Source organism: Ammospiza caudacuta, chromosome 17 (assembly GCF_027887145.1).
Source record: "Ammospiza caudacuta isolate bAmmCau1 chromosome 17, bAmmCau1.pri, whole genome shotgun sequence".
Classification (NCBI taxonomy): Eukaryota; Metazoa; Chordata; class Aves; order Passeriformes; family Passerellidae; genus Ammospiza; species Ammospiza caudacuta.
In genome coordinates, this window is record NC_080609.1 from 4,340,555 (window position 1) to 4,484,408 (window position 143,854).

The following is a 143,854-nucleotide window of genomic DNA, read 5'->3' on the forward strand; positions in this document are numbered from 1 at the left end:
TCATTTAATGAATGATACACTCTAGAAAATAGAAACTACCCAGATGCTGGTTGGTTGGTTGGTCTGTTTGGGGCTGGGAGAAGGCCCTTGCTTGGACGTACAACGCCTTCGTGGGATTCTTTTGTCAGCATTTGTAGTTGCTGGAAACAAGGACACGTCCATAGATTGAAAGAGACACCAAAGGAGCAATTGTTTTCTAAAATGTGGGAAGAGTGCAGGGTGCCATCCCACTCTGTGTCACTGGGCAAGTGGCATGAGGGCTCAGAGCTCACCAACACCTTCACAGACAATCCATACCTAAGGGACTAACGGGACCTAGCACAGCCCAGTCCTCTGGAGTCACTGCAGACCTGGCACTCTGCACAACACTCTGGGCTCTGCTGTTACTGCACTGCACTCTGGGTGCCTTTCTGCACGTGCTGTGTCTCTTCCCTCAATGTCTGGCTGCTAATTCCAGGGAATATGCTTTTCAGGATGTCACAGTAGACCGTGTACAGCTCTGGGTCTATGTTGGGCTTGGGCAGGGAGCAGGAGTTGCAGGCCTGCTCGGTGCCTGGGTGCTGTGGCCAGTACACATCACTGAAGAGAGCAGTGAGGATCTTGTGGGCAGCCTTGTAAGGGTCATCCTCAAACTGCACCATGGCCTTGAGCTCCATCAGGGTGTAGCCGTTGTACCTCTTGCTGTCCTCGGCCAGGGGCTGCACCGTCTCACCTATGTGTCTCACCTTCCACTTCAGGCATTTCAGGTCTTCCTTTACATCCTCTAGCTCTTTCTCCATGGCTTGGAATTCCTGTGTGGTTACAAATCTCCTGCCAAGGAAAGAAGTGGCAGAGACAGGGTGGAGTTCAGAGGCTTGGAGGAGTGGGGTGAGCCCAGCTTGCCTGGGGTCGGAGCAGACAGTGGAGCTTTGGGGGGACATCCTGGCCATGTCACTGAGCACCAGCCCCTGCTCTGATCTGCTCTGCTCTGCCAGGCTCCAGGGGACAGCAGAGCTTCTCTCTGTGCTACAAGGGGAAGTTGTGCTGCCTCCTCTGGAAGGAAAGGAGGCACCTGAAAATTGGGCCCTGCTGGAGGAGCTGAGGGTGACAGCCTGGCCCAGGTCTGTCATTAGGTCTGGAGAGCAAAGTGAGGATATGGAAATTGGGCATTTTGCTTCCTGAGTAACAGGGTTTAGTGGAAGCACAGGGTGGGTACTGGAAAACAAACACTGGGAATCATAAAAGATATTTAAAATTTTTTAATGGGAGGGCTCTTACTGATTCTATGCCAACATGGGCTGTTTGAGGACTTAGACACCTGTGTGCTCTGGATACATACCTCTCATGATCAGGATCTTCCAGATCTGATTCAAACCCCTTTCCTGTATTCTTTAATTCAGTTTCAGAATAGCCGGGAGCCTGGGAACTCTCTTCAGGAGTCGCTGTTGCTGGAGGCCTTGTGCTTGTCCTGGTTGGGGTCAGTGTGTGATCTGAAGCTGAAGCTCGTACGTTTTGTGCTGAGTGAGGACAGAAGGTGGAGAAGGAAGCTGCATTGATCCCTGGGCTGACTGGAGAGCAGTCAGAGTATTGCTGTGGCTTGGCTGAGCTGGGTGTTAGACTGAGCCTGAGGCTGGCTGGGCAAGATGCTGGAATAGTCCTTGCTCCGAGTGGGCTGGAACACGATATTGCTAAATTTGTATCTCTTTGCTCAAGTGGTTGAGGGTTTGGTGATTCCCCTGGGGCCAATCTAGTGATGGAGGTGATGTCCAGCAGGGTTTGATCCTGAACCATGGAGATCTGGCTGGTTGGTTCTGATGAAAGTGAAGAGCTGCTTGATGTGTCGCTGGAAGAGCTTGACGTGGCGAATGGGGGGATTTTCTGAGCATTATGGTCACTCCTGTTCCTCTGCGGGCTAGTGACACTTAGAGCTGGGTGTTGTGAAGCCCTAAAGAAAGACAAACACACACTTTTTCCTCTGGACTGGGCTAAAGGCTTGTAAGAAAATTTTAGGGCTATTTTGGGACAATTTAAGCCTGTTTCCCACAGCTGCATTTCCCCGCAGGCTGATTTGCTTCTCATGTCTGTATAAAACCCTGCTTCTCATGACCAGGAGCAAAGCATTTGAGAATAAGGCACAGGAATTCAGGACCAGCTCCTCCCTGCTGCTGACTGAGCCCATGTAAGCTGTCCTCAGTGTGAGAACCACTGGGACATCCACATTCTCCTTCCCAAAAGTCACACAGCTCTGTGAGAACCAAGGGTTTGGTGCTGGGGAAGGACAGGAAGGGGTGAAAGCTGTGGGCATCATGGCTCTGAGAACACAAAAACCTGGCTGCAGGTGGCCACAGCACCTCTCCCTGCCCATCCTGCCCAGTGTGAAGACCTGCCTTCCTTCCATGGCCCTCATGCTTCAGTCTCCTGGGAGCACTGCCTGGGAACCCAGGGAATTAGGGGATGGCTAAATTTTTCTTAGTTTGTCAATACTGATGGCAAGAGAGGAAAATGTTGCACCCCTGTGGCCTGGAACTTTACTGGCAGGTGGGGAATGCAGCTAAAAATGCCTTGCCCTTGAAGGGGAACAAAGACAATCACTGTGCAGATCATGGTGCAGGATTTCCAACAGCCAAAGGACATGACAAGCTTTTGTAGTGATGCCAGGGACCAAGTGAGTCTTTTTGTGCATCTGGTAAATCCTTGTGGTGGAAGGACAGCAGCAAATCCTGGTCTGGATGGGATGTGTGAGATCTGTGCATGAGGTCCTGTCCTGTGGCCTGAATTACCTACATAGTCACTCCTCCTCCTCCCTGCACTTTTCTCAGTGTTGGATGCAATTAAACACCAAACATTTAAGGTTCTAAAGAGCATGTCTCACACCTCTGGGCTTCAATAGGGTTAATTTGCTAAATCACGGCTTAATTATCAGATCTAAATCAAATTTGAAAGGTTTTATAATTGGAAATGCAGACAGTTACAGAGCTACTGCATAAAAGCAGAGCCTAAAAGGAATCATAAAATGGGTTATGTAAAGGGCAGGAGAGAAAACAAGCTCAAAGAGAGAAAATGTGTCCCAGGGAGCACCTGGGAGTGCCTTGCCTTCTTAACCTGGCTGAACAGCACTGGAAGGCCAGAATTGCCAGCTGGGCATGAGGAAAGCGTTTTCACCCTGAGGGTGCTCAGACAGTGGGGTTGAGGCCAGGAGAGGAATTGGGATCTCCATCCTTGGATGTGTTCAGATCTAACTGGGCAAGGAATGAAGCAGCCTGATCCAGCCTGGGAGCACAGGACTGGAGCAGAGCCCTCCAGGGTCCCTGTCCACACTCTGCTAGTCTGTGGTTCTGCCTAACTATGAAAATAATTTATTCCTCCCCTGTTCCCCTTCCTCCTCTCACTTTTCTCCCCTCTGAGCCCCACCTCACCATTCTTCTCTTCCATTGGAGCCTCTGTTCCCACTGACTTTATGGTGCCTGCTGCAGGAGAGTCCCTGATGAATAAAAAGCTTTTTTTTTACAGAAAAACCAAAGTTATTTGGCTCAGAGGGATTGCTGCCCCTTCCTTACATGTCAGGGTCAGTAGCTCAGGCTTTGGACCATGGGAGACAAGACACAATCCCACTTTAAGACAATTAAAACAAAAAAAAATGCATTTTGGCTGTTAAAATTACATGTATTTATCCTAAAATATCTCACCATGTCAAACTATCTGAACTGAGAACAATCCCCACCTCCATTCTAGGGGGGACAGGATATGCACAGTAAGGGAAAGGCTATTTGGGTGAACATAAAGTCTGAAAGACTTAATTTCACATGTTTAGCAGTGTGGGACAGGGTTGGCTTTTGAGGGGGGTGGTTTGGGGAGTTTTTTGCATAAATCCAGGATTAGCTGTAGGAGATGAAGCATTTATTGAAAGATGCAATTTAAAAGAGTGACAGAAAGCACGTTTCATAACTAATCCCACTGAAATTTATATAAGAAACCTTTCAATTCACCTGTGCACTGGAGGAAACAAAAAATGTATTATAAACTGTCAGCTTATTTTGCTTCCCTTTTCCACCCCATAGTTTTCAGGAGCTGCCATGCTCCACACAGGACTGCATTTACTTTTATCACCCTCCTTATCTCGGAAGCAGAAAAACTGGTAGCTCAAGAAGCAATGTTAAAGCAAAATGTCAGTCTGGATGTTAGCAGAGGTAAATGAGGACAGAACTGAGACCTTTAGCTTTGGAATTTCCTAGTGGGCACGGCTTTGCCTGAAGACAGGAATGAGATTCCCACTGCTGTCAGTGCAGCAAGGCTGGATCTTCGACCCGTAACCATGGTGTCTTATCAGAGGGGATTTTTCCCCACTCGCTTTATTTTCTATGTGGTGAATCACTACGAACTGAATAAATTACAGGAAGAATTGCAAGACCTGGAGTTGGAATCAATGCTGACATGAAACAGGCAGCTGATTGCAGCTGTCAGGTACCTCCACAAGGAGAAACCTTGGCTCAACTTTGAGCGACACTTCAAATGCGTCAAGCCCTTGTTGTCTGCCGCCTCCCAGCCTGTGCTGCTCAGCATATAAAGCATGTTCCCCGTTGTCACAGTGACCTTGGCTGCCGTCTGTGCCTTGCCCTCTCCAGCTGAGCTGGTGCTACATGCTTTTTTGGAGACATTTGAAAGTTGCCTGCACATCCAGCAGCACTTCGCTTCCACGGCGCTCATGACCGAGGGAAAAAAAACCAACCAGTGGATATTATTTGGTTTTTGTTTTTTATGAATTGTTTCCACTGTGTTTTAAACCTGGAGTTCTTCTGATGAACTTGTCTGAATAGGAAAAAATTACACTATGCTTCAGAGTGAAGCACTGAGGGATTGGTTGCATAAATCTCACTGTAGACAGCCGGGGTGGGAGGATGGTAAAAGAGCTGTAGGATGGACCCAAGGGAAATGCCTACAGGGTGATGACATGAGAATAAAACTATTTTTTTCAAGGCCTCCTCTTTGTCAGGTGACCCTTCTGAAATGCCCACGCTGCCAAAACAGTGACATATTATTTCTTTAACACTGAATTAATTTTGAATAATCTCTCAGTTTTCTACAAGAGCAGCTGGTGTCCTGAACTCTGGGTTTATCTGCCTCAAATAACACCAAGGCTTTCAGTCACAGACAGTAATAATTTGCTGTTTCCTGCTCAGCTCTTCCTCTTCTGGGCTATTTATCTCTTCTTTGGCTCTGCCAACACACCTGTCCCTCCTTGTCCTTTGTGATATTTCTCCTGTCTCTCTCTTGCCCATTTGACATTCAGCATCTGCACCTCTCCCACCTGCCCTGTGGCATCCAGGCTCCTCATGTTAATGCCTTATGGTGGGACAGCTCTGGAAGGAAGGGTGGGAGTGGCATGGACATGCAGATGTCTGAAATCAGGGACTATTGCTGGCTGTGAGCTAATAACAGTGTGCTTTTCTTGCTAATAAATAACTGTGCAACAACAACAAAAATATCCTGAGGTGAAACTTCTATATTTTTGTGCAGGGGCTATACACAGCTGGAGCACTGACATCTCCCAGCCTTGCACTTCTGAAAGAAAAAGCTGAGACTTCCAAGGTCAAAAATGACAGCAAATAGACTTTAAAAGTGTCTGGAAATGCTAAATTTGGTATGTCCGGGGGTATCAGATGTATAGGGGCCGGTACCATATGTTTGCTCAGGAAGGCAGCTTGGGGAGAGCAGAGGATGCCAAGTTATGGTTAGAGCTCCCTGGTGCTCAGCTCAGGTAAGTTGAAACCCTGATAAAGGGGTTTAAAGGAAAGAAAATAATTTTCTTTTTAACCCTGTTAAAAGAAAATTATAGTTCAGTGATGGACATTAAATGGTTTAATATAGAATTATTGAGACTGAATAACTGCATTGTCCTGATTGAGTCTACTCTGGATTCAAGCTTCTGATGGAATTTATAATTTAAGGTCACTTCTCACAATGGAGAGCTCAGTCTTGCCAACAGAGGAACCTGATATCCTGCCCTGGCATAAGGCCCTTTGTGCTACCTGTGCTCCCACAGTGCCGTTGGGCTGCTCAGAAACCTTTAACATTCTCTCTTCCAAAATCACCTGGCCAGGTAGTGTTTGTCTTCCACAATTGCTCAGCCTCGTTCTCCTCTTTACAGCTTTTGCTCTTCCACTCCTCAGGGGCACTCCCCCAGATCCTTTCCTCTCAACAAGGACAGATGCCCTGATTTGTCTTGCTGGGAGGACAGAAAGATTCACGACGCCTGAGGATGAGCCAGTTCTCCTCATCTGCCGTTTGCTCCAGGCTGGAGCCTCCTCAGAGCCCTCTGGGTGAGCTGCAGGTCCTGCAGGGGATGGGGTGCTGGCTGAGGAGAGCATCAGGAACAGCTCCAGGTGGTGCCTCCTGGTGTCCTGCTGGCAGGGGCCACCCCTGTGGGACGTGTCCATGGAGTGCTCCTGGTGACCTGCTGGCGTTTCCTCTGCTGGTGGCCCTGGGTTGGTCTGTTCCAGGCCATGTGTCCTCTTCTTCCTCACCACCCATGGGGTCAGTGTGACCTCGGTGGCTGCTCTGCCTTTAGCCAAGCCCTTCTCTTGCTGTTTTCTCTCCGTTCTCAATCCTCTGCTGGCCATGGGCCCCTGGAATGGGGAATGTGACAAGGACTGGGAGTGTGGGACCCTGGAACCAGCATCAAGGAGGATCCTGGGGTCAGGCCCAGGCCAGTTATGGCTTGGTGGACTTGCTTGAAGAAGGAGAGGTTCATCTGAGCGTTGTGAGGCTTTGTGCCATCCCAAGCAGCAGTAACTAATGGTTTTTACTCCCTAATAAGCATGGATAATGAGCATTTTGCAGCTTCTATTTGATTTGTAAGCAAACTGTGAACTGAGAGCACAACTTCCCTCCTGTCACTTCATTAATATTGATCTGATTTCATTACAGAAGGTAAGGATGTGAGGCTGAGCCTGATGGAATATTGAGGGATGGACACTGTTCTTTAACCTGACTCTGGGCTTCTTATTTGGGGTTTGCCTTCCCAGTGCTGTCAGCACTCTATGGGGTGAGCTCTGGGTCCTGTAAAATGGAAACACTTGGGACAGGGCTGGCCATATTCCTTGGAACACCTATTGCCAAGACTTGTTATTGGTTCTTTAAAACCAAGACCTCTGGACAGGCTTCAGTAATAAAATAAACACATTTGAGAACCTGCCAGGAGCTTGGCAGGTGAGGAACATTCTCAGGAAACATGACCCAGATCAATTTTGTACCAAGAGACATTTTCAGGCCTGTGAGAATGAAGGGCATGGATCTGCCTGTGGAGAGGTCCATGACTGACAATGACATTTTCAAGGAGCAGGAGTTACCAATGAGCTGATGACAAACCCAGCTGGAGAGCAGTGCCAGCACTATCATGCCTGTGGGGACACCACCTGCAGTGACATGGGACTGGAGAGCTGTTCCAGCAGGTCTGGGCAGGGAGCAGGACCCTCAGGGGTGGGGGTTACACACACCAAGCTTCCATGAGAATGTGGCTGAGATGTGCATCTCAGCAAGACAGAGGCAGCAAAATGCCATCAGGTTTCCAAATTTTAATAGCGCAGAGCCAGCAAGTCACTCTCCCAAGGCTCCCTCCTGCTGAATGAAGGATCACTGGCTTTCTTTCCAAGGAAATAGATGCATGAAACTGCACACATCTTTCCTGGAGAGTAAAGAAAAAGTATAGTATTCAGAGCAGGGCAGGAGCCATGCTCCAACATTGCTCTGTACATTGAACCACTGATTCCCACAGCTTAAAGCAAGGGCTTTTTGCAAACACTGAATAAAAGCACAGCAATTTCCAGAGAAAGTGCAAGAAATGGCATTAATTATACTAACATTATTGTCTACCAAAGCTGCTTTCAATCATTTTTATATTCAATAGCATGCATCATCATGAATTGGTGATAAAGATAGATGAAAAAAGGTAGTGATAATGAAAGTTATACAGGTGTAAATTAGAGCATATTTTTAAACTACTATGAAGTCACAGCTTCTTGAGATAACACAAAATTATAGGATATGTGCACATCCTAAATTGAATGCTGGAGAATTCTGTACTGTTCTTATGCTGGTTGGTTATCTCTTGGGCAAGGCTGTCTGGGAAAGCAACAAACCTCTATTCCCAAAGCTTCCTACTCCAAACCTGGTTCTGGGCCCCGGGAGCCAGCGTGGGGACAGTACAAGCCATTGTGTGCCAGACACATTCATGGTCACTTACTATTTGGGGAGCAGCTATGGAGGCACTGTAACCTCAGGTCCCCAGCCTCAGCCCTCTCCTCCTCAGTCCTGGAAAAGAGAATATAGAAGTAGCACCTTGAACAGAAAGAAAAGCTGCTCCCAAATGTACACAAAAAGGGTAAAAACTAATTAGAGTCCAACGTACCTGGGCTCTTCCATCTACAGCCAGGCCCACCATGCAGATGGTGATGGGCTCAGGAAGGACTTGGTTCCCCTGGCTTTGCCCCTCTTGGGGGAAAGCTCATGTAAAGAGGCCTTGGGGAATAGAAATGAGGGGCTCAGGGCTGCATCTCTCCACTCTTCCCCTCTCCAGGGTGGATCTAAGCACCGGGGCCCAGCAGCACTGGACAGTGTGTGTGTGTTGGAAGTGGGGATGGAGCTGCTGCTGCACCGTTTTAGTGCCAGTGCATGTGATTTCCAGAAGGAGCAGCTCTGTGGATAAAGCTTCCTGTGTTGCAGAATAAAGTACAGAACAAATCCAAGGCAGGAGGTTGCACTTATCCCTGTGCACGGATGAAAGGGGAATGGGAAGATTGGAAATATTGACGTCTGTGTGAAGAGCTACTGACTCTGCCAATGGGAGGTGCCTCAGGTCAGTAACTGAAACCCTGCTCAGGTACCTGGGTGACCAAGCAGGAAATCAGAGCAAAGGTTGGCATGGCTTTGGAAGGCATTGGTATGATCTGCACATCTGACACAAGCACAATGGACTTAGAGGAAGCAAGCTGTGAGTATGGTACATTACAGAAATGTGCAAAAACGGGAAAAATGGTGTATGAATGATAATTTGAAAAGTTCTGGTTCTCACAGTGCTGGGAATAGTCCTGATTTATTAGCTCTGCAATAGCTTTGGTCCTGCTGTCTGTTTCAAACTGCTCCTAGCACTTAAAACTACATTTTCTGTCCCTGCAGAGACATTTTGTCTGCACTGCTATCAATGGCAGTTTGAACTCAGCTCACTCCAGAATTTCACCAGTAGCATCTGTCTGCTTAGGTTGGTGTTGCAGATCTGAGTAAGGGCCCAGTCAGCAAGAAAAATGTTGTGAAATGTTGTGAAATCAGCTGCAGTGGCACAATGGCTGTTGATGGACAGCTGCAAACGCTGTGCTAGGGATGGGTGAGCTGGGGGAGGCTGAATCTTGCAGATTTACTTGCTAAATGTGTTGGTTTAGCAGCCCCTGTTAAGTAGGATTGGCTTCACAGGGAGCACAAGGCTGGATCCCAGACTGAACCAGGGCTCTGTGATCTCTGTGTGGGTCCCAGGGTGGGAAAAGACCCTGACCTCTCTCTGCAGTGGGATTCTGTAGCCCTGACCAGCCTGGATGCACATCCAAAAGCTGCTCTTGTCCCCACTAAAGAGAGCCATGGGTAATTCCAGTTCCCTCACATGACAAACTTTTCATTCCTTGCCCAAGGCAGTGATGAGCTCTCCATTGAGGATCTCACTTGGATTTGATTTCCACCCTTTCAGGCCCCATATCCCTCACCTCAGGCTTCAGTCCTCACATCCCTCCACCCCTGGACATTCCCTTGTCCTCCCTGGAGCTGCTCCTGTCCCTGTTCCTGCAGCTGTGCCCCTTGCCCAGGGCTCCTCTGCCCCACCAGCACAGCCAAGTTTTCATTCTTTACCTGAGAGCAAAATCCACCAGAATCCTGGGAGAGGGAGAGGTGTGGTGGGGATGGTGCCTGAAAGGGTTTTTTAAATATATGAAAAAAATTGAAGGCAAGAAACTGAGAAGAAACTTGGGAAAGAATTGAGTCTGGGTGAGCTGGCTGTGCTGGCCCTGCCTGGATGGATGTGGGGATGGTGTTGGTGGAGCTGCTTGGTCTGAACAAGCAGAATTCTTGTGAATGCATCTTAATTATTACACAGCCATAGGGAAAAAGCTGCCAAAACAGCAGGGGAGAGCTAAAGCTGCTCAAACAGCAGCTCCTAAACAGCTGGGCAGGGGAAGAGGAGAAGGTCTGGCACCATCCCTGCAGATGCTGTCACAGAGATTATCAGACTTTATGGGACAGAACAAAGAATCCCTGTGCCTTTGGCTTATTTTTGGCTTAATATTTCATAAAGGCTGTAAGATTTAGAAATTAATTATTGATTAATTAATTGAAAATGACTAATTGAATAAATGCACATATTTAAGATAAACCACAGTTTCTTGCTTCTGTATCAATCATTTCATGTTGGTTATTTGAAAGATACAGAGTTGGATTTTTCCAATGGTTACCTGTAAAATGCCTTTTTTCTGCTAGGACAGCACTGCCAACAGCAAAGGCCAGGTTGCATTTTAAAGTGACATCTAGTTTTTACTAGATACCTGCAAGAATTAATCTCCATATCACTGAGCTAATTTTTTCTTCTTGCAAATTAACCCAGCAAACAATATTTTATTTGATAAACAGGTAACATATAAGAGCTAGTTCCTAAAGGGATCCTCAGAGCAGGAAGGGAGGAAGCAGGAGGGCAGTGAGGGCTCCTCCTCTCCTGGCTGGGGTAAACCTCAGATGAGGGACTGTGCTTATGGCCACATGGGGCAAGAGTGTTCATGTGAAACAGAGCAGGAAGAGAAACTGGGAGGGATGGAAGAGAGACACTTGTTATGAACTAAAAAAATGAAAAAGGTGAGCAAAAGTTATAGACACACATTCATTTCAAAGGAAAACACAAAAAAAGGAAGGAAAAGCACTTGAAGGACAAAGACTGAAAGCTGACTTTGCAGTTTATTCTGATAATTTTCTGGAACACTTAGAGCATGAATAATACCTCCAATTCAGTATAATTGAACTGGTTTTCTCAGAGTTACCCTGAGGGTTATTGTACCTATTATATCTAAAGAGCTCTGGTGTCTTTCAATTGTGTAGTGTGAACCACAGAGTCTGTTTTGTCTGGACTTCTCAAAGTATCCCAGGCCTGGATGGGACATAAGGGGATGTAGCACCACAAATCTTTGATTTTTCAGCAGCTGCTTCACTGTTTTCCTAGTTTAGGAGCAGTGAGGTGCTTGGGTACAGAGGATTTGGATGTGCTCCTGCCTGGGGCTGGGCAGCTCCCTGTGCTGGCTGAGGTGGGCTCAGAGCAGGCTGTGGGGCAGCATTTGGGGTGCACACAGACATTCCTGGGGTGTTAAAGGCCTCCCCACGTTCTCAGAGCAGAGGCTGCCCTGGGATGGGCAGGCTGAGGTGAAGGAGCAGCAGGGCCACAGAGGGTGAGGCAAAGGATGGAGCTGCTGGGGGGGATCAGACAGCAAACCATGGGGTGATGAGGCTCATCCCCTGCACCTCCAGCACAGCAGCACAGCTGGGAGCTCCAAGGGGCCATTTCAGCTCTCACATCCACATGTCCAGCAGATCTGCTGCTGTTCTATGCAGTTGCATGCAATTAAAATGAAGCACAATGCAATGAGAGAGTTGAGAAAACACGTGCGAGATTAGCAGCGTTTTACTGTCAGTACTTTTCATAAAGCAAATTTCTTCCCTGGGAGCAGAGGCCTGTAGGATAATATTCCCACCAAAAAAAATTTATCATGCAAAATGGGGCTGACACTTTCCTTCCCTGAGTCCCAGGTGCTAAATGGAGCTGTTGGAGTAATAATAAAGTTTAATTTTCAGAGGCATGCAGGAGAGTGCCTGTTGCACAGGTGTGCCCAGCCCAGAGGTTGGATGTGTGCTCCAGGGGGTGCTGGCTCTGCACTGAGGCAAAGGAACAGGCAAAAAGGGTGAGGAGATGTGCAAAGTAACTGGAAGGAAGAAAGGCTGGAGGGTTTTATTCATGAGGTATGAAAAGGAACATGGAGGTGGAGGAGTAGGAGGGAATGTGAAGTATCCCTGGGTATGTGCACAGGAAGGAAAGAGGATTTATTTTATTTTCTATTTGTGCAAAGGCAGATGGGAGCTCAGGGAAGTTGTGTGGGACTGAGGGCACCCACAGCATGCAGCAACAGGGTGCTGTTAATGGACTGCCCCTGGACCCCTGCAGTCAGAGCATCCCCAGGGCACAGCAGTGAAGCTGAGCATGAATAGGATCACTTTAAAAATGAAAAAAATTTGGTATATTGCTGCACAGCTTTGAATCTCTAGAATGATCCCATGGTAACACTGTCTCTGGGCTTCCCATTATGTATTCAGATACAACAATTAAAATAATGTGATATAAAAAAAGAAAGTGATAATCATGAAGTTAGGGAACACCACATGCTTGAGCTGAGTGTGCCAAGTGTGTGTGGAAGGGCTGGGAGGAGGTGACCGAGGAGGGAATTGTTGGGGGTGGGATTGTGTCATCTTGTGAGGGCAGGAGGAGCCCAAAGCAAACCCACCATGCCCACGTGAGAGAGAGAGAGAGGTCCCTGTCCTCTGGGCCATTAATATATTCTGCTATTTACTGTTCCAGTAGTGCTGCTTCAACAAGTCTCCTTGGCATTTTCCAGTCTAACTCAAGATACTGCTCCTTATAGTTCTCCTGAGCTCCTATCTGCAATTCTCACTTCAAAAATTCATCTGGTTTCCCTCCCTGAGTGCTGATTTACCCTGAGGCACAGACTGACCCCTTCCTCCTCCCTGTGTCTGGGCTTTCTTTGCTCCCACAGAGAATTTTTTAGAATTCACTGTCATGTCCAAATGCAAAATTAGGAAAATCATGGTTGTTTGCCTCATTTCTCTTTTCCTTCCAGACTGTCTGAAAGGCAGACAGAAAACCTGGATGTTAGCACACGGATAACTGCAACAACAGAATAATGAATGAGATAACCAAGGAAAAGCAATAATCATGGAAGCTCTCTTGTTCTGCCCTCTCGGGAGAGCTCCTCACTCTGAAATTCTGAAATTCCAAACCTTCTGTCCCCCCAGAGCTTCTCCACCATGGAGAAACGGCCCCACTGGTCTGACAAACAGCCATGCATCCTGCTTATATTTCCTGCCCCCAAAATATCTTTATATCACTTCAGGCCATAGATTTTGGTGAGGATTTTCTGTACTTCTCAGCTCTTCATCCTGTGAGGATCCATCTCTGCTGTGTGAGCTCGGGATCTGTGCATTCTTCACAATCCACAGCTTTAAACAAAGCCTGAACTTTCTCTCCAAAGAATGAGGGCAGGGGAGCAGAGTGACAGAGCATCTCAGGGCCTTGGGACCCACCAGGACTGCAGTCCCCCTCAGACCCTGGTGGCACTGGGTGGGTGGCACTGGGTGGGTGTTTTGCTTTATTTGTGTGCATTTGGCAGCTCCAAAGTGGCCTGGTGGTGGCTGGAAAATGCCTCAGCAGCTGTTGGGATTATTGGGAGGTGCCTGTTGCACGTGCTGGGGGAGGATGGATGTCACATTTGGCACACCCCCACAATTTTACCTTTCTAGAGAGGGAGAATCAGCTGACATTGGCAGCACAGCTTTTTGTGAATTGGGTGCATATTGTAAAGATTTCAATGAGTACAGGAGAAAGGGTGGGCACTGGGACAGCACAAAATTGATGAAAAACCAAACCAAGGAGGACCTTTTGAGTTTGCCTTTCACACCTTTTGTGTTTGCCTTTCACACACACCTTTTCCAGGTGCCTCAGAGACTTCACCCACGAGTGCTGAATGGGTGAGAGCCTGAAACCAGCAGAGTCCATGGAAACCTCCCCTGATGGAGTGACTGACTGCACTGACCTTTCTCTGAAGTACTTGATGGCTTCCTGGTCTAGGAAGTTCTGCTCTTCTCGAAAGCCCTGCTCAAAGATTTTGCGCTTGTGCCTGAACTCAATGACAGTCTTGGTGTAGGAGTTGAGGGTGGTGACAGAGGCTGCCATGCAGCAGGTGAAGGAGCCCCAGGCCAGACTGTGGAGAGAGAAACCAGCAGACAGAGCTGGGTTACACAGCAGCTCATGTCACATTTCTGACACACACACACAGGCTGGGACCAGGCAGGGGAGCTGGAGGTGACAAACCCATCTCATCTAAGCTCCTCTTTCTTACCTCCAGCAAACCCATCTCATCTAAGCTCATCTCACCTCAGCAAACCCATCTCATCTGAGCTCATCTTACCTCCAGAGACCTGTGGCTTATGCTCAGGCAGGCAGGAGGATGGGCTGGGGCTGGGCCATGGTTCCTTCATGCCATGGAGAACCCTGTGCTAAGGCGAACACTTGGTGACACTATGGCCAAACACCTCCTGATCTCCTCTGAAATGCCTCAGAGCCTTGCAGACAAATGTTAAAACCCACACAGTCCTGGAGGGAGCAATGTCAGAGAGCCTTTTGGAGCAGTTTAGCCATCCCTGGGACACTGGCTGCACAATGCCACTGCAGGGGTGGGTTCTAATCTGCTTTTCATGACTTCCTCAGATTACTGTTTTTCCTTCTTTCCTGGTTCATGGACACCTCTGGCCTTCCTGCCTTGTGTCTGGTCTCTGAAAGCCTGACCAGAGCAGAAGACAACAGTTCCATTTTGTGGAGTCACCAGCCTGGGGGGTTCCTGGCTGAGCCCCCTAGAGTGAAAGCAGTGCCAGCCAACCTTGGCCAGCCAGCACACCTGCAAGTACCAACCAGGAGCACAGGGAGGGAGAAGGGAAGTGGAAAAACATAAAAGACTGGCCCAGGTTCAAGCTGGCACAGCAGCAAGTGTTGTGCTGGCTCTGCTGGCAAGCAGGGTCAGCTGGGAGCTGCTCTGGTCCCTGCTTGTGGACAGGGGTTCCCTCCAGCTGCTCTTGTTCTCCCTCAACTCAAGTTCAGATGGGGGTGGCAAGGGACTCATGGCCCCAAGGAGTTGAGGTGCTTTTTGAGCATGAAATGAGGCTGCAAAAACAGGCCCTGAATTGCTCCTTTTGTCTGCAGAGCTCCTCTGCTTTCCAGCTCCCCTCAGCTTCACGCTCAGCCCATCAGCTCTGGCTACACAGAGCTCACAGTGGCTGCCCAAGCAAGCTGGATTAACTCCATCATCTGTGATGGTGACACACTTTACCTGCTCCTTTTTTTGCACTTTTTCTGTAACAAATGGATGTGAATTATGCAGAGCAGAAAGTATCCAGCCCCAGTAGCATTATCTTATAAATACGCATTGTCAACACAGCTCTCAGCATGAGCTATTTTCCCATTCTGCAAAGGACCTGCAGACAAGGAAGCAGTTTCTCATTTCAAATTAGACAAAACTCGAAAAAGAGCACATATTCATGGACTGAAAAATCTGGGGGAAAAAATGGCTCAAGTAAACAGAAATGGCTCATTTCAATGATTTCAAAATGCAGCTTATAACAAGTCCTGCAGGGACTCCTGAGGCAAGGAGATGTGTGGAGGCAGCTCTTTCCCTGTCAATTTTGAACCTGTTAGCCAGATGGATTCAAATGAGAAGGAAATGCAGTGACCCTGGGGTGACAAAGTCCCCTGAAGTTCCCCATGGCAGGAAGGGAGCTGGGGCAGCAGGGTGTGAGGGGCACACTCAGCATCTCCCTGGCCTGCCTGGGTCTGCATCCCACCTGGAGTGTGGGGAGAGCTCCAGCAGTGCAGACATTTCCAGCTGGGCTCCCAAACAGTACCCAGGAAGAAACCAGCCAAAAAGCACACGCCTCACTGTGCCTGGGGAATGGAATTTGAGGGAGAATTTCTCTTGGATGTTTCTGATGGTTTCTGATGGAATCAGAAGTGCTGAAAGGTTCAGAAGGAAATACTCTCAGTGCCTGGCATTTGGGAAATCATAGTAATTAGGCAATTAGGATAGATGTACTTTAGTTTTTATGGACCTTGGTTAAATGCTATTTATTTTGAATTGTAAAGAGTGGTTGTCCTACCTTAGGAGTTACACCTGCCTTAGGTGAAGGCCTCTTTAACAGCAGTGTTGTTAATACTCCATGGGCTCTCAGGTTCCCCCATGGCTCAAACAGCTCAGGCTTTTTATATTTATTTGCTTTAGAGAGTCTGAACTCCAACATCTCCTGATCCTCAGGGGCACTGAAATCCCCACCCTGGAGAATCCCCTGGGCCACTCCTGACTCGTGCCAGAGCCCAGAACAACCTCCAGGCCTTGCCAAAGGCTTGGGAATGGGGTTGGACAACAGACACCACCCTGAGACATCCAAGCAGACCAGGAGCAGCCCTTCCTCGTTTTGGGGAGAGGTGTTTTTATCATTCCCTTTTGATAGAGGGGAAGCAGAGTCACAGAAAACTTAATTTTCCCACTGGCCCTTGGGAAAGGGATGGCGGTGTGGATCCCCAAGACCCTCTGGCTCTGGGACATGGGGACAGTGTTCCCAGGGCTTGCCAGGGCTGTTCCAGTTCTCTGGCTGGGGCTGCAGTGGCACATTCACAGCAGATGGAATTAAAGGTGGTGGTGACAGCTGCTGGGACAGGGCTTCTCAAAGCTCATGCTCCAGGACATCACCACAAACCAGGTGGAGCAGAAAATGATTCCTGCTGTGTGGTTTTCCACCAGGCTGGGTGGGCATTCGTAATTAACCCTTCTAAAAGAAGGTGTTTGAGTCAGGGTGGTGCCAGGGGAGGTTCTCTGGTCTGTACAACAGTGCTGGCTCAGTGTTAGCTGGAAGGCAGAAGCCTTGGTTTTGCTTCTTTTGACCTCCAGCCTGTCCTTTTCCAGGTCTGCTACCCATCAGTAGCATGGCATGGAGACCCCATGGCTGTCCTCAGGCTGGAAATGCTGCTGCTGCTCAGCCCTGTCCCAGCTGAGCTGGTGTTTGCACCTTGCCCCACATTCTGCACGGATCAATGGGCTGCCCTGGAAGCACCAGGGAAGGGAGGGATGCAGGGAGGGAGGGAGATTGCTAAATGCAAGAAGGAGCTGTGTGGCTGCAGTAGCTGGAGAGGGCTCAGCTCCCAGGGTGGCTGTGTGGAGGGGAGCTCAGCTCTCACCCCAGGAATTCGGGCCAAGGGGATGTTGCTCCCACGTTTCCCTGCTTGTGAGTATCTGAGAGTCCTCCACAGTGAGACCCAATCCAGGGCCAGTCCTGCTCCTTGAACCAAAGCCCACTGTGCCTTCCCTGGCTGTGGCTGCCCAGGGAGAGCTGAGGGAGAGGCTGCTCTGGGACAGGGCTGGGGTCTGGACATCATCCCTCATGGAACACAGCTCCCAGCCCTATCTGCCATGGGACACAGCTCCCAAACCCATCTCCCATGGAATACCAGCTCCTAAACCCATATCTCATGGGACACCAGCTCCATCTCCCATGGAATACCAGCTCCCAGCTCCATCTCCCATGGGACACAGCTCCATCTCTGTGGGACACAGCTCCCAGCCCCATCTCCTGTGGGACTGGACATGGCTCCTAGCTCTATCTGCCATGGGACACATCTCTTAAACTCATATCTCATGGGACACCCAATCCCAGCTCCATTTCCCATGGGATACCAGCTCCCAACCCCATCTCCCATGGAACACCATTCCATCTTCCATGGGACACCATCTCTCCATCTCTGAGGGACACAGCTCCTATCCCCATCTCTATGGGATACCAGCTCCATCTCAATGGGATACCAGCTCCCAGCCCCATCTCCCATGGGATACAGCTCCATCTCCCATTGAACACAACTCCCAGCCCCATCTCCCATGGGACACAGCCCCCTCTCTGTGGGACACAGCTCCCAGCAGGGAGTGTGGGTGGGATGAGTGGGCCCAGGGAGAGCTTGGGATGCCCTGAGGGACCCTGGTGCCCACTCTGAGCCATGGGGGCTCTTGGCTTGCACAAGATGAAGGAGAATAATCTAATGAGTGTTTATCATGCAAGACATTTAACAACATTTTGAAGTCTGAGTATTGCAGTAAATTGCAAAATAGATTACTGAAGACAAATATGCCTTATTATTTAAATCTATTGAAAATTATACAATTATTGTGACAGAGTTGTTATAAATATTAATATAAATATTATAAATATGTGAATGCAATGTATTTATAAGTCCTTTATCACATGCAATAAATATTCATTATTGAGACACCAAATAAGCTGTATTTTAAGTATAATGTGATTTGTATTTTGTAGCATGTTGCTAAAATGGTAGAAAGTCCTCCTATGGAACACAGTGGAAAGAGGTGAGAAGGAAAGACTAATAATTCCCTGCAGTGCTGTGCGTAAGAAGTATTTACTTGTTGGTGTTAGCAAAGATTGTTGTCTTTGTTTTGAGATGGAAAGAAAATAATGTGCTATATTTGGAAATTACAAGAAGAAAGTATTTTCCCTATCCATCCAAAGAGGCTGATGCCTCTGGAGGATTGGGGATGTTGTTTGCAGGTATTTTTATTCTCCACAGCCTCCTACTTTTGGTAAGCTTCTTATAAACGTGCAAGCAATATAAGACAGTTGCTGTGTCTTGGCCAAATTAGTTTTATGTGATTTTAGAAGATAAATGGGAAAGGTGAAAAAAAAAACCAAACAAAAACCCAAGTCCATTTTCCCAAGCCTTCTCCCCATGATCCACAGGGAAGTCTCATCATGCCAGGAGCACTGCACCTTCCTCTGCAGTTGTGTTCAAAGCTGCACCCTAAGGTTCAACTGAGACATTAATTAAAAACAAGGGGTGGAAAAAAAAATAAAAAAGCTCAAAGTCTCAGAAATGCCATGGCAATTATGTTCCTAAATTGAACTTTAATGAGAGCGCTCAATCTGTGTTGGTAATTGTGGGTGCTGTTTATTTACAAATGCTCTGTACCTGCTGATAGCGCAGCTGCTGCTGCACAGAACTGTCCCCACACCTCCAAACCTGCCCGGCCCTGGGGGCTCCTGCTCCTGCAGGATTGGCAGCTGGAAATCCACAGGGATGTTCCTGTTAGCTGGAGGTGGGAGGTTGGATGTGTGCAGCATCCCAACAGCTGATGGAACAGCTCCAGAGAGAAAAGATGAACGTGGGGTGACACTTACCAGAAGGACCATCCATAGTCCCAGGAGTGTGGTCGCCAGTCCTCTGGCCCAAGGCTGACTGTCACTTGGAACACTTGAGTGTACATCATGTGTGCCACCATCCCCAAGAGACCTGGGAAGCAGGGATCAGAACAGGAATTTTTGTGCCAACGTGTTTTTTTTTTTAATCATTCTTGAGGGAGCTACTGCTGGAAGTGCTTTGAGAGCTCCAAAAAAGTCTTTGTTGTACTTTTATGCCTCCTGTTCTACTGTGGAGGAGGGAGCTGCATGGGCAGAGGAAAGATGTGACTGAGAGCTCATTATTTTACATCATTCTGAATTCTCAATTAAGAGAGGAGTTGAAGAATCGTTGAGGAAAATGCTGCACAAGGAGCATCCTCACCAACCCAGCTGCTGCAAACCAGGGGTGTGCCACCCACAGAGATCTCCCAGCCCGCCACAGACAGGCCCAGGTGAGAGGAGGAGGAGGAGAGAGGCTCCTGCAGGCAGTGCAGGCTCAGTGTGCTCATGCCACACAACCATAATCTGTCCCAGCAGTTGCTAAGATTGACGAATTTCAACACTCATAAAACACTTGGAAGCTGCACCAGGAGGTGAAGTGAGCTGGGTTCTCCTGATGTGTGGGGAGAGAACCCCACTGGGGCACTTTTGGTGGGGCAGGGCAGGAGATGCTTTTGTGACGCTGTCAGAGCTCACTGAGAGGACTGCAGCTGTGTGAGGATCAGACTTGCAGTCTCTGTGAAGTTAAAGAACAAGGCTGCAGTAAATCACAGGGTGGCCTGAGTGGCTCTGCCTTTAGCTGGCCACTGTGGTCCTGCAGTTTAAACAGGAAAAAAACACCTGAACTTTATATTTAAACCACCCTTTGAGGAAAACCAAATCCCACTTTTCAAGCAGTGGTAGTCAGGAGCAGCTCTGAGGCTTGGAGAATTTTCTAGCTACAATAATTTGGGATGTTCCTGCCATGGCACCTGGACAGGGCAGGGTGATGATTCCCAATGGGCTCAGGCTAAGGAGATGGGGCTGGACCACTGTATCCCAAATGGTTCTTGGACCTACAGATGTGCAAAAGCCTCTTGTGCTGCAGTGACAGCTCCAGGCACTCAGAAATACCAATATTCTGCCATGGTGGGTGCAGTGAGGTCTGTGTGACACACTTGGACCATTCATTCACTGTTCCTTCTGACCATCTAATTTTTCCCATGGTTGCCCTTCCCACACATGGAAGATCCTGATTTCCCTCCCCCAACCACACCCACTTTTTGGCTCTTCTTTCCTTCTTACTCTCAGTACCTAAACCACTCCATTACTCTCCCCAGGCCTGTGGATGATTCAGGGCAGCTCTGGGGGAGGAAGCAGGGGAATGTTTGTGTTGTGGGCACGTTGAGCAGGACCTTCAGAAGACAAATGTCAGCTTAGATACAAACAAGTGCAGAGGCTGAGGGAAGAGTTGTGTTTCAGGGAGCTTACAGGGGTGATTTGCTCAGCTGCCTCATGCTGGAGTGACACACTGCAAAGATAGGAGGTGGAAAGAGCAATTCACTCCAGGAGAAATGAGATTTGGGCAGGGTGGGTGGCCTAATGGGAGCACAGCAAAGTGCTGCACACCTTGCTTTTTTCCTGCTCGTATTTAATTTCCAGAATGCACCTGCAGCTTGCTGAACTTTTTAAATCAGTGGATTTTTTTTCAGCTGACAGTTATGCCTTGATCTTAAGTTTGGAGTTTGCTGTTTCTACATGTTCTGTGAGTAATTTTTCAACCCTAATAAAATATTACAGCCTGCCCTGAGAGCTGTCACTGTCACTGAGAGGCAGCAGGAGTTTGACACAGGCAGGACGAGCTCCAGCAGGGCAGAGCTGCTGGGCTCTGTCACACAAACCTTGCTCAGGGTTTGAGCCACCCTCAGCCCTGTGGCTGTGTGGGAGGCTGGGGTGACACTCACTGATCCAGGTAAGGAGGAGGAGGTCACCAGCAAACAATGGAAATGTTCTTTGTTTTATCTTGCTAATGCCAGGGTGGGATGGGGCTGGATCTGCACCTGGCAGGGCTGTTGGTGCTGTTATGCCACATCCAAATTAAAGCAGAATAATGCAAATCTTTTGTTGTGCTGCTTCATGCACCTTTTGGTTTGGTCTATTTTAGCTGTGCCTTGCCAAGTTCTCCGTGGGGAAACCCTCTGGTCCTTTTTGCTGTACATTTAATGAGCTGAAATGAGCTGCCTGTGCCACAAACCAACAAAAGCTGCATGCCCAGGATCATCTTTTCTCCCAGCTGGGCAGGGAGGGCACAATGCCTGTGCCCATCCAGGCTCCAGGGCAAGAGGTGTTTGCAGGTGGAAAATCCTGGTGATGTGGGGTGGCTGGCAGTGCAGAAACACTGATCATTGATAGCTGGCTGGAGATCCTGAGCCTTGCAGGACCAGAGCTGCATGGAGGTGTCAGCAATGGGAGAAATTAAGGAGCTTTGGAAAGCTGGAGATGAAGGAAATTTGTAAAAGACAATGTATTTTAAAGCATTTTCCTATATTTTTTACTACAAATGCCATTTGTGGAGTATATAACATTAATGAAAATGTTTTATTATAAATACTATGTGAGAAACATATGTAAGTTTTTTAGTTTATGTAAGGTTAAGAGGGATGCCAAAATTGTGATGTTGTGGGGTATTTTTTAGTGGCTCATAGAAACAACAACAAGTGACCACACTGTAGGGATATTTTTTCCTGAACTTTAGATGTTGAGCTATGAGAATGTGGAGATCTCATTGCACTTTTATGAGGGAACTGAAGCATGAATTTAATGAGGAGTGTTATGCTCCAATGAAAAGTCCTCTTCATTACCTAATTTCTATTAAGCTATGTCATTATAAATATGCTAAGCTTAAATAAATATAGTTTTCTTCTTTCCTCTAATATCCCATGCCATTGAAAATAACAACTAGCAGTGTACTGGGGTCTGGGGTTTTATCCTTGCTTCAATTCCTCTATCATTTTTCCCTGTAAAATTTTGAAGTTTATATTTGGACTATCTTGGCAATGTACTTAGAAAGAGGGAAGGCCAAAATAAAAATAGAAACTTGTGTAGGAAAGAAAACTTCATCATTCCTACAAAACTTTAAAACTGCAGTTAATGGTGAAGGGAGAGAGGAACAGCATGGAAGTAATTGATTGAATGCTGAAGAAATCCACACAGTTTGATTTTGAAAATGGAACTGATTTTTTTTTTTTTTTAGTTCCAAATTATATCCAAAGCTGAAAAATATGCTTTGGCAGTTCTTATCAGGTGTTTTTGTCACTCAGCTCTACTTCTGACCTTTCCTTTTTGTTATTATTTCACCATTTGCAGCTATCCCTGAAGATACAGAATCCTTCCCAGAATGTACACTGCCTGTTGTAATGTCTTCCAGCCTGAAATGCAGCAGGATATAATGCACTTCTATTGCAGGAATTCTTTCTGCCAGAGGGGTCCATGCAGGAGTGCTCACATGGGTACCCTTGCTGTTTGTATAAATCCTGGAAAGTGGGGGTTTAGCCAGAAAAACCTTCACAGAAGTCAAGGGGCACTTAACCACATGGTCGGAGTTATTTTAGAGAAGTGAATTCCTCAAGCTGATATGGTGAGGGGCCCCAAGTACAGACTGAGCACAAACCAGCCCAGAAGAGCTGTTCTGAGAGATGTCCATGTCCCAGCCCATTCTTGGGGCTGCCCCTCACTGCCAGCATTAGAACCCTTTTCACTCTCAATTGTGTTAATTAACAAGATGAGCTCCTTCCTTTGGTTTTCCAGCCTTCACCTACTTTCAGGATTAACAGAGAAAAAAGTCTTTTCAGCTTTACATGTTTTTAATTTTCCTCTGGAAAATGAGTGTGATGATGCTGCAAATGGAGCTGAGGCTGGAGCTGTGGTAATGGCTGTGCAGGCTGGGGAAGGATAATTACTGCATTGCTGCTGTGAAATCAGGAATGAGGATATTCACTTCTCCCTGGCAAGAGGAGAATTTATCATGCAGTCTTTGTGCCAAAGGAACAAAAAATTACAGTGAAAAATTGCGATAGCTAAACAGGGATAAGAGTCGTGGAGCCTCCGGGTTTTTATCCTCTCAAAGTTGTGAAATTTTGCTTTGTGCTGGTAAAAGGGGAAAGGGGAGGTTCATACCTGAAAGCACAGTGAAGACAGCAGCAAAGGCATTTAACTTGAGCCCATCTATGACACTGCTTGAATGAAAGAGCTCGAGGCACATGAGGCTGAACCCGACGACCAACAGCATGATGTACAACACCTCGGACACCACTGAGAGCCACAGCACACCTGGGGGCAAAGAGCAGCAACCTGTCAGCACTTGGGCAACACTTGCAAGAGGTTAAAGTTGGCAGAAATTAATTAGGAAGTCAGGAATGTCTAGGAGTAACTGGGTGTTAGAATTTTTTTTTAAAAGGTTGGTTTTTGAGGTTGCCAATTGTAATTTTTTTTTTTTTATGTTTATCACATCCACTATATATTGGGAAAAAATTATTCACTGAAAAAGTCATTAAACACAGTCTGCCCAGGGGAGTGGCAGAGTCACCATCCCTGGAAGTGTTCAGAAAACAAGTAAAAGTGGCATTTCCCAATGTGGTTTGGAGGCATGGGGGCATTTGATAAAAGGTTGACCTTGGTGATCTTGATGGTTTTTCCCAGCCTTAATGATTCTGTGATTCACAGAGTTTAAACTCAGCAAACCACGGCCCAAACTGAGAAAACCAGAAAAAGCAGCGAATGAAGATGTGAAGAGTGGCAGGGTGGTAAAGACACTGCAGAAAGAACAAGCTGTTGCTTGCTCTTTCTCAGCTTGGCTACAGAACCTCTGTGGGGACGTGTGAGAGCCTCTCAGCTCCTCTGAGCCCAGGCACAGCTCACAGAATTAATTTCCCCACCTGTTCCACGGTTTAGATGAGCACAATCCACCAGGCAGGGAGGTGATGGCACAGGGTACCTGCCTGCCTGTGTGCTGCTGGGAGCTGGACAGCCTTGGATGCCTCTTTTCCACAAAGAAAATAAATTCAGTCCATGTTTTAAAATTTTCAGTCCAAGTTTTAAAATTCTTGCCACAGCCTAGTGCTGGGGGCTGTTGGCTGGGCTCACATGGGGTGTTCTCACAGGGTTTGTGCCACAGGACTGGCCCAGAAACAGCCACAATTACAGCAGGGTGGGCACAGATGTTGATAACATGCTCAGCTGAGGAGCTGTAGATGCAAAAATGCCTGGCTGGAGTTTCCTGAGCCCCTGGGTGCAGTCCTGAGGGTCAGGGCCCTGCTGGAGCTCTGCAGGACTCGGGCCAGAGCTCAGGGCAGAGCCCAGCAGGGACTGCTGCACCACCAGGAGATGTCACCTTTGGGAATTCCAGCAGCACAAAACCTCCAGCAGGATCTGCTGAGTCTTTAAAAGTCACCAAGCCATGGGGTAAATTGGAGAGGATGGGAACAGATGATAAGATTGAGTCCCTGCCCAATTTCCAATTGCTGTTTCAGCATGAGAATCTGCTCGAATTCTCCAGTACATTTGCTAACCTGATTGCTAGAGAATTCACCTGGAAACAATGAGCAGTGAAAGAAAATTTCAGCCTAAGCAGTAGAAACATGGAAAGTTAAGCATCTGAAGACAATGGCTTATATTAGAAAATGTTAGCTGTAACCATAGAGACTGCTACAGGCTTCACTTATATTAATACCTTCTCTCCTCACTGCCAGAGCACATGTGTGATAAAGCCCACAGTCCAGCTTATCAAACCAGATATGCAGTCTCACTTTTATCAAATATTTGAGTGGCCTCTTGGTGACCAGGCTGATCCCAGCTCATATTTTGTCTGGGAATTCATCTTTATAATTACATCTAATTAATATGTGCTATTCGTTGTTGCCACTGTAGCTGACCTTCTGAGTTCTTAAACCACACTACAGAGATAGCAATAAATAAAGCTTTTAATTGCTCACAGTGGCTGTGTGTGCAATATTGCATCTATCAACAGCAAACAGCTGCTTATCTCACTCCTCTTAGTCAATTTGGTATCAGGCAACTCTTCCAAAAAGGAATGCAAGTGAGAGAGAGCAGATACAGCAGGGTTTAGGAGGGATTTTGCCTCATTTTCTCAAACCAGCAATGTCCATGATGAGAGAATGATGGAATGATTTGAGTTTGGAAGAATCAGCTGATGCAAACCTGACCCACAGACTGAAGCAGCAGAGAGCCCTAACTAATGAGCTGTAATTCATTCAGCCCACACTTGAAACATTAATGTACAACACACCTGCCCAGGTGATTACTGCCCTGAATCAAGCCTTGAGAACCCCCTGGTGCTCTGTGCACACCAGGGCAGTGCTGAAACACTGTCTGCAGCTCACCACTGAGATGTGGCTCCAGCTCTGCTTCCCTGGGGGCACATCTGGGCTCAAGGATCTGCAGTCCATGGGTGACATCAGGCTGGTGTGCTCAGGGTAGGGCCAGTTTTCGTGGATGTTTTTGTCAATGATCTGGGCACTCTTAAGGAATTTTGCTTCTGGTGATCCTAAATCAGGAGTAGACCCTGAGTCCCTTGAGAATGGAGGGTCCTTAGAGAGAGATCTTGGTAGATTTGAATGTGTCACCAACCAGATGACATCTAACAAGGACAAATACTGAGTTGAGCATTTAGGTTCTGCTGGGTTCTGCTCCTGGGCCAGGGTCATCCTGGAGGTACCTACAGAGAGGGGAACAAGGAGCTTGAGTGCAGCCCTGCAGGACGAGTCTGGGGGTTTGGCTGATGTTCTGGGGGTTTTGTTGGTGGTCCTGAAGGTTTGGTTGATGGCTCTGGTCGTTCAGGTGATGTACTCAGCTCTATATATGCACACCCTACCTGCTGCCCACCTCTGGCTCAGTGCCTGAAGCTGATGCTGCAGGCACCAGTGCAGTAATTTTGGAAGGAGCAGAGGGTGCACATGTCCCTGTGGGAACACCTAGGTTTGTGTGTCCATTGCAAGGGGACACTCTCAGAGGGACAGGAGGGCTCTGGGAGCTGAGCCTGGAGGGCCTGGGGCGAGCTGGTGTCCTTTATTCTGCTAAGGAAGGAGAAAGGAGCAGCAGGGAGGAACACCTGACTGTGTGGCTGGTGTCTCAGGGAGTGCTTTGCCTTCTCTTCCAAAGGGCTGGGATAAGAGTGGCTTTGCCAGCAGGGTAACCTTTCAAGGAAATGATGAAAAGCTCAATGAGACGTGAGTTTTGCTCTCCTGTAAATCCTTTTTCTGATGAGACACAAAGGCTGGGTGAGTTTGCTGTGGGAGGCATAGTCAATTACTGCTTTTTTGGGGCCCTGTTCATATCTACCAAGGAACTCTCTTGTCTTATTCCATGGTGTTACTGAATACCTGCTCTGAGCCTTTTGTTTAGTGCATCTAATGTGGGGAAAGGCAAGTCCCACATGCAGTGTTTGCATAGTTCTATGTCCTGCCCTGCTCCTCTGATTTTGAATTTCATCTAAATAATAACACCCAGAAAATGCATCCTGTGCATGAATTTTGGATTTTCCTGTGGCTGCCTGAAGCAGAACAGTTGCTCCAGGTTATTAATTCAGGAGACAGAGTCTTTCTGTTCTGTGCTGATGGTGAAGTGATCTCCCACTGCTCCTCTCTCAACATGAGATTCATGAGGCAGTCACTTGGCATCACTTCCACTCACAACTTCTTATAGCCTCCTTCCTGCAAAGCAGAGAGCTCCTTCTCTTGAGGGGACCTCAGTCATTCCAGGTGACAGGGAAGAAGATCTCCAGGGTATTTTTCTCTTTTCCAATCTTCCCTGCTGTCATCTTTTCTGTCTGCTTACTCCCCTCCAGCCTGTGTCCTCTGCCCCAGGGATCTGTCTGGCCTAACTCTGCTTCTATGAAAAATCTCTCCTTCAGAAGAGTCAGGACTTGGTTCACTTAGACAGTTCCACCTGGATGGCCTGTACCTGAGGCTCTGCACTCTCATCAATCAGCAGACTCCTCTCATCTTTTGGTCTCCATCGTGTTTATTCATGTTTGTTTGTCCAGCAAACCCACTCTGTGCAGAGAGGGGGCTGGGGAGGAGCTCAGCTGGGCTGTGGCTCTGTACCAAGGACATTCCAATGTGGGAAAGGAGAGCCTTGGACTGCAAAGCAAAAGCAAACCCAGAGAGGTTTCAGTGGCACTCCCACACACACGAGGGTGGGGATGTGTGAGCAGCCCACCCAGCACGCCAGCACCAGGACACCATGTGTTCAGCCCATCTTTCCAGGATTCCCTGGAATAATGCAGAGGATGACAGCTGTCAAGTCCTCCTCATGCCTGCTGGGCTTTTTTTAGGTGAGAAAATCGTGCTGGGTTTGCATGTTCCCTTCTGTGCTGCCCAGGAGCTGGCAGGGCCCTGTCTCGCTGGCCTGTCACTCTCTGGGGAACATCAACTTGTTGTCCTGTGTCTGTGCCTGTCCTGGTGTCCTGTGTCTGGGCCCACCCTGGTGTCCTGTGTCTGGGCCTGTCCTGTGTCCTGTGTCTGGGCCCATCCTGGTGTCCTGTGTCCTGTGTCCTGTGTCTGGGCCTGTCCTGTGTCCTGTGTCTGGGCCCATCCTGGTGTCCTGTGTCCTGTGTCTGGGCCCACCCTGGTGTCCTGTGTCCTGTGTCTGGGCCCATCCTGGCTGTGTCTGGGCCCACCCTGGTGTCCTGTCCTGTGTCTGGGCCCTTCCTGGTGTTCTGTGTCTGGGCCCATCCTGGTGTCCTGTGTCCTGTGTCTGGGCCTGTCCTGTGTCCTGTGTCTGGGCCCATCCTGGTCTCTGGGAATCTGCAGGAGGGTGGGCACTGTGATCTGGATGACCACTGACATCAGTACCATCAACACCTGCTGCTCTAACACACCTTCTCCTGTAATTTTTGTCCCTGTCTGTCACCCCTCAGCAGTGTTGCTGACAATGACAGAGCCACTTTTGGGCACTGTGGGACACTTTGGATCTTCGCTCCCACCCACAGATAGGCTGTATGTCCCAGGTGGGATTGCTCTGATTGCTCACACACTGTGAGGCTTTTCCTGGAGGAAAGTGGGGTCACCAGCTTCAGGACAACATCCCTGTGAAGCAAAATCCCTGAAAGTGCAGGACCTGGGCTCAGCTTCTCACCCAGAATTTGAGGTTGAAAATCTGGGACTCACCAAAAGATTTCACATAAATCAACCTATATCATAGGGCTCCTGCATCAGAGGGAATCATATCACATTCATATCATCTGATCTCATGGCAGGAAGAAGATCGGTGCAGTAGCTGGGACATGAAAAGGACTTTGTGTCTCTGAGCTTTGTTATTTCCTAACCAGTGTGTGAGACTTGTCCATGGAGCTCATGGTGGGACCCCCAGTGTCAGCTCCTCAAGGGCTCAGGCCCTGCAGCAGCATTGTTACAAGGAAATTCATTTCCCAGCACTATCTATTAAAGTGAACTTATTCTTCATTATGGCTGGGAGGAGAACTGTTACCCACAATATCTCTGGGGTTTTAGGCACTCAAACACTCCATGAGCCATCTGGCAGGATCAGTCCCTTGCCCTTCTGTCTGACAGCACAGAGCAGCAGCATTTTGAAAGAAGACGCCCTGGGTGCATCTCTGCAAGGTGGTGATCAACTTCAGTGCACCTGCCTGAACTGAGATGTTAGAAAAGGGATATTGCTAACAGTCCTGAAGGGATGAAACAAATGGAACATTTCTTCTGATAGTGAGAGAATCTTTCCCTCAGCCTGCAATGAGTCTCACAAAGCTCTTCCCAGAACCTGAAACCATTTCAGGTCAGCCCCGGCCACTGAGGAAGGAGTGGACACCTCTCACCATGGAGTCAGGGAGCTCCAGTGCTGAGCTTCCAGTGGAACAGGGATTCTGATAAAAGCCATGGAAATTCTGCTCAGATCTTGAAGCATTCAGTGAGTTCCTGATGAAGGAACCCAAAGAACAGCATTGTTAATGACTTCCAGGAGGTTTGAGCTGAGTCTGACTGCTTGGTACCCAAAGTTCATTCCTTGCTCAAATCCACTGCCATTTCCTGACACAAAACAAGAACAGTCACTCCATCTTCTCCATGAGAGCTCTGGTTAAACGGAGCCATGTCAAGCCTGTCATGTTCTGTGCTCCTTCCCCACAAAATCCCAAGATGATTCTTGTGTTGCATTATTAAACCATGCCCAGGCTTATTAGCAGTTTGGATTGAAGCACCAAGAACTTGGATGACATCTCAGTGGGATTATGTGCAGGATGATAAAGAAACATTTCCTGCTGTTTCTGGAATGCCAGAGTTCCATAATTTCAATTCCTGTTGAGTTTTTGAGATTGATAAGGCCAGCAAACCAGTTCTGGATAGTTTAAATCACATCTATACCTCCTACCACCTACAGTCACATGCAGCCATGGAGTTTGATGCATACTTGTCAAATCAGAAGAGTTGGGTTTTGGTGTCAGCTCACTATGCCAACGGGATCTGATGGCAGATTTTGAGGTCCTGTCTCCAGATGAAATAATGAAATCCTCTTCTGGATGCTCCTTCAAGCTGGCCAGGCCATGGAAATTACTGTCAAAGATCCAGTGTTGGTGCATGTTCTCAAGGAAACACTGAGGAGGTGGCCAACACAGGAATTGCTGGGAGAGTTCAAAGCATTTTGAATCCATAAACATGAGCTGTTTGCTCTTAAAGGATTTCTTTGGGGAAAGTCATATTGCTATTCCTGAAGGATGTTGCTGAGTCATGTTAACCATGTTATACCCAGCAAAGGCAGGGATTGTGTGCCTGGAAATGTCTGTCATGCATTTTGGAGAGTGGCTTGGAAATTATCCAGCATAAAGAAGCCCATAAATGAATGTATTGCCTGCCATGCTGTGTGACACTGCCAGCCTTCCTGAGCAGTGCCCGAGAAGAAATGGTCTGGAATCTGCATTGATTTCTGAGGGCCCTTTCAGACAGAAAATTAGCTTCCTAATTGGGGCAGGCTCACATTCAGAATGCCTTAGTGGCAATTCATCCTCTTTAGGAGCACCCACTGCCTCAGCCTGTGCTCCCTGGGGATCTGTGGCTGCTGCATCCCTGCCCTTCCCAGAGCCCTCCTGGGGTCAGGGACTGCCCAAAGCAGCCTCAGCTGAGCTGTCACACTTTGCCATGCTGTCCCTGAGCAGTGACCAGGCTGGACAATGCTGCAGGCAGCCTCAGAGCTCTGGGAGAGCTTTGGAGCTCCTCAAATCTCAGTCTCACACATCTGCCCTGAGAGCCAGGCTCTGTCTGAGCTGTGGTGACACCACACCAGCTCCAGCCACTCCTCTGCCAGTTCAGCCCTGAGCTGTCTGACAGACTCTGATGGGCAAGTAGGAGCTTTGGGGGGTTTTCTGCATCACAGTTCATCATATGACAAAAACCCTTCTGTCTGCTCAAGGCAGTGGAGCTGAGCAATGTATGCTCCTAAATAACCACTCAGATCCTCGTGCCTGACTGAGGAGAAACCAGGAATGTGGCACTTGAAGGACAAGCCAGGGCTCCATTGTGGAGCAGCTGAGGAGACACCAGAGTCCAAGCAATGCTGCCCTGGAGAGTGTGGAACCTTCTCACCTCCCCACTGGCAGCTGCCAACCCAGACACTGCTGCTGCCTGGGGGAGAACGTGCTGCTCTCACCCTGTGCCTCACAGCCATTGTCCCCAACATCCCTGAACTGCCACAAAACACTGGGAAACCACAGGAGGCTGGGAGAAGTCACCTAGAGAGATGTCACCCCCTGTGGGAGGAGAAGAGCCATGTCTGAGGGCCAGCCCTGGTTCTGGGGGTGTGAACTTGCACCCTGCAGGTGTCATCTCTTCTTTGTGCAAAAGAAGATTCATTCGACTGTGATTTCCTGAGAATGTGATTTCATTCTCCTCCTTGGTCAGCCAGGGACATGGGGAGCTGTTACCCTTGCTCATGTTAGCAGCAACAAAAAGTTCCTCTCCTGTGGTCTCCTAGGCTGTCTTTGCTGTCCTTGTGTTTTTTCTTGACTAATTGCTCTGCTTTTTCAAACTTATTGAATTTGTTGGAACTGACACCTGGCTCTCACTTAAATCTCTCTTCTTCAAGAGGGAAGAGAGGAAACAATAAGGCAAATGGGCACCCACTGAGAAATACTGTGCACATTGTTTGGAAGAGAAGTAAGGCCAGCTCCATGTAAGTCTCACTCTCTCTTCCAGTGCCATTCGGGTGGGTTTAGTCATCTGCTCTTCCCTGCTACTCCAATACTGGGAATTCCAAGCCAGAAATGCTGGAATGATCAATAGGAAATGGTGAGGAGAATGAACCCTGGGCATGTTGTTGTGGCTGGCAGTGGACTGAGCGCTGCTGGTTAATGCGTCATGGCAGAGCCGACCATCTGCCCGTCCTCTCGTGCTCAGAGAGGCATACACAGAGCCACCAGGGACACTGCCAGCCTCCTGACCCCAAATGCCACCTGAGCTACCTAAAACTACCTGCTCCAGTCATCTGAATGGGGCAGCAAGGGTAAATAAAGGGCTGGCACCCAGACAAGGGACTGCGCCTTGCAGAACGTGGGAAACCAGAGGAGGAATACCTGACACTGCTGAGGGGACAGAGGAAAAGCTGTGTTTTGGTTTTGTTTAGCTTTAGCCCTTGGTTAGTTTCTTTATTTTGGAAGGTGAGGTGGAGCAGTGACTCATAAAATGATTCTCTTCTATGTGATGATGGCTTTGGGTGGCTCTGGCATGGAGCAGATTGAATCTGTGTGTGATACTGAGCAGACTGTGGGATATCTTTGTAGCCATAATCTCTTTTTCCTGGTGTGGTAGTAATATAATGAGTAGAGCAAGAGAGTGGAAAAGATGATGAAAAATACTCAAGAGAATTATCCCATGTGCCTTACTAAATATATTTGGGCTCAGTGTTTCCCTTTGAAGAGCACCAGTGCAGAGCCTGTGATGTACTTCTACCCTCAGCACTGGGCTGAGAAATGAATGATGCTCAGACCAGTGTTCTCCACATCTTTCACATCCCCAATGTGAAAAACAAGACAGTTTCCTCCTTCAGTAATTAGGAATTTAGCTTGAATTCTGCTGGTAAGAATGGTTTCATCTTTGTATGTCTAATTGCCCTTTAAAACTAACTTCAGTGATTCATAACAGATGTGTAAAAAAACACAGATAAAATAAAAGTAACACATTTTTTCCCAAATATTTAATCATAGCTCTCCTGTTACAAGTGCACAGGTATTTGTGTGTGTGGGTAAGGATTTACCCTATTGCAGATATATGAACAATAATGCAATAGGAAGTATTCAAGAGGAATATAGAGCCTGTTTTCGAAAGTGTACAGTTCTTTTGGGAGACCCAGTTACATTTCTTTTTACTGATGCAGGTCTCTAAGTGCTCCTCTTAGAAAATTGATCCTCTTTTTTTCTTCTTAGGAACATCTACCCAGTACATAAAAAAGGAGGTTTGTTTTTTAACTTGACTGTTACAAGTCTCGTTTGTCTCTTTTCTAGCCTCAAACCTGCTCTGCATTGTCCTTCTCATCCAAACAAGTATTTCCCTATTTTTGACCATAAATGTCACTCTTCCCTCTGTGTCTTTAAATTTTATTGTCAGTGCTTTGAGCTGGGGCTGGCAGGGGAGGGATGAGAGGTGCTCACAGGGTGGGTGGGTACATCATGAGTACTTGTGGTGGCATGGTGACTTCTTGTTTTGTTCTTGGGTTCCTACGATGATCCTAATATTTCTTTTTCATCTTAATCTCTGCAGAGCAGTGAATTAATGTTTTCATAGAAGTGTCTGTCATCGCCCAAGAACTCTATCCTGAGGGGAAAAGCTAATTCAGAACCCATCACTATATATGTAAAGGTAGGATGACTCCTCATCTTCCCCACTTGGCATTTATCAACACTGATCATTATCTGCCATTTGCTCTCAGTCACTCACTTTGTGCATGCTTCAGAGGCCTGCAGTGTATCCAGCGGTTTTCAGGCTTTCAAGCTTCAGTTGTCCTTTTAGCTGAACATTTTAATCTATTTTAAGTAGCTCTTGCTTTTCTTGAGTTTCTTTCTTCACAAATTCTAAACCCACTTTTATTGCTTCTGAAGGATGCTGAATCTGCCATATAAGCCATACAAGGGATCTCTTACTAACATTTTGAATCAAGTGCAAGTCAAGAGTAACAAGCTTCCCACTAATTTCTCCAGCTCAATCCAAATTTTGTGTCTACATCATGGATAACATTTCTTGGTCTGTGCATGGTGTTTTAGTCAGCTCTTGCTGTTTTGTTTTCTGTCCTTACACCTTCTCTGCTATCAGGTTTAACCCTGCTGTCTCTGAAGCTGTCCCAAGGGGAGATCACTAACATAATTCTGCATTTTTTTATCTGAACATGGAATCCATCCACAGAGATTGTGTTGCTCATTAATGACATTACCTTGTTATTCTGATTCAGCTTTAGTACATGACATCTGCTTTGTCTTTCAGTGTAATCAGCAACAAGACGTTATTGTCCCTCTAATTATCTTTCTCCCATCAAATTTCTGCTACACCTATTATGTCAGGATCCATTAAAATCAGGCATCTACTTTTTCTGTTCTCATTAATTGCTGCTGGAGTGCTGGTTTAGGAGCATGCACAGAACTGGCTTAGCTTTCTCTTTTTTCTATGCTGTGTTTAGGTGAGACTTGATTTGTTTACTTGCTGTTTGCCATGTGCTACCTCAGCTCTGCCAGCCACTTTTTAGGCAATGCAGAATTGTTATTGCTTCATCTCTCCAGGATGCACCACCACAGGCTGTGTAGAGGACGTGCAGGAGGCACCTCCTACCTCTGCCTGAGGACAGGCTCTCATTAAAAAGCCTCCCTGTAAGATTTTGGACTGTTCAATGTTCACTAGCCATGAGCATTTTCCTTCTGCAGGGTTTTGCCTTGCCTCAGCCTCTGTGGTCTCTGAAAAGCCTGGTTTATTTTGTGAGTTTATCATCAGTGTAGTGCAGGCAGCTGCTGGCAGCCTGCTGCCTTGCCATTCCTTGTGGGAATTGTTCCACAAAATCAGGTACCATAGAGTCCTGGAGAAACCTGGCCAGGCTGCAGCACACCTGTGAGGAGCCTGCCCTGGGAATCCTGCCCTGTGTTTGTGCGGCCATCTCAAAGCTCTGAGCCAGCACTGACATTTCAGCCTGTTCCTGCAGCACTTCCCAACAGGGGAAGAGCCCCCCATCTCCAGCTCTGGGCACTCCAGGTGCTTGCAAAGTCCCAGCCTCCACCAGCACCATCCCAGGAACTGCTGGGGGCACCACATTCCCTGCAAAGCCCTGCTCTTCTCCAGCAAAATGCTTCCAGCACAAGGGCTGCTTCCAGCTGGTTTCTCCTGCCCAAGGAGCTGGGCTGGGCTCACCCTCTGGCAGTGATGCATGCAGAGGAGGATGCAGGAGCTGCAATCTCACACAGCAAGGGGAAGAAAGATAACACCTGTGGATGTGTCCACCTGTGGTGGTGTGGTCACTGAAAGTTTTTATCTGATCATTTATGGGACTTTTTGCTCTCCATTTTGATGTTGTGGTTCCCCTTCTTCACAACTTTTAAAACCACAGCTTTTAAAACCACTATTCCCGGAATTTTTGGTCTTGGTTTTTTCCTTTTGAATGTATCCTCTGTGGCCTCTTGGGATTCTTCTTGGGCACGGATTTGAGGCCATGGGAATGGGATGACAGAAGGTGCCATGGGAGGAGGAGGAGTGTGGTGAGGAGTGTGCCAGCCTCAGTGTCCTGGTGGGACACCACAACCCCTTGCCAAAAAAATCTCCCTTTTCTTCCCCAGGCAGCAAAATATTCAGCAGCAACAAAACTTTGATTAAGTTCTGTGGAGAATATCCCAGAAGGAACTGAGAACTGAAATATCAGGTCCAGCCTACTTTGACAGCTCCCTTCCAACTCCTTTTGGAAATATTTGCTGTCTTACTGCTCATGTCTGGAGTGAAAATTAGAGCACTTTGTGGGCCCCAACATCTGCTCAGTGAGAGCCCATTAAAAGCCTGGCCACTGTAACCAGCTATTGCTCTATCATTTTTATCAATAGCAAATGTAAACTCTCAAAGGAAAATGTGTTTTTTTTTTTCCCAGTTAATATCTACCATCATGAAGCTGATTTTGCTAAGCAGCTTTGGCACTAAGAACCAGCAACAGCTAATAAATTCAATGTTAGGCTTATGAGGTTCTGACAGATTGCTGGCAGCTGCCTTAAATGCAGGAAAAAGCTCTCCTAGTGTGGGTTGGAAATGCTTATTTATACCATACTGTGGGTCTGTTTGCCCCAAATTTTGCTGCCTCCTTTTAGTAGATGTCATTGGTGAGATATATGACAAGGGTACAATAACTGATCAGAGATGCATTTCCCAGCAACACTGGAGATCAGCACTAATGCATAAAGACAGGAAGCTCAGCCATAAAATATGAGATTTTTACTGGAAGAATTTTCATTTATGAATGCAAGGTTTGTGGTGAGGATGTGACTAGACCTCATCATGGATGGTTTTATTTACTGTGAGTTTTTATGGTAGTTCTTTTTCCTATATCAGAGGGTGTTAAATAATCTGCAGGAGTTTAACACCACCTTGCTGTTAACTGGTGGTGGACCCAAGCAAAGATGGGCTGTGCAACTGCACTGTGTTCTTAGCATATCTTAAAAGTTGTGTCTTAAAAGTGAAGGATGATGTGCATGGGCTTCAGGAGCCTCTGTTTAGCTTAGAAGTTGGTCAGACAGGGATCCTCTTTGGGCCGGGGAAAACCAACTAAAAGGAAAACTTTGGGAAACCTGAGTGCTCAGCTGCAGTAATGGAGAGACATTGCAGAGACATTTCAGATAAACAAAATTGCAGAGACATTTCAGATAAACAACCACATTTTGGTGGTAATGATGCTAAGGATATGTACAGAAAGTGAATAAGTTGCAGTCTCATTGTGAAGCTAAGTTTAGTCCCAAATTTCCCAGTTACATGATTGCCTGTGAAAACCACAATGTTTGAACTGAACTCAAATTTGCTTTTCACTGTATTTCATCCTTTCTCATTGAGTTGGACTGGCTGGAACTGAGTAGTTGATGAGCCTCTGCCCATTAAAGTCAATGCTGAGTGAGGGGATGAAGAAATTAAAGGAATGGGAATTTCCTTCTAACTGGAAAAGAGCAGATTAAATCAAGACATTAAAGAATTGTTCAGTGAAAGTAAATCAGGCATCAATTTTCTCTTCACATGTGGTGAAAGTAGCTCTGGAGAATACAAGACTAATGGTGAAAATTCCAGATTAACCATGCTGCAGTGTCCAGCTTGATGTACAGTTGTGGAATTTATCCTGGTTTTGTTTATTAGTCTGATGGTCAGCACTTTCCATCTCTGACAAAGCATTCCCCTCTCTTTTTGTCAATATGCCTTTCAACTCCATGGAAAGTCTTCTGAAATAGATAGAATTTTCTTCATAACACTACACAGAAAGAGCCTTCCTTCCTCAAAAAAAGAAAAACAGAATCATCTAGAAATATGCACTGACATCATGCAACAACTCTAAAATTCTCCTGGAAAAAAAAATGCTGACAGCATTTCACACAACCAAAAGAAATCCTGAAAGTAAAGCACTAAATGCTGTTTTGGAAAGTGTGTGGGTGATGCCACCAAGCATTCTGCAAGTTCCAGAGAAAGGGGATAAAGCAGGAACCCACCCCAGTGCCTTTAGAGCAGCCACCTTGTGCCAGCTCTGCTCTGTCTGCTGGAGGGGCTCGCTGTGCCCACAGCCCTGGCAGGGCAAGGCAGGGACATTCCCTTGTCCAGATGAGATTCCCTTGCCCAGCTGAGGTTCCCTTGCCCAGCTGCCCTTCCAGCTCCTCTCCCAGCCCTGTCCATTCCAGCTCCTCTCCTGTGCCTCTCCTTCAGCACCAGTCCCACTCCCATGCTTGGACAGAAGTTTCCAGAACTTTGAGATCCTCACTGCTGTTTTGGGAGCACTAAAAAGCACAAAGTAACCCAGTGTATTACAGCAAAGTGCAGCTTTCAGCTCTGTGGCTCTGCCCTGCTCCTGATGATGCCTTAGAGTTTTAGCTTTTATATTTTTCATATATTTGTAATCCTGCAGTTTTTAGTGTATAACTCTGAACTCCACACACAGTGTGAGCTGCTCTCCCATTCTGGGCAGACACAACAATTCCTGTCCAGGCCTGGGAGTCAAGGACTCCTCACTGCCTCAGGCCTGAGATGGAAACAAAAGTGAGCTGGGGGGGAGCAAATCTGGGGTAAATGACTTCATTACCTGAAGCTGTAATTGGAAGATTAACTCCCAATGTGCAAATGGACCAAACTTATAAAAATGTGAAAATCTGTGACCCTTTACTCATTTTGGATGCAGCCCCTGGGGATCTTCATCTGCCCTAAATGTACCTGAAGGCCCTTCAATAAATAGAACTGCTTTTTATTCCCTTAATTCTGTCTGGTCTCTGATTTTAGATAGCCCAAAAGGCATCACTGGGTCCTTTTGTCATGTTTTCTATCACAGAGTTTGTTTTCTGATGGCTGCTGAGCATTGAGCTGCTGGTTTTGTAAGAGCCTTTGTGCCCCAAGGTCCCATTTGTGTGTGTGAGATTTAACTGGGAGCCCATTAGCGACACTAATCCCAGGCTTGTTCTTCCCTTATGTGCATAATTTATTTGGGTTTGCTTACAATGAATTTCACAGAGGCTCTGTGGCTGTTTCTCTCCCTGCAATATCCCCCTGCTTTATTAGCAGTAATTGCCTTTCTTCCCATTTTCCAGTGGATCAGCAATTCAGGCAAATTAAGGGAAATTGTTCCTTACACCGCTTACTGCTGCTCCACCAAGCCTGAGGAAGGCACCCTGTGTCCAGAAGGTTTTGGGATTGTCTCAAGTGACCTGACAAAATATATGGGGCATCTCATCAGCTGGGACCAGGATGGGCTCAGTTCACTTTAATTGAGCTCTATTGAGCATTTTTTTCCCCTTATAGATTTTTAAAATGAAAGAAATCTCAATGATCAATTGAGCTTCAATGCCACGGTGAGGAAAATGGTTGCAACCTGCTTCTATGCACTTGAATATATAACTTTTCACAAGGGTAAACCAACCAAAGAAGTATCTGGATGATTCCTTCTCACAAAGAGATAACTTTGGTACTGTGGCTGTATTTTTCTGACCCTTAATATCTTCATGGCTTGAGGAGACCACATAGCATTTCCTTCCTCACTAGAGGAAGAAGGGAAATGTCTGTGGTATTTGTAGGGTCCCCAGGATGAGGTGAAGAGATGAGTCTGACTCCATGTTCTTAGAAGGCGAATTTATAATTATTATATTATATTATATTATATTATATTATATTATATTATATTATATTATATTATATTAGCTATACTAAACTATACTAAAGAAAGAGAAAGGATACAGACAGAAGGCTTAACAAGAATGATAATGAAAAACTCATGACTGACTCCTCAGAGTCTGACACAGCTGATGGTGATTGGTCACTAATTAAAAACATTTCATATGAAACCAATCAAACTTGCACCTGTTGGATAAACAATCTCCAGCCACATTCCAAAGCAGCAAACACAGGAGAAGCAAATGAGATAATATTGTTTTTTCTCTGAGACTTCTAATCTTCCCAGGAGAAGAAATCCTGGCGAAGGGATTTTTCAGAAAATATGACAGTGACATCTGTCTTACAACATAAATAAATATTTTTCTTGAAGAAAGCCATCTGAGTTAAGATCAAATAAATGACAGACCTGCACAAAGTGAGCAAACAGCTGTCACAGAGCCTTGGAGCTTGTTCCAGCTGGCTGTGTGTAGCATGGATGGCATGTGGGTCCCTGTGTGCTGGGGGATCCTGCCTCCCCTGGCACTCAGGTCCCACAGGACACAACACTGATGCAATCTGTAAGATGAGAGGAAACAGCCTCGGCTGTGTGCTCTTACCTTTTTCAGAAGCCGGGGCAAGGTCAATAAAACTTCGACATTTTTCACCTTTAAAAGAAAAGCATTGTTTTAGGAGACAGGAGTGGGTTGGTGTCGCTCTGCCTCCTCTCTGTGCCTGGGGTTCCTGCCCTCACTCCCAGCCCAGTCTCTCCAGGACACTGGGGACACACATTCCCCTGTGCCCAAGGGCTGGATTCCCTTGGGATTGCAGCTCCTGGGTCAGGGAGAGCAGGAAATCCTCCCTTGCTGGCTGAGCCCCTGCTGGGCCAGTGATGCTCTTCCCCAGGGCAGGAGCACTGCTGGGCTCTGGCTGGGGTGACACAGGGGCCTCAGCAGGTGGCACTGGCAGGGCATGGGCCCCTCTCACCCACACTTTTACCTTCTCATCACCACACAATGCCTGTGCCCACCCAGAGTGACCAAAGCTCCCAGTGCTGGGGCACTGCCACGGGCACAGAGCTCTCCATACGCAGATGTGACTGAGACCAAACCTGAAGCACAAAGAAGCTAAGGAAATGTATAAATGTTTTAAAAAATTGTTTCAAAAGCAGGCAAATGCCTTGCTCTGAGCATCACAGCCTGTGCCCCTCCCTGTGCTCCACTGTAAACTGTCTGTTTAGGACACCACCTTTGCCCTTGCAGGAATTCTTGAGGAGTTTCTGAACAGGAAATGCATCTTAGGGTGGGCTCTTTGACCTTTCTTTTTACTTCTTCAGGTAACCAAACATTATCATATAATTCCTCTGCCCTGGGTGCATCCCTCCACCAAGTGTATGTGTTCCTTTTGATCTGATATGCTCCAAGGAGTGCTGGCCAGAGGTCATGGAATAAAGTCCATTTTGCCCTTTAAGACTGTAATTGATGCAAAGGCAGTTATAGGACTAGGCTGTTTTATTTTTTCTAAATTAGCTTTGCTCATTTTTAATTACAAAGTTCAAAAGACTAATTTAGGAAAGGTGAGCCATTAAAAAAGAATAAACAGTGAAATGCCACAGTGATGGTGAAGTCAGTGTATTTTTTTCTTATTTGTAATTCAGTATACATAAAAAGCAATATAAAGTGTTCACCTTTCTGGTGTTTTTGCTGGCAAGATTGAGATAAATGCAATAATTCAAATGATAGCTGTGCTGACATAAGAATCTATTATTTTAATGCTATTATTTCTCCTTTTTATTTACTTTTAGCAGTGTTAAATCCATGCTAAATACACCGAGAGGTGATGTGTACCTAGTCAATTGTCTAAGTAGCTATAAAAGAAAAGGTTCACTTGACATTGACATGCACATTTTGATTTGTCCAGGGGAAGGATTTCTACTCTGTGAGTCCAGAGGACAGCCAAGAAAAGGAAGTGGCACTTGGCTTGCCAAAGCACCATCTCTGTTTCCAGATTCAGGGCAGGCTCTATCTGGGCAGAAGGAGTGTCAGTAAGTTTTGGGGGAAACAGATGGAAAGATAACTTCTGGATCATGGAAATTACCAGCCCTGCACATTTCCTGTTCAGAACAGACAAGATTTTCCCACCCAAATTCTGAAATGCTCCAAGGATGGTAATACCCATCCCTTAGTGACTCAGAGATGGATTTTCTTCCCCCTCTGGTCCACCTCTGGAGAGTGTTTCCTGATACCCAACCCAAACTTCTGTAGCTGCTCTGGCATCAGTGCAGTCATCCTTTGTCTGCTTGGAGGGACAAGAACAAGCCCAGCTCCCCCAGGTTCTTTACTTTAGGTTCCTGACCAAGAAATCCAGGTAAGTAAGTGGACTATGAAAGATACTAAGGTGTAAGTAGAAAACATTCTCATCCAGAGCCTCTGAGTTTAGGGTGTGAGGTTTTTCAGGAATTTTATTGACATAAAATCAAGGGAATATAGGGAGAGTGACCTCTAGATTTGGACTTGATATAAGCAGATTAAGCAGGATTTTTCATTCTAGCCATATGGATCTGTAGTTTGGCTCTGTTTTTTGTGGGGTTTTTTTGTCAGATGTAAGTTATTACTTTTATCACAGTTTTATTTGAACCTGACTTCAGGCTGTCTCTCACTGATCATCCCTCACTTGTGTTACAGGGAATCCAAAGCCATATTACTGGAAACCTTTAACAAATACCTGGCTCTCCAGAATGTTATCCCAAGAAAGGCAAAGGGGAATGGCCTTTGCTACTGGAAAAACTGCACAGGCTGCTCTGAGAGCTGGTGGTGCCTTTCAGCAGAGTCTCTGAGTTACCAGAGTTTGGCTGCAGGACAGAGGAGAGGGAGGTCACAGGCTGCTGGGAGGAATGAGCATCCTCTTCCTCCCTTAAATTCAGCCTGCCCAGAACACCCTCTCTCCCTGTGGTGATGCCTCCAGTTCAAATAACGTGGACAGAAAGTGCTGGAGTGTCCAGAAAAAGTCCTCTAGGAGCCATAGCAAAAAGAATGGCTGGAGACAGAGAGGAGCCTGATGCCACCTCACTTTCAATGGCTGATTGTGCCTGCTTGCTGCTGAAGGTCACAGTAGGAGCTGCACAAGCAGTTCCTGACTCTTCCCTTTTGCTGTTCCTGCTGCTGTAGCACTGGAAAACCCTCTTCCATTTCCAATGGTAGCCACTGGTGGTATTTATAAAGCACAGTCACACTTGCACATGCAGACGTGCATCTCGCTGAGAACTGAAGATGTCAGCAGTGCTTTCACTGTTCCTCTTAGGATTTATTCTAAGTTATTTTTGGGTATCTTGTATAACTGATCTCTTAAGCCCTCTTAAGTTTAATTTTAGACTTGGCAGAGTTTATCCTGCTGTGCTGTCCTTTTCCAGATGCATCTTCTCCCCCTATCCATGCTCCTGGAGAGTCTTTAGAGAATATACAAAAGATTGCTCAGAGAAGCAACAAGAAGAGTCTCTGGGATTCATCCCCTGAGAGCTCTGCCCTCCCCTGTTTGTGGCTGTGATCCTGACAGGGAAGAAAGCCCAGGAGTGACCTCTCCTCTCCTCGCTCAAGCAGAAAGAAGAGGTGGGACCTGGCTGGAATTATTCTCTGCACTTGCACACAGGAGCAGTGGCCATGAGCAGTGCTCATGGGGCTGAGTGGAGCTCAGCATGGACAGGGAGATGCTGGAGGCTGAGCAGAGAGGGCTGACCAGCACCTGAGCAGCCATGGGAAAAGCATTTGGCATCAGCTTCTCCTCAGGCTTCCTGAGGGTGAGGTAAAAACATCATCTGTGCAAGTCCCTGCAAACACACTGCTCCTAATCATACTGACCCTGCAGGGGCTCTGCTGGGCCTTCCCAAGGAGGGGACATGTCACAGGATCTGCAGGACTGGGAGTTACCAAGAGTCCAAAGTTTATCTGTAGCTAATGATTCCTAATTAATTAATCTAATTCTGTATATGTGCATGTCTGAGTGTTTGTAGCTTGCTGGGGAACTTCAAGCTGGAGCAGCCAGAGAGTGAGAGGAGACACATCTGGAAAGACTGAGCTGGTGGGTGGGGAAGAATGTTGAGGCTGTGTGGGTAACAGATGCAGAGCCCATGGAAATATCTGAGGGACCCCCAGTGGGATGTCCCCATGAATCTGCAGTGGGAACAGGTGGAGGTGTTCCAGCAGGATCTGCAGAGCTGGGCAGGCAGAGGAGGAAGAGGAGCCAGTTTGGTGCTGAGGGTGGTGTTTCTGTGGGTGCTGATGAAGGCACAGCTGTCTCTGACACCTCCCTTTCCCTGCAAAGTGGAGGAGCTCCATCACCTGCCCCACTGAAGGGTCAGTGTCACACACACAGGGACAGCTGGGGCTCTGCTGGAGGCAAATCCTCACACCAAGGCAGAGCTCAGAATTCAGCTCCTCTCTAGCCTAAAGAAAGCCCAAGTTCCCCCAAGTTCAATCCTGACAGAAAATCAAGATAAACAGGTCCAAAGAACCATCAGGTCCCAGAGCTTGCTTGCTCCAGGGCCTGCCCTGCCCTGCCCACCTTGTGGGTACATCACACATGCCTGGCTGGGGCTTCCACCATGGAATTCCTGGAATTCCTCCTGGTCCTGTGGAATTAGAGACCTGCTCAGGGCAGCTGAAAGGCAGGTCTGTGTGCACGGAAATTGGGTCTGAACTCCAGCACACAGGTGTTCACCCAAGCCCTGTGTGCCCTCTGCCTTTAAGCCTTTGGGAGACCCACACTCTACTCCTTCTTCCACATAAAAGGTGGAGTTTGTTTGCTCCTATTCTCAGAACCTCACACAGCCCAGGAGCCTGGTGGTTTAGACTGGAAATAAGGAAGAGGGCAGAAAAAGCACCACAAAAGCACTTCAAGACAATATTCTGTTTCTAACATAGCTGTTGTCATAGCAAAGAGCAGAATTTGATGTTCTGGGTCCTGCTTATTGGTCCTGCATTCCCGAGGTCTTTCCTCTCTGAGCCAGGGGAAAATGCCTGATTAGTAATGACAGCAACAAAATAAAAACAACCCTGAAAAAATCCTACTTTGTATGTCTTGCAATGACACGGTTTGAAAATATTCAAGTTAAATAAATTGACTTAAAAGAAATCTGGTAGTTCTGGCTGAACTCTGTTATAACTCTGCTTTTCATCTCGCGAAAAAAAAGAAGAAAGAAAAGCTGTCTGTATCCACTTACTCTGCATAAAATTTTACGAGTTCAAGAGTGCAGTTATGATGGAAATTTAAATGATTAAATTTCTTTTAAACAACATTCCCTTTTAGTAACACCCTGGCTCCCAGCCTACGACAGACAAGGTCCCCTTTTTTTCCCACTAGGCCCTAACACATCTTTATCTCTCCAATTATATCTAGAGTCATGTGATTCTGATGAGATCCCACATCATCTACTGAGAGTAAAATCATTGTATTTGTCTAAAAAAAGATATAACCCTCCAGGGATCCCAGCCTAGATGAGGCTGAGGACTCCAACACAACTTCAGTGAAAAAAAGCACTACATGAGGGAAAATACAGGTTAATAGGCTCACTCAAACTGAGCTGGATCAGGTTAATTACCAACTGAAATATGAAAACTTTGTTTAAAGTCATCTCAGAGCACTTAATTGACTTTTTTTTTCCCCTAACAAAAAATTGAGTGCTAATCAGTAAAATCAACATTTTCCAGTTGACCCTGTTGATTTTGCTGAAGCGATATTTTCTTCTGGAAAATAAACAAGCTCACACAGAATTGCACAAAAATATATCTTGAACTACGCAGATAATTATTTTCTCTTCCTCTGACAGCTGCCACTCATCGCTGGAGCCCACCAACATTTCTTCTACCTCTAAATATCTTGAGAATTTGCCCAATTTCTCAGGGATTACTCACAGCCTGTACTGCCTTTGGGATTGCTTCTAAACCTCAGTGTTGTGCTGCTGTTCTCCTTCAGCAAAACCCAACCCCTTCCAACTTCCTACGTCTCCAAGTGGGAAAATGCAGAGCTTCCCACTTTTCCATTTCAGGCGCGGTGCGCTTCTCCTCATTTTGCACATTCCCGAAGGAATGTTGCTAATTTTACCCCAGAGGTCCCATTCCCACGGTGGGGTTCCCTCCTGGGGGGTTGGAGCAGGGAAGGGCTGTGCAGGGCAGGGAGTGTGGGCAGAGCTGGGACTATGCCATGGCAACTGCTTGTTCCGGGCTGCAACTCTTCCCTGATGTGAAAAATCTTCCCCAGCATCTCAAAGCAAACATCTCCACGGGCTGCTCTCAAATCATGTCTAATTGAAAGCCAGCCAAGTCACAGGATTCAGCTGATTATCTTGGTAAGACCTGGAGGATGTGTACACACATCCATCATTTGGAGAGCTGGGAAGGAGGTTGGGTTTCCAAGTGATTGTGAAAATCGGGGGAACAGCAGTGCTGAGAGAGGTTTTCAATGATTTTGGTGTCAAATTAGAGCTGACTTCATTAAATCAAGGAGCTCTGAGTTGATTTAAGCTTTTGAAGCTGTACAATGGGAAGGGGAAGGTTTCACCTGCTCATCCCAGGGGTGACACATTGTGCTGACCCTGAGCCAATATAAATATGCCAAAGTAAAGTAGATATTGGCAGTCCAGGATCCCTGAGACACCCAGAAAGATGGGAAAGACAAACCCCAATGCTCTTCACAGAGATGTAGCTGCTGTCTGTCCCTCACTGTATGAAGTCCTTCCTTCTCCCATCCTCCTGTGCCTGCCCTGGCTGCTCTTTGGGTTGAGATTTCCTGTTTTCCCAGGCAGGAACCCCTGGCTTGGGGTATGGAAACAGCTAACTTCAACCTTTTCTCCATGACTTTTAAAGGAAGTGAACTGCAGCACACTGGAAATGAATATCCAGTTTTGAAATCAAGTGGAAAAAAGTTGTGTTTGCATTTCCTCTTGTGAACCTTATTCCCAAGCATGTACCCAATAAATTTGAAACAAACTTCTCATTAGTGTTTTTTGTCTGCCTGGGAGATGCACAGTGAAATCATGCTGAATGATGAAGTTTTTTGGTCTCTCCAAACCTAGTGAGTCTAAGCATGGTGAAATGTCTCTACCTAACTGATTTTCCACATTGTGAGCATGGTTTGAGTCCTTTTGGTGGCCAAATGGAAGGTGGAAAACAGGCAAGTGGAAACATGCAGAAACAAGCTATGTCATTCCATAGTAATTACACCTGCTTCATTATTGCTCACTGGCTTTTGTATCCCTTCCTAAGCTACATCAGCAAAGGCTGATGCTGCCTTTTGGTTCAGCAGCAAGAACACTGATGTCACACCAATTTGTGACTGACAGAGGGTCCTGGTTTCAGCAGCCCCATTCCCTGCCATCCTGGTTCCAGCAGGGACAGAGTCAGTTTGGTTCCTGCAGCAGGCACAGGGCTGGGTGTTGGTTTAGGATGAGAACAGTGCTGATAACACAGAGGTGCTTTGGGTGTTGGTGAGCAGGGCTTGCCCAAATCAAGGGCTTGGCAGTGCCTCATGCTCTGCCACTCAGGAGCTGCACAAAAAGCAGGAGGGGGCATGGCCAGGACAGCTGACCTGAGCTGGCCTGGGGGATATTCCAGACCTTAGAATGTGATGCTCAGTGTGTAAACTGGGCAGAGTTTTGCTGGGAGCTGCTATCACTGCTTTGGGCTGGGCAGCAGTGAGCAGGTGCACTGTGCAACACTTTTTGGGGGGTTTTAGTCCTTTCTCTCCCCTTTTCTCTATTTATATATATATATATATTTAAATATATATATAGTTTTTAATATTTTATTTTATTACTTCTTGTTGTCGTATTCTATTTATTAAGCTGTTCTCATCTCAACCCACTGTTGTTGCCTTTCTCTGGCTCTCCTCCCCAGCCCTCTGGGGCAGTAGTGAGTGAGGGGCTGAGCAGCACTCAATTATCAGCTGTTAAATCACAACAAACTGCACATCCCAATTGTGAGATCTGCCAGTCAGCCAGCTCTCCTAACCCCACATAAGGAAAGTTTTAACATCAGGATTGAGTCTGGTGTAATTTAAAACCCACAGGGGTACCGGATCATTGATCTTCCATCCCTTATGCGTTTCCTCAGCCCTGAAAGCATCTGTTCATATTTTGCACTGACACTGGGGTAAGGCATCTCAGTTCCCTTTGAAATCTGGGACCTGTGTGTTAATCTTCCAGCACTTTGAAGTTTATCCCATTTACAAGGAGCCACCAGAACTCCTCAGATGTTTCCTTTAAGGCTACCGGGTTAAATGGCTGAGAACAGACACATCCAAACACATGAGGAACAGTAACACATCTAATAAGGAGTAGTTAGCTGCCTGGTCCCTTCCTTTGCTCTGTTATGAGGCTCAGCCTGCAGGGACTTTATGTCCATGTTTTATGGATGATGGATGTTCACAAAGCTAGTCTGCCCAGCAGGATCAGGAGGACCTAAAATCCAAAACTCCCAGAGCACCGCAGACACAAAATATCCCCAACATGCTATAAAAACCTGAATGTCTGCAATAAAGCAATCACCAGCACAGAAATCACAGCTATCATGTACCACAGGAAGGGAGCACGAGTTCTCGTGAGGAACACGAATAAATCTGTAAATTCCTATGGCCAGACCTATCTCATCCTGAAAGCAAAATACCAGGGATTTGTTAGGAGGAGTTCACAAGTGCTCTTCTGCAATGGATCCTTCCCAGGCTGTTAAGGAAGGCAAAAATTTGTTACTCTGCCTGATATCTAGCCTGAGGGAGATTTCCCTTCTGATCCCAAATTAGATCATCAGTTTAATGTTCAGTGCATGAGCAGCCATACCAATTATCTCCTGAGCAGCTGGAATAATGTCAGCAGTGGCAGAGCAGCCTCCTCTCACACTGCCTCCACCTGGAGCCAGTTTCTGCTGTTTTAGATTAGATTAAAACCTCCAGAAAACGTGATGGGCACCCAGTCAGCAGCTATTTTTGCCTTGGCTCCCACTGGCGCCCAGCAGCCCCCTGGGGCAGGGATGTCACAGAACAGGCACCTCCTAAAACACCAACACATCAGCTATGCAGGACTCACTCCAAGCCTCCTCATGCCAGAAACACTCCTCTTCTCTCCTGCAGCTCTTCCTGGCACTTTGGAAGGCTCCATTTCAGCCCCTGGGTTTCCTTTGCTCACACTGCCCTCTGTGGAGGTGAGGTCCAGACACACTCTGCGGGAACCTGTCCTTGGATTGACACTTTTTTCCCCCTCAATTATGAATTATTTAAGTAATTTTATTTTCTTTATCCATACATATGTAAGGTATCACTACATCCCCTCTAGCTCTTCAGTCTGGTGCACTACAGAACATCAGCTTTCTTTTCTTGAAGGAGATTCTCTTCTCCTTGACTACCTTGGAAATCCCACTGCACCTATTTCACCTTCCCTTTTTTCTTACCCTACCCATGCACCATGGCATTTACAAAACACACTGATGTTGCCTGTGGTGCTGATTTTTCCCTAGAATAATCTCTTTTTTATGCTCCCCACAGACAAGCACTGTCCCCCAACTTGGTTCTTATCCTCCCCCTGCAATTGGCACCTACCTGGGATCTCACTTTAGGCCTTGGCATCTGGTGCTTTTAACCTTCTTTAAAATGTAATGCTGCTCTTACAACTCTATCAGGCCAGCTCACACTTTCAGTTATGCAGGAAAAAAATCTCTCCTCTGTAATGCCAATATTCCCAGATTTTGTGTGGCATGTACGTAAGAGGCGCAGTCAAAGCAGGATTATTCTCTCCAAATTAAAACTTCTGTGTTGGGAATTGCAAGGTCTTAGACTGATTCTCTTTGGGCCAGTGAGGCAAACACATAATCCCAGGGCTCAGCTGATCCCACAGGAGGAGCAGTGTAACCTCCCAAGGAGTGCAGTGAGGATGCTGATCAGTTTGAGCACAGACATTTGCTGATGGCCACGGGCTGGCTGCAGGATTCATCTCACCTTTATTTCTTTAGGTGACACAAATTGTATCCTTAGCTCCTTTTTTCCCTGGATTTCTAATCCCAGCAATAACAGAATCAGTCCCAAAAGCAAATTTGAGGACAGCTAGAAACATCTGGTCTCTATTGGGATAATTCTCCCTTTTGTATTACTTGCCACAGTCTCCTTGTAAGACTGTCCTTTAGTCAGTTTACAATCTATTTATCCCAATGATAATCAATAAAGTGAATCTGCAACACAGGTTGATGCAGAAGGTCTCTCTGCTCCACTGTCTTTGTGTTGTCTGCAATGACAGGGATTTAGGGAAGCCAGTGGCAGATATTTAGGGAAGAACAAAGGGGTGGGCACGGGGTGATTGTGCTCCTGTGCTCCCCTTGTCACACCAGAACTGCAGCAGCAGTTTGGGGATTGCTCTAAAATCATCCTGTCACTGACAGGAATGGAGGTTTGCTCTCTGGATCCATGCAGTTCCCAATTTTGGCCTTCTCAGCATTCCCTGGCAGGGGGCTCTGCAGGAAGGAGCGCTTATTTTTGTCTGTTATGCCTTTTTATTCTGGAATCACGGAAGCAGTCAATGGTGTGTTTTGTCTGAGCTCTGTCACTGTCACTCCATCCCCACCAATGGGACATCTCTGTGCCCTGGGCATTCTGTCCAGCCTGGAGCTCAGGCTGTTCACTGTGGAGCCTGCCTGCCTCTCCCTCTGTTCTCACCATCCTCCCCACTCTCTGCAGCTCTTCTGGAAAGAATTTTCACTGGACATTCCACCAAATATTTTTTTGCAAATCCACAGAGACTGGGTCTAATCCATTACCCTTGTCTGAGAAGTGATTCATCTTGGTAAATGATTTACCTTTAATAAACCCTACCTTTGATAAAACCTATTTGTGGCCATGAAATGAGTGCTTTCTCAGAAAACTGTCCTAAAATCCCTGGGTCAAGTGGCCTGCACAATTTTTTCCCACTTTTCTTTAAAGTAGTGATGTACAGATTCTTCTAACCCTGCATTTTCATGTACCAATTATTTCAACATCCTCAGATGGAGATTATCCTAGCCCCCTGGGTTCAGTTCCTCTAGCACTGGAAATTTTATCTTTAATACAGAGCTCTACCTCCTCCATTCCTTTTACCACTCTTTCCTTCCTAACAATTTAGAACCAGCAATTTTTACATTCCAGTCATGCGAATAAACCTGCCAGGTTTCAGTCATGCCAATTATATTGTATTTCTCATAATCCAGCAAGAATTCCCAAGTCCTCTTGCTTTTAATTATATACTCACAAGGTACTTGTGCCCAGCCCCTCTCTGGGCAGCCACCTGTGGTGAATCACTGTGATGTGTGATTATCACAGGGGCGGGGGACAGAGGTGCTGCAGAAACACACTGCAGCTGGGAAAGGCTGGGGCAACTTCTGGTGTTTATGGCACAGATTTACTCATTTCTGCAGGAGAAACACCATCCTGCAGCTGGGGATGGCTGGGGCAACTTCTGGTTTTTACTCATTTCTGCAGGAGAAACCCCATTGTGTAGCTGGGAAAGGCTGGGGCAACTTGCAGCTTCTGGTGTTTATGGCACAGATATACTCATTTCTGCAGGAGAAACCCCATTCTGCAGCTGGGAAAGGTTGGGGCAGCTTCTGGTTTTTACTCCTTTCTGCAGGAGAAACCCCACTCTGCAGCTGGGAAAGGCTGGGGCAACTTCTGGTGTTTATGGCACCAGATTTGCTCATTTCTGCAGGAGAAACCCCACCCTGCAGCTGGGGATGGCTGGGGCAACTTCTGGTTTTTACTCATTTCTGCAGGAGAAACCCTGCTCTGCAGCTGGGAAAGGCTGGGGCAACTTCTGGTGTTTATGGCACAGATTTATTCATTTCTGCAGGAGAAACCCCTTTCCCTTGCTGGCTTCTCCTCAAGGCACATTCAGGGCCCACACCTCTGACCCATTTTGATATTTACATCCAATCTAAATTCCACTCTCCCATTTCCTCCTTCAGGAGTAATAGGTGGTATAGAGCACACAAAGGGCTACAGGCCCCTTGATCTCCAAAAAATTCAATCCAGACCCACAAAACAAGTTATGCATACCCATTCCTGCTCTCCTGATTTCTGGGGAGCATCCTTGTTTATTTAATGGGACAGTACTGCTAAAAGGCCGCTGGGCAGCTGCTCTTCCCCTCTGGCTGTGGATGTTAATACTGAGCTTGTCTCTTCAGTGGGAAACTAAAGCGAGGTCTGAGTTCGTGGGTTTTTCTATTAACATCAAAGCAAACACACAATTGAGCAAAACTGGCTGACTGCTCATTGCTTCCCAGCAACTCAAGCTACTTCCTACTCTCAAACTCCCCTTTAGAATTTGATATGCCACCTTGCCTACTTAATGTGCTAATTTTTTCATGGCGTGCGTGTTCTTGAGTCATGGAATCCACAGCAGGTTCACCACTGCTGCTGCCAGTGCAGCACTGTTGTGGGGCCGTGTGAGGTGCCCGAGCACAGACCGTGTGTGTGCAACAAGATACGTGCCCAAAGTCACATTTAAAAAGAAATTAAATGCTGGTCAGCTTGGCTCTGAGGCAGCTGGCCCTGGCCAAGGAGTTCACAGCCCAGGAGGAGCCCCAGGTGCAGACCATGAGCAGCTCAGTCTGCAGAGCTTTACCCTCATCCCCCTCTGGGGTTGGGTGTGTTGCTCCTACAGAAGGCACCTCCACCTGTGTGGCACCCAAAGCACTGAACCCACTCTGAAAGGGAGAACCTCTTTCTGTTAGACTGAGATTCAGCACACTTTTGAGTCAGAAATTGTGCTAAATAATTACAGGACTCCCCCAGCAATGAAATAGAAGTGCTCCAGTCCCTCTTTTCCCAGAGGGGATTCACAATTACATTTCTCAGGTACTAAATGCTTTTTGAATTCTTGAGGTGTCCTAGACATGCTGGATAAAAATAAACTCTAGATTCACAAATTATTTCAGAAATAATCACAGCATTCAATCTCTGTTAGAGCTGTCAGTGGAAAGCAGAAACTGGCACCAAGAGGCAGGCACGCTCCACTGGGCTCTGCACAAAGTGGATGGCACGCTGCTTGCACCTCAGCCTCTGGAATCTAAATGCACCTTGCAGATAAACAGGGGCAAGGAGGAGACACTCAAAAATGTGTTTGCTTGCTGCCTAAATGTCATTTTAAGGTGTGACTGAGTCCCAGCTCCTCCAGCCAACTGGGAGCCTGGAATGCTGCTCCATCAGCCTGCTGGGAGCTGCTCCTGTTGGCACTACAAGAGCTGCTGTGTTGCAGCTGCACCAGTGCAGGGAGCAGAAAGTTTTGGCAGTGTGGCTGGAGGAGAGAGAAATCAAAAGCCTGGTGGCTGGGGGAAGAATGTGGCTCATTGGTGTGGAGGTTTGGAGGCTCTGGAGAGTTTTGGCAGTGCCACGATCACACAGTGAGTCCCTGGCATTCACCTGTGCCTGCTGGGATCCAGCACAGAATCACAGAGGGAGGGGACCCACAGGGATCATCAAATCCAGCTCCTGGCCCTGCACAGACACCCCAACAATCCCATCCTGTGCCTGAGGGGGCTGTGCAGACACTCCTGGAGCTCTGGCAGCCTCAGTGCTGGGACCATTACCAGTACCAGTACCCTGGGCAGCCTGTTCAGTGACCAGACACCCTCTGGGGAAAGAACCTTTTTCCAATATCCAACCTAAACCTGCCCTGACACAACTTGAGGATCCTTGGATGCTGTCACTGGTCACAACAGAAGAGACCAGTGCCTGACCCTCCTCTTCCCCTCATGAGGCAGTTACAGACTGTGATGAGGTCTCCTCTCACATTGCCTAAATTCAGACATCAGTGAGTCAGGGAGGCATCGGGATGGGATGGGAGCTGTGGGAATGGTGCTGACCATGGGCTCTGGCCATATGTTCTGCTGACAGAGTGTGAGCCTGGGAGTGACTGGGGAAGGGACTTTGCCTGGAGCAAGGCTGCTGCTGCAGTCACTTTAGAGTGCTGCTGGTAGAGCTTTAAGGAAGATGCTATTGACAGTGTACATCTGAGCTGGGGACTTGGGCTAATTGATACACCACTATTTAACAGTATTAATAAAATGCTGGTGCCTGCAGGACTGGGCTCAGCAGGTGTGCTGAGGGTGAGGATGAGCCTGTGGGGTGGATTCCTCACAGAATGAGCCTGTGGGGTGGATTCCTCACAGGATGGGCCTCTGGGGTGGATTCCTCACAGGATGAGCCTCTGGGGTGGATTCCTCACAGGGAGCTGGAGTGGGGCTGTCTGTGCAAGCACAGCCCTGTGCCTCGGGGCCCTGCAGCTCAGATAAATGATCATCAGTCAGGCTGCAAGAGGCCATGACAACATTCTGACAGTCTGGCATTCCAAAGCCATCAGTCTGAGTGAAGAGCTGTCGGGTATTTTATGTTGGCACTATTAGGGACAAATTTAGACCCGTGTCCATTACATTGTTCCTGTCCTTCCCAGGAGAAGATATGGTAAATCTGAAAGAGGCAGCTGTCTGTCTAAGCCAATGTATCCCTGTACCTGCCTGGGTTATTTCCAAAGGCTGGTCACTCCTAGTCCGATAACTGAGGAGTTTCAGATAAGAGGAAACACTCACTGAGCTGCTGGGGGTGTGGGGAGGGAGAAGCAAACCCTTCTCTCCTGCTTTCACCATAACTTTTTAAAGCTGGCTTCCAGCTCTCTCCTGAAATCACCCACTACAGCACAGCTTTGTTTACCCAGTACAGAATAGATCTCTGTGTTTCTCTTCTCCCACAGATAACTCAGTTTTCTGAGTGGGCTAGAGTCACACAGTTACAACTTATCTCACACCTAAATCTGGACTTGGAAGGATTTCAGTATGTGCCAGAAATATGGGCATCCTTGATCATGCCACCCCAGCTAAGATGCTCAAAAAGCCAGGGAGTCTTAGGCTGCTCACTCAGGCTGCTGTGGCCTAAGCTGATTCCCAAATCAGTAAGACAAATCAGCCTTTTTCCCTGTGTTTTTCTTTCCAACATCAAGAGTGTTGCTTTGGTGCTCTCATTTCAGCCTGGAGCCGTTGCAGTCCCAAGGCTGGAGTTCATGAACTTTCCCTTTTTAGTATTAAATTCAGTTTTAATAAGCAACTAATTCTGCAAGTACTCTCCTCAAAAACACCAGGGAGAATACACAACCCCTTGGGATGAAACAGGCTGAGAGCACTTCCCCAGGTTTGCCCCATTTTATGGTACATTCTCACAGAGAATTCTATCAATTTTACCAGAATTCTACCCCAAATTTCCCATTACCAGAGGGTCTGTGTTCTCAGAGGCATAACACATCCACGGTTAGCTGTTTCCCTCTCCCAGCAGTGAAGGACCAACTCCCTGATCTACTCCTAGGGCAGTGGCAGGACGGGATGGGATGGGATGGGAACAGCCCAGTGAGGAACAAGTGTCCACAACCCATCATCTCCTACTGAGTCACATCTGCAAACTTTATTTTTCAGTCACATAATCTAGAAAAGAGCTCTTTCAAAAGCAGAGTGTGGATGCTAGCTCCAGCAGACAGCTCTGGGAGCAGGGGCTGTCAGTTTGCATCTGCTGAGACTCAAACCAGTCCCAGGGCAGCTGCCTGCCATCCACCCTCCGGTGTTTTATTCCTCGGCAAGTGCCAGGCTACAGCAGAGGAAATGAACGCGCTGATAAGCTGGAGAGATGTCTTTCTGAGCGCTTCCCAGCAAGTAAATCGCTGAGCAGGGAACAGAAATGAGCTTTCTTGTGCCCGGTTGAGCCCTTTAACTGCATCTCTCTGCTCGATAACCGCACACCCCAGGGAGGGCTGGCGGGCGGTCATTCACTTCAGGGAGAGCACAAAACAGGCAAAAGAGGGTAAAACCCGTGATGTTTGTGCTCTCGCTGCCCTCGCCCCGCTGTCCTGGAGGGATTGCTGTGGGATGTGTGCCGGAGCAGCGCCGTGCGCTCGGAGCGCTGCCCGCCCGCGGCTGCAGTGCCCGCCCGGCGGCACCGCCGCTGCTGCTCCGGGGCTCGGCTGGAGAGCTCAAACCTGCAGCGGGTAAACACGCGAACCCCTGCTCCCGCAGGAAACAGGTTGCTTTCCCACAAGGAACTGTTAAACCCCTGCCTCTCTCTGCTCTAAGGTAGAGCTCGTCTATCCTCGCCGGTCGCTTATCGCGCCGAGGCGGACACAAAGCATCGCAGGCTGGGAGGAAGTTGTTTTATACTTACCAGCAGCATTGATATTTTCCTCACAGGAGTACCAGATCCCAGTGTGGAAATACCTGAAAAGGAAGCGGTCATCTCCCGTCTCCCAGCTGTAATGAACCACATTCTGGTTCGTCTCATTTGCAGTCTCATTCCCGCCGTAGTTGAGGCAGTTTGTCTTCTTCTCTTTCCCACAGCTCGGCTTGGGGACCCTCTGTGTGCCCTCACACCAGTGGGTCGTGATAAAAGCTGTTGTAGAGAAGAGGAGAGCCATCAGATTCAGACTCACTGCTAGCAGGGCTCTGCATCTTCGATTTGTCTTCATGGTAAATCCGCCCTCCCTCCCCCTCCTGCTGAGAGAAGAAGTCAAAGGGGTTTGTTTTATTTGGGAGAGGGGGGGGTGGGTTTCAAAGCCTCTCACGATTCAGAATCCAGTTGTCCAGGCATCAAAACTCTCAGCTTCTTCCAATCTGCTGCTGAAGCGGCGAAGGAAGCTCTGCAGCCAGACTCCCATTCTTCCCCCTTGACTTGAAGCCCTGCCTTTGTTGGTTAGAGCAGCAGCTGCCGGCGCGGCAGCGGGGCCGGTCCCTCGCAGCCGCGGAGCTTCAGCGCGCTGAGGGCAGCGGAGCGGCTCTGCCTGCCGAGGAGCCCCACAGGCGAGTGAGCATCTGCTCGGCCGCCGCACACCATCCTCCCGAGGGGCTCCGCAGCCTCCTCCGCCGGGAGACACCTGCAGGCTGCCGGGCTCGCCGTGCCCTGCTCCCGGAGGATGGGCAGGGACAGCTGCCACCCGCTGCCACCCGCTGCCACCCGCTGCCACCGCCGTGCCCGGCGCCGCTCCGAGCCCACTGCAGCGCGGCCGGCCTGCGGGAGGCGTCACGGCTCAGTCCCGACAAGAATTAGTGTTGTTATTATTAATGTTGTTATTATGTGGAGCTGCGAAAGGCATTTTTCGTGTGCCCCGAGGTAGAGATTCGTCCAGGAGGAGGAGGAGGAGGAGGGGTGGAGTGGTACTTTAGCATTTCTGCTCTGAGCTAGAGAGGAGTAAATCCAGGGCTTGATTCTGCTTTCAGAACATTGGTGCAAATCTCTTTCTTCAGAGGCTTTGCTCTGGCAGCCCCAGAGGAATTTAGATTTGAAAGTGTGTGATGTGTAAAACCCACATCACACACTTTCAAATTGTCTTTCATAATATCAAGCAAAGCCCCTTGCCCAGGCTTTCATTCCCAGACCCAGCTCGTGCAGATGTTTTCGTTGAAGTGGATCTGGAGGAAATTTTGTAGGTCCTGCTTTGTGCAGACGGACACAGCTAATTAGAGCAAACCCTGGGCTTTATTCACCAGATGGCAATGCTGAGAGCAGGGAGCAGTTAATACTCAATATCCCATTTCCAAATAGAAGTGCATGGTCCTCTCACAATGTCCAGCTGGCTTGTAGAGTTTCTGACCCCCTGCACATTGCTCAGAGCTCTCTGCTGAGCACCCTGAGGAGCAGAACACCTGGGCATGGTGGAGACACAGCCCTTGAGACCCAGTGTCCAGCACTGAGGTGGCCACACTTGTCACACAATAGTTCTGTCCCTTGGTGGATGAACACACTTTTCTGTGGTGAAGAAGCTGTTGGTGCCTTCTGAGTGGGGTTTCCTTCCAGCCTAGTTTGGACTCTTTGCAGGGGCCTCTCAGCCCAGCAGTGGCTTTCCCTGGAAATATCCACTACTGGAAATATCCGATATCCTGGAAATATCCACTATTAGAAATATCCAATATCCTGGAAATATCCACATAGCCAAGCAGGCTCACACTGACACACAGGACAATGCCCATGCACCCACAGGCAGAGCTGCTGCTGTGCTTTGCTGACAGAACATGGGGAGTAGCTCCTCCAGCTCCTTGAGAAAGCCAGGGAGGACGAGGTGAAATTTGTCCTCAAGGCTTCCAGGACCCGTTCCTGCCCTCCTGATGCCCCTCACAGGTAGCCACAGAGCTCATGGCTCTTTTTGGTGCCTGTCCCAAATGTCTGAGCCCACCTGTTGATGACATTTCCCACTGTTTCTACACTCACTTGGCTTTGGTCATCTTTTGTTATAAATACCCTGGAAAGGTAATAGAAAAATTTTGTGAGAAAACTCACAGGGCTCTGTGAGAGCAGTTGTGATGGCAGCTCTGCAAGTTTGGTGGAATAACTTTGCACCCAAGAGGCTTTGCCTTGCCCACTCCTGCCTGTGCCTGGTGATGCCACCTCCTCAGTGCCAGGCTTTTCCCTGTGCTCTGCACTATCACAGTGCCTCTCCTTGTCCTGTTGGACTTGCAGAGCACCTCTCCCTGTCCCACCCCTTGCAGCCAAATAACCAGCATTCTTTCCTTGGTTTTAATTGCAGGCAAGAAATGGAGGTGATAGTTATTCAGAGGACCACAGGATTATTATTTCAATTATTTTTATGTTTAGGACAGTTACTCAGGGATGCATTTGTGGTGCTCCTGTATTTCTCAGGGTTATCCACTTGCTAAGAGGAATAAACAAAGCACTTGAAACTTTGACAGAAAGCCTTCACAAGAAAGCTGGTGCTGTTCTTCAGGACTGTCTTTCAAGTGGCTGCCAGCATCTGAATCATCACACTTCTCCAAGTGTGAATATAGGTCTTTACAGCTCTTTTCTCACAAATTCTCTCTATCTGTTGCCCTGTGAATTGTGTTTGCTGGCCTGCAGCACCAACACCTGCACACTCTGCTTCTCCCTGTGCCCATCTCCCTGAGGGGTGGGCATCCAAGACTTTTGTTTTCTGGGATAATTTTGTCCTAAATACTTCTTACATTTTGTTTTTACTCCTAATCCTAACAGATATTTCTATTTCTGTTCCTCCTTATCTTCTTCATTCTTGTTTTTCAGATCGGCAGAGCTGTTGAGAACTGACATGGTGACATGGTGGCAGTAAATAAAAAAACAACCACAAAATAAAGCAGAAATTTGGGTTGTTTTATGATACAGAGCTTTTAGAATCTTAAGCATTTTAAAAAACCGAACAGAAAGTAAAGTAGGCTCAGTCAGAGAATCTTTTAATAAGAATAATTTTCTTTTTCTAAAGGAAACGAGGTTTTTTTTTTCATTGTTAGGATTACTTGAGAAGAAGGAAACTATTCTGTGCTATGCTCATGCTGTAATACTCCAATGACTTCTCTTTATATAATCTCTGTTTATCAGATTTGTTGTGTATAAAAATGGAAAGATCATGCATATGTTGCAGAAGGCAGTTCAGATGCCTGGATTAAGTAGTATTTATGTGGTATTATCTTTGATGATAACTTAGAAGGGTTTGAATGCTACAGAGATATAGTTTTCAGGTTGTGGTTACAAGAATCTTTAAAAACCTTTTTGCAGTAATAACTTTTCTCAGATGTTGTGAGAAAAATTACCTTCCCAGGTTATAGTAACCCATTTTCCTTTAGTATTTCTTATAGGATCAGTGTAAATTGTTATTACTCAGTGTTTACTGTGTACAAAAACAATTTGGCCGGGAGGATTTAAAATAATGATAGCTTTTGCAAAAGGAATCTTTCATTCAGGCTCTGTTTTTCACTAGTGGAAAACAGAGGCACCATTCACTGAAGTGAGAGGAAGCCCTACTTTTGGGTCCTCTGGTGCTGATGGGGACATGGTGAGCTCAGTCTGGGTGTTTATTTGAACCAGCAATGTCAAATGCATGGGATTATATCCTGGATTTAAATCAACATTTTAAACCCCCTATAGTTTTATTTAAATTTTCATTTCTTACGGCTCTGTCCTCCTGGGCTTCCTCATGTGTTTATTTTGTCCTTTTCGGCTGTCACTGGACTGGATTTCCCAGCTCCTCCTGCCACTTTGGACTGGGCCCCTCCTGGCAGCTCCTCTTTGCTTTTCCTCAGCACCACAGAGCCACAGCATTCACTTGTTCAATTCATTTGTCTTGCAAATTGCTCAAAATCTCCTTTTCTGGTTGGAATTTTCCTCCCTTGACATAGAGCTCTGCATAGCTCATCTTTCTCTTGCTCTCTTTCCAGGGTAAATATGAATTATTGGTGTGCCCCCAATGCACCTCCCCTGTCTCTGCTCTGTCCAGCAAAATGGGAAATTTCTCTTTACCTCAGTCACTTAACAGGTTTTATTTTTATATTTGGAGAAGAGGGCTGGGATGGAAATGCTGTCCATATTTCCCCAGACTGTGTCACCCAGCTGTGAAGTTTGTGTTCTGTCCACCCCAGACTCAGGCTCCTTTTTGCCGTTTTCACCCCAGTTTTTATCTTTTCCTCAGAGCTCTGGCCCCAAGCAGTCTGTGTTCAGCAGTGATGCTTGGCACTCTGAGCACACAGCCTGGCCTGCACAGTCCAGCTCATCTCAGAGATGCTGCTCAGAGACAATCCCGATTTTCTGACAGAAATTAAGCCCTCAGCAAATGGGCAGCCCCCAGGGGTCCATGTGAAGGTGGGCAGAATGTGGATACCACAGGAAATCTTGGTCTTCACTTTAACTCATGACTTGCAGTGTGTCTTTCACGTACTTTGCTTGTGGGCATTTAGGCAAGGACGAGAAGATTGCTCAGGAAATTCTCCCTGTTCCTAAAGCAACCAGGCAAAAAATGATTTCTGACAGTACTGTAGCAGAGACCTTTAGTAATCTTGACAGAAATGAAAGTGGTAAAATAAACTGTTGCCTCTCCCATAAAAATTTCCTTTGTCCAGCATCACTGGGCAGTAGAGAAGCCATCCCTGAGTGCCCTCTCTGGGTGCTGTGAGCAGCATTGCCCATCCTGGCTGTGCTTTCAGGGACTGCAGGCACCATCCTGCAGCACACAGGCTCCCTGAGGGTCCCAAACACATCAGATCCATCAGATCCATCCATCAGGCTCCCTGAGTGTCCCAAAGAGCATCAGATCCATCAGATCTATCCATCAGGCTCCCTGAGTGTCCCAAACACACCAGAGCCATCTATCAGGCTCCCTGAGCATCCCAAAGTGTGACCGTGTTCACAGGGGTTTTCAGATGAGGGAAGAGACAAGGGTCTGACTCCATGTTTCAGAAGGCTTGATTTATTATTTTATATATTCCATTAAAACGATACTAAAATAATAGAAGAAAGGATTTCATCAGAAGGTTAGATAAGAATAGAATAGAATAGAAAAGGAATGAGTTATAACAAAGGCTCTGTCTTGGCTCTCTGTCTGAGCCAGCTGGGCTGTGATTGGCCATTAATTATAAACATCCAACATGGGCCAATCACAGATGCACCTGTTGCATCCCACAGCAGCAGATAACCATTGTTTACATTTTGTTCCTGAGGCCTCTCAGCTTCTCAGGAGGAAAAATCCTAAGGAAAGGATTTTTCATAAAAAGATGTCTGCAACACCAAAGAGCATCAGATCCATCAGGCTCCCTGAGTGTCCCCAACACATCAGATCCATCAGATCCATCCATCAGGCTCCCTGAGTGTCCCCAACACATCAGATCCACCAGCCAGCTCTGCTCTTTGTGTCACAGCTGGGTGGGACTGGGATGCCAGCAGATTAACACTCATCTGCTATCTGCGTTTAATTCTTCCAGCAGCTGCCGGAGAGCAAGGGAGATGAAAAGAAGTGACAGGTCTGAGTCATGCCTCGATTCGTGTCTGGGGGAGCTGCCTGGCTGATGGCCTGAAGAGGCAGTCCAAAAGGTCAGGGCTGAGCAAGCACGACATTCCTGAGGCAATTCCCAGCCAGCTATTTACATGTGCCCACCTATGGTGGGAGTGAATGAAGTGTAATGCTATCCTACTTTTGATCCTGGATTAGAAATTTTTCTGTCTTAAAGTTACAAGAATTATTTCCTCACAATTGACAGTTGGATTGGATTAAATTAATATTTAGTATTCTTTGTTAAGGCTAACTATGATATGAGGCAGTCCAAAAGGTCAGGGCTGAACAAGCACAATATTCCTGAGGAAATTCCCAACCAGATATTTACATGTGCCCACCTATGGTGGGAGTGAATTAAGTATCACACCATCCCCCTTTTGATCCTGAATTATAAATTTTTCTTTCTTAGAGTTACAAGAATTATTTCCTCACAATTGACAGTTGGATTGGGTTAAGATGAAAGTTTAATTACTATTTAGTACTCTTTGTTAAGGCTAACTTTGATATGTCTTAAGTTGTCACAAGGAGCTGCAGGCCCACTTAAGAAGAACTCTAAAAGCAGAACCCACTTCATTCTTTATTGCTTGTAATTAAAGAAGTATTCTTGCACATCAAAGCCTTAATGGCAGCTTGTGAGTCTTTCAATATTCCTGGGCACCCTGGCCTGGCATGAGAGCAGCCCCAGAGCAAAAGTGGCCACAACAAAGAGAGCAGTGCTGAGAAATGTCAAAGGGTTCATTACTCAAACATGCTCTTTTATAAGCCAGGCATCGGATTTCCATATTCATATAAAGTTATATATTGTCATATCCTACTGTGCATTTGGAAGCAACTACGCTAACTACAGATGAATTCATTTATATTACTTCCTTGTTGTGTTTTTTAAGACATTTTTCCCATTCTCTTATCAATGTATTTTTAGGGACAGAAGCTAGAACATTTAAATGTTTATAGTTTTCAGTTTCTGCTTGGCAAAGGATCAAACTGTGTGCATTTGGTGTCATTTATATGAAGAATAATGTTGCTTATTTGTATGTCCACGTATTTTTCCCCCATAATTAGGATTCATCCATATGTCCAGGCATTTTAAGTAGTAGATCATGATTTGCAGTGGGATTTTAGTTCAGAAAGGAGTGATCAGGGAGATTTGTTGGAGCAAGCTCTATACCTGGAGCTTCATGTTTCTATATCTTCTCTGCAGAAATTGGACCTTTGCAAAACGCACTCGGGGAAATAGACTTTTCCAGAGCAGAGTAGAAGAGGCTGCTTAGGTGCAGGGATGGATTTTGATGGGGCCATGCAGAAAATGGGTGCACATGGGGGTATATTCCAAGCCAGGGCACCAAGAGCCCCTGGGATGTGCCCATGACCCCATCAAGGTGGTGATGCTGAAGGTGAGGGCAGGGAGGCAGGAGGGTCAGGCTGGCTCTTGAATGTAACAGGGCACTGCATTTGGTCTACATTGAGCGAGAAGTCATACACCACACCAAATTTATACACACAGCCAGCAAAGGTTTTAAACCTTTCAGTAGCAAACCTCAGTTTGAGCAGAAATCTCTCCCCCAGGAGCAGGGCAGAAGACAAAGCAACCAAACTAAAAAATCAAGAGATCAATACTGAAAGCAAAACGAAGTGGCAAAGATGTGTCTCCAGAGCTAAGGCAGGTAATTGCATAACTGTTCCAAGGGGAAGAGAAAAGGTCAGCAGGCAGAAGACAGGCTGCTGCTTGGAAAGCTCCTGCCTGGCTGGGGACAGCTTTTCACAGTGCATGGAAGGAAAAGTGAGCAAAATGAGGATGCAGAAGTGACTGAGAAAATGCCAAACTGCCTGAGAAGGCCTGGGCAAGACTGTCCCAAAATGGCACAAAGTCTCATGGGGAGAGACATCCCCCAAACTGAGGGACTTTTGAGGCAGCAAACCAAACCCAGCAGAGTGTGGCTCTGAACAATGCGAAATTTCACAATGAAGTTGTAGCAGATGGCAGAAGAGGGAGTGAAGGCCAGGACTTGGCAGAAAGAGGGAGAATGCCAGCCATCAGGCTGTCTGGAGAGCAGCAGGAGGGAGGAGATAGATGAGCAACCTGGAGGACGAGCAGGACACTGAGCAGAGAGAAAGCAGAGAGCAGGGAGGGCTGGAGCAGGGGAAGGCTGCTTTGGACACCACAATAAGATAAAAGGACAGAGCTGCAGCTGGATGCTATCAAAGACCACTCTCACAAGTCTGCCTGAACTCTCTGACCTCAGCAAAGGCGCAAAATGAGAGAGCAATTCTTCAAAGGGAAAGTGTTATGAATCTTCTGGGAGCTTAAATGGGAATGGGGCTACAGGAGGGAAAGGTTCAGCAGCACCACACTGACTGCTCAGCTTGGGAGCTGTATTTCCAGCTTCACAGCTGGTCATGGATATTTCCTCTTTCCAACCCCTTCCTTGGCTGGGTTTTGGATGGGGAAGAGTCCTTTCTATTCTCAGTACCCTGCAAGGTCTCAGGTAGGGAACACTCTGCCTCTCCCCTTGACCTCTGAGGTTGTGGGCATCTTTGAAGAGACCTTCCTTTCCTCCACCATGGGCTCCATGATGGTGCCCAAATCATTCAGGTTTCACAGACTCCTGGTATTTGTGTATGTTAATACAACACCCTCTGGTATTTACATTTTGTGAAAAAATTATTTTGCTTAAGATTTTTTTTTCTTAAGAAGTTAAGAGGCTTCAGAGGAAAGGAAAACAATTCTTATTTTATTTGCTTTTTATGTGTTGTGTTTGTCTGGAATGTGTTTGGAGATTGTTTACCCACAGGTGATTGCTCCATTGGATTCTGCTGGGAGTTGTTTTCACTCTTTGGCCAGTAATGGCCAAGTTGGGACTCTGAAGAGAGTAATGAGTTTTCATTATTATCTTTTTTAGCATTCATTAAGTATCCTTTCTGTATTCTTTAGTATAGTTAGTATAGCATTCTTTAATATAATACAGTATAATAAAATAATAAATTAACCTTCTAAAAACATAAAGTCAAATGCATCATTCCTGCCTTCATTGGGGTAACCCCTGCAAATACAATAACACCCTTAACAGAGACTGCAGGATTGGATACTGATAGAGACACTCAGTTAATATAGTTCTGCCAAATGGGAATTGCTTGACTTAAGGTAGAATGTATTGACTTAAACCTGTGCTCAGTCTTTAAAAAGGCCTCATACTCTTGATTCAGGCATCTGATCTAAGAAAGAATAATATAAAATATTTTTAAAAATAAAAAATATAAATTAAAATATTTTAAGAATAAAAAATATAAATTTTATATGTATATATATATATATATATATATATATATATTCCAGCCCTGAGGATGTGTGAATCCAGGGGAAGCTGCTGCCAGCCCTGCCTGGGGCTGTGGGGTGGGCAGGGTGTGTGGTAGGACCACTGCCTGCACGGGGACAGCCTGTCCTTGGCTCCTAACAAAGCTCTGAGCTGATCCCAAGCAAATCATGGACATTAAAATCCTCAGAAGGGGCCATTTCTGTAGTAACAGTTAAATTATAGCCCATGCACGGCAGGAAACCAAATTAGGGCTCCGTGTGCAGTATTTACTCGGGCAATTTCACTTAACCTTGCCATCTTTTAATTGCTTTTATGTCTTGATTTAGTAATTTCTGATTTTTTTTAATAGTTCCATTTATTGAGAAGCACCACAAGAGACGTGAACTGAGTAATTTTCTGTTTGTGCTGTTTCGCACTGTAATAGCAACAGAATCATCTGTAGGCAAATTCTTCAAGCAATAAATATCTGTCTCTGGTTTGGATGTTTATTATTTTTGTAGCAGTTTATTTGCAGGACAGAGTACCACCTTCACAAGAAATGGAACTGATTTGCAGTCCAAGTAGTGCTTTTGGTTACCTCTAGATTTTGTAAGAAAAGAGACAAAACATAAAGTAATAATGCAGGAAACACGTAAAATGGTAATTTATCAAGTTAAAGATCTTGGTTTGATTGGAGAGAGAAATGAATAAAAATTGCAAAAAGCAATATACTTCTAATGAAATATAGTTCAGAGGAAAAATTACCCTATATTCCAGGCTGTTAGTGTCATGGAACAGATAATTGAATTCCTTGCTTTCTTGTCAGTGCAGCAATATGTAACTCTGCTGAAATTCTCAGGTAATCCACAGTTTTTATGCTGATCTTCATAATTTTTTCTTCGAAAACTGTTCTAATTACCTCTTCTTCTGTTCTTAAAAAGTCTTCATAAAAAGGTTGAGTTTTTGGACTCACATCCCACAGGTAACAGAGCATAAAACCAAAACTCACTCAGAAGATGATGCAGCTTTGTGCTTTATTTTGATGCAACATTTTTTAGAAAAGTAGAAAAGTTTATTTTGAAAGAAATGCAGCCACTTGGTAGCTCATGAAGGGAAAGGAACAGAGCAAAGCTCATCTGTACACATTCTTCACTGTGGTGAATGGCCTGGGCCTTTTTGCAAGGTGGTATCGTGGTGGTGGGACCAAAATTAGTAATGAAAAGCAGTGTTTGCCATGCCAAAATCAACCTTTGGATAGCAGGAAAATGAATGAAGGAGTCAGTGATGGCAGCTGCCCATGCCAGGGCCACCCTGCCCTGTGCACATGGCAGGCAGGGGAGTTGCTCTTGTTCTCTACCATGATTTTCAGGCTTAACAAAATGCAGCACATTGCTCCCAAGGAGGAGGTTGAAAAGGATTTTCAATCACCATCTCAAATTTGGCTTCAAGCTGCCATAAACTGGAATATCCTAATGTAAATTGAGAGTAGTCTGCTAAGGAGGCAGTGGCACTTAGACAGTTCTCTCCCATGTCCCCATTTTAAGAATGTTTTCTTGGGTGTTTCTTTTGTTTAATGTTGTCTGTGCAGTTTTCTACAACAGTTTAACTGCTTTATTGGCAATGAGGAAGGACATTAAATCTGTTATTGCAAGTGGGGAAGAAACATACGCTCTGTGCTTAATGTGCAGCTGGAAAATACACAGCAAAATAATTTTTTAAAAGCCCTTCACATTCAATGGCCTTTTATTTCCCTTCTTTTCTATATACCCCTGAATAATTGCTGGTGCTTCCATGGCTGGTTAGAGGATGGTGCTGATAATGCCAAGATTGTGGGTTTGATCCCCATATTGGCCATTCACTTAACAGTTGGGCTTGTTGGTCCTTGTGGGTCTCTTCCAGCTCAGAAGTTTCTGATTCTGTGGTTCTGAAAATGCAGCAGTGTGGGGGCAAGAGATAGGAGGAGTTGCTTGAGGCTTCTTGGATCTATGGCATGGACAAGCCAGAGGATCATTTCGTGCATGGAAATTTCTATACCTCTGTGGGGTGTCTAGAAATCAAGGCACTGAGAAATCAAGGCACTGAACTTCTCTGAATCAATGGGGTACAAAATAAAGATAAATGTGAGGCACAGGAGCTCCCTAAACCAGCCCCATCACCTCTGTGATGTGGATCTGCCCTTGACAATTCAAGCACTGGGCAAAGCTGTGCAAAGGGATGTTTGCCCAAGAGCCTTGACCCTGCAAGGAGCTGAAGTTCTGTGCTGTGTGTGCTCCCCAAACACTGCAGCTCACTGCCAGCATCACTCCCTGCCTGCCTCCCAATGCTGCTCCAATTTGGTTTAGGGAGGGTGAGAGCTGCTGGGTCATTTCTGCCCATGGAAATGCCCTTTTCCTCTTTTCTCCCAAATCATCTCTGGGCCCAGCATCTCATGGGTGCTTGTAGCCAGGCATTCCCCAGCTAATTATCAACAAACTAATAATGAATGCTGAGTCTTCAATGCCCAGACTTGCATGGATTTTCTCACCTTGTAATTTGCTCAATATTCAGCAATATCAATCTTAAAGTTCAACACCAAAGCTCTGCACTCCAATATTGTCCAGAAAGAAGCATCTGGGATAGGAATCCACCAAACCAGCGGGCTGCAGGAGGAAAATGAGGGGCTGGCCAGGAGCCAGGGCTCACAGTGCCTGGGCAGAGCACAGGTACAGACTCCCGAGCCACTTCTGCCTTTCCAAGGTGCTTTGTTGCCACCCCATGGCCTCACACAAGGCTGCAAGAATGGAACTTGAAAAGATGCACTCTTTGAGATGTCTTGCATTTCATTAAAACCACTGAGAGCCTTTGAGAAAAGCTTCTCAGGTCAATGTCTTTTCATGTCTCTGCTTTACAGGTGATAAACGATTTTTTTTCCAGTGTGACAGCCATAATAGCAATATACACAGCTCCTGTATTTTATCTGTATTTAGAAGAAATTTCTCTTGTCTTTTGCAATTTCCTTCCTCAAGAGGAGAAGATGCCTGGAGGATAATGGTGTTATCAGGCGTGGGATGGTCACTAAATGGCAATGCTGTGATGCTCGATCCATCCAGCCTGATATTCCTGTTTGCCAAGATGAGAACTGCATTTGCCCCTCACTCTGGCCCTCCTGACCACAGCAACACATCTGCCTGGTGTGAAATAATCCCTGTCCTGTTTCAGATATGGTGTTGAACCACGGGGATGCCCAGCAAGCACCCTGGAAAATCCTGACCACTATTCACACATATTTTTTTCTCTTTTCCCATTTCTTTTACTATTTCTGGAGCCTACCTTTCTCTGTCTTTTCCCAATCTTTCTCAAGTCCAATCCTCTCTCATTTAAATAATTCACCCCTAATTTTCTTCTCCATAAAGATCTTGGTTTTTCCTTCATTCCTGACAAAGACAGGAATGATGAGTCTGACTCCATGTTCTCAGAAGGCTAATTTATTACTTTATTATACTATATTATATTAAAGAATGCTATACTAAATAATACAGAAAGGATACAGACAGAATGCTAAAAAGATAATAATGAAAACTCCTGACTCTCTCCAGAGCCCTGACACAGCTTGGCCCCGATTGGCCAAAGAGTGAAAACAGCTCCCAGCAGAATGCAATGGAACAATCACCTGTGGGTAAACAATCTCCAAACACATTCCATGTGTGAGCACAACACAGGAGAAGCAAATGAGATAAGAATTGTTTTCCTTTTCTCAGAGGCTTCTCAGTTTCCCAGGAAGAAAACTCCTGGATGAAGGGATTTTTTCAGAGAGTGTGAATGCCACAATACACAGCTTTTGCATTTCTCACACCCTGACTGGGTGATGCTGGAGCTGTACACTGTCAGTGATGCTCTGTTAGTCTTGCAGAGCTCCCTCCAAGCACTTCAGAGATCTGGCTGTTTCCCACAGCACTCCTTCCAAAGCACTGGTGAAAGCAGGCATCCCTCATGGTGGTGTCTGCAAGTTTTGGTGGCACCAGCACTGTGCCTGTCACGTGCACAAATTGGGATGCCACATCCCCTCATGCCTTTTTCAAAGAATGTCACCTCACTTCAGGGTCTGCATTTTTTCCCCTGATCATTCCAGCTGGCTTAGCCATGCAAGAAGCTCTTACTGAGATAAAAACAATGAGGCTGAAATGATTTGGAGCAAGAGACTGGGCTCTCCAGGTGTTGCTCTGGTGAAAAAGAGTGCCTGGGTCACCCCATGTCTGCTCCTAAGGGTATGAAGGACAGGGACAGGAACTGGCAGCTGCCGCCTTTACTTGCTTTTGATGGGATGGAGGAAGCTGCTACAAAGGGGCTGTTGGTTTTCTGGGCTGCTCTGAAGTGCCTTTTGAATCCATAGCTGGAGAGCTTCTTCTGAGGGCATCACAACCACCATCAGGTCACATTGCTCAGCTTCTTCCCTGCCCCGCAGGATCAGCTGGGTGGGGGGCTCTGATTCCTTCTGGAAAACAAATGCACTCCCTCAAACACCCTCAGGCTGCTTGTCCTTTTCCCCACAAAGTGTTCCTCTCTTCCTTCCTGCCACAGCTGCCCAGAGAGCCCACAGCCACAGAAGCAGCTAAGCTGCATTCTCACTTGAGCTGGACATTCTCACATTTTCCCCAGGAGCTGTTGGTTGATTTCTCCTTGGCAGGCTGCTGAGAAGCTCAGAGGGGTAGCAGGGACGTGCAGCAGTGCTGACAGTGGCACAGCTGGTGGGGTCAGGGAGCAGCTGCTCCGGCAGGGGCAGTCCCTGCCTCCCCAGCCCTTTCCCCAGAAGCACCAGGAGCATCTTCCCTGCTCAGGGTTTGGGGCTAAAGGCAGTTCAGGGCTGCTGCATCCCTGCAGCTCAGCTCCTCATGCTGGAAAGGGCAAAGCTTCCTGGCAATCTGCTCTTTATCACTGCCCCATGCTCCTGTGAATACCCAGCATGCTAAAATCCAATAAAACACAGTAAAAAAAAAGTTACCAGTGTGTCTGGCAGGACAGCAGCAGGGCAGCAGGAGTATTGGAAGATTTTACTGATTTTCCAGGCAAGGAGAGGCAGGGTCAAAACTGCCACAGCAAAGCCAGCAGAGGCGATGAGGGCAGTAACCAACCACATGGATTTGTCACCTGCAAATGAGAGAGCAGCAAAACTTCTCAGAGACTCTGCAGGGAGCTTACACTCACTGCACAGCCTGAGTCCTCTGTGGCTGCTCTGCCACCCACCCTGGGGACATCCCTCCCGAGCCAATTCCAGTGCCACGGTGGGGCTGCACCCTTCCTGTTGCACCTCTGCAAAGGAACAAACACAGCAAACCAGGCAGGAGATTGGAGTGAAAACAAAAGGAAGAGCATATGTTGGATTAAGCTTTTTTTTTTTTTACTTACAGATGGGGCAACTGAGAGGTGTTTAAAAACTTTTATTCTATTTTTATTATTATTTATTTTAAAAATCATAATATAACTTTTAATTTTTTATTTCTATTTAAATTACTTCATTATAATATTATTATAATATTTATTATAATAATTCACTATAATATCACTGTAATATAAAATAATATAATATTGCTTACAATAATTTATTATAATAATTATCTTTTAATACATTTATATAATATAATGTTATAATGATTAATCTGATATGATATTATATAATAATATAGTATCTATAGATAAGTATTATAACATTATTACAATATAATAATATTTTATAATTATTACAATAATAATAAAATAATATACTATAATATTAGTATAGTTATAATAATTATGATATTATAATATTATTATAATGATATAGTTATATTATTTATTTATAATTTTTAATTTTTAATATTTTAATTATTTAAAAATTACAATATTTTCTCTTTTTTTTATTCTATTTTTTTAGCTTTATGTGAAGGGTGAGACAATACAGATGTCATAATTCACGCCATCACAATCAGAAGCCAACTATTTCAGAAACTTACTTGAAAATTCTCTTCAAATTGATTTCCCACAAGCTTTGGGCAGGGCAGGGGGCAGGAGGGAGGGCTGGCTCTTACCCTGAGCCCTCACACACTGCGTGGGGCTGAAGCTGCTGCTCCTGTTGATGGCCTGGACGTGGGTCTGAGCCTTCACACAGTACTCAGCTCCTGCCTCCATGGTGTCCAGGTGAACCACGGAGCTCACCTCCCTCAGCACCTTCTGCTGCGCCTGCCACAGCCCCACAACACAAACATCAGGGCAGGGATCTCACCTCAGAGAGCAGCCCTGCATTGGTGCCTCAAAGGAGCTGGGAGTGAAACAACACACCCTTCTGAGATAGTATTAGTGCAGGAGGTAACACAAAGGTTGATCTTTATTGGAGGCCTCCAGGGGCAGGTATGGAAAATGTCCACAAATCCCCCCCCCCACCCCGCCACAGGTTGAATACAGAGTTATAACTTCAGTAAATCTGTATAAATATATAAATACAGAATCATAACTTCAGTAAAGCATCATTGAAAAAAGCACCAATTAAGAGCACAAGTGTTGATTGAACTCCCCCCCTCCACCTCCCCCAAGTTCATGCCCCTTCTAAATCCTCCCCCTTCAGGTGGAACTGAAGTTTTTTGGTGAAAATGTGTCTCCAAGAGCTGTTTTTTGGCCTTGGTTTCTAAGAAGAACCAAGGTAGGTTAGATGCTTCGGAATATGGTGGGGAAAATCACTGGGAAAACCAGCTAGGAATGCAATAATGGGCTACAGAGCTCCAAAACTCAGTGTAAAGGATACTGAGATACAGAAAAGGGAAAATGCACAAAATGATCTGGCATCACCACAATGCTCATCCGGCGAGGAAAGGAGGGAGCAGCAGGGGATGTCTGAGCCTATGTGAGCAGGACAAAAGGAGGATGAAAGCAGCCAGCAAAGCACAGTGGGGTGCAGAATGAGCCCACATACTTCAGGAAGGGCAGGAGGGGCTGAAGGAAGGAGCTGTAAGCCAGAGATGAATGATGATGTTGGGCCACAACCCTAGATCAGAGCCTGGCACCCTGCTAGGAGGGGCATGGCCGAGGTCTCAATTGATCTGAGCCTTTTCTGGGTGTGATGGATGCCAAAACCATCACTGTGCTGGGACAGGGTGTGAGAGCTGTGCCAGGGAGCTCAGAGAGGGGATGGACCAGTTAGTGAGGGGCAGTGAGTTTGGTGTGTGCACCTGAGACGCTGCAGCAAATTGAAACAGAGTGTAAGCAGCAGTACATTACTTTATTGCCACAAATAGGTCTGCATTCATTGCTGGCAAAATGAATTTGCTGTTTCAGTGTCCCCAGCCATGAGAGGATGGCTAACAGCTCCCCAGCTGCTCCTCTTGCTGTGCTGCAGATGCAAACCTGTTCTCACAGAAGGCCTGATCAGCCTCCAGCTCCACACATACGGAAAACTCCAACGAGCCAGGAGGGCTCTCCTGGCAGGGCAAGTCCTTCCCACCATCAAAATGGCCTTCTCCACAGAAACATGATATGGAGAGCCATTAGTTTGAAAAGATTTCAAGGAAAAAATAATGTGTATGACTACCTGGGGTGATCTCTTGCAAAAACATCAAATGAGACATGTCAAATATAAAAATAATTGAAAAAAAAAAAAAATAAGAGTCCCAGCGCAGGACTCGCCTTGACCAGTAAAATTAATGTTTGCAACAGTCCAGTTGGTAGAAAGTATTCTGAAATTTTTGGAATGAATATTGAGGTCATTAAGATCACATAATGAAGAAGATTTAATAAATAATTAAGTTAAATTAATAAAATTAATTCATAAAAGACAACCAGATGCAAACCTATTGATTGTTTTTAAGGTGTCAGAAAGCCCATTATCTCATTTAGCTGGATCTCACAGTGGGCAGTCCTGCTCCTGCTCCTCTTTATAGGCTAAAGACTTTTGTATGTGTGTAAATTGCTTATTGAGAGTGGCAGGAAGCCATGGTGGGGACTCAGTATTAGCGGAGGTGATCAGGAAGAATAATGAAAACTGATACCTGCTAGTGGTGCTAAAAACCCACTTCACAATAGTAAAGATGACAGACAACACTGAAGAACAGCAGGAGGATCTGGTAATAAAGCAACAAATGCAATTCAACCCTGAGAAATGTGGAATTATGCTCATGAGAATTCTTCTACATTTTCACATCATCCTCCATCAGAAACAGGAACCTGGGGTTCAGGTTCCATGGGATTGTCAGCTCTGTGGTGCTCACATTAACAATTGCTGGAGGGACAAGGGAAGACTTGTTTTGTTTTGTGGTGCTAACACAGAGCGTTCCTGCACCTTGGACTTTGCAGGTTTCCCTCTGCCCACCCTGGCAAAGACAAAAATAGCTGTGAGGGCTTCCCTAGGGAGCAGCTGAGGAGTCTGGGAGTCCTTGGCCTGGAAAGATACAGGATATGAAGCTAATATAGTGGTAGGGAAAGTGAATGGAGAATAATTGTTCTCTCTCTCATCCCCAAATCAAGGCTGAGACTGCACGAGAGCCAAGGTGCAGAATTGCTCATTGCAGGAAACTGTACAAGCTAGAAGTTTACACAGATTGAAAGCCAGAACAGATAAATTAATGGAACAAAATCCATCAAGGACTACTAATGCTGAAGTTTCTGACTCAGAAAATTGAGGAAAGTTTGTCAGCACCTCACTGTGACACCTTAACCCCAGTCTGAGTAAATCAGATGAACTTCAGAGGGAGAAGTCAGCACAAACACCTTTGGTTCCTGACTTATGGTTTCTAGCTATAGTTTGTCACTGTCATATTTTCTGGGAAAATCCTTTTGCCAGGATTTCTCTCCTGAGAAGCTGAGAAGCCTCAGAGAAAAAGGAAAACAATAATTATCTGTTTTGCTTCTCCTGTGTTTTGCTGCTTTTGAATGTGGTTGGAGATTGTTTATCCAACTTGTGAATTGTTTTAACTTAATGACCAATCACTGTCCAGCTGTTGGGACTCTGGAGAGAGTCATGGGTTTTTCATTATCTTTTAGCCTTCTGTCTGTGTCTTTTCTCTATTCTTTAGAATAGTTTTAGTGTAGCATTCTTTAATATAATATAATATATAATATCACTATTATAATTGTATATAATACAATTATAATAGTTATATTATATATTATATATATATAATTGTATATAATACAATTAATATATAATTGTGTTATTAATTGTATATAATACAATTATAATATAATTATAATATAGAATATAATGAATATTAATATAATTAATATATAATTATAATTATAAAATATTTAATATAATATAGATAATAAAATAATAAATTACCCTTCTAAGAACATGCAGTCAGATTCATCATTTCCTCCCTTCAACCACAGAAAATACCACAATAGTTGAGGTGTTGAGGAGATTCATTTTCCCAGAGAAGGAGATATGGAAAGAACAGACAAACTCCTCCATGAGGAGCCCACAGCAACCCTTGGTGTGTGCAGGGTGAGGTGGCACCAACCCACTCCAGGCAGGAACCGCAGCAGGAACCGGGATGGGCAAAGAGGCCCTGTGTGCATCCCTCAGGGAACTCTCAGTTATTCCCTGCAACCTGAGGGTAAAACTCACCCTGGTCTCCTGGCCCTTCCTCCAGTAGAGCACCCGGAACTGGAAGGAGGGCCCCATGTCTGCCAGCTCCACCAGCAAATGGTGCCCATCCGCCACGGCCCTCAGCTGGGGTGGGGTGAGGGATGCTGCCAACACAGAGAGCACCATTAGCACCCAGAGCCAGCCCTGAGATCCCCTTGTGCCCAGACAGGAGGGACAGAGGCTGCCATCACCACTGGAACAACATCAACCCACAGGAACAGCTTCAGCAGGGCAGGAACCTCTCTGCTCTTCCTCCCTGTGGGTTCAAATGCAGGAGCAGACTTTCAGTAGGAGAGTACCATGGCTGGCATTGCAAATGGGAATTTGGCAGCAGCTGAGCTGCACAGAACTTGAAAGGCTTTGAATTTTCTCCTCCAGCAGTGGAGGAGCTGCCTGGCCTGAGGGTGCCATGAGAGCTGCAGCAGAAGCAGCTGGGCCACCGAGGCTGGGACAGCAGATCAGGGCAGCTCTTGTGCTCCTGGGCACGATCAGCTCTGCCACACTGAGCTGGAAAACCACTGCTGTTCCTGGGAATTTTGGCAGTTATTCAAAGGTGAAGGAAAAAACATGATGAGCCTCAGGGTAATTCACACGAATCCTGATTTTCTTTTAGTGTCTGCATGGTTTTAGACAGACTTGGGCTGAGGATCTGCTGTGACTTCAGGTTTTGGAAATGTATGCAAGTGAATCTTGAGGCAATTTGCTTCCTGCTTACTTTCATATTCAAAGCTTGGTTTTGTCTGGGATTCTGCTGTGAGCAATGTGAGTGAAATAATGAGAATCAATCGAGCAGAGATGAAACTGCACTGTACATTTATGAACTGGGAAGTTCAAGGCAGTACAGAGATCATGTTTGCACTATTTATCTGTGCCATTATTCACACTTATCTATGCCATTTTTTACCACTCTGCTGTAGCTGAAACATGTTTCAACTTTGCTTTCAAGAAAGGAAGGAGAGTGATGCATGGTGCCATATAGAAGAGATGTTCTTAATAGAATTTGCTCTTACATCCAGTGAACTGCCACTAATACTGAGCAATATGAAAACATAAAATCCAAGCATGTACATGATGAGTGTGCCACAAATGGGAGGCCTGGAAATCTACTTTTTACTTCTAAATGAAAAGCTGAAAAAAAAAGGTGAAAATCTCCTTAGCACCACATCTCAAAATTAAAAAAAAATCAAACTGTTATCATTTGATGGTTAAAAGAAAATATTGTGCTAATGTATTAACAGAAGGACATTGCAAGATGCAGCTGTCAAACAAACAGGAGCATTTCTATCTAGCTCTGTGCTGGCACACTGGATAGCAACTTACTCTGTCAATGATGAGAAATGAAGAAGGAAGACTGACTAAATTCTTTGCTTTAGGAAGATTTTTTCAAAAAGTGTTTTCCATGACTCAATGTGCTTCTGCCCCTGTGGCTTTGGCCCTGGGGCTCTGCTGCTGGCCTGGCTGCCTGTGAACCCCTGACAGGCCCTGTGGGCTGGGTTTGGATCCCTTTGCTCCTCTCAGGCTTCCCAAGAGGTGTGACAGCAGAGCAGGAAAAATGCATAAGGACAAGAACTTGCAGGGACTGTTCTTTTTAAAACATCTGTCACATTCACACTGAATCCCAGTGCAAGCTGTGGCCTCTGAAGTGTCACACTCAGTCTGAAGGCTGCTTTGGGGTCCCTGAGACACAGGACCAAGCTGCCAAACACTTCACTGAGCCATGAGAAGCTGCTGCTTTTGTTCCTGTCCCAGGGGTGTCCTTGCCCTGTCTCTGCCTGACAGTGTGGCCTGTGCCTCTGTCTGTGCCTCCACAGCTGCTGGAAAAGGGAAAGATTTTTTATCTAAAGCACTCTCTAGACTATGTTTCCACACAGAGACACAGTCAGCAGCTTAGGTGGCACTTCTGATGGTGCTGCTTTGACCAAGACTTCTGTGTGAGTGAGGACTACTCCCTCAGGAAGTAGTGAATAACTTCTAGAGTTGGAGGAATTTTTAATATCGGGTCAGTTCTGGTTTAGGACAGAGAGTTTCTTGCCTGGCTGAAGCTGATGAATGCTGCCCATGCCAGGCTGAGAGCTGCAGACCAACAGTGACCTCAGCATAGCTTTCCCACCACAGTTTTTGTTGACTACATGGCAGAGAACAGAGGAAATGATTCCAGAGAAATCCTGGAAACAGTATGCTCATTTTAATCCTTGGGTTGAGCTGGACCTCAGGCTTTGCAGGACTTGGAAGGATGTGGAGAAAACATCCTGCATTGCTAGGAGGAAATCAATGCTGTGCGTTCCAGTTTTCTCTCTTCTTCTGAGGTTACCTCATAGATCTGACACCATGGGAAGAGGGAACCATGGAGTGGGATTTAGTACCAGGCACATAGAGCATGACAGGGCTGTTTTCTAGAGTAAAAGCTCCGTTAGGATCAGGTTCTGGACCTCTTAGAGGTGACTACATGGCTTGGATTAAATGACAGCAAGCCTAGTTGAACACAATCCTTTAAATTTAAGGGTAAGAGTGAAAGGAAAGGCTGATTCTCAGCCTGTGAAAGGAAATCCCTGCAGTCATCTTGCTTATCTTTGAAATCCTTGACATTCAAGCCCAAATGATTATGGCTCTGCCTTGGGATGAACTCATACCCAAGAATATTGTCTGAGAAGGGAACCCCCCAACCCAGGATGAGAGCAGCTGAGAAGCAGGAGGTGCTCTGTGCTTGTCTGTGCTCTGCCTGCCACACAAGGGGGGACAAACGGGCACCTGAGCGCACCCCAACACCCAGACCTGAGAATGCAGCCCAGGAAATGTCATTTAAGGGCGCAAACAGGCACCTGAGAACACCCCAACACCCAGCTCTGAGAACACCCCAAAACTCAAATCTGAACACACCCCAAAACCCAGCTCTGAGAACACCTCAACACCCAGCTCTGAGAACACCTCAACACCCAGCTCTGAGCACACCCCAATGCCCAGCTCTGAGCACACCCCGACACCCAGCTGTGAGCACACCCCAACACCCAGCTTTGTGCACCCCCAGCTCTGAGCACACAGCCCAGGAGATGCCATTGAAGGCAGGACGCACTCATGGCGCGGTTGAAGAAGCCTTTGGTGGTGCCCCACTGTGACCTGGTGGCACCGAGCTCTGCCCTGACACGCAGCTTGTAGGCCACGGAGGCTGAGATGTCCTCGGTCAGGTTGCAGATGGTGGCTGTGGTGAGGGAGCACTCCGAGATGGGGATCCAGCTCCCGTTGGCGTATTCCCGCTCGTATTCCCTGAGGAGGAGAGGAAGCACACAGGCAGCGGTCTGACATGAGCTCCATCTGTGCAGCCAAAGCTGCTGCTGGGTTCTTTCCAGGTAAAACCTGCACTGGGGTGCACTGGGGATGGAGCACCACAGGTGTTGGAAGCAGCGTGGGTGTGTTTAGCATCTTATCTGGAGAAAATCACCCTGACTGGTTCGTGAGCCAAATGCAGCACGGTGCTGTGGGAGGTGGGGACAGCCCACACAGTGTTGATGCATGAAGCCTGGCCCACTCAGTTGACTTGATCATCCTCTCTGGGGGGACCAGTCCTTGGTTTTTCTGGGTATGGATTGAAGGCACTAATTGAGACAGTAATTTGTGTTTGGACTCAAGTGTTTATTATTTCTTACCAGTAAAACTGTCTCACTGCTGTGAGTTCACAGCTTTTCATTAGAAGGCACAAAATGGCCAACAATCTCTTGGTACAAGGTCTTTTAGGACTAAACCATCCAATTAGGAAGTAACACCTAGATTATTTTCCCTTTTAACCCAGTAACTCCTCCCACAGAGCCCCCAATGAGGACTTTTCTTCCCAATTACAAAATGCCACCCATACGCATAAATAAGAAGAAAGAAAAATCATGAAGAATAAAACCCAGGACTACACCCTGTGCCCTCCATCTTGCTTCCATCCACAACATACTAAAAATCCCAAAACCTAAATTTCTCACCAAGTGATACACCTGCACTACTCTCTATAATCTATTTCACACTTTTGAGGATTGTAGTTTGTCTTGAAGTCTAAGAAACTTTCTCCATGAATGAGGGTCAAAGTCAGTGCTGTCCTGGGAGTCGGGGCACCCCAGAGAAAACAGAGAAATATTCCCAGTGCTCTGGATTTCCACAATCCCCAATCCCAAAGCCATATTGTAATAAAAGTCAGAGCTCAAATGTACCAGAAACCTGCTGTGGTGTCAAATGTTTAAAATGTTTACAAGAAATAAAGCTCAATGTTTTCTCCTTCCTCCTCTAAACAAAATGTTGCAAACCTTCTTAATTTTGAATTCTTGAATAGAGGAAGATTTCTTATATGGAATTGATGCACACCTTGGATTACTCCAGCATCTATCAACTTGCAAACTGTTCCAGAACTGGAACAAAAGGAATTTTTCCTTTCTCATTAACAGTGCTAAACTTCTCTTAGGCTTGTGAACTGAATATGAACAAGACAACCAAAAATTTAGAACCGAAAGTTGAGATAAACAATGTTCAAAATGCAAAAAAAAAAAAAAAATTGAGTAGTTACCCTTGAAACTCAACGGAGTATCTCACAGTTTCTCCCTGGATGATCACAGGACTCCAAGTTAAGAAGTGTTTCATGTTGGTTGAAAGAATGGAGATACTCTGAGGTGCTGGCAACAAAGCATCTCCTCCTAAAATCCCAGCAAAAGAAAGGAAAAAAAAAAAGAATTTACTGTTGGGGGGGGGCGTTTGGGAGAAGCTGAGAAGAATAGTGCAAAACACTGTTTTGCATCAGATGCACACGCTTCATTTCACTACAGTCACTTCAGTGTTTGAAGTATTTTACAGAGAAGAAGAAAGGATGGAGCAGCTCAGCTAAAAGTGCTCCTTTGCCTTATTTCAGTTTTTCATTGTATCACTAAAACAGTTTGACCAAGACCTCTGTGTGAGGATTGCTTCCTCATATAGTGAATAACTTCCAAAGTTGGATGAATTTTTAATATTGGGTCAGTTCTGGTTTAGGACAGAGAATTTCTTGCCTGGCTGAAGCTGATGAATGCTGCCCATGCCAGGCTGAGAGCTGCAGTCCAACAGTGACCTGAACAGAGCTTTCCCACCACAGTTTTTGTGGTGGGAGGAGAAGGCCAAGCCCTCCAGTTGGGTTTAATGGAGCCAAATAACAGACTTGGCTCTGTTTCACTCCATAAACTGCTCCAAAGAAACCATGTTTCCAAATGTGCTGCTCCTTTCCAGGCTGGATTTGCTGCTGAGGGAGATCCCAGCTCTGGGACATTTCTTTTATTATATTTGCAGGGAATGCCCCAATGAAGGCAGGAATGATGAATCTGACTCCATGTTCTCAGAAGGCTAATTTATTATTTTAAGATACTACATTATATTAAAGAATGCTATACTAAACTATACTAAAGGATACAGAAAGGGTACTTACAGAATGTTAAAAAGAGAATAATGAAAATTCCTGACTCTCTCCAATCCTGACACAGCTTGGCCCTGATTGGTCAAAGAGTGAAAACAACTCCCAGCAGAATCCAATGGAACAATCACCTATGGGTAAACAATCTCCAAACACATTCCACGTGAGCACAACACAGGAGAAGCAAATGAGATAAGAATTGTTTTCCTTTTCTCTGAGGCTTCTAGCTTCACAGGAGAAAAATCCTGGCAAAAGGATTTTTCAGAAAATATGACAGTGAGAACTGTGCTATCACAATGTGTTACTTAAAGATTATTTTTTTTATTAAATTTGGCTCACTTAACCAAGTTTGTCATCCAATAGTCTTTAACTGCCACTAAAAAGGGTGTTTTCTTCTGAGCCATGTTTACAAAGTTAACCAGTAAATTGTCAGTTGTTCTACCCAGGATCAAACCAGGCTGACAAGTCCGTGAGCAATGTTTTTTAAAGCATTGGAACAATAGCTGTCTAATTTCCTTTATCATATCTTTATAAAATCACTAATGATGTGGGGAACTGTTATGCCAACTCTCTTATGATTCTTTAGCACAAGTCATACATTATTGACACAATGCTCAGCTGCTCTTTCAAATAAAATTCAGATATATAAAATTTATATACATAAAATTTATATATATATATATTATATATATATAAAATATGAATTTTATATATCTATAAAATTCAAAATAATTTTCTCTGGGATGAGAAATTTTCTTCCTTGTCCTTTAGCAAACAGAAGGGTCACTCTCTGCCACATCAGCAGTTCTGGTAGGTTGAGATTCCACACACTCAGAGCACTGTAGTCAAGGCACTTGTAGTATTTAAAAAATGAAAAAAACAAAGTTTTTAATGACCTTCATACTGCAGTAGAATCACAGGATGAACAAAGTTGGAAAGCAAAACATAATCATCCATTTGGTCTCTTGTCCTCTCCGTGCTTCTCAACATTCAGATTTCTTGCTACTTTTCCCTGTGTTTGGTTCACATTTTAATTTTGGGATTTGGCATACCTGAGGGTGTGAAATCCATACCAGATTTCATCCCATGAACAAACATTGGCTCTCCCCAGGACTCAGAGACCCAGTGGAGCTCCAGGTCTGAGCAGGGGTGAGCTGCACTGAAGGTTTTCCTATTTTTTCAACTCTTGGCTTTAGGACATTTTTGATATAAATTTTTTTGCATCCAATAGTACTAAACCTTATATTATTAAACTATCTAGAAACCCATTTTAAAAGCAGAGAGTTCTGAATTGGACTATCAATCCTGTAATGGCCCAAGGGTTATTCCCTGTCTGCTGAGTCCAATCTCCATTTCCTGGCTATGCTTGGCTTAGGGCACCTTTTTCTTGTCAAAACCAGTGAGTTTTCTACTGGCAGTGAATTTCCATCTCACTTCAGCTGAACAACAAAAGCTCATACAGAAATTAGGAAAACACGGAAATTATGAAAAGTTCATACAGAAATTATTTCCTGCTTTCACTAGGAAAAATTCTCTATCCAATGACAATATATGTGCAGAGGCACATATAATTTATCTCTATTTTATAGAGATAAAAGCAGTTCACTGATTTCAGTTTCTGTTTGGCATTATATGCTGAAAATTACAGTTTGGAGGAGAGTTCATGCTTTTCCAGAGTACTTTTGATCTAGACATAATCCTGTGTCATAGCCAAGCAAATGATATTCATGGTTTCTCCCACCCATCTGTTGCAGCAGCCCACAAAGCAATTGTAACAAACACAAATGTAACAGTGGGAGGAAAGACAATTCTGGGTTATATAAACAGCACAGAACACAAATAGTGAAGTGTTTGAACGCCGAATTAATCCATCTGCTCTGGTTTGTTCATTTTGAAGGAAAAGGAAACAATGATCATCCACAGCAGGAGACAACTGGACAGAGAGCACATGCAGGACCCAGAGGGCTGAGAGCCCAGGGCTGCCACATTTCCATCTGGTTTTGGATCCACCAGCAGCCTCACTGGAAAAGCCAAACTCATTCAAGCCAGGGTTTTTTCTCTCACCCTAATGTCTCCAGTCATGCCAAAGAAATGATATTTTCTCTGTAAATAACAATTTTTTCTCCTACCATATCAGCAGTATATTTTATTTAATTTGTTACTCAATGAATACATTTCCATTTAGAATGGGATGGCCCTTTTAATTTAGTATTTTTATCCTCTTTGCATTAGAGAATTACAATTTAAAAACCAAACAAACTATGGTCAAGTCTAGTACATGTGTCTGTCTAACATTTCAGTTTAAAATACCTTAAATAAACCTTGATAAAGTTTAATTACTCTGGAATATATTTTAATATCCTTGTTGCTCTGTGAATATAGAACAACATAATATTTCCTATTACTTGCTGTTACTTCATCACTACTATCACCACTACTTACTGCTAAGTATATGTGAACAGTGTAAAAATATTAATACAATTACCTCTTTATTTGTAATATTATCTCCTTTCAAGGGTTCAACAAACACAAGAAAAAACAGCAATCTCAGACTTGGTGCTGTACAGTGCTCAGGAGTGCTTTATCTGGTAAATCCCTTAAAACTTTATATATAAAAGGCCATATATATATATACATAAGGCTGAAAAATCCTTCCTGCTGTGGAATTAAGCACTGGCTTTTTAACTTCCAGTCATTGTATTGATTAATCTTCTTTTGCTAATCTGGAGGACAACAATGCCACCAGCTTTTTGTGTCTTGGAGCATGGTCTGACTCTCCATTTGGAGAAATTTCAGTCAAGGAGAGTCTGACAAGAGAATTTTGAATTCTCAACACTGGTAACAAGAAAATAGTGTCTATAACATCTTGAGAAGATAAAGGCATTTCTTTATTAGCTAAATGTTGAGAATGAAAGCCACACATCTCTAAGTCCTAGAAATAGCAATTTCCACAAGGATAATACATTATGTTAAAAATCTCTTTGGCTAGAACCCCAACCTGCAGGCTCTGGAGCCATCCCTCCCTCATCTGCTAATTAACCAAACTCACAGCAAGAAGCAACGCCCTGTTACATCCCCCTTGGCTTTTTGTGTCCCCAGAATCAAACCCCAACTCCTGGGCTGGACAGGAACACAGTGCCTGCTGCCCTGGAGTCTGCTCTGCTCAGCCACAGGGCAGCTTGGGGCATCAGCACTGCACAAATAAATGTTCTCTGCTCAGAAAGGAGACTGGGATGTGAATTTTTGTATGTCAGGCCGAGGCCAAGAGGATGGCAGACAGGGTGTAAGTTATCCCAGCTTCCCTCCCACTCTCTGTCACACTGTGAGGCTGGCACTCACCACCCACACAGGCAGCAGTGCTCCTGCCTGGAACAGCCTCAGGTAGCCAAGCCTTAAGCAAAAATACAGCAAAAACAACCCCACATTTCTTTAAAAAAATATTGTCTAGCTCTGTCATCTTATAAAATATGGTTGTCATAATCTTCCCTATTGCACAGAAGAAACTTTCCCAGCAGAAACCACTTGACGCTGTCTCTGGATTCTGTCTGAGCATCTAAGAGCTACAAATAGTGAGGCAGCTGTAAAATGATTTTTTCTGAGGAAGAGGAAAAAAAATGAAGCACAAGACAACCAGAATGTTGTTGACATAACCTAAAATGGCACATTGAGGAAACCTGGACCAGGGAAAACCCAAGCACACTGGCAGGCCATGTTTGCTTTGTAGAGGACTGAGATTGCAAACACTGGAATGCAGTCAGGAATTGAGACCAAGCTCCTCTGAGATGGGTCTGGTGTGGAGCATTTACCTGGAGAAGCAGATTCCCAGTTGCACAGCCTCCTTCCAGGGTGGTAATCCTGAAGGAGACCTCAGAGATGTCTCCTCAGACAAGTGATTCTTCTCCTCAGGGAAGAGTGATTCACTTCTCCTCAGAGAAGTGATTTGAGCTATTAATTAGCTCTTTCTATCCTTCCTCTCTGACCCTGCATCCCTGTACTCAGAGTGATCAGCATTGAAAGAAGAATTGAGAGTTCAGTTTCTCACAGAGCAGCAAAAGAGCAGAGACAAATACAGCATTACTTAAATTCTTTCAGACTGAAATTTCCCTCTAGAGTTTAGGAATGACCTGCAGCACAGAATTTACAGATTGCCTTTGCTTATTTACAGATTACATTTGCTTATTCTGATATTCATTTTAGAAAAAGAATTAAAATTCAAGATCACCTGACCTTGTACTCATTTGATTTAAGTGCATCTTGAACAAAGGGAAAGAGGAGTTTGTTACTCACAGCCTCTCTGTCTCCTGCCTGGGCCAGTGAAGATCTTTCAGTGATTTACCTGAGAGACTTGGAGCACTCAGAGTGCACAGGAGGAGGCAGATGAGCTCTGGTGGCATTTTGCTCAGGTTTCCCCCAGGTTCACTCCCTGTTCCACATCTGAGGAGCTTCCCCTGGCAGCCAGGGAGCCTTTTCTGAGCCAGCCATGGTGGGCAGCGAGTGGAGGCTGCTGTGGAACTCCTCCTGCAGAGTGCCAAAGAGGCACAAAGATTGTTTGGGAGGTGCAGCTGCAGGGAGTGCCAGGTAATTGCTGCCAGCAGCTCTGTGCAGGTCTGTGCAGCTCTGCTGGATGGGGCAACTCTGCTTCACTCCCTGGCACATTACAGGGCTTCAACAGAGGCTGGAAAGGAGGAAAGAGGAGGTGTTGGGTTTTTCCATGCAACTGTAAGTGCTCACTCCTCTGCTCAGCTGCTGGATCAAGCCCTTTTGTGACCCAGAGATGGGGCAACTCAGAGGTGTTTTAAAAATTTTCATTCCATTTTCAGTCTCATAGGAAGGGTGAGACAATACAGATGTTATAACTCATACCATCACAATTAGAAGCCAACCATTTCCTAATTACAATACATTTGGAAATATTTCTTGGCCTATCAGCTTTTGCTACACCATGCTGCAAATGCCTTAAAGCTAATAATTTAAAATTACCCCTCATGGGTCCCACTACAATGCATTTTTCACAGTTCTATTTCTCCAAAGTATCCAGTCTTATTTACAAAACCATCCTTAGAAACTTTTTTCTATTTCCATTTCTCTCTTAACAGTATCTGTCCTATTCCATGGCATTTCTCAGTCAGCATTTCTTGTCTCAAGGTTTGCATACAGATGCACAATGTGTGGGCCTTCTGTCGGGCTTTGAGATTTCTCTACAAATCCATTTCCCACATTCAGCCCCAAACTAGATAAATCCTTGATGCTTCCAAGCACGAGGAAGGTTTCCTCATATTTCTATGGCATCTCTTGTGTCCTTGCACAAAGAACTGATGGAAGGGACTTGAGTCCTCCAGTTTATCTCCAACATCACTCTTCTGGTGGCTGTGTACTGAGCAGGAAATTGTGTTTCCAGGTCTGATGTGGTGCAGGCACAGGTATCCCGTGGTTTTCCATCGCCCAGAGTCTGCTGCTTTCCACCTCACCTGGAGTGAAGGCAGGGTTTTCATCTGGATGCAGCTCTGAGACCTGAGAGTCCAAACCACCCTGGGCTCCAGGGCAGCAGCATCAGCTCCTCTTTGTGCTCCAGGCTGGCTCCTTCAGAGTGGAGTATTTTCTGTGTGGTATTTTCTGGGTCCCCCGTGGCAGGAAGGAAATGATGAATCTAACTCCATGTTCCTAGAAGGCAAATTTATTATTTTATGGTATCATATCATATTATATCGAAAGGATCCTTACAAAAGGCTTAATAAGATAATAACAAAACTCGTGACTCTCTCCAGAGCCTGACACAGCCTGACCATGATTGGTCATTAAGTTAAAACAATTCACATGAAACCAATCAAACATGCACCTGTTGGATAAACAATCTCCAAACCACATTCCAAAGCAGCAAAACAAGGAGAAGCAAATGAGATAATATTGTTTTCCTTTTTCTCTGAGATTTCTTAGCTTCCCAGGAGAAGAATCCTGGGCAAAAAGGATTTCTCCAGAAAATATGACAGTGATAGCCAAGGGAAAGGCAAAGTTTAGGGGGAAGCTCCTCATGGTCTGCAAAAGGTCATTTAAATGAAATGAAAGTCTGGCTGTACAGGTAATGTAAGCAAAGGCCAATCCCACCAAATCCCACCAAATGCTTTTAGCTCTGATGAAAGCAAATATTAGAAACCTCCCTTCTAAACTACTTCCTCCTCCTCCTCACCACTAGCCACATTAGAAGGGGCTTTTAGTTCTTAAAAATTTTGTCTCCTCTCTAAGACCTTTTAATTCAAATACATGACTTCTGTTTATGTGGTGAACAAAAGGGATCTGTCAGACTTGTTTAGTACATATTTTCCAAGGAAAGAAAATGTGTTTTTTGGATTTATGAAAGAATAAAAATAACATTCAGTTAAGCAAATGTCTCCAGATTCTCAGACATGCAGGAGCAGCATAATCAAAAATCTCCACATTTTCTCCTCCCTCCCCTCATCTCCCTTCTTCCTTCTTTTCCTTTCTACCTCCTCTCTTCCCTTTCCTCCTTCCTATCCTTCCTCTCACTTCCCTCCTCCCTCCATCCTTACCTCTGTTCCTTCCTGCATCCCTCCCAACCTCCCTTTTCTTTCTCCTCTCCATCTTTGGGACAGACTGAGAGGTCCTGAACACTTCCCAAACCTGGGAATGTTCTCCTTCCATGGTAGAAGAATGTTCTCTGAAACACCTTTCAAGTAATCTTTTAGCTTCTTGCTCTTAATTATCCCAATCTCCAGTTCCTTCTATCAAATATCTGTACAGATAACCTAGGGGTGGCTGTTGTGGTCAGTGACTTTGTTATTGTTGGGAAAATCATGAGGTCCAAGAGGAAAACCTGGATGTGTTTAACAGTATTAGCAATAGGAAAATGTGCTTTTTGCTGGGAAGCAAAAGAAAGATTTGCAGATGAAAGGCAAAATTTACTTGTCAGTAAAGGGAAAAACCACTAATTTGTTCAGGGAAAAAACACTGATTTGTTCTCTTGTTGTACAAAGAAATTATAAATAAGGCAGGTCTGAAGTTTGAACTATTGTTCTGTTCGAGCTGTGTGGCATATCTGCATCTTAACTAGATTGTTCTTGTGGTGCCATAAACATGTGGAGGAATTCTGATTAAATATCTTGATAAATATTCAGACATAAGCTGAGGAGAATCTCAAAGCCTGTATGATGTGTCAGTGTTGTGCCTCACACCTTTCACTTTATTACTCAAACAGATGCGCAGAAAAGAGTTTTCTGACAGTTTGCATGAAATTTACTGGGATTGAGTCCACAGCTGGAAGTTTTGCTTCCCAAAGATTTCTCCCTGTCTGTGAGCGAGTCAGACCTTTCATTTTCAGGGGTGGGGAAGATGAATGCAGGCCCATTTCATAATTAATCAATCATTAGCAATGAGAGGGAGAGTGGGTCTGCCATAACAATGAGGATTGCAGCTGCCCTGGGTTATCAGCAGGGTTTCAAAATGAAAACTGTGATAATAATGTATTATATTTCCTGCCTTAATGTGGTGTGGGTAAAGAAAACTCAAGGTGGAAGCTGAAGGTTTCACATCCAGGGCTGAGGGGTGCAAATCAGCAGGCCTGGAACAGAGGTGATTATTTAGATTACAGCAGCAATAAAAGTGGCAAAACACCTTCTGACATTTCCCCTGTTCTGAAGTGCTTTATGAAAATACATGGTTTTATAGAGATAAAATGGACTCTCAGCTGCACTGTTTTACCTTCAGAACTCTACCAGTTTTACAGGTATTTTTGAAATTGCTGAAACAAATATTTTATAACTTTTCCTTATCAATTATGGTCTTAATTATGTCTCTGTGAACTATTTAAATGTTATTCAGCATGTGTTTCTAAAGGTAAAAGATACTAAACATGTATTTCTAAATATAAACACCTTTTGTTTTGCAATTCTTGCCTTGCATTTCAAGTTATTCAGGCCAGTAGTTGCACCAATAAGCCAGGATGCTGTGGAATTGCTGTGGAATCCATACCTAATTTAGTGTGGCTTGATCCTGTGAGGTTATTTCCAAGGAAAATGGATTGAGGGAACAGAAAAGAGAAGACTCAGGTGACAATTAAAAAGTTTTAGTTATTTGAGTAGCAACTGGGCAGGGTTTTATACAACTCCCTATGCCATCCTCTGTTATACACAGATATCCTGGTGGATGTTCAAACATTTCAACGACTGATTTATTTATATGTGTATTGTGATATGCTTAAGATTCCAATCTGTAGAAGAACCTACATAAATGTGAAAAATGTAGAAAAATATTTTATCTGGATGAAATCACAGAGGAAGATATCATCTGTGATTAGGAGACCTGAAGCCTTGCAAACCTGACCAGTGTGTGTGGAAGTTGTGTCTGCTGGAGGCTTCCCCATGACCTTGCTGTCTGTGCAGAGCCCTTGCTCCAGGATTTACCTGCATTGCAAAACCCATGTGTGGGAGTGGAGGGAAGGGAAAACCACATTTTGGGAGGCAGCATGTGGCTGCCATTCCCAGGATTGGAAACAGGTCTGGGAACGGCTCTCATTTCCTAACAATAACAAAGTCACTCAGCACAACAGCCACCTCTGGGTTATCTGTACAGATCTTGGGTAAAAGGAGCAGGAGATTGGGGTAATGAAGAGCAAGAAGATAAAAATTACTTGAAAGGTGTTTCAGAGAACATTCTTGTACCATGGAGGGAAAACATTCCCAGTCTGGGAAGTGTTCAGGGCCTATCAGTCTGTCCCGAAGATGGAGAAGAGAAAGAAAAGGGAGACTGGGAGGGATGCAGGAAGGAACAGAGGTAGGGATGGAGAGAGAAGGGAAGTGAGAGGAAGGATAGGAAGGAGGAAAGGGAAGAGAGGAGGTAGAAAGGAAAGGAAGGAAGAAATGAAAGGAAGAAGGGAGATGAGGGAAGTAAGGAGAAAATCGTGATTTTTGATTGTGCTGCTCCTGCATGTCTGAGAATCTGGAGACATTTGTTTAATTGAATATTATTTTTATTCTTTCATATATCCAAAAAACCACACTTTCTTTCCTTGGAAAATATGTACTCACAGTTCCAAAACGTTCTCTTTTTGGAGCCATTGGTGCCTGCAGTGCTGCTGGGAGGCAGCTGAAGGGTTAATGTGGCTGAGCTGCTTGGGAGTGGAGTGATTCAGATCTGCAGCCGAGTGTTTGGGCAGTGCAGAGTTCAGGGACTTGATGGATCAGCAGAAATGAGCTGTGAGGTTCCTGCTGCTGGGAGATGGCCTGGTCACACCAGGGTCCCTGTCCTGGACATCAGTGCCACCAGAGCTGGGGACAAGCTGGCACAAGAAAATAAATTACCAGAGGGAGAAGTACTGCAATAAAACACAGTGCTGGGTTCTTCCAAGAGAAATTACAGTGCTACCTGACAGTAACTCGTTGCTGTATATCTACAAAGCATTTTTAAAACTCTTTAAAGGGAAGAAGTTTGGTTGGGACAGACAATGGACCCCTAAACAGTTCTTTAAATTCAGGACTTTTGAATGTTAAATACATGGCCAGAAAAGCTGCAGTGCTGTGTTTTCACAGGTTATAGGTTTGGACAGAAAGGTCTCCTGGAGCTTTCTCCAAACTGAGACACTAACTGCAAATATTGGCTTTTTGGGTACCAAGGAATTATGTGCTCAGTTAAATAAGTGGACTCCGGAGGAGGCAGTCATGTCCTTTTCCCCATGGTTAGACAAATAGCAATTTGACTTGTTTTACCCATCCAACTCTCCCTCAAGTCTCTGATCTCCACTCTTTCAATGCTTCCATCCCTGTAGATTTTAATTTGCTGCTTCCACTGAATGGCAGCCTGGAATATGGATAAGATGAGTACAAGAGCTGCTGCTGCTGGGCTGGAAATGACATTACCTCAATGCCTGATTTTCTCCTGTGCTCCTCCAACAAGCATTTTCTCTATGTGGATTAGAGATCCAGCACAGGACACTGGGTGGGCTCTGGAGTTTACACATAAGTAGATATGTAGACCTTGTCAATGGGCTAAGCTAAATAATTCTGTTTGAAAACAGTGCCAAAAGCCCTTTTAGGTTCATCTGATCATTGCCAAATCTGATCTCCTTTCTTATTATAGATGGAGTCCCTGAAATCAGAGTGGAAAAACACAGAAGAATCACTCATTTATCTCATTTTTAAAATCCCGAAGGAGCTCAAATGTCACTGTGGTGCTCGATAAGGAAGGATGCAGGATGGTGTAAAAAGAAAAAGATCAATCCCAGTTTATTTCACATGTCTCTTTTTATAGGGTTTTTAAAGAACATCCCCTGTCTATCCTCAATTGGTCAGTAATGAGTTAGCCTGTATTGATTGGGCACTCAATCCCCCTGTGTGCAGGAAAAGTTGTTTGTGAGAGATAGTTTTCATTTTTCCATTGAATGGTGTAAAAACAGTTTATACAGGTGGCTAGTGTTTATCACAGTCCTAGAGCACTTTCTCAGGGAAAGCAGGTTTTTTTCCACAGTCCTAGAGGGAAAGCACGTTGTTTTCTACAGTCCTAGAGGGAAAGCAGGTTGTTTTCCACAGTCCTAGGTGCCCTTTCTCAGGGAAAGCAGGTTGTTTTCTGCAGTCAGAGCTCTTTCTCAAGGAAAGAATGTTGTTTTCTACAGTCCTAGAGCTCCTTCTTGGGGAAAGCAGGTTGTTTTCACAGTCAGAGCTCTTTCTCAGGGAAAGCAAGTTGTTTTCTGCAGTCTTAGAGCTTTTTCTCAGGGAAAACAGGCTGTTTTCGACAATCTTTGAACTCTTTCTCAGGGAAAGCAGGTTGTTTTCCACAGTCCTAGAGGGAAAGCAGGTTGTTTTCCACAGTCAGAACTCTTTCTCATGGAAAGCAGGTTGTTTTCCACAGTCTTAGAGCTCTTCCTCAGGGAAAACATTGTTTTTCACTGCTGCAGAGCTCAGTTCTCACAAAGAGCTCTCAGCTTTCTCATGGCTCCTGCAGGCTCGGGTCAAGGTTGGGTTTGTAGGCCTCAGTCCTGCTGTTCCATCAGCACACTTGAAGGCCTCATTTCACATGCAAGGCTGTAATAAACTTCACAGAAGCTGCTTCTGTGTGAGCAGTGAGCTGTACTGACACCTCACAACACATGGCAACGCACCCACAAGTGTTTATGGGGTGGGCAAGGTTGGGGGATGCTGAACTCAGAGAGGCTGAACTTCCCCAGGAGGTGGGAGCTGTGGGTCCCAAAATGTCCTTCTGGCATTGAAACCTTTGGCTGCACACATTCAGTGTCAAACATTTCTACTCTTGGCACTCTGCTGAAGTTTCTCTAAACCCTACATCAGAAGAAAACTGTTTTAAACCAGAATAACTCAACTTGAACTCTTGTAGGGGTTGATAGGGCTGGCTGCTCATTCTGCTGAGGGGCTGAGCATGGCTTTGTGTGGAAGAGTTTTTGCAGTGACTTCTGTGAGCCAGAGAGGAGTTTGATAAGTGTGGTATTGTGAGGATTTTAGGACGAGCTGAGAGATGAGAATTTTGACTCCATGTTCTCAGGAGGCTGATTTATTATTTTATATTATATTACATTATATTAAAAGAAATGCTATACTAAAACTATACTAAACTATAGAGAAAGGATTGGAAGGCTTCACAAGAGTAATAATGAAAACTTATGACTGACTCCTCAGAGTCCAACACAGCTGATGGTGATTGGTCATTAATTAAAAACAATTCACATGGAATCAATCAAAGATGCACCTGTTGGTAAAAGATCTCCAGACCACATTCCCAAGCAATCAGATAATTATTGTTTTCATTCCCCTCTGAGGCTTCTCAGCTTCCCAGGAAAAGAAATCCTGGCGAAGGGATTTTTTCAGAAAATATCATGGTGACAGATGAGAGGACCCATGTCCACCCCTGAAAGAATTTTCTATCAAGGTTATTGACATAGAAACCAAGAGAGAAAGAAGGATGAATAAGAGAAACCTGCAACTGCCTATTCCAATGAGAACTTTGTTTGACAAATAATGGAAATAAGGGAAATCTAACCCTTGCAATCTGATCTGTGCAATGCACTGCTTCAGTCTGATTCTCAAATGAGGAAAAATTTATCATTTTTTCATTATTAATTTTTTTATCATGATATGCAAAAGAGCTGATTTTCAAGGAAGATCCTCAAAGAAGTTTTGTTTTTAAAATATCTGTGTTGATTTATTATAGAAATAGAGCTTTTTACCCCTTTGCAAACAATGCATTACAATATACAAAAGGGAAAATTAGGTGTGAATTTCAATGAAGGCGACAACATCTGGTAAATGTTCCCGGGGTCATCGAGACATTAAAGGAACAATAAAATTTAGGAATTTCTTTGGTCACCACTAAATGTCACTGTTGCTCCACAAAATGACTGTAGGCATCTTATTTTGTTGAAGACAAAACCTTACACTGGTAAATGCATTTCTGTTACACCTGTGTGAGACCCATCTTCAGCTCATCCAGAAAAAAACATTCATTTTAGAGAGACAGGCATTTTGTTAAACCCCTCCATGAAATTAAACAAAAAAGGAGTCCTTTTTTCCTTAAAACCACTTGATTTCTGGTATGTTTTCTTGAATCATAAATCTAGCAAGCAGTCTAAATCAAATAATAATCTAGCAAGCCTGGTGTAGCTGAGAAAAGTGATGGATTCTTTGGGTTTGGTTTTTTTTTTTTGTTTGTTTGTTTGGTTTTTCCCCCAGAATCAGTATAAGAAACAAAATAAAGCACCTTTAATGGTTAGATTGTATTATAGGCATCTCTAGGAGGTACATCCCACAATTCAGTGTAAAAGATAATCCCAGAGCCTTAATTTTGGGACAAAACCTAATGTGTGTTCTAGCGAGGATAAGTAATTTCATGTGTGAAAAAATTATGGATGAATATTTAAATATTTCAAACTGGCCCGAGATACCCAAGCACAGTGAAAAGACACAACAAAACTCCAATAATCAAAGAATATTTTTTCTTTCTGTGGGGTGAGATGTTTATGCATGTTTTGCTGTGTATATAGCAGTTGCTTCTCATGAATTCCATGTTAGATTTTCCAGAAGCATGGAAATAAGGAGAAACTGTCAGTTAAAATAAACGGGATCTAGAAGGATTTGAAGAAAAACAGAGTTAACAGGAAAGAAGTAAGCATGCTTTGAAATATTTGTACAGGTGAAGGAGCCAAATTGCTGCATTAAAAGCCTCCTGGAGTTCAGAAAATATGTGTAAGCATTCTGCTAAGGAACAGCTCTTACTATAAATTACTTTTCTTAATCATGCCTTTTTTAAAACCTATTTATTTCTAAGGATGCTAACATGGGAAGTGCGTATTTATTTGTTTTTCTGAAGTTCATCTCTTCTATTTAATGTCATTTTCTAAAGCATGAATTACATCATCTGGTTCTTTCCAAACACAGCCAAACCCAGTGGAGTTGCAGTGATCAGTCTTGGAAAAACACCTCCCACCTGAGATTGCAGCCTGGGGCTGAAGAGAGCATTGTGAGATCACCAAAGCTCATTTTTGATTCACAGGTGTTTATTGTCTGCAGTTCCAGAGCACTGGGAAGCTCTGTAAATGCAAAATGTCTCCATAAAGACAGGGTTGCTCCTCTGATTTTCAGAAATGAAAACCAGGACACCTTTCTAGATTATAAACAATGTATAAAATCCACTGGGACTCCACAGTGAGAAAAGATTGCTATTTTATAGAGTAATTTAAAGACTCCAAAGCCATGTAAGACCATCCATGCTAAATCCTCAGCAGATGCAGGAGGGTGCACACTGATATCTGAATATTCCTATGTTTGGGTGTTATAGGAGAGACCATTCTTTATTGTCAGAATTCTGTGTCTGGCCTGAAGGTCAGATATTGGCAAAGAAAAATGGAAATAAACTGAAGAAACACTTTTAGTTAGCTCTCATTGGTACTAAGGATGAGGAGATAAGAATTTTAAAGAAGCAAATCCTGATTGTGCTGAAGATGGTTTCAGGAATTAAACTGAAGAGCAGAAAGGAAATAAGCCAGATAAAGTAGCTGTGACCAGTGAGAATAATCCCTCTGGCATTCAAAATTGTGTTCTAGACAGTTAAAAAGATGTACCTAAAAGCAAGCCCATTAATTCTACCAAATCAGGTAAGAATGCCAATATTTCCTATTTCAATACGTTAGTGTTCAGGAACACATAATCACAGAATGATTCTATGCAGGTGCTTTTATTGAGAGCTCTGGGTGTCAGGGGTACAAACCCAACTCTGACTCTGACATGGGTTTGGGCTGAACATGTTTTATATTCTATTATTATATATAACTTACATATTAATTATTAAACATACATTGTTCTGTTGTATACATTGATTCCATCCAAGCATGGGTTTCTTGTGATCCTCCTCAAACCCATAATATAGTTTGTCATGATTCTTTAAACAATAATTCTATCTAATCACATCTAACAATGATATAATTTATCATATACTGACTACACAGGTGTAGTTTCACATGATCTAGCAAACACAAGACCTAAGGTTTTCCAGGGCTTACCTTTGACATTTCCCAGGGCCTACTAAACCTAACTTTCTTCCTAGCTCCCTGAATTTTCTGTGATTTTAAAATATTTTACTATCATATCTGTTCTATCAGCTCATGTACATCTGACCAGCACAAACTGGCTCAGGAAGGGTTTTCCTTGGGAGAGTTTCTATTCCATAACCTGCTGCTGCTGGGGCAGGAATCTCTTTGTCTTTGCTTCCTGCCTCTCCTCTCTGACACCTGCTGCTCAGAGAACTTTGGCTTGGACTCTCTGCTGTGGCTGTTCATTGATTTCAGCTCCCAGTTCATGCTGGGATTTCATCCCCCAGCTCCTGGAATGCCATTTTGCTGCACACCACTGAAGTTTGGGAGGATCAGGAGTCCCTGGCTTGGGATGAAATTTTCTGCCATGGGTCAAGAGCTGAAGTTCAACCATTTCTGATGCTTTTATTCCATCCTGTGCTCAGTGGGTGAATTTCTGCTCCAGATAAATGAACCCATCAGATCCTGCTGGCATCTGTCTGCTCTGGTGACTGGAGGTGAGACCCTGCACTTGAAATTAAAGGGGGAGAAGGGAAGGGAAGAGAGGAAAGGTGCCCAAACCATCACTCTGTTAGAACCCTACAGCACAAGCCCACACGTCACTGTCATATTTTCTGGAAAAATCCCTTTGCCAGGATTTCTTCTCCTGGTAAGCTGAGAAATGTCAGAGAAAAATGAAAACAATAATTATCTGATTTGCTTCTCCTGTGTTTTGCTGCTTTGGAATGTGGTTTGGACATTGGTTACCAATTGGTCATTGTTTGATTGGTTTCATGTGAACTGTTGTAACTTAATGACCAATCACAGTCAGGCTATGTTAGGACTCTGGAAGGAGTCAAGTGTTTTTCATTAGTATCTTGTCAAGCCTTCTGTCTGTATCCTTTTTCTATTCTTTAGCATAGCATAGCATAGCATAGCATAATAGAATAGAATAGAATAGAATAGAATAGAATAGAATAGAATAGAATAGAATAGAATAGAATAGAATAGAATAATAAATTAGCCTTCTAAGAACATGAAGTCAGATTCATCTTTCCTCTCCCTGGGGACCCTGAAAATACCACACCCACACTTTACAAAGCCAAAATATACTTTAGCATAAGTTTCCTGATTCTTCACCCCTCCAGGTGAGCAAGAACACACTAAATTATGATATTCGAGTTAGTGGAAATGACTTTAATAAAATTTAAACCATACTTCTGTCTCAGGCTTCTTTTCAGGGAGCCTGATAACTCTCTTCACATTTGCAGAGAAGAAGAAAAGTTCAGGCAACCTTAACTTCTCTTTGAGCAAAGCCTGAATTGCCAAGGGCCAAAGTGTCAATTTTCATTGATCTCTTTCAAAATAGCCTCAGCCACCTTGAATCATTCATGAAAGGATCATGGTTTCTTCTCCAGAGGCACAAGGAACAAAGCATGCACAGAGAAATGTTGTGACATTTTCTTGATAAATTTAGCCTAGATAGAGACTCTAAAGTTTTGTGATTTCTCTGGCTGTCTTATGCTTGACCCCTCTCAGAAGTTGTGAATTGGTGTCTTTGATTGTGCCACATCTCTTACCTGCTCAAAGTGAAAGAACCAGAGAGGAGAGTCTGAGGAACCTCCCTATTACCGCGACCTGAGAGGGCGCGGCTGGTGATAGAGAGATGGTGAATCTTGTTTCTTGAATCAGAATGCATATTTATTAAGATATTATATATAATACATTATTACTATACTAATAGAATATAGAGAGAGGTTTGCAGAGCTGCTAGCTAAGCTAAGAATAGATAGAAAAAAATCTACAACAAAGTTGTGCTCAAGGACTCAGTCCCCTAGCTTGTACTGGTGATTGGCTCTTAATTATAAACATAGAAAATGAGCCAATCAAGGTGTTCCTGTTGCATTCCCCAGCAGCTGATAATAATTGTTTACCTTCTCTTCGGGGGCCTCTGGCCTCCCGAAGACGCAGAAATCTGAAAGAAAGGATTTCTGTGGAGAAATGTCTGCGACACCTCCCTCTAGGGATTTTGTCAGATTTTGTCCCAACAGAACATTTGCTATATCTAGACAGATTTTCTCCTCAAATAAAAATTCCATTGCAATAATTTCTTCTTACTGTTCTGAGTGACAGCAACTCCACTGTGGGGATGCAGGACTGAAATCACCATTGTGCTTTATTTCCATTTTAAAGTATGGATAATAACAGGGATTTTATGTTTTTTAAATTGTGGTTCTGCTGATTATGAATAACCCTCTATCTATGTCTTTGCTGACTTAGAAACAGAATTTCACCTTTCTGATGGAAGGTTTCAGGAGATGTCTAAGTGAACCTGCTAAGACAATGCAGGATTTCAGTGATTTTTAACATAAAGTTTATTAAGCCTTCAAAATGCTTTTACTTGGAAAATTTCCCTTGCAGTTTTAGGTGTTTATATTGACCAGAGTTCTGGAAATGCAGCACAAAATACAGAACAAAATGTATCCTTCTGATGTTTTCCACTCTAATTTATTATTACATAGAATCTATTATGATATATAATCTACTTTTATTATCCAAGGCCCTTGTGCACACTACATCATCAGAGCAAGGCACTTTGGTGACTTCTGAGTACTTTTATAAATTATTCATGCATCTTTTTTTATATCACCTACTGTGGCATCAGCTAGGGACAAACAAATATTACAGACATGGTACCAATAAAAACAGAATGCATAAAGAGTCTCTAAAATGTCTGTATAGTCTGCCAAGTCCTGCATATTGCTGGAGAATGCTAACAGCCACTGGAAACTTCTAATTTGAGGGTCCCCTCCTAGAAAAAAAATTTAATTCTTTGACAAAGTGCAGCCCATTTTCTACTTTCATAGATGTGATTAATGCCTTTTGAATGCATGGTTTCTTTGTAATTTGGAGGGTTTTGTTGACTTTTTTTTCTATTTTAATATCAGATTTTTAAATCTTGTGTAGAGTTTGTTTTGTTGGTGATAAAGAATAAAGATTTTGATTCACAGATAAAACTGCAAAGCACACAAAAGCTTTAAGACATTTCCACATGCTGGTGCCATTGCCAGTGCATTTTCAGTAGGGTAAATGAATTGAGAAAAAGAAAAATAACAATTTGTGGATGTTGTGAAATAGTACTCCAGGATGCTGATATTGCTTCATTTGTACAGATTCCAGTCTGTGTTTCCTTCCCCAGAAGGGAGGACACTCAATCAGCCTTGGTTTTGTATTCTTTGCTCATTTTTGGGCTGCATATTTTAACCTACGTATCAGAAGTGTTCAGTAAAGCTGCAAAGCTCTCTGAAAGCAGCTTACAACTGTCTAAAATATTGAAAAATGGTAAAAAGTTATAAAATGAAGAAACTGTGAGTACAAATAAAGGGCACTATTAGATGAGTCAGTTACATGGCAGAAGAAGGAAAAAGTTGATTAATTTATGACTCCTCAGGAGGTCTAAACTGTTGTGGTGTTGTGAGGGTCCCCAGGACGAGGTGAGAAATGAGAATTTGACTCCAAGTTCTCAGAAGGCTGATTTATTATTTTATGATAGTATGTTATATTAAAAGAAAATGATTGATATACTAAAACTATACTAAAGAATAGAAAAAAGGATACATCAGAAGGCTAAACAAGAATGAATAATAAAAACCTGCAACTGACCGAGAGTCCAACACAGCTGGACTGGGATTGGTTATTAAGTAAAAACAATTCACATGGAACCAATCAAAGATGCACCTGTTGGTAAGCAACCTCCAGGCCACATTCCAAGCAATCAGATAATTATTGTTTACATTTCTTTTCTGAGGCTTATCAGCTTCTGAGGAGAAAAATCCTGGCGAAGGGATTTTTCATAAAATATCATGGTGACATAAAGCATCAGGCACCAAAGCACAAGGAACAATCTTTGGCCTGGGGCTCCCTCAATGGAGCAATTCAGGGATGACACAACCCCCAGGGCTCACACAGGAGCAGTTGGGGCTCACAGGGATGAGCCATGGCCATGTCCCTGTTCCATTTCTGCTCCCAGCTGAAGCCACTGTGGAGTCACAGGCACAAATGCTCTGCTCTGGGTGCCAGCAGCACGAGGGTTTTCAGAGCAGCTCAGGAGATGCAAACTGGTGCAAGGCAGGAGGCAGAGCAGCTTTGCAGTGCTTTGCTCAGAGGGGTTAATGCCCAGATCTCACCCTTTTATTTTCCATGGCTGAGGTTTTCTCCCTGCTGCCATCTGAGGGAATGAGCACAGGGGAGCTGATGTACAGCAGTGTAGATTTAACGTTCCTGTGCTAAACACACCCGATTGGAAAGTCTCCTTCCTTCTTTACCTTGGGAAAATGCAGCATTTTCTGGCTCAGGAGGGAATGCTTCTCACCCAACTCAACAGGGGTTCAGATACAGAGACAGGAGACTGGAGCCCCACTTGCTGATTTCTCCATGTCTGCTGTCACTTTAGTCCCTAAAACCTTCACTGAGCAGTGCAAACCATTTCTTGTGCTATAGCTTCATTCTTTTAATTAATTAATTAATTAATTAATTAATTCCCTTGGGAAAATGCAGCATTTTCTGGCTCAAGAGGGAATGCTTCTCACCCAACTCACAAGGGGTTCAGGTACAGAGAGAATGGAGCCCCACTCACTGATTTCTCCATATCTGCTGTCACTTTGGTCCCTACAACCTTCACTGAGCAGTGCAAACCATTTCTTGTCCTATAGGTCATTCTTTTATTTAGCAGAACCTAAGAACTCCCCCTGGCATTCATAATCTCTTTCCTATTGCTCCACCTGGGGTATAAAGTTCTCAGTGACCCAGAATGTAAATCCCATTTATTTTCTGAGTGAAAATGACTCTGCGGGCCCAAACAGGAAGGAAAAGGGGCTTGTGAGGAGAACAGAACTGGAGATAAGAGCAAACAAAGCTGCAAGACAGCTCTGATCAGCTCTAAAACTCTTTTGGGATTGCTGCTCCCCTGAGTTCCTGCACTTCTAGTGTGGGAATAGTTTAGGAAGAGTTTGGTGACCAAATTGCAGCAATGGCAAAGCCACTCTCCACATCAACCAAATTCACCCATCTTCTCCCAAACAGAGATGTTCAGCTCTGCCAGGGACAGCTGTGCCAGAAACCTGTGGGATACCCCCAACTTCCACCCTGCAGACCCCTGAGCTTTTTATTTATCACCTAAAGGCACAGAGCCTCATAACATCTAAATTCAAACAACAAAGATTGTCCGCCTTTCCCCCCCCTTATAAATTATGTTTTCTTTTTGTTCTGTTCACTGCTTTGCCTTTATAAAACATTTCACTCTTGGTTTTTCCTTTGATTCATATATGTGGTGATGTATAAGCTTGGCTGTTCTTCTCAGCTATTCTTCATTCAATGAAAACAAAATAAAATGGTGCCAAACCATTAAAGCAATTCGAATTTACAAGGTGAGGTACCCCTCTAAATGATGAATGGCTGAGATTTTGATTTATTACCTTTCTTTTTCCATATCAAATGATGACTCCACAAATAAATGAAAGCTGAAATGCTGCCAGTGTGCTACAATCATAGAATCCCAGGAGCTTTCTGTAGCAAAGGGTTTTGTGTCACCAGACCATATGGTAGCTCTTACTGAAACTGTACAAAGCTATAAAATCTCTGGAAGCCCAAGACAGCCATAACTGAAAAGCAGTGCAGGTACAAGTGCTGGCAGTCACCTTTCCACCTAAAAACAAATTAGAGATATTTTGGTAGCTACTAAAAGGAACACCTGGTAGCTCTGCTGTACCTGTCTGAAGCTGCAGGCTAACTCTGGAAATGAGAAGAGATCCGGTGGAAAATCCAATAAACAAATAAATCTTATAATTTTCATTTTCTTTAATATTAGTTTTTAATCCTTCATTTGTTTGCGGCAAAAGTGAATATTAATGCATGTAACTCAGATTTGAGCAGCTCCAAGTGAGCCTCTTTAATGCCATGAGTGACCCCTGCTCTGGGCATAAAGAGCTCTTTGCCCCCTTACATTTGGTGCTGTTACCTGCAGAGAAAAGAAGGGTGTCAGAAAGTGGAGTAAAAGAAAACTGTAGAGAGTATAACAGGGATTATTTCCCTTTAATCACATACATTTGTAAATATTTCTTCTCTAAAAAGGCAGCAAACATCACCAAGTGATATAGAGTGATCTATACATTAGGTTGTCCCCAACATTAGGCATTAAAGGATAAAAATCCCATATAATGTGTAATCTCATTAGGGCTGATGTGAAGCAGGCACAAATTAATTCCTTTAACTCTATATTCAACTATAAAATACAATTGTAGAGAATACACTTAAACTGAAATAAAGCCTGTACTAGAAGAGGTTTCTCTTTGCAGCATTGTCTCTGACTAATGAGCCTAAGAAGAGAAAAGCCTGGAAAAGAGGAAAGCAAAGCTAAGTTTCCAGCTATTATCTTTGCAGAGTTGACATACACAGGCTCATTATTGCATTATGTTTTATTCAACAAAATCACTTTAATGTTGCAGCTTAAATTGAATTCACTAAAGCATCTCTTGCCTAATGTGTCTCAAGTGTCTGCTTGCTGTTTGCATTTTCTTCAGAATTATGGCAGGGAATCTTTGGAAACAGCAAAATTATATGCAATCCACAAAACAATATGGCTGTAATGGGGTAATCGGCCTTCAGCGTAATTAAAGAACCATTCCCTCATCAAAGTAATTCTGCAAGAGACCTAGAGGCTGTATTGTACAAATCATCCACTTAGTAAAATTCTTTATCTGATTTGCATTTAAAACCTAGTTATGCAAATAGGCCTGCTCAGTGGATCACAAGGAATGTAAGGACTTAAAAAAACCCTGTAGTGATTAAACAGATCTGCTTCTTCCCCAGAAATCACAGGGTGTCATTCCCCTAGAAATATTTCCATTCACCTAGAAACATTTCCATTCACCTGTAATTCACGTAGAAATATTTCAATTCTCCTGTTTTTCACCTAGAAATATTTCAAGGTTTTAAGGGTTTTTCTGCAAAACAGGAATTGCTTTGATATACCCACACAGTCCTGGATGACCTCCACTCTGGACATGCCAGTTCCACTGCCCTGATTCCCAAATCATCCCACAACACAGGAAGAGGAAAATGCCCTTTCTTAGCTGATGATTTGTGTCAGAGCAGAGGAATTGCAGCTCCCATTTAGATCTGCAAGCTCGATTGCCAGTTTGCACTAAAGCAAAAGGCCTTTGCACTTCCCTTCTTCCTCAGCCCCAGGTTTTTTAGTGACATGAGAGCTGCTATTGTTTGCACAATGTGAAAATGTGTTTCTGGATCTATTCATCCATTAATTGAATATATTTTGAGTTCTTTCACTGGGTTGGTGAGAGCTGTCCCTCTCTGCCTGCAAAGGCATAGTTTGACAACCCTGGAATGACTACAGTGATGCTGTAGAAATAATTCTTCACTTTTGTCCAAATTGTGTGTGAATTTATTTGGGTTAAGTTTAATAATTAAAGCCTTCCTTCAAGCGAAGGTAAAATAAATCAGAAATAAGTATTGAAAGAACTACTTTTAGTATTAATTCTTCATACCAGTTCAGTGACATGAGAAAATATTTATCATAAGGATGTCACAGCATAATAGCTGCTGTCTTTCTACATTGTCTCATATTCTGTAACTCAGCCTTATTTCCTAGAAGTACATTTTTCTCAGAACAACTAAACATTTTTCTTTTAGCTGAACTGCTTTTGTCTATATATCTATAAAGGTGCCACAACATTTTTCCCTAAAAAAAAATCCTCAGATACAGTACATGATGAAGGCTGACCATGAAAAATGAGTTTTATATTGCAGGGGAAGAGCAGAAACTCAAAGTATTAAACCATTTTGGTAGACAAAGCATTTTGCTTGTCCTTAGCATGTAAGAGAAATTCAAAGAAACACAAAACCAGAAGGATTTCACTTGTTTATTTTCCATTCTTTGATGTGAAGTATGTTGTCTGTAACCTTAAAAATGTTTCCTAAATGCATTAGAGAAATGTATAACTCCAAGGTGATAAACTCAGGGAAGTGACAGTGGGGCAAATGCACTGTGACTTTTGGAACATCTGATTTCCTCTGGAATGGCTGAGAGCACTGCTGGCATCAGGAAAAGGAATAAAAGGGGTGTTCTTCCAACCCTGGTTCTGCTTCCTTCTTTTATCTCAGGATTGCAAGAGGCCCAGGGAAGGGCTGGGTGCCTCCCAGCACTGCAGCAAAATCTCTGTTCTGGGGGGAAGGTTTCACACAGCAGGATGAGCATGCAAGTCCATGCAGAATGGGAAAAGGCCTCAGGAAAAGGGAAATGTTTCTTTAGAGCAGTGACAAGGCTGGGGGCAGAACATCTATTGGGAATTGTTCAGAACGCTGCTGGTTTATAAAGCAATGAAAACAGACTTGGATTGAGATAATAGTCAAGAGCAGATTGCAAGAGTTTTTTTGATTCATATAATTCCTTATCCCACATACTGTTGAAGAGGAAAAGTAAACAAGAAACTGCTCCCTCAAACACTCAAACCACCCCCAATCCAGCCAAAAATTATTCTGGGCCGAAACAGAGCAGAAGTTTGAACAGGGATCTCTTACTAAGAGCTACAAAAGAGGAAGAATCTCAGCAGTCACTTCTGGGCTGTATACATAGGACATAATTCAGAATTTACTTTCCACTTTTTACAATCTAAGCATTTGTTTTTGGGATGATCTGGGCCCTGTGCAGATATCACAGCTCCCCCGTGTCCCCTGAGCCAGCTGGGTGGGCAAGGCTCAGGCAGAAGTGTGTGCTCAGCTCCTGGGCCTCTCAGGAGAGGTGGGAGAAATTTTGGCAGAACACAGAGATTCCACTTGATGCCTTGTGAAGGCTGCCCTAGAACAGAAGCTGGACAGTTACAGAATAAAGCAAGGATTTATTAAAAAGATCTGCTCAATGGATGCACCTTGGGCAGCACAAGAGCCCAGCCAGGGCTGCACCCAAGATGAACCAAAATGGCCCCAAAATGCCCAACCAGTCGTGGCGTCTCTCCCTTTGATCAGTTCTGCTCCATTTGCATATTGGAGTTAATTGTCCCATTCCACCTTTAGCCCATGCAGTCCCACCCTGCTTGTTTTTCTCTCTTCATTCCATGTTGTTTGTGCTCTTGGGCTGAGATTTGGATCATTTGTCCTTGGTGCCCAGCTGGAGCAGGAATTGTTTTGTCTCCCTGCTCTGTGCACAGAGCTCACCATCCCATAATGTGAACCCAGACCCACACACTAAAGCAGCACAGAGTCTGAAACATAGAAAAGCTCCAACCTGAGGCATCATTTCTCCCTTTAGAGGCTTGACAAGGACTTTACCTTGTTGAGTCTCTACTCTAACAGATGATAACAGGTTTGGTTCTTGAGAGGAAATCGTGGTGGACCTGATGTGTGACCAACCTCAGCCTTTGATTTTATTTCCTTATGGGCTTACCCAGGTATTGCCTGTCCTCAAATGAGATTATTTAGTGCAAGGGAGGGGAGGACACTGAGCTGTGATTTACAAACAGCCTCAGGCTTGGGTGGGCATGAAAGACCTGCAGGGGTGGGTGCCACACATCAGCCTAATGTCCCTCCTGAACCTGCATTAAATGGTGCCTTTTGGACAGACTTATGTTGCCATAATACACACAGCATACAAATCCCCACATCTGCCAGCTCCACACTGGGCTGCATAATAATGATTTTCTTTAGCTTTAAAAGATACAGAAACCAAAAAACAAGCAAAAATTTCCTAGGAGGGTGAATTCACACCTCTGCCTGTATCCTACTTGGATGTAAAATGTAATGAAAATGACATTGCTTTCTTGGAATTTCTTGTCTCTGAGATCCAAAGAACAGCACATGAGGAATTCCAGGAATAGGATGGAAATTTTCTGATTTGGTTTTATGGGTCTACTTTGTGCAGGCTTCTCAAGCCTTGTACAACTTTGCAATGCCTCCCTTTTGTAATATAACCAACAATGGTCTTTTTTTTAAACTTGGACATTAAGTAAAGTTTCCTGGGGTTTTGAGTTTTTTTTTTGGGTTTTTTTTTGTTTTTTGGTTTTTGTCTTTGCTGTTGCTGTGGTCTGCTTTTATTTTTCCCCCCTAACAGAGGAAGCCTTCTAAGATGTAATAAATAACTTGTAATTGAAGTAATCTTCTTTCCTCTAGTGCTAAACACATACCTGGAACAGGGAATGCAGAATTAGCATGGGCTAATTTAGCATGTAGAAATTGGCACTTCTTTTTAATTAACTATTGATTTGGGGAATTTGTGTGCTGAGTTTAATCAAGTTGGATGAGAGTAGATAACTCCAGTCAGTTTGTTTTAATTTAAGACATATAAAACAGATGCAGGGTATCTGTATATTAGAAGTAAAACTTTCTGCTAGGAGCAACCAATATCTTTCCTGGGGCTTGGAATTCAAACTACAACTCCCCTTCAGTTTGTTGGAGCCTCTAAATTATAAAATTTTATGTGGCAAAAAAGATTTATCTTTAAAGAATAAGCTTTGTATTAGCATCTCTGGATAACAGGATATATTCTGGCAATGATGCACTTTTCCTTTTCACTGAGCAATGGAAGATGACCTGCAGGGCTGGCTGAGGTGTCAGGGTTAGGTGTTGAGTGGGGGAAAGTCCAGCTACCCTTGGGAGTTTCTTTGGTCACAGGGAGGAAAATTCTCTGCCAAAGCTGCAGTTTCCTACAGGATGGTTGGGAGAAAACTCTTGTTGTGCTACCATTTGAAAATCTCACCAATTATTCCAAATTAATGATTCTAAAGTGTTTTAAATAGTCCAATAATGGACCTGTAAGGCTATTTAGAAAGGGTACTGCAAATAAAGTGTAAATCTCACTGCTGTTCTCAGTCTCCCTGTGAGCACTTGGTCTATGTGGTGTTAATGCAATGACTCTTTGCTCTGGTGATACCAATTAATTCATGGTCTAGGAGTTGCACTATTAAAGTTTCTGATATTCAGAATTTTAATCCTATTAGCTGAATCCCTGAAGAGTCATTTCCCTCCTTGTATACATCCTCCATGTATTTCAAGAAAGTTATTGTTCTCCTCTGTGATTATTTAGTCAAGGTATTACACAATGAGCCTTTAATTGTTTCTTCTGGAGAAATGCCTTTAGCCCAATTTGTGGCTTAAGTATCTGTGCTTATTGACCAAAGTGCATCTTCAGTACAAATGGACCCTGTTCCTGCTGGCAAGCTTTAAATCAGCAGAGCAGCTTTCAAGTGTTTAATGTGAACTTTTCCTTAGCCCTCATGCTGGCTCGGCTCCACACCCCTCAATGGTCTCTCCCAATGTTTTCCTGCTTTTTCCACGGCCAAAATCCAATGTGCTGGTGCTGCCCTCTGTGTGTCACAGCACCCACTGCTCCTGTTGTTTGGTGGTGTTTGAGGGTCCCCAGAATGAGGGGAGAGATGAGAATCTTGACTCCATGTTTCAGAAGGCTGATTTATTATTTTATGATATATATTATATTAAAAGAAAATTATAAACTATACTAAAGAATAGAGGAAGGAGACATCAGAAAGCTAGAAAGGAGTGAATAATAAAAACCTGTGACTTTTCACAGCCTGGACACAGCTGGATTGTGATTGGTCATCAAGTAAAAACAATTCACATGGAACCAATCAAAGAGGCACCTGTTGGTAAATCATCTCCAGACCAAATTCCACAGAACAAAGGAGAAATCCACTCTGTCCCCTTCATCCCAGCAGCACAAAGGGGAAATCCATTATGTCCCTTTTATCCCAGTAGCTGCCCCAGGGTAAATTCAAATAGGCCCAGTGATTTTATCTGAGCTGTGCAAAGCACAACTGCAGCCTTTAATATTTGTAATTCCTTGGTGTCTCCCCAAGCAGAGCTCCTGTAGGTCCCACACAGTGTCCAGAGCTGTCTGGCTCCTTCGCATGGATGGGCAGAGGACATGACAGGACTTGCTTTACCTGGATCCTAGTTGGGAACAAAATATAAATGGAATATGCCTCCTTTACTGTAGCTGTTAGTTCCACAGAGGTATGGCAGGATTATTTTGTCCCCTTTCACTTCCTAACAATGACCAAAGTACTCCTCCCTGTGCTCCTCTATTGTAGAGGGTGCCAGACTGATTTATTTCCAAAAATAAATCTAATATATTGCAATTAATTTGTTGTCAAAAAGACATTCTGGATGTTTAGGACATTAATTAAGTGAAGGTTTGTGATTATGCAGCACCAAAACTCAGTGAGAGACAGGAAAGCAGCACAAGATGTGGAATGTCTTGGTATTCCAGGTTTGTTTTTTTCCCTCTGGCCTTCCCACCTTTCACTTCAGTGTGGATTTAAAAATATTTATTTCACCACAGCTGCATTCTGAACAGATCACATCATTGAAATAAGTGATGCTAAGAATGATCAATGGGCACTTAGGGGGGTTAAGAGTCTTTTACCTGAAATACTGGACTCATTTTGAGGCTGATATGAGCAATCTGCATTGCTCTGCTCTGTTGCCCTCAGGCAGGTTTAAAAACAAAAACCTGCTTTGCATAACAGCAAATAGTCAGGTGTTAGTTGTGCCACCAAAACCTGTGTTTTACCCCTTGGATCAGATACTTCCTGTGGTAGTATCCTGAAATTTCTGCTCTATTACAAATTGCTTATCCAGCACTTAGACTTGTGAGATAATGTGTGTCTAAAGGAAACGAGATAGAGCCTTGCCTTTGCTGCTTGATAGCAGGGGGAGACAAATTGCTTCCCCACGTTTTTTAGACACTGAATGGGTTTCTATAATTTTGTTGTAAAATGCTGTGATGGATCAGGACACATCTTGTGATCCCACATAAAGCTGACCCCTCATCAGTCATGAGAGGCTCTCACAAAAGGCAGGGACAGCTTCATTCTGCTTCGAGGCTGAAGGAAATGGGATCTCTTCCTTTCAGGAGGGATGCTTGGAGCAAAGAGAACTTGCTGAAATCCTGTTGGGATTGCATTTTGTTTCCTGTGGAGTACCTGTGATAACAACTTATCTCCTGCTGTGGATCTTGGTGTTTTTTTGTGCCTCAGGTGGTAACAGACACCCAGAGTTACATTTTATTTTCTTCCTTTGATGATGATGTGAGCTTTGCTATCTTCTACCAATAAATGCTGTAGCTCAGTTATTCCTACTTCTTTTGCTTCCAGACTGACCTCAACTGTTATTTTATAATTTGAACTTTACCAACTTGGTAAAAGGGTTTATTAGTATGTTTGGGTTTGACCTGACTGCCTCTGTACTCCTGCAGCACAAGAATATTGCTTTTGGCTGGTAGAGCTGTTTATTGTGTGGTGGATTCTGTTGGCCCCAGTTATCTTGTAGAATATTGTGAACTGGGAGAAGTGATCAAGGTTCTGTTGCATGATGTTTTTAAAGCATGAAGGCTGGCACCCTTTTTCAGAAAGATACCCAGAACTGAGTGGTGTGGTGCTTGAGGAAAACGGGTGTGATGCTCAAGCAAAGCAAGACCTACAAAGTGTGAGCAGGAAACAAAGTTTTCTGAAGGAGGGTTTGAGTGAGGCTGTACTGAAGGGTAAGGAGGAGGCACTGAACACAGCAGAGGGTGTGAGATGAAGATGTTGGGTGAGCTGCAGAATATTCAGGTGACAGTCACCTTTGGAGGGGTGGCTGGATGGCACAGCAGCTCCTTTGTCTCTTGCAACCATCTCATTTGTGCCTTTATCTTCTGCTCCTCCTTCAGCCCGTATCACCTGCAGTATTTTGATGATAATGTCATCTGTTAAACTGACTATCTCCCTGAAATCACCGGTAACGTTTTTCTTGACTCTCCTGATCAGGATCTCATTGTTAACTGGAGCAGAAGTAGGAAAAGGAACAAAAGCCCTGCTGTGCTGCTTGCTGGGATGTGTCAGGAGCTTCCCTGCAGCCCTGGGCTCCAGCACTGCCCACAGACCTGTCACTGCACCAGGGACACACCTGAGAGCTGCAAAGTGAATTTTTTGTTCCAGAAGGGAGGAAAATAGAGCAAAGGGCAGCTTGACAAGCCTGGGCTCCTTCTTAAATGCATCTCGGTAATACAAATAAGTTTGTTTCAAGGTGTGACAGCTGTTGATGCTGAAACTCTGGAGTCTGTTCCTAGCAGGAAATCTAATTCTAATCTAAATGCATGAAATGAAGGTTTTGGAGCTGCTAGTACTGCTAGTACTCAGATACAGATGGTGTGGTAGAAAATATCAGAATCCAGAAATCTTTCAGGAAAGATTTTGTGGAGAGTAATTTTCTTGGTGGTAGTATGAAGAACATGGAGAAAGCAAGAGATTTCTGTATTATGATAGCTAACAGGTGCTTTAAATAATTTTCCAATGCACCTTTCCCCCCCTTTTTCCCTCCAAAAGGGGACAGTCTGAACTAGGTTTAGAAACATCTGGAAAGGAGACTTTCATGAAGCTGGTCCATGTTCAAAGCTGCTTATTCAAAATTCTGAGGATGAGCAAGTGCAAGGAGAGAGAAAGTTAAACCACCTTGCAGTGTCTTCTTTCTTCATGCCTGGTTTGGACTTGCCTGGTTTGGATTTGCCTGGTTGGCGTGGGGAACAATCAGTTGCAAGTCAATTTGGAAGAAGTGAGACAAACTGTGGGGGTGAAAAGTGCTGCTTCACTAGAAAAGGCACTGCTGTTAAAACAGGCAAGGGAGAGGGAAAGGGGGAAGAAAGAAAAACCCGATTGTCTTCTTGCCTCAGGCTGAGCCATGTGATGAGCCAAGCAGATAATATTGACTACACCCCTTACTGGAGCTTGAGTGGAAGACATTTATTTATTTTATTGCCAAGGATGCTGAAGGAAGAACTCAATAACTTCCTGTACTGGTTATATTGTATTAAAAAAAGGCTACAAGGCAGAGGTAGATATATCCTTGTCCTTTTTCTGCCATCCTTAGCTCAGTCTCTTTTGCCTGCAGCATGGAATCATCTGGGCCTTGAGAGCACTAATGGACCTTGATGGCACAGAGCAAACTCAGCATTCCCCTCCCTCCTGGTCTGGGGCAGCCTCAGGAATTGTCAGCCTGACAGAGAGATTCCAGGAATTTTCCAATCATAAAAGCTGCCTAGTGGCTTCTAATGTTTTGAGAACATTTAGCAAAATATTAAAATTCATATAAATATAAAAATTTAGCCTTTCTAGGAGCAGGTATTGACAGGTAAGAGGGTTTCTGACTGACATCTCTTTGGCTGAGGTGCCTTTTGCTTGTTTCTGTTCTCCAAAAGATCTTCAGGGTGATCTGTGCAGGGATGGGTATCTTGCTGAGGCTGTTATTACATAGATTTATATTGCAAAGGGTGTTCAGTTTGAAAGTTATTTGGGTCTGAGAGGAATGATGGATTTGTCTTTACAAACAATCTGTGGGTCTGCTGGTAGGTAAAACCAGCACTGAGAGATAGAAGGAACAATGGGAAGGATTCCACAGGTTGATGGATGGAAAAAGATATTTGCTTTTACAAATAAACTATAGGTTTGCTGATAAATGAAATCAGACATTGAAAGATGAAAGAAACAATGGAGAAACACCCAAAATTCCATAAGAATTAAAAATGAAAAGGGAGGGTTATACACAGATAGAAAGTGATGGTGGGGAGAGGAATTATTCTACTCATCTGCTTTGCACTCAGCAGGTGTGGATCCAGAGCAGCTCTTTGGATAATTTGATACAGCTTTATAAAAATTACAGCCCTATTTTTTGGCCTGTGCTTTGATAAGAGCCACTGAAGAGATGATGCTGTTACTCTGCTCCCCAAAGAGGGATTCTTCATTGCAGCAGCTTGAGAACTGAACCTTCAAATTCCTCAGAACATCTTGGGTGTTGCTGTACCTTAAGTGGAAGTCTGAAATTTGATCTGCAAACCTTGGGCAAGCCAACAGGTGACATTCACAGCTCCTGCCAGTAACTGCTTGCTTGAAATGAGGTTTGGAACATTTATTTAGAGGGTGAATAGGTGTGAGTGTGCTGGGAAAAATGGGAAATTTGAGTTGGATTATACATACAGATATTATGCAATATATCTCATGTGCTGAATGGGGACCACAGAGAAAACAGCCACTGCTTTGATTGAGAATGGATCCCTTTGATCAATTAACTACCCACAGGTGACATTAAAACAAACCAGCTCATCTGGCTGAATCCTTCCTTCCCCTACTCTGGTTCAACATTATGAAGGCTCAAGTGCCAGTTCTCAGCTTCTTTTTCTGCCTCTGTCAAATTTCTGTCCAATTACAAAATACCACCCAAACCCATGAAGAAGAAGAAGGGAAAAGAAGAACAACCAAGCATCATCCTAAAACCTCCATCTTGCCCTATATATATTCTAAAACCTTAAACTCTAAGTCTTCCACCCAGTGATATGACACACTTCTAATCAAACTAAACATCCCAGTGCTATCAATCAATTTTGGAAGCCTTTTCCTTAGCCCCGAGGTCAAATATAGTATTTTCTTGTGGGTCTGTGCCCTTCAGCACAGAAAGTTTTACATTCTCAGCATCCAGGATTCCAACACTCAAGATTATTTGATCCCAGGCTGGAGCAGTGAACCCTTCCACTAACCCTTGGAGTTAGTGAAGCCCTGGCACATTTCTGATAGAGTTTAAGGGAATATTTTGGTGTCTGAAAGGTTCTGAAGGATTCAATAGCAGCACACCCTGCTCTGTTTTTTATTATGGCCATCATAGCAGACGTTAGTGCAGAATAAGTTTACAGGGAAACCTGAAGCTATAAACAATGGAGTCAGTGTCTCTAATGTTTGTTGGTGAACATAAAACAATAATAAAAACAATGAAATATTTATAAACTTTCAGAAGTAATTACAATGATGAGGTGCAGAGTTTAATTTGGAAGCAATAGCAAAATAAATGAAAAATTAATTTTCCAGACTTACTGGTTAATTTTCAGACTTATTAAAAATAACCTGGCCTCCTTGTAGCAGTAAGATGTGCCAAATTACCTGATTAATGTAAACTTATATTTCTGTTCTCCACCCATTAAAGTAATTGTACAAGTGGGGAACTTGCCTGTTGTTCCTTTTTGGTTTTTTTTTCAATCAGAGAACACATGAAAAGAGCTGTGAGCTTTTACTGCTGATTATAGTGACTTTCATTTGCAGAACTGGCATTTTATGTTCTCCTGCAACAGGAATGGACTTACAGAGCCTGTGTTTTCACTGCAGAGAGGACATACATCAGAGGGCTTTAAATCAGATTAGTTTTCCATTGGCTTGCAAACTAAGGTGAGGTAAGAGAATGCAACAAGTATTCCATTAAATTAAACATCACAGTGCTGGGATATAAATGCCATTCTGAGGTAATTCTCATAATTTTACCCATTAAGACACTAAAATCAATGAACTTCTCTTTTATGGTGGTTGTGAACTGGTTGAGCTGAATTGCAGATTTATTTGGGGATTCTCTAACTCTGCTTCCACTGAAACTGCTGGTTTTGATGGCAGCACAGTTAGGTGACAATATGAAATCTCTTGGCTTATCTGTCCTTGAACCTCAAAGCTCACTGTGAGTGTTGTTTTCTTGCCAGAGAAATCAAAGGGATCCTTGTTGGGTCTAAGCTCTGAGGGGTGGAATGGGATCCAAATAATGCACATCCTGCAGGGATGCTCACCCCTGAGCTGAAACCACTGGCCTTGATAATTCAGTTGCTTATTTGGCAAGTGGGTACAATAAAATAAAGCTTCTTTACACCTAAGCCTCATGAGATTCAGTCAAGAGGAGTTTTCTTGCTTTCCAGCTCTGCCCAAATCCCCTAAAAATCTAAAATCTACCCCCTGACTCCTTGTATCCAAATCCCAGTGGCTTTGGGTGGCACTTGGAGGAAGCCAGGCTTTCTGCAGGGAGCAGCACAGCTCCCATCCTGTCTCCAGCTGCCTCTTGTTTGTGTTTTGGGGTGCACAAGAGGTGGAAATCTCCCTCAGTTTGGGTCTCAATTCATTTAGTGTGTCTTACTGTCCAAGAAGAGATGCTGGCTGAGAGTGGTACCTGTGGAATTCTGGCTGTTCTGGCTTGCGGTTGCTATAACTGCATTTTTTAGCAGTGATTTCAAGCAGAAACGTCTTGAAAGCAGTCTGTGCAAGGATTCCTGAGGTCTCAGAGCACTTGTTACTCACTTTCATGTACCTCCCTGGGTAATGGCCTCTCAGATTTTAGTGACTGGTGCTCATGGCTTTATTTGGCTCACGATCAGTTCTGTGAGGGGTTCTGTGGGGAAAGGACTTGACTCTGAAACTGCTCATTAGGTATGAAGTGAGTTCTGTCAGAAAAGGGCAAGGGGTGGGCTCTGGCCAAGAGGGAAGTTCTGACACTAATGAGTCAGGGGGTAAAACAGTAAATCAGGCTGATATTAAGCAAGGAATGTAGCAACTGAATTATCAAGGATGAAAATGAGGCTGGACATGTCTGGAGCATTGACTCTCATCTTGATCCCTTTATCCTCTTCAGAAATTCATGATGATCTGAAAGACTTGAAGTGGGCTCCCTGCATGAAGCCTGGTGGCCCAGCTTGTAGGGGGATACAGTATGGGTAAATAAAGGTGGTATAGAATGTAATCATTTCCCCTAAAAGAGTTGTAGCTGCACCAATTACTAAAGATTAGGAGCAGGCCTGATCTTAACAGGCCACACCTGTAGCCAATAAGAACAGTGGTATAAAAGAGTGGATTGGTGGGCTCTGGAGCTAGATGGCTGCTGCAAGGACCAGGAACAGTTCGTGCTTAGAGGAGCTGTCTATGAGAAACATTGAGGAGGTATGAAACTCTGGTGATATGGAATCCTTGCACTATAATGATAATAGAACTCTCACAGTATGTAAGACAACACCAGCTAAGTATGGCCTTATGCCCTGGAGAGCTTCCTGACATCATAGAACCTTTTGCTGCTGTAGAAACACAAAAGCAATAATTGCCTATTCTTGCCATACAGTATTTTTGTGCTAAATAACAGGAAGCAAAGGCCTGACTAACCATCTCTCACAAGTACCAACAGAATTTATTTCTTGCCTTGCCATTTCTCCTTTTCTCTGCATGAAGATGTTGACGTTTCAGAAATGTTTGACTTTCATTAGAGACAAGAATGCGTTCCCTGTCTCAGTAAATTTTCATTTCTTCAAAACCGGAGGCTATGCTTCAAACACAAGGAAGTGGGTGTTTTATTTTGTGATCTGGAGGAAGCTGGCTGTGCCTGTGATCTGGGGACAGGGCTGTGCAGGAGCCAGCAGCGCCTGGCAGGCTGTGTGGCTGGGCTGGGCACTGAGGCAGCCTGAGCAGCTGCCTGCTTCCACTTCAAACACAAATAAAACACTGCTACAACTGGCAAGGTCTTGCCAGGCACTTGAATTCCATGAAATCAAAGCTTCTGGATGGAGATATGCTCCAACAGAAATTGATGCAGTTTACTGTGTAAATAAGCCTGAAGTGCATTGTAGCTAAACAGCATTTCTGTTTCACAATTATTTCTGTATTTCAGTGTTTTAGGTGAAGATGGGAAGTTTAAGAAGGAATAAACAAAGCTCAAATAGAAAACAGGATTAAACGGCCTGTGTGATGGAAAAAGCAGGTATGAATGGTGAATGAGCCCTAGAAATAGGAAAGGTTTTTACAGTTTGTTGAAGATTATCTTAACAGTGGTGTAACTCCTTCAGGAGCTTCAAGCAGGAGGAAAGATGGGAAAGGGTGGGTCAAGTTTTAACAATATGGGAAAGAGGGTGAAGGATTTGTTGAAGCCAACAGCTCTGCCTTGGGGGTGTGACTTTTGAAGACAATCCCTGCTGTTGTTCTCTACTGCTGTTGATGAGGATATTGAGTGGTGTTTATTGATAGTTTTCTTTCCTCCTCAGCTAGATGAGTGTGGGGACTCATGGCTTTGAGAGAGGGGCATGACCTGTATCAATCTGTGCTCACCTATGCTCTGGCTGACAATCTCTTGTTTCTTGAAGAGGATCAGTCACCATCTGAGCAGGTTCCTTCTGTAGGCTCATCACAAGTGGACACCCCTCCAGATTGAAGGCCAAGCTGTGGAACTTGACCACTGCAGGTGACAAGGCATGTGAGGCTTGATCCAGCACCATTAAAAAAACCTCTCAGCTTGATTTTAACTCTGCTGAGCCCACTCAGTTTGTGTTCATCCAGCTCTGGAAGTATTTACAGCTGCAAGTCAGGCAAATGCCCACCCTTTGCTACGGTCAGTGTTAGCAATGGATGGTTAATGTCTCCAGGTCTGGGTGTGCAGATATGCTGGATCTCAGAACTGCTCCCTCAGCCTCCTGTGGGTCTGGATGGAGACCCTCAAATAACTGATTCCTCCTCTCTTTGTTCATTCTTCAGTAATTGACACAACTACTTGCTCAAACTAACACCTCCTTTGTAATGTCAGTGAAATCTCTGCTGGGACACGGATTAATCCCCTCTAGGACAGCAATCTCAGTGAAATCAGTGCTGGGACTCAAATCAACTCCCTCTAGGATTCTAATATCTGTGAAATCAGTGCTGGGACACAGATTAACTCCCTCTGAGATTCTAATATCAGTGCTGGGACACAGATTAACTGGGGGATTCTGGCCAGACAGACCTTGTTGAGCACAGCAGAAAATGGAGTGTGACTTGCTGAATTCATCCACACCTGGTTGGGCACCACTCCTGAAGTTTTGTCCTGACTGGAGCACCTCTGGACATGTGCAGTGGGTTTCTTAGGGATTTACTTCCCTCTGCAAGCTATAAGGAGCCTCATTTAAATCTACAAGCACTTAAGTGTGAGAAAACAGGACTCACATTGCTTTAAAAAAAAAAAAAAGAAAAAAAAGCCTCTACTTAATCTTGCCTTCTCTGTTGGAAGAATGAGCAGCACATTGCAGTCTATATGTCAAAACACTTGGTTACTTTTTTTTTAAGGGTTCAAATATTACACCAAACCTTTGGTTATGTGTGGTGGCATTTTTAATAAATTGTCTGAGAGAGCAAAAAAACCCCTCCAAAATGTCCTGCTGCGTTGTCCTAATCTCATTTTAATCTCATCCCTACAGCTCTAGGACCAGAATGTTATGTGAAATTTGTGTTACAGTGTGGAACGTGGATTTAGGTAGTACAAAGTTAATTTACAAAGTAAGCATATCCTTATAAAAAAACACCCCTAAACCTGGAATGAAATTATTTTGAAAGAAGCTGTTTGGAGTTAAGGCCACCTTTGCATTTTAATGGGTAATTACTCTTGGCATCACCACCAGTGTATAACCAAAGCCCTCAGCACCCCTGGGGCACAGACGTAAATTTGGATTTAAAGACGGCGGTGCAGCTAATATTGAGGAAAGCCAATTTCCGTGGATCGGGGAGAAGAGAAATCCGAGGGTTTTGTCGCTGGCAGCAGCAGCGTGCATATAATCGATAAAGGAAAGGTTATTGCTGCTCCGGCCGCGCTCAGCGCTCGCAGCCGGCAGGAGAGGGCGGCAGAGAAACAGCTCCGGCTCCCGCACAGCACCCAAATTTCTAACGGGAGCCACAGCACATCGCAGCTCTCGGAAGCCAAAACCCCTTTCAAAACGGCAGCTTCAGCTGCCCCCCCCCCCTTTTTTTTTTTTTTCCTCCTTTAAAAAAAAAAAAAGTCTGCAACACTTTGAAAATGTCAAATTCCTGCGGCAGCCCAGAAGACGCGGGGAAGCAGCGAGGCAGAGATGGCAGGATAAGAAGGGAGGATGTGGAAGATTCCCAACCTGAGGGAAAGAGGCTGAAGCTGGGGAATGAAGCAGGGACCGGTGGAAAGGACAGGGAAGCAGCGGCAGAAGATGCAATAATGCCTTGCTCAGGCAGAGAAGAGGCTGTGCCCGAAGGAGGAGGTGAAGGCAAAAGTGTAAGTGAGCATCTTCAGTGGCTCAGGAAAGGGGGAAGGGCCGGGAGGTTACCTTTGAAATTATCTGTCATCCTGAAGTTGGTAACTGGGCATCAGGAAGAGCAGGATGAATGGAATCGAGTGTCCCATCTCACTGAGATCATAAGCATGGTCCTCTTTAATTTCTCATCTTGCCTGCAAGCTTTTTAGTGCAGGAGTGTATGTTTTATCTGGCTCTCACATCAGCTGCTTGCAAGATGTGTGTGTCAGAGGAGTGATTCCCTTTTTCATGGGGAGAAGGAATACTAACAGCTAAACTTGCTTTTCAGCTGCCTGTATCCATTTAGAAATTGGGTAAAGATGGGTGCAATGAATTGGACAGTTTGGGTTGTTTATCAGTCTGTGCGTTCACACTTTGAAGTGCATTCATGTTGAGTAGCGCTGTTTTACAGCTGGGGATGGGGGTAGAGCCTCCAGAAGAGGAGAATTGGTGGTTAGAGATCTCATCTGGTGAGATCTTGCCAAAGAAGAGCTGCTGAGCAGTTGCCTGTATAAACATCAGCACTGGCAGATGTTTACACGAGGGTAACTTTGCTGCCTGGTTATTCAGCTCCGCAGCTCCTGAGGCACAGCAGAGAGCTCAGGGGAGAACATCTGGATCCCCAGCCAGCTGAAGCTTTGCCCCTCCTGGTGCAATTCAGGCCAGGTACTTTTCCTCCACACATCCTGGCTGCTTCCCTTGGTCAGAAATAAAGGGGGAGGGTGGTGGGGACAGTGCCTGGGTGGAGGATGTTTCTGTGTGAGTTGTCATAGGGGGAGAGTGTAGCTGGAGAGCTCACTTAAGAGCTGCTGGAGGTTTCAGTGCACTGGTTTCATCCAGAAGTTTTCTGAAATGTGGGTTGTTTTCTTTCCTGGGGTTGATATCCTGAATTTAGACATGCCTTTTCAAATGAGGAGCTAAGTAGATGCCCAGTGTTTCAGTAGGATTTACATTTTTAAGTCATTTGAAATCTAGTTTATTTGTCTTCTTGTGGAAGGTCATCTCTAAATGCAACAGTTTTCCTGAGCTACAGAAGTATTTAAAATGTGTGTAGAGTGTTGGTTTGTTTATCCAAGCAGAAATCTTTTATCAAGCCATGTAACTGCAGAGAGTTGCACTTTGCTCTGTATTTTGGGATTCCAGTGCTTTATGAAGTTAGGTTAGGTTCTTTCTAACTCTCGGGCAGTGAAGTGCCGCTCTTGTTCTCACAACATTCTGGCAGAGACTTATTTTCCCCAAAATTAAGTGCAAAACACAGGCATGTTAATTGCTCAAATCACAACCCTCACTTTTGGTTGTTTTTCTTCTTTTTTACCTGGGAGTAAAGGTTTTAAATCCATTTTGCTTTGTGATAAATATCTAGAAGTGAACACCCCACTATGGGTTGGGGTAAAAGTCTTCTTGATGGTATATCTTACTATAACACCTAATGAGGAAGTTACTGAAAAATAAGCCTTAATTGAATAAATTTACTTTATCTTTTAATGCAGAATATTTGAGAATGATGCATACCTGAATCACTGGGCTCTGCCCCATCTGTGGGGCCTGGTTTAGCCCCTTATTTATGTTCTGCTACTGCAGCAAAGTTCTGTGCTGGTTAATACCTGTCCTTATTTTTTTTTTTTTTTGTCCTTTTAAGGACCTGGTATAGCTTCTCAGACTTTACATTCTGGCTTTTCATCAGGGGATTGTTAAAAATATTAACAAAGCAAATCAGTTAATGAATCATTATTTCACTGCTTCTCTTTCCCAAAATAAATTCTTCAATAGCTTTTATAGTAAAATAATTGTTCTTATAGTAATTCTTAAATTAAACTGAGTTTGATTCAGAACTCATCAAAGCTCAATGAAGCTCTTCTTTCCCCTTACTGAGTGGATTCTGGTGTGGGATGTTGCACTACATTTTATATGAAGTTCCAGTAATATTTTTCCCCTTCCCTTTTAAATCTGTCTGATTTGGAGGCATTATTAGAAATTAATTAAGTGACATTTGAAATTCTGTTAACATTAATTTTTTTCTCAAAGCAGTAAAAGCTTGTTCAACAATGACTGTAAGTGTCTGTCACCTTGCAGAGAGCAAGCTGCTGGGAAAGATAGACTGTGTGCCCTTAGGAAACACTGGAATGACTTCATTTCTGTGCTTGGAAGAATCTTTATTTTATAGGCTTAGTGGTATGGGTAATCAATGCATGCATTGGAGGAACATTTCCTAATAGTCCATTATGTCTTCCACTTTAAAGAAGGACATTTAAAAGAAATTAGAGGCTTTGACTCAATTTTGGACTCGTAATAAAAAATCAGCTCAGTGTATGTGCTATTTCTCTGTTTATTCCATTGCTATTTGCCTCATCCAACATCATTCTTGGGTTGAGAAGGAAGAAATCTACCTTGGTCAGCTGCTCCAGCTCATTATCCCACTTATTATGGAATCTTGGATTCTGGAGAATGCAGACACAATGTATATTTTATGCTCCTGGAGCGATGTGGGCATTTCCTTGGCATGCTGAGTTTGCAGCAGGAGCAGCTGCTGGGCACAGGTTGGTTGTGCAGAAGGATCTTTGTTCCCCTGCACAGAGCTCCCTCCCTGTGGGATCTCAGCACCTCAGGATGGAGGTGCAGAGTGGCCGAGACCACCCTTGGGGGGCTCGGGAGTCCTGGAATGTTGCCAGAAGTGTCTGGTGGCTGGACTTTGATCCTACACAGGAGATGACACCTGTATGAGGACTGGGAGGGTTTCACTGGGTGAATGGTGAAGGGATAAGTTAATTAGAGTATAAAACACAGGGTTTAGGATTTTGGTACAGGGGGGTCTAAAGAAATAAGATGGAGGAATTGGGGCGTGTCCTGTTCTTCTTCTTCTTCTTGGCCTCCATCTTCTGTGGTGATGGTGGCACTTTGGGATTGGTTATTACTAGAAGTGCACCGGTTAATAAGGGTAGAAGGTATTGGGGAAAAATGATAAATATTGTACACGTAACTTCGGGTATAAAGATAAGTGACCGCCCCGGGGGCTTGCAGTGTGCTCATGGCTGGCTTGCTGTGCAGACCTCTGTCGGACTGAAAGAAAATCTTTTAGATAAACAATTAATAAACACCGAGACCGAGAAAAGATCAGAAGTCTCTTCTCGTCCTTTGAAGCGTCGGCTCTTCAAGGCCATCCCTGGGCTTTTCCAGGCCACCTAAACAGCACAGAAAACTTACACCTCCCCTGCCTTGGCAGAGGGGCTGCATTTGGCAGCAGGAGCTGCAGTGACTCCTTCCCTTAGGGCTGGGGACTGGTTAGTGCAGTAACAGGGTGTCTTGGTTTGGAAAGCCAGGTGTCTGCTAAAGAAGGCAGGAGCCTCTGCAAAAATGGAAAATGTAAACCCCCTCTCTCCAAATTACTACAATTTTGAAATTAAGGGGCTCTCAGGCAAAGATATGGGAGTAGGAATAACAGTTCTTTACTAGGAAAAAAATTAAAAAACAAAAACAAAAGCAGTTATACAAAACAACACTGTCAGAGTCAGAGCAGGCCCTGGCATGTAGGGGGATAGAACATAAGTAAATAAAGGTAGTATAGAATGTAATCATATCCCCTAAAGAGTTGCAGCTGAACCAATTACTAAAGATTAGCAGCAGGCCTGATGTTAACAGGCCACAGTTATAGCCAATAAGAGGAGTGTTATATAAAAGAGTGGATTGGTTGGTTGAGGGGAACTGGAGTCAGTTGGCTGCTGCGAGGACAAGGAAGAGTCAGTGCCTAGAGGAGATGCCTACAAGAAACATCAAGGAGGTACAAAACTCTGGCAATATGGAATCCTTGCAATGTAATGTTTTAGAACCTTTGCAATATAATGACAACACTGGCCCCCTGTGTGTCAGGGGGGTGTCCCAGCCCCATGCCATGGGGGCTCAGCCCTCCTGCAGTGCCAGCTGTGGCTCTGCTGCAGCAGGGATCCTGCACAAGGGGGGAGTTTTCCTCTGCAGCTCCAGGGCTGCTGCAGATGGGCCTGGGCTCCCTCTGGCCATGCAGGGCAGCAGAAAGCTGCTCCTCTGGCAATGCAGGGGGCAAAGGCTGCTGTGCTGTGCCAGGCTCAGATTGGATCCAGGTAGGAATGCTTGGCTCCTCCCCTGGGCACAGCATCTCCCCATGGGATGCTGGGATTGGATCAGCCCTGCAGGGACACTCAGTGGCCATGGACAGCAGAGATCTCCTGCAGGGAGGGTTGGCTGGGGGAGAGATAGAGAAAACTGCCCAGTGAACAGCGGAGAACTGCCCCAGCCCTGACAGATGGGAATGGAATACACACCCCATTCCCAACCTAAGACCCAGGAGTGAAACTGGAATTGTTAATTTAGGTATCTATTCAAATAATTTGCTTCCTGCCTTCTCTTTTTATTGCCTTTATTACGGTGAGGAAGCTGCTTGTGGCAGGTGTGGCTCACACCTGGCATGAGTCCAAGGCCCTGGAATTGCTCCCTCTGTGATGTTTCTTCCTGGCGGAGCCATCAGAATGAAGCCTTTGGTTCAAACTGAGGTGCTGCAGTCTTTGTAGTGAGGTTCAACTTGAGAAACCCTTCACTGGGTGCAGATGGTGGGGAATTGGCCTTGGGGAGAGCTGGTGAGTCACTGCTTTTCATCAAGAGTAAAACTCTTTAACCAGGGGCTCTGGTGAATTCCATCCCCAGCTGTGTGCCTGGAGGATGAGCACAGCTGTCAGCTCTGTGATGCCACAGCATTGATTGTCACCCTACCCCTGACCATACACTGGAAATTGTTAAATCAGGTTAAAGCTGAATTTCCTGAAATGGGAAGTGTATGAAGAATTAAGCATGTGAGTTCTGACTTCTTCCTGGGCTGATAGACATGAGATAGACTCATAGTTAGCCACGAGTAACTCTGTGAGAATCACAGTTACCCACAAGTGATCATTAGGAGTGTAGATCCTTGTAATCCATGCACCCTTGTCTTTTAAGAATAGTTCCTTTTTATCTCTCTTTAACCAACTCTTTGTGCATATGCTTGGTGAAATTTTGTTGGATTTTGGTGCAGATATTTCTCTATCCACAAGGCCTCCTTTTTTGTGATCCAAACTTTCCCCCCATAAATATTTGTGCCAAGTTTAGAGAAGAAGACTAAATTTCCTGGGTTTGGTTTGACTTCTGTACTGTTCCCACAGCACACAGCTTCCTAAACTATGTTTTCATCACTAATGCCACCTGAGCCAGGAGAGAGCTTGAACTTCTACCTTTTAAACAACTTTCAGAATTACTAGAATGCATTTGTGAATCAATGTGCTGTTTTAATTTTTTTTATTGCCTTTGTGAATACTTAGAAAGGAGGAAAGGGTAGAAGTACTGTGAAGAAAGAAATCCAACTGTTTGTTGCTAACATCAGAAGTAACATCTTTATTCAGTTTTGGGACTGTCATGTTGTAAAAGAAAATGTGAGGAAAGTATCTGAAAAAGTGCTTAGGACTTTTGTAGGAAGGGAAAAATGGTTTTGCTGATCAACTCTGAAGAATTGGCTACACCAAACTTGTATCATGTGACAGATCCAGCCTTCTAAATCTCATGGATTTGATGGAATTGTAGATCCAGTTTAGATGGGGGGGATGTTGTGATGTGCTGTGTAATGCCCTTGTCATTGCATAGAGAAAAAATTGTACCTTGTCATTACTTTGAGTAATTCATCTGAGTATTCCTAAAGTGTGGAAGAACATACCTTGGAAAGCTGAGAAACACACATTGAAAAGCTGTTCGTTTAGAAGGAGGAGAGGAAGGGTTTTTAGAGATGAGGATATGAGCTTGGAGCTTCAGCTCAAGACAAAATTCCCTTGTTTGAAGGATGGGTCTGGGTTCATGGTACCAAATTAAAAGCTCTGTCAAGACCAGGTGTGGATGTGGGAACTGAGCCCCATCTGGATTCACTGCAGAAAATCCAGTGTGTGCCTTCAGCACTGTCAGCTGCTGTCCTGGGAGGGCTTGGGGGTGAGTAACAGAGATGTTAGGAGGTGTTGAATTTGAGAATTAATATTGATGAGTGAAATATACATTTTTTATCTCTTATGTTTAGCTTTGGTTAAAGTAATTTTTGACTCAATAACTCGGAGCATTTTCATTAAATACATCATAAAATGTAGAAGGAAGTGTAGGAATTGGATCTGAAGTCTGGCAGTTTGACTTTTCAGTGCATTGCCATGCAAGGTTACACTGTGCTAGTGCAGTTTCTCATGGATTTTCTGGTTTAGGACATTTATTTGCTCCTTATAGTTGGTTTATTACAAAACCTGATTTGTGTGTGAATGACTTTGTGATCATGATTGCATTTATAAATATTACTTTAAAGAGGAAATGTGTTTGAGAAGGGAGAAAGTGGAATGGTGGGTTTGTCTGGGCTGAGAGTCCAATTTAAGGTGCTGATTTCTGACACCCAGGGTTCTAAGCAGATTGAACCATTCTGCTGTCAAGGCTGTGCTTTAGTTCTTTTTCTCTTCTCTTTATAACAGTGTTTCAATCTATTGAGTTCCTTTTCTCCTCAGACATTATGGAATGGATGTGTTTTAGGAGAGCACCATAAATTTAAAGTGTTTTGAAGAGCAGGACACTTGGAACATGTTACAGACTGCATCTTCCTTTCCTCTCTTTCCTTTTTTGGGTCTGATTACCTAATTAGAGGATAACTTAAGGATTGAATCTATTGACTTGTTAGGCAGACTGTGATAGATGCTGGAATTACTGCTTTTGTTTTGATTCAGAGCACAATCAAGTTCTGTGATCCAGGACAGAGACATAATTATTTGCCTTTGGAAGTGGGAAGAAAGGAGGTGATAATTCTTTAGTAGTCAGTGGTGGTATTGATACAAGGTGCTGGAGTTCCTTCCACAGGAATGTTTGCCAAATCAGAGTAGAGGAGCTTTGGTAGAAAGGTGTGGATAAATCAAAAATCAGTTTTTGGACTTGATTCTAAGAATAAGAACAAGTTGGAGGGAAATGTTCTCCCTAAAACTGATTCATCCTCCTGTTAACCTCTGGCTGGTGTCAGCAAGCTGTCAGCAAACAATGGCACTGCAGCCTGAGCAGGAATAACTGCAGCAAGGAATTGTCTGAGACAAGGCAAGGCAGCAGAAAGAAACCCTCATGAATGACCTTGTTTTGCCATTTTTCCTGTAGCTGCACTAGATGGCAGAGGCTAAGTGTGCAAAGCTAAGGGCTTTGTGTGCGTTATCCCATTATTTTGTCATGAGGGAATTTTAATTTAATTCAGCAAATAACTGCCTGTTTTCAACTAGCAATTTCAACCAAAGCAACATTGGCCAGTTGTGTTTACTCATTGTGAGTTCAATTTCACTGATAAGGAATATTCATGGAGCATTTCTATCCCAGTTTGAGTAATCAATTGCCTAGTATTACAATTTTTGTAGAGTGACTAGAATATTACTTTTGATTGAAATTACAAATGCATTAAAATTCTCCAGAGTTCAAAATAAGGCATTTGTGATCTATGTTGAATTAGAGGAGATATGAAATTAAGATATTGATATATTGCTCTTATTTGCTATGTTTTCTCCTTCTGCGTGCCAATGTCAGCCAGGAAAATATTTTTATTTCAAGTCTCTGTGATTTAAAGATTAATAAAATTATGTACTTTACTTTGGTTCTTTTTTAATATTTGCAGTCTTAGTCATTAGCCCTCACTAGAACAATAAGGAATAAGCCCAGAAGCTATGCAAAAATTGAAAATGGAATCAGGCTGGTGCTTCCCTGGCTGTCCCTTTCCTGTGGAGTACTCAATGTTCAGACTCATTTGGGATGCATTATTACCAAAGAGTTCCCTATTTTGTTCCATTAAATTAGGCTGCAGGATCTGCTGCACTGCCACCCATGTAATTTCCCCCTCAGGAATGCACTTAATGTGTTCTGATGTTCTAATGCTTTCCCCACTGTGCACTTCCTAAACAGCCCAAAGAGTTACAGGCAGTCTTGTCTACACCAGAAAGGATTTCATCCTTTAAATTCAGAGTACAGAACGTTTACTTTTGATGGCTGTCTTGTGTTCTGATCTCTTGCCTTCTGGCACTTCAAGAAACCTTTAAAATGGGGATAACTGGTCCAGAGCTTGTGAGCCAGCTGGTCACTGCCTGCAAAATTCAAAAAGCTTGGTGTAGGAAAAGCTGAGGGACTTAACCTGGTGACTCTAAGTGCTAGATAATGAAGTAATTCTCAATTAGTTGTACTGATAATTAATAAAGGTCCATCTAACATTCACAAGCCACTGAGAAGTGTCTGCAGCCCTTGGTAAGGATATTTTTGGTCTATCCTGAAAAGCAAAACTTGTTTAAATGAAAAAGATTTCCTGAGCACAATAATTCTTACACAATCAGTTCTTTCACCTGCCATTTTTCCCCTGCATGTTTCCAATATGTTGGAATATATTCCAGTAAATTGGATGCCAGCTCTTCTGCACAGGGCTATGGCTTTAGGATCCCTAGGAAGAAACACAGCTCTGCTCCCTCATTTCATAGGAAAATCTTTCTTTACTGAGTTGGTCACTGGACAGAGGTGGAAAGGTGAGGTAGAGAAGCTCCTGCGTGTCCAAGGTTCTATGGCAAGGGTTGTGCAGGATCCTAAAAAGAACTGAGCAGGGACACCACGGAATCAGCCCTGGCATGGGCTTAGAAGGATTCTGTGTTTTCCCAGGCTTCTGCTTTCCCTTGAAAATTGAGCAAGGACGGCACAGGGCCAGCCATGAGTGGATGCACTGAAGGGGCTTTGCATTTCCCCAGCTCCTGTAATTATTTTGATGATATTGGTTACCTTGAAGCACAATGAGATGGTGAAAAATGAACAAATTCCTACAAAGTTTCCACTCTTTTTACTCTCTACAAATAGTTGGGTAAATTCCTGTTTTAGCTGAGTTGTACTGTGCATTCAACATACATTATCTTCAGGGATTGTTATTTTCCACAAAATGAAGGCTAATCACGAAAAATAGAAATGGATTTAGTATGTAAAATTATGAAGTCACCACACTGAGACTGTCATAGTTCCTTGAGTTGGGCCACAACTAAATGGAAATTAAACATTCTTATCAATAATGCACTGGGGAAGTAACATCTGTTCTGAGATGCTGAGAGGTAGCTTTTTCATTGACTGAAATATTTATTTCAACTAAAAACTCTAATCTTTTCACTGTCTCCAGAGGGCAGAATCATTGACTGTTATGTTTAGAAACTGTGAATTACAAGCGTCCATATGAAATGGAAAGAATGCTGATTGAGCAATTAATCACTTTTTACTTAATTTAAAATAAATAATGACATTACAGAAAGCTGTTGCATTAGCTCCAAAAAAAAAAAAAAAGGACTGATTCTTGGAAAAGCAGCAGAACAAAATTTCTTTCTCTCACTATAAGCTAGTTTCCAGCTCTTGAAGGCACAAAACCAATAGTTTTTGGTGATGTGGCAATATTTTCTTCTAATTAGCCAGTGTTGTGTTACACATGTTACATAAAGGTTTCTGCTCCTGGCCACCCATGTTCAGATCCTTCTTAGATTTCAAGGCTAGAATTGACTGCTAGACTCAGGTTTCTGGTAAAAGTTAATTCCATCTTCCTAAATTCTGTTTGAGCTAGAAAATGGATTTTTTTACAAAAACAGCCACTGTTGATTAAAGGCTTCAGGTCACGAACAATTCCTCAAGTCTCCAGGTAAATTTCTTGCTGTAGATAATTATTCTTAGAATAAAAATATAAATCCTTGCCTGGAGTTGGAATTTGCCCAACTGCGCATCCCAGCCTGAGTGGATTGTTTTGCACCAGATGTTATTGACTCCCATGATGGGAATAAACTCATTTCCTCCTCCTGGATAAGCCAAGCATCTGGATCCATGTGCTTTGTTTTCCATCCTGCAGGTCTGTGCTCCCCATCTGAAATAATTCATCCGTGCCCTCGCTGCCTCTTTGCAAGTTCAACATTTTTGCAGAAAGCTGATTCTGCTGGATGTCCCCTGTTAATATATCAATGGTTTAGGTATTGCTCTGGCCTGGGCTCCAGGTTCATTTACCAACAGCTGCCAATGCCACTAAACATTCTGTGTTTGCCCACATGGAAGTGTATTTTTGTCAGACAAGCCCAGATTTATGACTGCAATTTGATTAAAATTGTCTGAAAATTACCAATGTCTTGATTTATACATACTTGCTTTCCAATTCACTGGGAAAAAAAATCACTGAATAATATTCATGGAAGAACAGATCCTTGTGGGATGTTAATTGCAGAGGCATCTTAATTGGAATGACTTTGCTCCTGCTCCTTTTGTTTTTTCTCCCCTATCTGCTCAGTTTTAAATCATTTAAAAGTGTCCTGTGTAGCTGTGCACACAAACCAACATGGAGGTGGTATGTTAGTACTTCAGAGTGGTTGCTCAATTTTGATTTAAAAAAAAAATCATTATGTAACTGAGGCAAAAAAATCAAACCTAAATTAATATCTTATCTGTTGACAAATTAATTTTGCCTCACCCAGTGATAACTTTTCAAGACCCCTTAATCTTCCCATCTGAGAGGTCAGTTTGGATCATTGTGACTCAGACCCTGTGTGGTGCCTTGGGACTGGGTGTCTGGAAGCTGCTGAGGCTGTTCCCCTGGGGCTGTGTGCAGTGTGCTTTGTTAGCAGGGAAGCTTTTCACCGAAGCAAAATGAGCAAAGAACCCCCAGAAAAAGCCCAGCTGTGTGGCTGCAATAAATTCTGGGTCTGCAGCTGCCTGGTCACTGCAGGGGAGGGTGTGATGGTGCTGGGAAGGGAGCAGGAAAAACCCCAGTGCCCTGTTTGCTGCAGTGAGATTGATTAATTGATGTCTGAATGCCAGGGACCAGAAATCTCCCCGTGGAAGGGTCTGGAATCACCCCTGGGGCCTCTGGGCAGGCGCAGGGAGGTCAGGGACCATCAGCAGGCCGAGGGGATTTGGCACAGCTCTGGCTGTTTGTTGGCACCTCTGATGGAGAACGGGGCCTGCAGAGGTGAAGGGAAAAAATTTCTGCCTGGAAAGTGTGCCCAGGTGTCTGAATTGTCACTGCTGCCTTAGGTGCAGATGTGTGGGTATAACCTTCTCTGACAGGGCAGGCTGGCACTGCAAACCAGCTCCAGTGCCTGCAGCAGAGAAATCTGTGCCCCAATAAATCTGTGTCCCAATATTTGGTAATTACTAAATGAACTGAGAGGAGTGGAAGTGCCTTTTCTGATCCAAGCATTTTGGGAAGTCTCACAGGTTTGTTCAGCTGGGATTCTGTTGCAGGGTTCTGGCCTGAGAGGTTTGGCAGCAAGATCAGAGAGCTGATCAAAGGTGTCTCGGTGTGCATCTGCACAGACAGGTCACATCCCAGAATAGCACAGGGGGCTCTGAAACCCAAACCAGGTGCTGAGGCCATTATCACACTGCCTCCAATGAGGGCACAAATCAATGCTTCACCCTCACTGTCCTTTCTGCAGCTGTTTTTAGAATCCTGGTGTGAAAAATGTGTATTTTATGATTGGCTTTTTGCAAATATTAAAATGAATATTATATGTGTTGTGTTAGAAAGCTATGCTGTACTAATTTTCTTAAGTAGTGTGTCAAATAGTGGTAGAGGCATCATCCCTTGAAGAATTTAAAAAAAGACTGGATGTGGCACTTGCTGCCATGATCTAGTTGAACAGTTAGAACATCGGCTGGACTAGATGATCTTATAGGTCTCTTCCAGTCTTGAAAATTCTGTGATTCTGTGAAATATAGTTTTAGGTTATAACATAAGGTTAAAATTGAAACTATCCTATGTAAGATACTTTTTACTCATAAAGAAATGACTTGCACTGAGATAGCAGCCACAGGACACCTCAGTCTTTCAGAGAATTTATTGCTCTTTTATCAGAAGAAACGAACTTCTTCCTGCCTCATTCAACCATGAAGATGCCATTAGGATTCAGAGGAAGAAGTTGACACTGACCAGACAGAACCCTTTGTTTGAATGGAATTTATGCATCATGTATGAGGTGTATGAATATGCAACAGGCTGTTGTTTTTAAGGGTTAATCGTCTGTTAACATGTGTCCTTTTTTGGGCTTATGCTGCCCTGAAAAAGGTACCCAGATATCCATAACTCTTTGTTTCTATTGTCTCATATTGTCCTAATCCAAATGGTCCAAATTATTATTACTCTAATCATATTACTATTTTTATAACCATTTTATTACTATTAAACTTTTAAAATTTTAAAAACAAGTGATTGGTGTTTTTCACACTGCTATTTAAGAACCCCCGTGGCTCTCTCCTTTCCTCCTCCTCTCAGCACCCCCTGTCCTTTGGTGTTCTCCCTCATGCTGGGTTGGTAGAGCACGAGGCTGTAAATCTCAGGGTTATGGATTCGAGCCCCACACTGGGCTGTAAAGGCTGATCAAGACTGTAAATCTCAGGCTTGTGGATTCAAGCCCCACATTGGGCTGTATGGGCTGATCTCTGTGGGGCCTCTGAGGGCCCAAACCACCTGGCTCTGGGCCCTCGCCGTTTCAGCCTTTACAAGGACAAAAGTAAAAGATTCGAGGTGCCTTTTCCTCTTGGGACCAAAGTTCTACTTTATTCCTTGAAAGGAGTCACCTGGGGTCAAGGTGAGGTCCCAGAGGGAAAAAGAGGCTGGAATGGTTGATGGTAGAAGGCTTTAAACCTGGAGGAATGAGGGACGGAGGAAGAGGCCCACAGCCAAGGGGATACCGGTGAGGTCTCTGGCATTAAGATGATCCCGAGGTGTTGGAAAGTCTCTTTTTCTCAGCCCCAAGACTGAAGAAGAAGACAGAATTCCTTGGCTCTTGTTCTCAAGGTTGTGAATTTGCTCTTATTTAATACATTGTCTTTCTGACCCACTGAGGTCCATCTGGCAGGTCGGGTTGAGGCACACTGCCTGCCCTCAGGGCAGTGTTATCTTTTTATATGAAAAACTATGTGGACTTTATTTACAATAATTTTCCAATACCAATCACCTATGTTAGACTCTTTTAGCAGTTTGTTAGACTCTTAGTAGTTTGGCTCTACTCTAATCCAAAAGTGCCACCATCACAGCAGATAATGGAGGACAAGAAGGAGAAGGAGAAAGACAGAACACTCCCAGATTCCTCCAACTTGCCTCTTGAACCCCCATTCTAAAAAACCCAAAATTCTACTTTTCCACCCTGTGATAAATTTACGAACATTCTACTCAAACCCTTGTGGCTTGTAACTCCTGGCACAAAGTTGGTAATTTTTTTCATGGGTTAGAATCGAAGGCACAGGTGTTTTTGACTCCGTGCCAACGTTTCTGAGCCCTCTGGCAGGGTCTGGAGCCCTCAGGGCAGGCAGAGCAATGTCCTGGGTTCCCTCAGGATATCAGTGAGGGGAGGAGCAAACCAGGGAGAGATCACATTCACTGGGGCTGAGGTGGGAGGGACAGACCATGAACCCAGCACAAAACAACTAAAGGAACTATTTAGTGTAATGCAACAGTTGTGTGGTTCTGGCCTGAGAGGTTTGGCAGCAAGATCAGAGAGCTGATCAAAGGTGTCTCAGTGTGCATCTGCACAGACAGGTCACATCCCAGAATAACACGGGGCTCTGAAACCCAAACCAGGTGCTGAGGCCATTATCACACTGCCTCCAGTGAGGGCACAAATCAATGCTTCACCCTCACTGTCCTTTCTGCATCTGATTTTAGAATCCTGGTATTTAGGAATCCTCATGGCTCTCTCCTTTCCTGCCTCCCCTCAGCACCCCCTGTCCTTTGGTGTCCCCTCTCCCAGGATGGGTTTGGTGTTCAGGAACCAGCACAGCTCTCAGGCTTCTGCCTCTCACCTGAGACTTTGGGAGCTGCAAGAAAAAGCTGCTAATTAGAGAAAGGACTCACTTTCTACTTCCATCCACTGGAAGCCTCTTCATCCAAGCCTGTTCATCTACATGATATGAATATTTTAATTTCTTTGAGTGACTAAGTGTGGGAATGTTCCTCACTCAGGGTCACCAAATGTGGTGGTGTTTGCAGGGATCCCAGGATGAGGGAAGAGATGAGAATCTTGACTTCATGTTTCGGAAGGCTGATTTATTATTTTATTATATATATTATATTAAAAGAAAATTATATATTATTAAAACTATACAAAAGAATAGAAGAAAGTATTTCATCAGAAGGCTAGCAAGGAAAGCAATGGAATGAATAATAAAACCTTGTGACTGCTCATAGCCTCGACACAGGTGGCTGTCATTGGTCATCAAGTAAAAACAATTTCACATGCTGGGTAAACAATTCTCCAAATCACATTCCAAAGCAGCAAAACATGGAGAAGCTGAAGCTTCTCAGCTTCTCAGGAGAAACAATCCTAACAAAAGGAGTTTTCAGAAAATATGTCTGTGACAATTAAGGAGCTGAATTCCAAACCTGATTTTATTGTATTGTTGCACTGTCAGTTTGCTTTCTTCTACTTTGCTTTATTATTATAAACACTAAACAGCCATTCTACCTTCCCCCTGTAAATGCTGGTAGGCTGCAGTGGGAAAAGAAAGCAGCCAGCACTACCTGCTTAGTAGGAATTAAATAATTAAATAAAGGAATTAAATAATTAATAAAATAATTAATAAAATAAAAATAAATGAATAAATAAATATTTATTATATTAATTAATTAAATAAAAACAAATAAAGGAATTAAATAATTAAATAAGAGAATGAAATAATCCTGAAGCTGATTCCTATCACTTATCATGTTCTTTAGGCCATACCTGTTACAAGGGAAAAAAATAAATTAGTTTCTGTAAGAATGAGGACAGTTGTATCTGTGGGGACTCAACTGCCAAATGTCACCTTAAGCATTCTAAAATTTGCCAAGAGATTAACACTAAGAAATACAAGAAATTGTACAATTAGCATGAGAAAAGTGTGTGTATATATGGAAACTCTCTAAATCTTCTAAGAAATATGTAGGATTTATCATAAAGCTACTCTTGGATTACCAAGTCCAAGTATTAAATTGTAAGTCAACCTCTCTTTTTTTTTTCCTTCACATCATGAATCTGCCTTCAATCATATTATAAAAGTAGCAATTTTAGATGCAGTTTTTCTGTTAACTTCTACATTTTAAGCCGTTTGGGTGATATTTTAGTGACAGATTTATCTGTAAGACTGCAAACAGGAATGTAAGCTGCTACACAAGAATGTAAATGAAAAGCTGAACTTTTAGTAAAGCTGAGTTCCTGAAATAATTCCATCACTTCAGCTGTACAGAATTTCAAGAATAAACCAAAATGTAATGAGAGACTTGATTCAAAAACTGGAGACTTAGAAGCATTGATACTTGCATGAAGGAAAATTCTTTTAAATCAAGGGAAATTTTAAATGGATTGCCAGAGCAGCTTTTACTGTGACAAATGGTTTTGTTTATCAATAACCTTTTGAATTCTGCTTGCCAGGCAGGTGAGCTCACAGCACTGGTGGCCTCACCTCCTATTTCAGCAAAACCTGGCATGTGCAGCTGCTGGCACTGAGTGGGGATCATTTACTTCCTTTCAGTGGACTTAAAAAATAATTTTAGGAACTTTAAGAGCATTTGAAGCAGGATGAATTCAAGCACTTCATAGGGATTTGACTTGATTTCTTTTTTTGAGCAGGGTTGGAGGACAAGTGCTAAAATATTCCTGTCTCTATTTGGAATGTTCTTTGAAGGGAAATTTTAATTTTTACTGAGATGAAGACTGAATGTCCATTTTGCACAAGTTCCTCATTCTCCTCTTCCATTGCTCTTTATAAAAGATTTAGATGGTTTGGGAAGCTCAAGTAAACACTTGGAACTATTACAGCAAGACAATCTTGACATAACTAATTCAGCATCAATTACTGGTGTGTGTCTGCTCTTCAGACCTGTGTGGTGGCATTGATGGGCTCTCTGTGCATAGAACCTCATCTTCATAAAAAAGGCTCCATCCATCTGCAAAGTGGTGAACCAGATGCAATTAGCATTTTTAAAAAGAATTCACAGTAATAGCACATTTCTGAGGGACAGAATCCCCAACCTGTTTGCATTTTCTTTGAGGCTTCTGCTACATAAGTACAACACTTCTTTTTATCAAAGGAAAAAAACAAGGTGCAGCACAACCCAAACCAAAACCTTTTGAAAAGCCATTTTTGGAATAAAACCCGTGTGAAAGCAATGAATTAAAAAATGGTGATAAATCAGATAAAACAAAAAAAAACAAAAAAAACCCCTGGTTGCTCAGGTCCTGGCAGTCCATCCCCTGCAGGCAGGCTGCTCCCAGAGCTGTGGGCTGGACATGTTCTCCCCAGGGCAGAAGGGATAATTTGCTGCTCTTGAGTAGCTCCTCATTCCCAGAATGTGGTGCTGTTTGAGGGTCCCCAGTACTCCATGTTTCAGAAGGCTGATTTATTATGCTGTGATATATATTATATTAAAAGAAAATAATATACTAAAACTATACTAAAGAAAGAGGAAGGAGACATCAGAGAGCTAGAAAGGAATGAATAATAAAATCTTGTGACTGGCCAGAGAGTCTGACACAGCTGGACCATGATTGATCATCAAGTAAAAACAATTCACATGGAACTAATCAAAGATGCACCTGTTGGCAACCATCTCCAGATTACATTCCACAAACATCAGATAATTATTGTTCACATTTCTTTTCTGAGGCTTCTCAGGAGAAAAATCCTAGTGAAAGGATTTTTCATAAAACATCACAGTGACAACAGAAAGTGTCTGACTTTATGTGCCCAAACCCCCCTGAGTCTTGATGCAGTTTTTAAACTCATCATAAATTCTATGGCCACCCCTGTTTTGCCTAACTTGTGCCATCACCTGCCTCTGTGCTATTTAGAGTCAGAAATGCATTTCTGTGCTATTTACAAGTCAGAAAGGCATTTCTAAGTGGTTTTTTCTTGCTTTTGTTCTTCCACACGGTTGTAGAGTCTAATTTGGCTCTCCATCACTAAGGAGGGCAGGTTTGTGAGGTCACACAGAAGGGAACACAGCTCCTCCCACAGGCCCTGGTTTGGTCTCAGAGGCACTCGTGCTTTTCAGCACTGTGTAAGTTCCACTTCAACCAGTGGTACTTAAAACTCACTTTAAGATAGGGTGGATCTGCTCTCATCCTCGAAGTCAGGTGCCTTTTTCATTTAATTTAATTTCATTTTGAGAGTGAATCTTGGACAAGCTGCAGCAGAATCAGATTTTTCCCTCTGCGTCACAGGTGGGTGAAGAAAGTCCTGTCACAGTCTGGAACTGCAGCAAGGTGCTTCCAATAAAGGGTATTTTGGATCATGCTTGGTGTGTGGGGAAAATAATATCAGGAAACTTGGTGGAAAACTTCAGCAGGCTCTGGGTGAGGTGGTTTCCAGGATTCCAATATTAAAAGATTGATGCAAATCCCTCTTCACTCAAACCATGGTTCCAACCTGCTCACTGCCGTGTCAAGAAGTTGCCTTCTGCAGCTCTTGGTCTTCATTTCCAAGTCCCTTTAGGTCTCTGCCTGCTGGATTGATTTCTTTGTTCCATTCAGAGGCAAAATGAGCTGTCCCTGCACAGCACTGGCAATGCTGACAGGCAATACCTGATATCTGAGAGCATGACTGCTTCAAGTTTAGTGTTCATCAGCCAGCAGGTTAAAATTAATCTCTGGTTCCTCAGTCAGCCAGCAGGAGAGCATTTGGTTGTGTTAAAACTCAGCTGAGAAACTGAGAGGAATCCTGAGTGCCACGTGCTCCCAGTGCTCAGGGGGATGTGTTAGAGCATCATAGAAACACCAGCTGCTCTGAATATTTGCTGATCTATGAAGCCACTTTATTACTCAGGTGTCTAACAACATGCAAATGTGTGTATTAATGGCTCCTGTGCCATAAAAATGGCAAGTTTATAGCTCTGCACTTTATAGAGACTGTAGAATCCAGTTAGCAAAGTGTGCTCTGTTGGAAAACAAGATTACAAATCAATTACTCTTTGCTTGACACAGCTCAGAACTCTTTTCTGAGATCCTTGTTCAGCTGACACTGGGAAAATGAACATGCCTGGGAGTGCGACCTATTATTCAGAGGGAACTGCAGGCTAATGGCACTTTTGATCATTGAGAAATCTATTATTTTTTGACCTGCAAGACAGCCTAAATGGCCCACTTTTATAAAGGAAATTTATAGGTTTGTGACATCAAATATTCAAGCCCTTCTTAGCTGGGAAGTTCAGGCCAATCTTAGATGCAGAAACACAGGAATTTTCATCAAACCCCTCTCCTTTGCTGCAGTTTATTCCCTAGGGGGGAAAAAATGCAGAAGAGCTGATTTCAGGAAAGCAGCTGCACCTTTTCTAGCAGAAGCAATTTATCAAAATACTGCTTTGAAGGATGGCAAGGATTCAGTGGTACTGAACCCTCCTTGTGGTGTATAAAAACAGAGATCAAATCTGATTTGGTGGTTGGGGTTCAAAGATTCTCAGAGCAGACTTCAGGCTCACAGATTTTCTGTTTTCCTTGAATATTGAGCTCTAAGAGGAGGGGGCTGGCCCCACAATCAGGCTGTGGGTATCACTGGAGTTGCCATATGGTGTGTGATCTTTGCTCTTGGAACTTTTGTTTTTCAGTGTGTGTGCTTTTTCCTTCAGAGTAATAATGCTTGGGGATTTACTGTTTATTTTTATTCCTCAGGTTTAATATTGCAGCAGAAATCTATAGCTGACATTCACCATGTTATTAAGCAAACGTTTCATATGAGCTGTGGTTTATTTTTGCTTTGAGTGACATGACCATACTTTCTTTTAAAACTCAGTGCAAATAAAGTCTCTGGATTTAATATTCTTTTTTTCATTTTCCCCCCCTCTTTTAAAATTTTATTTTCTTTTCTCTGCTATTGAATAGGGAAGTCACTTCAGGTCCTTGCTATTTAGTATTCATTTGGGGGTGATGTCTGCAAAATCCTCTTTTTAGAAATTAAATATGGCTCTCATATTATAACAGGCACTTTGCATCTAGCACAAAATCAAAAGAAGTCAGTAATGAGATTCTTGTTGCATTTATACACCCATTGTTTCTTGTTTGAGTAAAATTTAAAGCGGACATTTTTTCTTCTCAGTATTGGGCTTTGCACTTGACAATATAAGAAATTTTTTGTATTGTGTTGCTATTTCTTTGCAGTGATGTGAGGACTGGTATGAACACATCTTCTCTTGTTAAAGAATACATGTCTTGTATAAAACTGTGAGCATCTGACAATTTAATGTTAGTTTCTGAGTATGACAGGCCCTCAGCCTGAATTAAAGGCATTTTTAGGTAATGGGACTGCAGATATCTAAACAGAAATCAGTGTAGGTATTTCTTAAGCTTTATTATTATCATTATTATTATTTATTTGTTTATTTATTTCTAAGTTTAGATATTCCTCTAAGTGCTGCAAAAGCCTGAATCCTACATCTCTGGTGCATAAGAGCTGGAAAATGTTAAAGTACGTATGGAAATATATTTTCATCATAATAAATCTTGCTTTGACTCATTGGTATGCAAGCACCACGTAGTTAAATGTAATTGAAATGCTCTGCCAGAGGAGGTGTGAACCAACAGTGATTGCTTGTCGTGTTCTGCTCTGCATTGTGGTCTAGGAGCTGAACTGAATTCTGTCTTTGACCTGCACAAAATGAGCAGCAGCTGCCATTTTATCACACCACACCTGAATTTTAAATGCTGCTAATTAGTCAATATTAAGCTAATAATGATGCAACAGTAAACACTGCTGGATATATCCAAGTGAATGTTGAATTTTGGTGAATGTGCATCATACACACACACCACAGAGGCAAACAATTTCCTACCCTGGTTTGTGACTAAGAGCATTCAAGGATTCCATGTGTTCTTTCAGTGATGTGAAACATCTCTAAATTTAGTTTTTCTGTGAAAATAATGCTGGACCTAACCAAATAATCTTCTGTAATTAGTGAGGTGCTCTATCTATATCTTCTGTGTAGTTGCTGTAGTTTGTTTGTTAAGATGTCTTGGACTAAGTTTGTTAATTCGTGAAATTGGACATTGTGCTGCATTTGAGCTGATAGATCAGGAAACTCCTGTTCTGAAACAGTGAGTCCTACACTGAACCACATTAAGCATATATTTAAAATGTAGCATTTTTTCAGTTTTGGGTTTCTGTAAGCTATGACCATCACTGAATTTGTTGAAGACTGAATTAAGGGCATTTTTATGTTGTGGGACTACAGATATTTAAACAGCAATAAGTGTATATCTATATCTATCAATCTAAGAATGGAGGAAACTCCCTCTATGGCTGTGTTTTCACTGGCAAATAGCAAGGCTCAGATAGTGGATCTTTAGAGCAGAACTAATTATTGCTAATGGGTCACTGATAGCACTGACTTCTGTCACTGTCATGTTTTCTGAAAAATCCCTTTGCCAGGATTTCTCTCCTGGGAAGCTGAGAAGCCTCAAAGAAAAATGAAAACAATAATTATGTGATTGCTTCTCCTGTGTTTTGCTGCTTTGGGATGTGGTTTGGACATTGGTTACCCAACATGTGAATTGTTTTAACTTAATGACCAACCACGGTCAAGCTGGGTTGAGACTCTGGAAGGAGTAATGAGTTTTTCATTAGTATCTTGTTAAGCCTTCTGTCTGTATCCTTTCTCTATTCTTTAGTATAGTTTTAGTATAGTAATATAATATAATATAATACCATAAAATAATAAATTAGCCTTCTAAGAATATGGAGTCAGATTATCATTTCCTTCCTGTCACAGGGGACCCTGAAAATACCAGAGACTTCCTTCAGAAACACTGAAGCACTTGTTGATTCACCTCACATCAGCCAGGGTTTGTTGGGGTGAAATCAGCCTTTCATTCCAACGGGGAATGTGCTGTGGAGGGGACTCCCTGCAAATTGCTGTAGAAGGAATCCAAAGATAGGCTGGTTTTGAGAGGGATTTAATTACCAGGAGTCACAAATGGTTCATTGCCTGATGGAAATGAGCAGTGTAATTGCAAATCTAATCTGTTCATGCCTGGAACTTCAGCAGCCCTAATGCCTGCAGTGGAAATTGCACCAAGTCCCTCTCCAAGGCAGGCAGTGGTATCAATTTGCTTGATTGATATCTTCCTCTTGGCCACAGATCTGTCACTGAGCAAATACTTCTGACATTGTTGAATTAGTTGAAATAATGATGGCTATGTTGTGTTGCTCTGGGAAGTCAGGTGATTCTAATGATGACTCTGAAATATTGGGAAAGGAAAAAAAAAATTCCAGTGCTGCCCTCAGAGCTTTTTTCCAGCCTATAAATACTGGAACTTTATGCTGTGTTGTAGCTGTAATGCAAATAACTCCAGAATTAATATATCCAGAAGAAATAACATTTGTAGTGAAAAATACATATGACAGAGTGGCTTTTGAGTACAGTATGCTAAAAAGGGTGTCAATTTTACTTGGCACTATCATAATGCACAAATTGCCTTCTAAAGAAAATTACTATTTCTTGTGTCTGAAAAATGGGCTTTAAAGTTTGTTTTGCTATTTAAAGCATTTTTCCCTGTACTGTTACCTTTTTCTGCTGTAATTTAACTGGATTTTGCTGCTTCTTGTTCTTAAAATTTATGGGCAGTATTTGGGCAAGATCTGTCAGTGTATGTCTTGAGATCTTAAACCAATTTTGGAGTGGTGATCAAAAGAGGTAGCATATGCTTCCAAGTCCCTTTGGATTAAATATGCTGATTTCTGAATGTCAAATTTGACACTAAAGTGAGATGGGAAATGAGCTTCTATTCTGGGGAAGAAAATTAAAAAATTTCCCTGAAATCTTCTTGGCTTTAAGCTGAGGTGGTGTCAGTTGTGCAGCCATGAGGCTGCTGAGTGAGGTGATTTTTATCTTTCCCTTATTCACAATTCAGTGAAGAATTCTTTACTATTTTGATGGAAAACATGTGAAAACAATCAGTGTTTGCTTCCATCCCACTTTCCCCAAGCCCTGTGACTTCAGGCTGTAGAGTTCTTAGAGATTTACCCTGCCTAGAATACAGTCATTAATAAGTGTTAATTTTCCAGATTTATTTTTGAAATGTAGTGGGGTCTTACTCCAGTATTCACCCTAAATTAAAGCCAGGCAGGGGTGGGTGAGCCTCAGGGGAATTAAGTGGCATCTGGAGCAGGAATTCCAGGTTGGGGCTGTGTTTATTTAATTCCTGTCTGGTACCTGAGCATATCTGCACACCAAGCAATGCCACACATCAGCTCTTGCAAGCCAAGGTTCCTTTGAGCAGGAAATGTCACACATTATATAAATAACTAAACTTGGAAAAATATCTGAATCTGGCTCTCTTGTCCCTACCCTGGACAAGAAAGAGGTTCTGGAGTTATCTGGTGATTCATGAAGTTTTATTTTCAGCCCAAGACGTTGCTCTTAAGCAGGATTTCTTTGGGCAGTGTAATTAGCAGGAGCTTGGCCATTGTGATAATAGCTTGGGTTTATCACTGCCCAGTTATCTCTGTGAAGAGAGGCAGTGTTTCCTGAGACATTCTGGTTTTACCAGCTGTATTCAGGGCTCACTGAAGGCTCAGGCAGCAGCACACCTGCACACTCTCCCAAAGTTCAAACTCTGCCCTAAGCCTGGCCTTGCTAAGATCAGAGATGACATTCTTTTCCATTTTCCTAGCCTGGCATGCTGCTTCTCATTATTCCCTGCTGCTCATGGTATCTGGAGTTGGTTTTTGGTCTGCATAGCACAGGGACAGCTCAAATGGAATGGGATGAAGGGGTGGGTGTGGAGCACCAGCCCTGGGCTGTGATTTCCCTGTTCACAGCCAGCCTGGGCTGTCCTTGCTGAATCATCTCTCTGAAAAAGCCAAAGAAACTCCTGGCTCAGAGAAAAAAGGCAAGGCTAAAAGCGGAATAAAATAGTGACTAAATGTCATGGGTGAGCACTGTAGAGTTCAGGCTGTGGAAGGGTCAGGGCTGTGAGTCCAGCAGGTGCCTGTTGGACACCCAGATGAGGCTGAGGTGAGCCCAGGCAGTTCCTGCTGGTGTGTGATCCATGGGAATGAATCCTTGGGAATGCTGTGTCCATAAACCTCCCGCTGCACAGCCTTTGCTGGTGTGTGATACTTGGGAATGCATCCATGGGAATGCTGTGTGATCCATGGGAATGCTGTGTGATCCATGGGAATGCTGTGTCCGTAACTGCCCCCTGCACAGCCCAGAGGACAGAGGGTAGAGCAGTGCTCTGCCCATCCTGCTCAAACCTGAAGCCTTGGAGAGGTGCAGTTCTGCTTCCCCTGAGCTTTGATAGAGCAGCATTGATTTTATTCCATTTTTTTCTATAGATCTGCACTTGCTGTGCCCTAAAAGCTCATTGAGTCATGGTGTCTTCTGAGAGGAGCCCTCCTACTTTCCACAGACACTTGATGTGGCTGCCACACTCAAGAACTTTTTTATTAAAGAAAGGAAATTGAAGTACCTCATTCCCAAATCTGGAGCTGGCAATGCATGTGGAAAGATTCTGAACATTTGATATTCACTCTGAATATAATCCTCTTTGCTTTTATTCCATAACCTGAGGGTTTCATTGTTGCACATTTTGGAAGGAAAAGCAATTTGGAGTCAGCATAGAATTTGGATGATATTATGGACAATCCCTCTGAAATCCTGCAGAGGAGAGGCAGTGCAGGGAGATAAACCAAAGTTGAGTAGAGAGGAGTGCAGGAGGTTTTTGTAGGCACCAGAGGCCAGTTAATATCTCCTGGTCAGGGGCAGTGCAGGAGAGCAAGGATGCTGATACAGCCCTCTCTTCCCCAAAGGAGGGGCTGTTTTCCATGACATGAATTCTCCAAACTCAGTAACAGCTCTGTGGAGGCAGTTCCCTGTTCTGTGCTCCCCATGTCCTTTCTGTGGTGTTGCAGTGGAGGATTTTCACTGGGGATTGCTCAAAAAGCTGTCAATAGCTTTTTTTCTTTCTTTTTAAATATTAGAACATGTCAATGCTGATAAAATAGGGTGGACTTCTTCTGCCTTTTGATAAATTCCTACCACCACCTTTTTTTTTTTTGGTGCTGTTTGCTATTCAAAGCAGTAAAATCGGGCTTCTTCTTAGAGGAAGACTCATTACTATAAAACTTGATTACATAGTGTTTGTAGCAGAAGTATTTTATGGGTCAGCAGGAAAAATAAGCAATTATTGCAGACTCCTTGCCACAGAGCATGGCTGAGTTGTTGTGTTTCATCAGGTACAGTGTGATCCAAGCTGCTGTGAGCCATTCAGTCATCTCCATAAATTAGACCCTCTGTAAAAGGAATTTTCAAACCCAGCATGCAGATTTTGTGTTTGGTTAGAGGAGATAAAATAGTTGGGTTTTAAGTCAACACTTAATAATAATATGGCTTATGTTTCACTTATAAATACATAAAATCTAAATTATTAAGAAACATACACTGTATTTTCAAAAGCGATCTTGATATGTGAGGTTTAAAATCTCAGTGGAAAGGTGGTGATTTTGTATTTCTGACTCAATTTGCTCCAGATCTCCAAATGTATTTGGGAGCCTTATTGCTGTTGACAGTAAGACAAGGGTTTAATACCTAATTAGGCAACAATCTTTGTATGGAATTCTTACCTGCAGAAAAGGTAAATTAAAGTCTAGATGAAAAGGAAAAAATCTTGTAACCCATAGTGTAAAAACTGACTTCCTACTCATACATAAGTTACGACTTTAGGCAGTGCCACAGCCTTTGCAGTGTTTTATTGGATTCCAGAGCTCAATAAAAATTGCTTTTTTTTTCTCCAGCTCTTGTGGAAGGGAGGCTTCAGTAGATGTTACATAATTTTGTCCCTTTTTAGACTTCCTCAGCACTGCACCAAGGTGATGGTCTGGAGGGAAAGGGGGTAGAGATTCCTTCTGCAGGTGCCTTAGAAAAGGGTGAGAATTCACTTCCCCCAGGAAGGAAAGCCATTCCAATATTAAAAAATGATCTGATGTTAACAAATTGCTTTAATTCTGATAGTGCAGGTAAATATTTTAATTCTATGAACTTTTTTTTCCCTTTTACTGTGAAGTAATTGTATAGAAAGACTAAATAATTCAGCTGGATCTGGATATAACAAAAGAGGAAATCTGAAGGCTGTCAACTCTTGGGACAATGAATTTTCAAAAAGTCATTCCTAGGACTTGTATTTAGGGACACATTAAGCTCACTCTAAAATTTGAAGTGTGATTTAAGATCTGGAAGCTTCAAACAGACCAGAGTCCCTGGGTGAGGGATGCTTTGTTAAATCCAAAAGCTAATCCTCCAGATGCTCCCTCCCAGAATGTATTGATTTTCCTTTAAGGAGCTGGCATGCATCCCTGGGAAGAGGCCTTTGCTCATAAACCTTGATCAAAGGCATTCTCTGTGGTACATGCAGGTAAAAATTCTACAGAGGCTTTTCTGTCTAAACCACCAGACTGATTTATAATTTGTCTACACCCTAGTGGAATGATTAACCAGAAAAAGGAGCAGTAAATAGTTATTTTTCCTTTCTTTCAGTGAATGGGATTTGCACAAGAAAATCAAATAAAGCAGAGAAAACATGCAGCTGATGGCTGAGTTATGCACTGCAAAGCCTCTCAATTGAATTCAGGCTAAATACTTATGTAAGACAAAGTATAAAAGCTTTGTCATCATCAGTAGGCCACTGCATGAAATGAAAACTTAGTTTCTGAGGTTGCACTTCCACAATTCAGCCACTTCTCAGAGCATTATTTGTAAGGTTTCCCATATTCCCATCAGGAAGGACCCTCAGCTGTAGGAGATCATTTATTCATTCTTAGACAGGAAGGTTTGTACACCTTTAGCATACCTAAATCTCTGTTGCATATTCCTTCTCTTGCAGAGATCAGGGAGCTTGAAGGGGAAGAAAAAAAATTGTTTTTCTTCTGTGCACTAGATCTCTTATTTTGATCAAACAGTAAAACCTTTCCAGAGAATCATTTACAGTTTCTTTCAGGAGACAGGTCTTCAGCTCCTTTTTAACTTCTTTATCAAGTCTGTAATGCTGCATTTGTTTCTTTTGCAAGTTCCCTTTCTGCAAACTGTGGAGAGGCAGTGTAGAATATAATTTTAGAGATTCTGAGAAGGAAATGCTGAATATTTTGCCCAGTGCTACACAGACCCAACACAGCTGGGTCTGAAAGAAACACAGCTATGAGAAGAAGTTCTTGCACTTAAAGGTGATAAAGATTAGCAGTGAGTAAAGGAAAAGGGAAACCCCAGCTGCATTAACAAGGTCTGTGAGTAAAACAAACCTGCTGGAAAACGAGAAGTCAATCAAGCTATTTGTGATAATCATTGATTGATGTGAATGGTGTTTTATGGGAGGTGGTGCCTTGGAGCGGGAAGCTGTTTAAAGGATTTCTGTCAGTGCTGATTGCAGGTTTTTCCTCTTGTGATTTTTTAAAGCTGAGTCTTCTTAGCCACTTAGTTTTTGGGAAAATGCTATCATAGGTAAATGTCTGGAAAAAAGAGTTGTATTTGAATCACAGGCTGGATATTTGTGATTTGTTAGATGTTAAAGTTACAAGAACATGTAAAACTAAGGAAAAAAAAGTTTCAGTTTCTTGACCCTGCAGAGTAGTGAAGTCTAAGAAATCTATTGTTCTTATTTCTTCTGAGTTTGTTGCTGCTCATAAGACACAACACTGCCAACAGATCATCTTTAAATGGTCCCTAGGTATTTTTAATCTAGATACCACCAGAAAGCCCCTTTTGATTTTCAGCACAAGGAAAGCTAAGGAGACCCTGATAAATGCTGCCCTAGCAATACCTGGTTATTGAGGAGACAAGGGAAAGCTCAAGGATAGCTGTGCTATTTGAGAGGGCAGGAGGAATCTCAGCCTGTCACAGCTGATGGTGAAGTTTTATTTTTATTCTGCCCATCAGCATTTGTGTTTTCATATTGAGGATTTTGCCTCTCTTACCTCCCAGGCTGCCATCTCTGTTTTTCCAGCCTTGAAGAAGAACATAAAACATGCTGTCTTTATGGTTGGCCAAAACTGCAATATTAGCAAGGAAGTGTGAGTGAAAATGCCAGTACAAATGACATGTATTGCTGTCATTTAGCTTTTGAAGTTGTTACACTCCTCAATGAGGAGTAGCAGATGCTCCTGTTACCTTGAAGTGTCTTTTTCTAAGCCCCAGTTAAATCTGGCATCATCTGTTTCCCAGCCCTACAGTCTCAATTTGATACCAGGCACATTTTCATCCCATCTGAGTGAATGTGAAAATATGAAGAGGAAAAGAGTGCCTTAGGGGAGATTTTCTATTTCTGGAAGTAATCTCCATTGATATATTGTGTGAGCCTTCAGAGTAAAGACAATTGAAGATGGGGAGTGGGTGATTTTTATTTTTTTTTCCACTACTTTGCAAATTTTTTTTGCAATAGGCTGGACAAAATGATCAATCTATAGAGAGATCTTGTCTTGAGGAAGTGTTTGTATATTGGCCCTTATTCAAAGGTGATCAAACTGGATTTTTTGTGGTTTTTTTGTCTTTTTTTTTTTTTTTATCTTCTCAGTATTATCATAATAAGGTCCCATAAGAACTTATGAACTGGTTTGTTATCTGATTTTGTCATGAGCCTCCAGGAGAAGTTAAAACAGAAGTGCAGTGAAGCTGCAGGGTACAACTGGTTGTGTTTGTGGCCGTCCTGAGGAGTATCTGATATTGCAGTGGGAACTCTCCATTAAAACTCTTGGTCACTTTCAGCACCATTGCCCCACTCATCTGGAAGCAGCAAGAAATGCAGGAATTCAGGTCTGTGGGCTTTGTCCTTTTGGATTGGTAGTAACTCTCTAGCATTTTATTAGTGACAAAAATAGTCATCAGTAGAGTGGTGACCTGCAAGAGGCAGAAACACAGAGAAACCAGACAGACACAATAATGGATTTTAGGGAGCTTTCCTTACAGTCTTGGCCACTCAATGTAAGAAGCAAATAAAGGTATATTTTAATTCAGTTAAAAAGTTATACATTTTTTATGACAGAACTTCTGAATTCTCTGGAATGTAACTTTGAGAGGCTGATGTCTAATATTTCAGGATTAAGGTCTTGCTTTTAAAACTGCCTCACAAGGTACTGACTTTCCAGTAAAGACACAGAGTTCAGCTTTAGTCTGAGTTTAAAAGATAAGTTGATCTCTGTGGTTTTCAGATGCAGACTTTTTGTGTGAAGATAAGCTGGCTGTGAGCAGGACACTATTGGAGGAGTAGACTATTTCATAACTTAGGACTTTTATTTATCTAAGGGAAGTGAATGTATCTATTTAGTTGGAAAAATCACTTTAATCTCACCTCAGTCACTTTAACCCATAATGTTTCCCCAAGGCTCTGTGTTCTGTGCACTGTAGACAGCTGCAAAAAATAAAATCATATTTCAGTCTGTAGCTGCTACCAGTCTCTGTAAACTTAGACTCAAATTGATATTTGCCCTACTGTAAAGCACCCTAAGGGTTGTTAGGTGAAATAGGGCTGTGTTTGCAGCCTACTGGGGGCTCTCTAACTCCACTGTTCAATGATCAGCCAACAGCATCCAGGAGTTTGCTGCGGCTATAACTTGAGTATTGTTTCCATTGCTTAGTGCAGCTTGGGCAGAGAGCACAGTGGTGCAGATATTAAAGCAGCTTGGAGCCCTGCTGTCAATAGCAGGTGGGCTGGGCTCCTGTGCCACGAGGATGCCATGGGATCATAGTGATACAGACATTGGTCATTGGGATTGGGCTCCTTCAGAGAAAAATGTAGCAAGTTGGACAAGCAGGCTGAGATTTACTGCCTGAGAACATCCTGCTTTTGAAAGGTCTCATTTAGAGATTATTCAGGATGCAGCATGAAGCTGGAAAGACAGAAATCAGTGGATGCAGGTCCCTGGAGTG

The 143,854-nt window shown here is 43.9% G+C and overlaps 3 protein-coding genes across 3 annotated transcripts in view; 1 reads left to right on the forward strand and 2 right to left on the reverse strand.

Annotated features, from left to right (window-relative positions):
• Window positions 1–244: 244 nt before the first annotated feature.
• GSG1L (GSG1 like) lies at window positions 245–55,026 on the reverse strand. Its single transcript, XM_058816151.1, has 8 exons — window positions 54,609–55,026; window positions 39,029–39,076; window positions 23,224–23,376; window positions 19,069–19,180; window positions 13,878–14,045; window positions 8,219–8,286; window positions 1,319–1,924; window positions 245–810 (listed from the first exon to the last, which is right to left on the reverse strand). Exons 1-7 carry the CDS (start codon window positions 54,907–54,909, stop codon window positions 1,902–1,904), a joined length of 873 nt encoding a protein of 290 aa, XP_058672134.1. The 5' UTR covers window positions 54,910–55,026; the 3' UTR covers window positions 245–810; window positions 1,319–1,901.
• Window positions 55,027–55,133: 107 nt separating this feature from the next.
• IL20RB (interleukin 20 receptor subunit beta) lies at window positions 55,134–83,953 on the reverse strand. The gene is made up of 10 exons (XM_058816294.1): window positions 83,871–83,953; window positions 82,851–83,032; window positions 77,645–77,771; window positions 76,178–76,368; window positions 73,087–73,211; window positions 69,560–69,710; window positions 68,497–68,642; window positions 67,805–67,989; window positions 56,646–56,676; window positions 55,134–55,448 (listed from the first exon to the last, which is right to left on the reverse strand). The coding sequence occupies exons 1-10, from the start codon at window positions 83,951–83,953 to the stop codon at window positions 55,134–55,136; spliced, it is 1,536 nt and encodes a 511-aa protein (XP_058672277.1).
• A 30,739-nt stretch (window positions 83,954–114,692) lies between these two features.
• The window catches only part of RBFOX1 (RNA binding fox-1 homolog 1), a 1,162,152-nt gene continuing 1,132,990 nt past the window's right edge, over window positions 114,693–143,854 (forward strand). Inside the window, exon 1 of the mRNA XM_058816205.1 lies at window positions 114,693–114,920. Within this exon, the coding sequence (XP_058672188.1) occupies window positions 114,693–114,920 (228 nt within the window). The remainder of the gene's footprint in view (window positions 114,921–143,854) is intronic.

Bases quoted from the DNA above. Each gene is read 5' to 3' on its own strand.
- GSG1L (XM_058816151.1), bottom strand. From the start codon at position 54,909: ATGAAGACAAATCGAAGATGCAGAGCCCTGCTAGCAGTGAGTCTGAAT. The intron at 14,046-19,068 runs GTAAGTGTCACC...CTCTCTCCACAG, and splicing joins GACTATGGATGGTCCTTCTG to TCTGGCCTGGGGCTCCTTCA. The intron at 1,925-8,218 runs GTAAGTGACCAT...GTCTTTCTTTAG, and splicing joins CCATAGCTGCTCCCCAAATA to GGCTTCACAACACCCAGCTC.
- IL20RB (XM_058816294.1), bottom strand. From the start codon at position 83,953: ATGGAAAACCACGGGATACCTGTGCCTGCACCACATCAGACCTGGAAA. The intron at 76,369-77,644 runs GTAACTACTCAA...TCTCCTCCTCAG, and splicing joins TACTCCGTTGAGTTTCAAGG to GGAATACGAGCGGGAATACG. The intron at 56,677-67,804 runs GTAAAGGCGGCA...TTACCTTTCCAG, and splicing joins CTCCATCCCATCAAAAGCAA to GGTATTTATAACAAAAGATG.